The 144162-nt window shown below is 40.3% G+C and overlaps 2 protein-coding genes across 3 annotated transcripts; both read right to left on the bottom strand.

Annotated features, from left to right (window-relative positions):
- Positions 1 to 9600: 9600 nt before the first annotated feature.
- CNGA3 (cyclic nucleotide gated channel subunit alpha 3) lies at positions 9601 to 34002 on the bottom strand. Of its 2 annotated transcripts, XM_059823395.1 has the most exons (8): positions 33902 to 34002; positions 26886 to 27002; positions 23929 to 24108; positions 22267 to 22320; positions 17573 to 17704; positions 15480 to 15587; positions 14467 to 14573; positions 9601 to 11009 (listed from the first exon to the last, which is right to left on the bottom strand). In XM_059823395.1, the coding sequence occupies exons 1-8, from the start codon at positions 34000 to 34002 to the stop codon at positions 9601 to 9603; spliced, it is 2208 nt and encodes a 735-aa protein (XP_059679378.1). The 2 variants fall into 2 exon arrangements, with proteins under 2 accessions (XP_059679378.1, XP_059679386.1); XM_059823403.1 differs by lacking the exons at positions 17573 to 17704; positions 22267 to 22320.
- A 35810-nt stretch (positions 34003 to 69812) lies between these two features.
- Positions 69813 to 141364, bottom strand: VWA3B (von Willebrand factor A domain containing 3B). Its single transcript, XM_059815546.1, has 28 exons — positions 141325 to 141364; positions 139471 to 139689; positions 137525 to 137619; positions 134887 to 135137; positions 132643 to 132802; positions 128620 to 128789; positions 126574 to 126698; positions 119828 to 119944; positions 116703 to 116890; positions 115905 to 116059; positions 113980 to 114118; positions 112442 to 112573; positions 109218 to 109316; positions 106777 to 106959; positions 105222 to 105349; positions 102303 to 102478; positions 101460 to 101624; positions 100326 to 100365; positions 100048 to 100204; positions 94467 to 94585; positions 91439 to 91489; positions 89005 to 89224; positions 81562 to 81682; positions 80606 to 80730; positions 79294 to 79431; positions 78657 to 78754; positions 74612 to 74853; positions 69813 to 70051 (listed from the first exon to the last, which is right to left on the bottom strand). Exons 1-28 carry the CDS (start codon positions 141362 to 141364, stop codon positions 69813 to 69815), a joined length of 4092 nt encoding a protein of 1363 aa, XP_059671529.1.
- Positions 141365 to 144162: the final 2798 nt, after the last annotated feature.

Raw genomic sequence — 144162 nt, 5'->3', positions numbered from 1 at the left:
TCTTTTCTCCAGTGCCTCCATCTAAAGATGTCTTCAGCTGTTGATTTTTATTATTTTTCATTAACAAAATTAAAAATGGTGTCTGGCTGCTGGATTTCTGAGCAGTAATATTAAAAGTTATTTGTTGGGTGACTTTGGCTGTATGCTGCACAGCTGTAAGGTTTCTGTCTTCATAGCTTTGCTGTCATTACATCGCCAAGTGAGGGGCTGGCCTGCAGTTTGGAGGGCTTTCCTGACAGTGACTTTTTGTCCTGATGTACCGCCTTGTCACTGAATGTGGGAATCTCCCTCCTCCCATTGTCCCAGAAGTTTCCAGTGCATCTTTGGTTGAGTTTCTGATAAGTGGCATCGTGGCCAAGCCTGAAAGAGCACAGCTCACTCACTGCAACTGCAGACCAGGTGGACCAGGGACTGCCCAACCTGTTGAAAGCTGCTGCGACAGAATTAATGGGGAGCAGAAAAAGCAACTTTTTCCTTGGTGTGTCCATGGATTGTGCCTCCCGCAAGCTTTGCTCTCCGAAGAGCGGAAAGTGGGGTATGGCAGGTGTTTGTTTGGGATCCACATTCTCCTTGAATGGAAAGAGGGAATTTCACAGGTGTTAAGATCGCATGTGGAAAAGGGCTTGTGATCTTTGAAAGCCACAACCAAGCCTTTTTTCTTTTTTTTTTTTTTAATTTCTTCAGAAAGATGTAGTATTTCTTTCACTTGGATGCAAATTCCCATTTCTGTGAAACTTACTGTATGAAATATCGGTCCCTCCGTCACAATAGCTGGTTCATGGGATGGGCCCTGAGTGGGAGCCGGGCTTAGCTGGAGAAGTTGCTCACATTGGCTGGTGGGGGGAACAAGTGAAAGGGTGTTAGAGGAGAGGAGGGGATGGGTTGGCAGGAAAAGTAAAAGTGGGAAGAGAAGCAGTTGGAAAACAGATTTTGATTAAGAAAAAGACCAGGGAGGATAAAGGAAGTGGAGGTGTGTGTTGTTTGGTTTTTTAACTGAAAGGAGGTTTGTAAAGGAACCTGGGAAGACAAGGGATGGTGGGAAGGTGGTTTTCATTGCAGACGTGCTGCTTTGGTATATGCAGACGTGATTTTGTTCTGTTCTGCAATATTTGTAGGATACAGCCAGAGAGTGGTCCTGATAAAATAACTGAAGTCTTCCTGGTATGCTTGTGTTTATGGATATCTGTTGCTCAGTATATATCCTGCTTCAGGATTTCTATGCAGGGAACTTTCTAAGAGACAAGGGTATCAGAGATACAAGTAGAGGGCAGGAATTGTTACTCTATTTTAGGATAACGAAATGGCATTAGGAACTGCTATATTATCCTCCTAGGTAGGTTTGTGCATAGTTTTGAGAATTAAGAATGAAACCAGAGCTGACTTGTGAAAATCAGCCAGTGATCGCTGGAATGGGACTTCTGCCTTTGGAAGGACACGCAGCACAACCAAACTGTACACAACTACACCTGCAGGGATGCTGCTGCTTATATGGGCTTGGCTGACAGCTAGTACTGAGCAATGTCAAGTGAAGATAAAAACTGCAGCAGCTTGAAGATTTGTGACTGAACTGTTGTCATGCACAAAGCTGACGTCAAGCCTTTCTTAAAAACGTCACCGAAAGCTCTGGTGTACATTTCTGCTGTGCCAGTGGGTTCACGCATGTAGAAAAGCCCTTAAATCTATCTTCCCACTGCATCCTTTTGCTTTCAGATCTGTATAGTACAGCAGTGCAAGCAACAATGCTCACAAGTAGCTGTCTATAAAATGGTAACTAGTTGAACATCTCTGTTCTAAATTTTGAGCTGCTGTACGTTATGTGCTGCTACATTTGATTTAGTTATTTCCAGTTGCAAACACTTGGTGTTTGAGCAGCGAGGGGTAAAGATCAGGTGAGCTAATATGATACAGTTAAGGGTTTTTAGTATTTCCTAATATAATTGATTTTAATAAAAAATTGGAAACTCAGCACTAGAATGTTTCCTAGATGAAAGCATGTTTTCAAAAGAATAATCTCCCTTGTACAGTGATTTTTTTAAAAAATTTTTTTGTCATCTGCGCATGAGGAATCCTATGAACTTTGTAGCGAGTCACGTAAAATAAAGCAGGTGGCATTTTGGCCTCATGAACACTGATTCTTTTCAAAACACAACACAGACTTCTTTATGAGCATCTGATAAGGGTTGCTCTTGGGCCAGTTTTTTTTCACCTTGAATCTCTGGGGAGGGGTCTCATATTCCCCAACTAAAATCCCCAAGTGGATATCATTTCTAACAAAATTCCTGTCTGGCTCCTTTGGAGTAGGGTTGTGGCAATGGGGCTCTGCCCTTGCCAGACTTAGCATCACTCCTGTCCCAGGAGTTGTTCCAGGTGGCAGTCCTTGGGCCCTTCAGAGACAATTCTGCTCCAGACCTGCAGCTTTTTGGATAAGCAGTTTGACTTTATCATCTAGGCCAGGTTCCTTGCTGGCTTTGCTTTTGGAGAAGAGGTACCTTCTTGGTGTCTCAGCCCTAGAAAAGGTTTACTGGATCTGGGACTCTGTTTTTGGGACCACCCACTGCTGCTGTTGCCACCTTCAGAGGACTATTTTAGCCCCTTTTCTCTCTTTTCTGCTCTTGGCTTCTCCCAAAGGGACAGCGGGTGGCCTGGAGCCAGCCTGCTGCAGACCAGTGGTTGCAATGGGGGAAGCTGGATGTGCAGAAGCAACAGTGATCGGCCTGATGCCTCTGAGCCTCACTGCTGCAGGGCTGTGAGTGTTAAAAATGGCCTTTTTGGCAGTTTTGTCCCAGCATCTGCAAGGTGGGAGCCTCCAGCAGCTGTATTCTGCTGTTTTTCACCTTTCCTCTAGGAATCTTGCGTCCCAAGGCTGGTTGCAGCCTCTGGAGTCTCCCCGTGGCTGGTGGCAGCATCAGTTGGTCTCATCACCTTCTGAGTTTCCTCTGCAATTTTTCTTCCCCCCCTACACAGGTGAGAGTGAACCCGTACAGGGTAGGTAGCTTTGCTCTGCTGTCAACGCTTCTCCTGCCCTCAGCACCAGCGATGGCTGGGGAGGGGGAGCATGCTCTACCAGAGATGTCCCTGTCGCACATTGGTCTGGCATGGGCTGGTTCTGGCCATCCAAGTTTAAGTGTAAATCAATTGTAGAAAACTGCCTGGTCAATAGAAAGGGGCTTCCCTGTCTGTTTTCTTTGGGCCCCAGGTCACTGTGTCTCTCCTGCAACAGCCTCTCTTCCCCAGTGGCAGCAAGCTGAGCCGCTTGGTGCTTCTCCCTTGCCCAGGACGGGTGTGTTGCCCCTGCTCTCAGCTGCAGTTCTGAACTGCCACCACCTGCCCCAAGGTGCTGCATGGTTCTTCCCTTGCCCCTCTCCCTCCTCAGGCTCATCCTCCTTCAAGCTGCCAGCGCTTGTGGCTGGTGCAGTTGGGTTAAGGCAGGTGAAAATTTTTCAAAGCAGTTGGCCTTGAAACCCTGAACTGAAAGTGTTTTGCTTGGGGCAGCTCCTCTGTCAATCTACCTGGTAGCTGGGAGCCTCACTCTTTCTGTCAGCGTTCTGGTCTGAACCATGCACAGAGAAGCTATGCTGTGGCTAATGGGATAAATGGGCTGTGGTGGCAACTGATGTGCTTGGAAAGGCCTGAGGCGCTTTCCTAGAGCAACTCTGCAGCTTTTTGTTGCTAGACATAAGGTTTTTTTCTAACCTTCATGTAAGCGTAGTCAGAGGCAGCTGTGTTATTGCAAGGAGATGAGGCATTGGGTTTTCAGCAGTCAGCATCCATTAAAAAAACCGACCGCTGGATCATTTCCTTCATGGTGGAGTGCCCAAAGCCGCTGCTGTAAGAGAAGCTTCCTTGTGCCAAGCATTGGACAAGTACCCGTGAACAAGCAGCCCTGAGGACTTGCTTTAAACAGCCTAAATCTGCAAATAATTTGAAAATAGAGGGAATCCCGCTGAAGCTTGTTGGATGAATTTTCTGCACTGTTCTGCAAGTACAGTGGGGGACTGGCAAGCAGTTCTCCTAAAAAGAGTAGGTCTTTGCAGTGCAATCAGTTTGATTCATCAGCCCGGGAGGTAAGCTGTGCCAGAAAAAAATCCTTTTGTGTTTCTCTGTCTCCTTCCCTGGAAAGACAGGTAGTGCCCACTGGTTCTTGCTCTGCTACCCACCCGGAGGAGCTGCTGAGGTGTAGTTGCTGCTGTGGGTGGCTCCCCTTGCAGGGGGAAATAACTCTTGGCAATAAGAACAGAATGTTGGGGTTTTTCTTGTCAGGAAACTAAAGAAATGACATGTCAAAACAGACAAAAAACTGAGAAATTAATAGCTATTCATCAAGCTGCCCATCAGTCTGGAATACAGTTGTGCTTTCCTGATTTTGCATGTTACTGTTTTTCAGTTGCCCTGTTACAGAAAGGTTGATACCAGCTGCTACAAACGTTAAGAAAAATGGAATAGCAACCATTGGTAAATTCCTTTCATGTTTCTGCACTTCTGGCTTTAGTAACCAACCCCCAGTTTACCTATACAAATAAGACAGGTCTCTGTTAGAGCTGGACGGTGTCCTCCTCGGCCTTTTGGGAGGACAGCCTTTGGCATGGGAGCTGTAGCCATTGGCACTGCGTTCTGCACTCTCCCTGCCGAAGTTAAGCGGAATTGGTAGAACTGATGAAGAAAAATTGCTGCTGCTTCTGGAGTAAAGCTAATGTTTGTGTTCATCCTTGAAGCTGAGGACACCCTGCTGTCCTGCTCTTGAGGTTGCAGAAACCGATTTTGCTTCAATAATGCGAGTCTTCTCTTCCCTCCTCACTCTGCCCTTAGGGCATGGAGCAGGGAGGATTGCAAACACAGAACGGCAGAATTTTATTTTCCCCAGTGAAGCTGCAAGGGCAGTTGGCAGTCGCAAGCCTCGGCCTTTGATTTGTGAGCTGGAAAAGGTTGCAAAATCTGAATTTCAGAAACAAAACCATTTTTAGACCTGAGGCTTGCATGCGTTTCCCTCCCCTTCCACCCAAGGCAGAATGGAAGGGAGTGGGACTTCCCCATCCCCCCTGTAAGGACTCCCCAGGCAGCATCCTCCTCGCTCTGTACTGTGGATGGGGCTGTGAGGAGAGGGGGATTCCCAGATTGATGGCTTCCCTCAGGAAAGCTGCCACAGCTGAAATCTTGTGCTTTAGCTGCCTGTAGAGTTGCCAGATCCATTTAGTGCATAATTCATTTTGCTCTCAGGGATACACAAAGGGTTTTTATGAATGCTAAATTATGTAAACAAGGGTTTGATTCTTTCTGTCTGCTCCAGGATGGAAACATTAATAGAAGAGCCAGGGGACTTTGAAGCCAAGTACAAATGCTGTCATCTCACAAATCTTCAGGACGAAGAGCAGCTCTCCTGTAGCCAGCCTGACTGCATTATCTTGTTGGACAACCTGGACTGGGTTTGGCCTGTGAAATCCTCTCTCATCCTCGTCATCAGTAGCAATACAGAAACAGATGCGTCTTCCAAATCTGCAACGTGCAGACCAGCTCAGAGGAAGCACTAATGCTTTTGTGGGGGAAAAGAAAATGAACAGTTTGTTTCTTAATGTAAAGCAGAGCCCTCTCTGCTTGTAGGTTAATAACTATTTGGCAGGAATAAAACTGTAAAGCAGATGCCTAAGCAAAAAGAATTAAATGCAGCGTTGTTCCTTCCCCAGGCTGTTTCTGCAGAAGTAGCTGCACAGTCAAGTTAACCCCAACCCTCGGCTGGATGTGAGGGGGTCTGTACGCACACACAGGTGCTGTTTTGCCATCACCACTGTTTCTGTTGTCCAATTCAGTCCATTGAATTTTCCAGAGCAGAGCTTTCTACTGTGAAAACTGTTGAAGTAAAATAATAGTAGGGAATGAGGGGAAAAGGATGGGGTGCTGTTACTGAGAGCGCTGCGGAGCGCAGCGAGACTTGAATCATGGGCTGTTACGGAAGCAGGGCCCACGACCCGAGGCCCTTTCCCTGGAAGAGCTCACTCCGAGCAGTACCTGGAGCACGCTCCACCAGCTTTACCCTCCTTTTGCACCTGCAGCAGATGTTCAAACGCCTTGGGCCTTGTCCCTCGGGTGTCTCGCTCAGCACAGGCACCTTGGAGCAACAGTACCACACCACGGCCGCCCGCTTCGGCACAGCTTGGTGCCTGTACCGGTGCAAAGCGAGCACTGTGCCCGTTACACCCGTCTGCAGATTCAGAAGCTCTGTAAGAGCTGTCCTCTTCCTTGCTTTCTCTCTGGTTGGGCTGAAGGACCAGCCCAGGCCAGGCCCGGTACTGCCCGATGCTTGGGGGGGCAGGGGAGAGGGCAGGATTTTTGGTAGGCGACGTGTGTGCAAGTAGCAGAAAGCTGTGAACGCTTTTATTTCTGCTGGACAAAGCAGCAGCCCCGCTGTGCCACCCTGCGTGGAGCCGGGGAAGGGGAGGACAGGAGACGGGTGCCCGCAGTGAAGGCGGCGGCCCGGCAGGCTCTGCTCCCCACGAGGCCCGGCACCGCTGGGCAAGTGGGGTGCGCGGGCACGGGGCGGTACCTGCAAACACAGTGACGGCGTCCGAGCTGGGCATGGGACCAGGCCGTGTGCCAGCTGCCCCACGGTGAGGGGAGAACACTGCTGTTCCCGCTTGATTTTTCTGTCACTTCAGGTCTCTGTTCCAGCTAATGCTTTTCTGGGCCACGTAATACTGGCATGATCAAAGTCTGTCATGAAATGCTAAAATCCAGGGGGATATGGATAAGAGAAAACACAGAGTTGCTTGAACGTTACTCAAAATATTTTAATGTACGTGCTGTAGCCACATTAAAGGAGAAAAAAAAACATCTTACAGCAATGAAAGATGTCAAAGGATGTGATTTCATCATACCAAAAGCTATATATTTTGAAGTGACTGAAGCCAATAGCATCAAAATGGCTCTTTTTCTGGCTTGTGAAAACCAGACCAAGAGGCATGGAAAAGGGAAGAACAAACGTGTTTAACTGATAGATTAAGCTGTTCTGATCCATCAGGTAAAGAAGCATTCTTGTGTTTGTGGGGTTTTTTAACAAGTATAAATTTGGTATAAATAACACTTTAAACAGTTCTGTTTGTATATACCTAGTATGCTGGAACAGCTGCAGCATGTTGGGTAGATAGGTAGATAGTTACAGAGAATGATGGCTGACACAGAACACGACGGTAAGTATGAAACTCCTACCAGACAGGGTGTTTGAATAACACAACAGTGAACGTCAGTCACAGGCGCGTGTGGTACCTGCCGCGGTTACAAGGTGAGAGTTGCGAGTTCAGCAGCCTGCGACCGCACCGTCTGTGCTTACTGTGGTGTGCTGCAACTAGCCAACACCCAGCCCCCAACTCCACCCTGCCTTCCTCAGTGCGGGAGAGAGGGCACTAGACCCCTGCCAAAAGCAGCCTCTCTTCCCTCCTCCATTTGTCTCAAGCTCTTGGAGAAAATAAGGACAAGATTCAGCTGAAGGACCAAAACTCCCAAACTCTCCTGGCCACATACAGGTCTCAGCTACCTTCCAAAGCCCTTGTTATAGTCAGTGGAAAGCTTGATAATACAAGTTAAGCCTAGCCTACAGTAGATACCCACGTCTGGTTGGCTTCTAGGCTGATGGTAACAGGAGTTTAGACATGGGCCATGTGTGGACATCTACTACCTGGTGGTCCCTTTGCCCATGTTGCTGGCAAAGCCCCATTCCTTAGTCACTGTCAGATTTGTGCCTCTCACCAGGCTCAAAAATGTCAACAGGAGGGGGACAGCTGCTTGCCCAGACACGAGTGCTTACTCTGAGCAGTTGTACTCAATTTAGCAAAGCAGCCGCCTCTTTTCATTTCACTACCATCCATTTAAACCACTCTCTTCTCAGTGGGTTTCTCACCAGTTTTCCAACAGGCCATCTGTTCCCACATTCTGTCAGGGCTCCTCAATCAGGGCTGAGGACAACCAAAAGGCAGAGCACTGACCATGGTAACACCTAATGCTGCTGGAGGATGCGGCCCATATGCTATAGATGCTGAACAGCCTCCGTTACTCCAAACTCTTCTTTAGTCAGTGAGGTACCCAAGGCTAAAAGTAACACAGGGAAGGCTACACAACACAAAAATACCGTACAGAAAAAAATAAAAACTAGTATCTTCGTAGTGGGAGAATATTAGAGAAATCCCCTCAGTGGGAGGGAGAGAAGCCTGAAAAGAAACTGGAAGCAGCAGGTTGGAGGATGTTGAGGGGTGTGTAAGAGGCAAACCCTGAGGTTGCAGCGTGACAGAGCAAGAAATCTTCTCAGTACTGTTCTGCCCTGAATGTCACAGCAGGCTGAATGGAGCAGATCTGTGTACCCACCTCAGAGCCAGACTGTCGGCTGAGACGACTACTCTGCAGCAAGTAGAAAAGCAACCAGCACAGTTAGGCTCCTATCAGCAGGACCTGAGCAAATGTGGCCTTCGTTCTCCCTAACTAAGGGAAACGTGGTAGTGCAACAACTACTTCGGAGATAAGCTGACACTAAATAGCCGAAGGAGGTGGAGTAGACATCATTAAATGAAATATAGAGGAAGAAAACACAGGCCTAGTAGCAGGAAAGACTTAGCAACACAGGGCTTGTTCTCCCTGCCTCGCAGAAACCCTGCTGGGGGGGAAAGCTGGGGGAACAGGCTGTCCCTGCCTGCCAGCCCATGCAGTTTCTTAGCAGCCTCCCTCTGGGACTGCCCACTTGCTGAGAGGGAATTTACGCAAGACCCTACATACAGAGCCCCTCTTTTCTCTTCCCAGGTTTAGTGAAGCCGTTATTGCCACAGATGCCTTCCACCAGTGAGCTGTTGGGGACTCGGTTCCAAGTGAGGGTCTTACCAGTGTGGATGGGGGGTGGGGAAGGGGATCTCCCACTTTCCCCCCAGGCGAAGCAGCTGCAGAGCAGCAAAGGCTGTCACAGTCCATGCCAGAAAGGATGTGAATGAGCACTGCTACTCTGCCAGCATGGTCCTTTGTGCAGAGCCCAGCTCACTAGAAAGAATCAAACTAAAGCATCTGGATGCATGGCTATTCCATACACGTGCAGGGCTACACCGCGTAGGCCAGGTACCTGCTGCTGCTTAGCTGTAGTCCAAATGGTTGTGCAAGACGCTTCACTGTGAAAGAATGAAATTTTTTGAGAAGCCTGGATGTGCATCCATGCATTTAATTGGCTATTAAGGTAGCAAGGTAGAGCGCGTACCCTAGAAATATTTTTTTAAGCCTTTAAAAAAACCCTATCTCTTCTACTTTAAGTACAGTGCCTTCTTAATGCAACATGCATGGGACGAGACAATGTATCAAGACCTACGTGTACCATAGATAATAGACGTTCTGAGCATGACTTTTAAGAAACCCCCTCCCAGTACAAAAAAGCACCCAAATGCCAGACCAAAATCTCCCCCTAAGAAGGTGACAAGGTTCTATTTACAAGAAAATACTGCTTCAGTTAAAAATGCTAAAAACCATTCTCTTGAGTTCATATAAAAATAATCATGTCTATGTATGCACACACGTATTTACATACATTTATGGCTTTCACGTGCTTCAACCTACTCCAATAAATGAGGAAATATAAACACCCTGTTACTGCTTTTTCTCCTCCTCAGGTTTTTCAGACTCTGCTTCTCCAACTGATAAGGTGCCACTACCATATTTTTTCACTCGGGTTTCTACTCTGGCAAGTCTCTGCTTCACCTTTTGTTGAGATGAGGTGTATTCTGCCAAGAGCCTAGCAAACCTTGTCTGCAACGTATCCAGAGCTGTTTCAAGTCTTTCTACTTTTTCTTCCAAATCTTTTGGGTCAGCTCCTGCTTTTGCTGCTTCCTCATCTATTAAATTGTCTTTCATCAGAATTTGTCGCCCTTTCTCTTCCAGAGCCTTTTTGGCTTCTGGGTATTCTGTGAGGGCTTCCATTAAATCATCTTTAGACAAGCAGAACAAATCAGAATAACCAATACTTCTTATGTTGGCTGTCCTCCTGTTGCCAGATTTGCTACCTTTGATGTTTAGGATGCTGATTTCACCAAAGTAGCTGCCATCGCTTAGGACTACAAATTGGGTTATACCATCATCTGCCACCACAGCCAATTTTCCCTCTTTAATAATATACATTTCTCTCCCAATATCTCCCTTTTTGCAGATGTAGTCCCCAGGACTGAAGACCGTAGGTTTCAGTTTCAGCACCAGCTCAATGAGGAGTCCAGCTTCACAATCCTGGAATATACGCACCTTCTTCAGTGTGTCCAAATGGACATTGATGGCAATTTCAGCCTTCAACTTGTCAGGCAGATTTTTGAGGACTTCCTTCTCATCCACTGTTTTCTTGTTGGTCCAGAGGTAATCAAACCACTTAATAACCCTGGCTTCCAAATCCTTAGTCACTTTTCGGAAATGCATGTACTGTTTTATGGAATCGACCTTGGCCTGGAACTCTGCCCTGGAGGCATTCATGTTGGAAATCATGGAGCCCACATTACCGACAATGGTAGCGAAGATCAGCACACCCACCAGGAAGTCAATGACCACAAAGAGATACTCTTCATCTTTCACTGGGGGAGGTGTTTCTCCAATGGTTGTCAGTGTGAGTGTTGACCAGTACAGACTGTAAATGTACTTTCTAGACAGGCGCCCGTACTCTGGAATGGACACGTTGGGGTAGACCCAAGAGTCAGTTCCAAATCCGATGACCTTTGAAATTGCGAAGTATATACACGCATTCCAGTGGATGATGATAAGAATGTATAAGACAAGATTTCCAATACGAAACATGTTTGGATAATTTGTCCTGGTTTCTGTACGGTCAAAAAACTCAAAAAGCCGAGAAATCCTCAGCAAGCGGTTAAATCGCAGTTCAGGGTAGTTCAAACCAAACTTCAAATATGCCAGGTCTGTTGGCAGAAGAGACAGCACATCCAGTTTGAACTGTATAGTTGTGGTATAGTGATCTCGTAATTTCTTTTCATCCTGAACTAGCAAGCCTTGTTCAAGGAAGCCTTCAAAGAATAAAAATACATATTTTACTTGTTAGAATAAAAGTGCAGTTCCCAATTACCATCAACAGTACTGAATGACTTACATTTCAGATACCTGAGAACATTAAAACCTGTACTGTTATGCATACAGACATTGATACACTATGAGTTCACTTAATGAGAAATATTTAATTGGAAATTTAAATATTTCAATGACGTTTCAAAGCTGATATATTATCATGTAGAGCAATGACTCTATTATTACCACTCTATTCTTGGACAGCTTTATCTTTGTCTTTTAGGTATCTTTGCAAAAAGAAAGGGGAAATTCAAATGTCTCATTTTTCATGAATCATTGGCATGAGTCATAACTAAATTTAAGCAAGTGTTAAGCAATTGTGTATAAAATTGGAATGGAATATTTTTAAATAAATACCAAGAATAAGTAGGTATAGTGGATCGGGGTTTTTTTTAAGAACAATATAGATATCCTTGAGATAATGAAATCCTCTTTTTTTTTTCCCCTGAGCCATGCTTTTTCTCTTGTTAAAAAGATGGTAAAAGTGATAGGATTTTCCTTTTCATTCAGGGAAAATGGTTTACACTTTTTTTGTGTTTCTAGTGAGAGAGCTACTAAGCAGAATTTTGTACATTGGTATCTCTTCATTCAAAAGATTTTGGAAAGTATTATATTTTAAGAATTATTAGAAGACATGAACTGTGGTAAGAGACCTTAAAACAAACTGCATCTGTGTAAGAGTTCTCATAGAAAGGCTGCCTGAGCAGTACAGCTTCAGTGCTGTTTTGTACCTCTGAAAGCTCAAGGCACTGAAAATGTTCCAGAGGGAACAGCCTATGCACTGCAAAATACTTGCTGCAATTGCAAGTAGAGATGTCCAACTGTCTGCCCATTAGGCCAGACAGGAGGAGAAGTCCACTCAGAGAAAAGCAAAACATTGCTTGTGTATCAGGGATTGTCACGCATTTTGCTAATCCCTTAGCAATCTACAAGCAGCAGCTTTCTCAGAGAAGCATCTGCTGAGGAAGACCAAGCTGCATTTCTCTCCGCCCTACACACCATGGCTGTATTTCTGGAACGTGCGCATATCTGTACAGCTGCCTCATGCGTACATGTGTCTCTGTCTTCGGGTATCTGCAAACTGATGGTGATTACAAATGGAAGTAGTTCCAGTGCCATGAATGTGTTACCTTCCTCGCTGAAAGAGCTGGTCAAGTATGCTCTTATTAATAGAGTTATGCAACTACACAGAAAAGTTGGCCAGGCAGATGAATTTCTGACTCAGAATTATTAAAAATAACTTTGAAAACACCTTCCTACTGAAGGGAGGTAAAAGCCCCTCAGGTCTTTTTTTGTCCCCTCACAGAACTGGAGTCCTATAGTAAAACCTTTTGAAAGCGTCAAAACGCGAGGTATGCTAAACATGACCAGCTAATGAGAGACATGAATCTTTTCTGCTTCACAGTACACAGTGACTAAATAGGTGAAATACAGTGAAACAGGCCCTGCAGCTAAACAGTCATGCGCCACAGAGAAGCTGCCATAGATCACAGTAGTTGTGGGGCTACCTAGATCCCAGTTCAAAGCCAGTCCTTGCCCTTGGAGAGCAGAGGGGTCACACTGCTTCAAAAAGGTTTCCAGGACCTTTGTCCCAAGGACAGATGGACCTTGCAGCCTTACAGAAGGCAGTGGGCACTAGCGGAGCCAGGAAGGTTTGTTAAGTGAGTTGACAAAGATTTCAACGCCTAAAATATGTGACTCCCATATTTGAGTACCTGAAACTGCAGCAGACACCTGCACTGAAGCGTTCAGGAGAACTTGGTGGCAATTCTGCAGTTCCAATCCAGGACTGCAAAGCCAGCCTTCTACGCATGCTTTAACAGCTGTACAATCATTATCAGGACAGCCCTGGAAAGTTTATAACTTGCATTGCCTGTACATGTGCAATTTTTCCTCAGTTCTTTCTCATTACAATAACAGATATAACTGCAGAAAAGAAATTTAGTGGGCATGGCTGACTTTTTAACTACACAAAGAAGATGAAGGACCGCCCTCCCCCCCCCAAAAAACAAAAAAGTCAGCCTTGTGATTTAGGCTGCTACCTGAAATAGACTTTCCTGTTGAACAAGGTGTTTGCTAACTTTAAGAATTTGGCTTGCTATGAGTTGTATGCTTCCCAAAGTGACAGCATTTTTAGCCTCTGTCTTGTAATTATGTTTACAACTTGTCACAAGCCATAATTAATGTCAAGCTGTCAGCATGATTTAAAAAAAAAAAAAAGACGACCATGTAAAAATTGATGATTTAAAAGAACTCTCATTTTTATAATCATCAGTGCAGTTTTGGACCCGTTCAAGGGACATTTTGGGGCTGCGTCTGTACCAGTAAATAGAACAAACCAGGAAACGTTTTCTGGCCCTGAGATCAGCTACCATGACAGCTTCTATTTGTATGTAAGTTCTCCCAGCCCCTTCCAAAAATGACACCGTGAATAACACCCAACCTCTGCTGTCCTCCCAGCTGTGCCCAGACACTGCTTGAGAGAGTGCTAGCTGGCATAGACCAAAGTGCATGCCCCAAAGTACATCAAGGACTATTCCAGCAATTTAATGGTATGGATCACTCTGTGTCATTGCTTTGGCCTATATTATGACCTTGTTTAGTTTAAAACCAATATCCCTTTAAGGCTAGACTCTGTATCAGCTGGGCATGCTCAAATATGAAATCTTCTCAGCCTGTCTGGACTACAGAAACAGGGATGGGAAGCTGAAGAGAACCACTTCATGCATGACATGGCATGGTCCTCACAGATCCTTTAGGCTCACACTTCCTTCAGGAAGGCAGGACCTAAGCAGAGGTGCCTGGGTGAATCCCATGCTACCACCCTCCTGGGTTAACCCTATGCCACCACCAGGCAGTGGGAGACCCAGCCAGGACCTGGCAAAGGCTGCAGGAAATACAGCTGGCAGCACTGCCAGTTCCAGGCAGAAGACTGCAGACTGGAGGCTGAGATGGGTGCAAGGTCTCGCACTTGGCCAACTCAGTAATCACTTCTGAGCAGGATGCTGCACAACTTGGCTAAGAAAGCAGCACTTGTGGGGTGCAGTTGGTTTCTTGCCCACTTTAATGAGCACAAGCAATATATCATGCACAGAGTGATCATCACATGCAAAGTGCCTTATTCTCCCTGCCCCACACAGCCTGTTACAGTGGCTATTCAGTCAGCCTCTGGCATGCCTATTAAGCACTGATAGAACTGAATTTAGAGACAAGTGCAGGTGTTGGGATGTCCAGCCTTAAAATAATCCAAGCTGGTCAGACACTTCATCCTCCCAAAGCCTCCATTGTTGGGTTTTACTGGAGACAGGATACTACACTGGTCAGACACAGGAATTTCTGTTTCCAGTCTTTATATTCATGCTGTATCTGAAAACACTGTAAAACCCCAGAAAGACTCACCTGTCCTGAATCTGACAAACATGTCAAGAACATAGATGATATCAGAGCCATAATCGAAGAACAGCCATAATTTAATATGGTCAACTTGTAGCTCATCAAAGCAGGCTCTAAAGAAACAAAGATACAAAAAAAAAAAAAAAAAAATCACACCAACTGCGTAAGCAGAGTATTTGCAATGTGTGTCCTAACAGCATGTTAGTGCACATTACTGGCACTGAAAAATTAAGGGCAGCCTATCTCCATGCCTAGACACCTGCACACTAGAGCCATGGCTAAACAGACACTAGGATCTTCCAGAATTCAAAGGTGTTTAGGCCAGAAGTAAAACTCAAAAACATACATGCCACGCAAGTGGAGGAATACACATATCCCTACAATTAAACACGCATCAGATCTCATGGGATATGCATCTCTATTAAGATAATTCCCAAATAAAAGATTTGTTTCTGAGTGGCAAGCCATCCTCCTCTCTCCCTGCCACCTGACACAGCCTAAGTGAGCCACTTCCACAGCGCTCCATTACTTTGACTCAAACTGATTTCCACATTTTACAAGGGAAAACAAATACTGGAGTAAAATCCTCCTGCCTATCAAGCATCTATAGATGCATGATATTAATTTAAGAAGACCCGACTCTGCCCACACCCCTCCCTTCTGTTCTCTACTGGGTGATTGGAAGGCCTGTCTCTAGCAGGGGTTACTGAGCCTACAGTGGCCAAGGCACATCTGTGCAGCTAGCCAGCAGGTGACACATAGAGGCCACCCCAGCGCCCATGAGGACCCTCAGGGCAAGTTACAACAAACTGTTCTTCGGCAAGAAGATAAAAAGAAACATCGGCCATCTGTTCCCAGGGGTATGTATGCGTATATCCCTAAGGGTCTATGAACTGTAAGTCTTCCAGGTAAGCCACCCACAAAATACCGCAGGGAGGTAAGAGGATGGTTTACATAGGAAACATAATGAGACACTGAACTTGAAACCTCGAATTATTATTATTAACTTAAATCCATACCTGCACACTAGCATACACCAGTTATAGAACACAGGTACTGCAATTATGGTCAGCCAGTTGTAGTAAATATTGCTTGAAGGATCTATCACAAAGATCTCTTTTTTCTTCCTGGAAAGTAAAACATGCAGATTTACACTGGAAATGTAACAAAGTGACCTGCTGGATCTCCCTCTTCTGGAGGCTGCTCATCTCATGATGAACGCACAGCTGCCTAAGAAGAGAAAGTATCCATGCAGGCAGCTCCAGATGAGACACTAAATACCCTCTGACATGCTCTATTTATTTGCTTGACCCAACTTTGGAAAAAGTAAGTAAGAGTGGAAAGAAAAACACAAACATTCACATTGCCCAGGCTGAAAACCACAGCCTTTCTGCATATGACCCCCACTGAAAAAAAGTAAAACTTTAAATGTTTCTTACTATCATTCCAGCTAGAAGGCTATGGTCCATTGCTAGAGAAAGAGCCTTCCTTTGCAGATTACTTTTGATGGCTTTGGCAAATCCTATTATGGAAATGACTGTATGAGCACGCATTTAAACAAGTAAAACACATATGTATTTCTTTAAATTTAAAGATTTAAAGAACAGCATGGCTAATGGCACAGGTAGAGTATGCTCAGAAGTGCCTTTCCCCAGCATGAGAAAGGTTGATATGGAATAGACAGCAATTAGGCATGTTGTATGTAATCAGAGGAAATAGGTATTACTGGATTGTGAGGTCCGCAGCTGCAGAAATTATTCCAACAGTTACATGTGATAGTGTGATCTGTGAACTGTATAATAGTGTGGGGAACATCTGACTGGGCAATGCTTGGATATGTATTTGTGTGACTTTTCTTAATCTCCAAGAACGTAAATATATTAAAATATGATGATAATTTATTTCATATTTGTGCGTATTTCTGGCATTATCCCTGCTGTCAGCTGAATGTCCAGACAATAATGTTAGTAAAGTAAGCAGCTTTAATCTAAGAAGTATTTACTTTGCCATCTTCACAATAGGTTTTGAGCCATTTCTTCTAAAAAACTGCTCACCACCTCAAAACTGGTGACCATGAAATATGGTCTTCATATGACAGAGTACACTACCTTCTAGACATTAAAACATTTATTTTCTTTGCTGAAATGTTTTAAAATGCTTTAGGCTACTGCAAAGCTCAGGCTCTTACTACATAGTAATTGAAGCTGAAAGAGAATCCTTAGAACAAAGGCTTTCTAATCAAACAAAGCTTTGATTAAGAAAGTCAAGATCTTGAGATCAAGCAGATTCCATTCAGAAGTGATTCCTAACTACACGTCCCCAGGCCTACATAGCACATGCCACCATATACATACATATAAACTTGCAGTATACTGTATTACTTTAACCTACTCCTTAACTGTGAAGTCCGCTCAAATGCCTTCTCTTTTTGTCTGCTATCATTGTTATTTTTAATGACTGGTAATACTAAATTGTACTATGTTTGGGTCAGCTTTGGGGGAACAAAACAAGAGCAGGATCCATTTCTGTCAAAAGCCTTCAAATGATCTCATTTTGTTGCCGAAATACAGCATCTACTCATCAGAAGCAAGCTTTAGTGAGCACTAGTAATGAATGAACTGCACTATATTAAGCAATTAAATATGCTAGTCAGTGTAATAACTAAACTTATTAGTAAAGCTGTAATTTTCTAGGTAAGATTTTTGCTCTTTGTCCAAACCAGACTTTTGGTTCATCTGCTCTGAATCGTTATGGACATTCTGGAACAATGAAAAGCCTGTGCAGATCTGCAAAGCAGACTGCTATCCTAAAATGCCCTCATAGTAAAAAAGCGATCTTCAACAGCAAATCAAAGTGACCAGAGGTAGCTGAATTCCCTTTTACTGACGTAGGAAGCTGTTCATGACAGGTCTAAACACAGGTCTTAAAGATGCAACAAGTTTGTTGAGCAGCTGCACCTTTCCAAAGGGAAAAACATATTAAAGATTTGACAGGCTAACATTCGGCAGCCTACAGAACAATAATTGTTGTGGAATCGTTACGATGAAATGCCATACCATGCTTTGTAGTGTAGGAGGTGTGTTACAAGCACACATTCATTCTTTATACTTACTCTTCTTTTTTTTTATCATCTTTTTTGTCATCTTTTTTGTCATCTTTCTTTTCCTCTTTCTTTTCCTCCTTCTTTTCCTCTTTCTTTTCCTCTTTTTTCTCCTCTTTAACCTCTTTCTTTTCTTCCTTTTTGCTGTACAACATAATGTAAGGCTTAGCAATATTATCGATATTCTAGCAGGGAATAGAGGAGAGGGCGGATGTTGAGGTACAGGAAACTAGACTATGCTCCGGACAGAGTAGGACAGGGATCCAACTGGTAAAAATGGTTTACAGCCTGAGGCCTCCCGAACTGACACCACCACACTATCACATCACGTAACCAGCTGGCTGATTCTGTGCATTAGTCACCGACGCTTTCTTGACCTTTTCAGACATCAGTGTACCAGCCTGATTTTAATTAAATGCTTCCAGTCTGTTTCATTCTTTAGAACTCAGGCAGTTAAAAAGAAATCTATCAAATGATAATAGAACTTGAAATGGCTTAACAAACTGTCAACATTCTTTGCATATCCAAAACCTCACAGTGACTGTCTGAAGCTTTAATGGTAATTAAATGAAATGAGGCTGAATTTCCTCTCACAGTTCTTTAAAAACAACATAGCTATAATTAATTAATTACCTCTGGCTTCAACAATTGCCTTGGAGAGGAATCCCAGTCAATGTTTGAACAAAACCAGCAAATGTAGAGAAAAGAGGTGTGTCTCATTTAACTACATAGTAGTCATTTCATAAATGCTTTATAGTCAACATGATTAAGGCAACCTATTTTAGACCTCTACAGTAAAGATCTCCTGTATCTACAAGATAGTCCATATCTCATAGTCCATATCTATGAGATGACTTGTGCCCCAAAAGCATTTTTTTCTTTCCATCAACTGTAAAGAAAGAATGGATTGCCTAGGTCAGATGCAGGTGTCTATGTGTGATCAGAGGAGCCATGCCCGAGTTGCTCTGCCTGTCTCCAACTGCCACTGTATTCAAAGGCTGAGCGCTAAGCATGAAATTCCATCCATGCTAAAACCAATGGGAATTTTGCCTAGACTTAATGGAATCATGATTTTCCCCATGTTTATTAATTGCTTTTCATGTAATAAAGTAAAATATGGACCATTTAACATAATTATATCCTAACATTCCATAGTATCCAGCACAGATCCAAGCCTGCAAGATTTAATTCCAGATATGGATTTTCATACTGTTCAAGCATGTGCAGCCTTTAGCTCATTCGAATGTGATAAGCCAGAGATAAAGATGGATCTGACTTCCCCCATTCTTAGGTTTGTTTGAACAGAAGAGTCTTGAGCTATGTTAACTTATGCAGATAGGCCCACGCATCCTGTTCAAAACTGCAGAAAGTTAACGTCTTTCCTAAGATTCTGTCAATACTTAATCTTAGAGCCAAGTTTGCTACATGCATTGGTCAAGAATCATGTAATCTGAAGAACTGCACTAATTTGCATAAACAGAAAACCATCATCTGAGATCTCCCTGTTCTGTATTTGAAGTTTCTTTATTCCCTGAGGCAGAAAGTGTCCCCATTGGTTAGACAGAAAAGACTAAATGTTCCTGACACTACAGTGTATGTGGATAATGGATGTATAAACATAACTCTCCACGTATAAGGTCTGGTTTGGATGACAGCCATGGAATCCTGCTCCCATGGGAGTTACGTGTTCTCCTCTGAACTGCCAAGACTGGGTCTGATTCTCCCCTTGCACTGGTGTCAATAAAGGACAAATTAGTTCAATGACAGCAACATCCCACAGCAAAGACAGAATACATAATAACAGTTGAAAAAGTGCTGCCTACAGGATTTGAACCAAGAGGTAAAAAGTTTAGTGAGCTCACTTGCGCTTTTCATGTATACTTGCTCATATTACTCAGATCAGAAAAAGTCTACGCTGTGAATGGTAGTCCTGTCTATGAATGTGCTTGTTACAGGGAGAAAGCAGCACTCCAAGGGAGAAGGCAATAGTCACCAACTTTAAGATAGCACTAGCTTTCACCTATCAGCAATGAGCACCCATTCCAATCCTTACCCTTAGACATTTCCACAGTAATGCAGCACCACAGTGTAATTCGGAAAAGCCCAGACTCATTTGCTAAAAAATGCTGAGATCCTACACTCCTCCATGTCCAGGGAAATACCTGCCAAGCTGATCAACACCACTGAAACCTTTAAAATTATACACTGCAAGGGAGCATAACTGGAGGAGAAAAGAACCTTTGGGCTGACCGATCTTTTATTCATACATGCATCTCAACTCCAAGAAACAGTTTTTCGTTTACCAAGGCTGGTTTCTACATGGCACTGGGAACTGCTGTTCAAGTATTTATTTCTCCACCACTGACCCCTCTGGACTTTCCTGGCATCTCTTTCAAATCTGCCCCAAAAACTCCTTCCTATTTAAAAAACATGTCAGGCTTTCACTGCACATTACTATGCATGGTGCCTGATGTAAAGGCCAATTCACTGTTGCTGTTGTTAGGATTAACATAGCTCCTCAATGTCTGGCATTCTTACCAGAAAGGAAGAACTATGAGTAACATAATTTTCAAAGGGTAGGGCCACTGTACATTTGTGGATGTTGTTATGCAGGGGAAAGTAGGTTGAGATAGAGAATCAATCAAAAAGTCTCAGTGGTGGTGAACTTTGGAGGGAATATTTTGATAATTCCAACTTCCTCCTATGTTTTGTTTTAAAAAAGAGAAAAAACATTATTTCACACAGCATCTAATGCCAATACTTCTTTTTCTCCAGCCTGAGATCTCCTACAAACTCATCTGTCAACTACAGGTATCTTTCATAAGTGAGATTCCTCCATTTCTGTGGCCTCTGTTCATCTCTCTATTGTGGTAACTCCCAACTTATCATACTCCCACCAACCTGTAATCTGGTGGTGGAAGTCACTCAGAGGAAAAGGTTGGCCATAATCAAAGACTTGAAAGCATCACCTACAGTTCCCCAAGAGCAGGCACTCTTAGGTCTTTAACATAATGAAAAACCCAAAGCTTCAAAAAGACCTGCATCTGTTTTTTCTTTATCAGTGCTACTGAGTGAACTGGAACCCAGTAACTAATAAAACAGTTGTCTGTGCCTGTCCTCTTTCACAGCAATACAGTGGCATCCATTCTCTGTTTCCAGCACACAAAAAGGAGCATGCATCTTCAGACTTAGAAAACAGGTCTTCATCAGACCCTATAAAAACAGTCATACTCTGAATGAGTCAAATATTTGCATTTCTCATCTGTCAAGTACTTCGCAAATCAAGTATGTTTCAGACTGTCAGGCAGGTAGACAGACAGGTGATGTCTTTATTTAAAAATAATGAAACACTGGAAGGATGAAAGTTTTGCCCAAGGTACATGAGTCATTGTCAGAAACAGAGTAAGAAAGCAGTATTTCCATCCTCATTGGTCCTTTGGGTCCTGACTAGCAGGCTAGGCTCCAGGCTTTCAGCGCTTTTTTTATACCAGTCTAAAGAAAATACTGCACATTTCTGTCACTGTTCATTGCACACTGATTTTCCTTTTTAATAAAAGTTATGCAAACCAAACCAAAAAGGTGCTTCAGGAGCAGGAAGACGTCTTGTTCAGGTATGTGCACAAAAGTTTTGCAGCATCATTTAAAATGTACAGTTTGAGCTCACCTGTGATGGAACTATTTGGAGAAAAAAACAAGAGTTTCCTAAAAGTATTTCTGACATAATCAGAACCTGTCCTGATTATTTTTAATTTTTGTTTTCATCTGGAAAGCAATGAAAAAAATTAACTATCATCATGCATGAGAACAGATCTGCTGCTGGATGCTCTAGAGCAGATGTGCCATCAGATAGCTATGGTCTAAGACATGGAACAAACATTGGTATTGGGTGATTTTAAATTACAGGAGCTCTTCACTTTTTCAAGAGATTTCTCTTTGGTGTAACACTGTGAAATATCTTGTCAAATACATAAAAGAGACTCCAAAGCACAGCTTCTGTCACAGCTTCTGTTGCATTGCAAACCTTATTATGTTGCCTGTCACTCTCTCTACATCTACACCAACAATATCTGCTGAACTGAAACACACATTTTAAAAAGATGGTTAGTTTTCATTTAGACTGCACACGAGTGTTTTCCTGGTACCCTGATCAGTATCCACTTCTCATTTGACAACCTGAAATTTCGGGGGAACTTGATTTGCAAAAAGGGACTAGTATGTTAAAAGAGGAAAATCACTGTTAGAAAATTAATATATTAATTTTATTTAAAAACCGAAGAATTAATGATTCAATTGGCAATGCAGTAAAATCAGCCAGCTGAACTAGAGGAGGTAGAGACTAAATGCTTAATCAAATTCACTGCTTGAGAGGTAAGGGTAACTTCAGACAAAAAGAAGTTCACAGGGAGCATGAAGGATTTAAAAGACATGTGGATGAGGTGCTTAGGGACATGGTTTAGTGGTGGACTTAGCAGGGTTAGGTTTACGGTTGGACTTGATGATCTTAAAGGTCTTTTCCAACCTAAACAATTCTATGATTCTATGTTTTTCATACTAAGAAAACTAAACCTTTCTTTATAATTAAACTATATTCTTAGGAAAGGCTTAGGAAGAGATAAGCAGTTTATACTACAAATGTTACTAGGCTGGAAAGGGAAAAAGAGAAGGAGCTAGTAGTAGAAAGGTGTTTGGAAGTTATCGGTACTTACTCTTCGTTGGTGTTGTTGCTGTAGTTGACATTAAACCTGGCCAAGGGCCAGCGACTGCAGCAAGTTAAATAAGACATATTAAAGAGTGTAAAGACTGTTGGTATGTCATACACGTGTTTACCGACATGGCGGACTGACTTACTAGCTTCTCACATATGCACTGATAAGATTACGAAGGTCAACTTTGACTGCAGTGATAAGCCCCTTTGCATAACTATTTCAAGGCACCAGTTTCTTTTTACATGTGCTTGGCATACACATTTGTGATCACAACTGATGCCTGAAGCTTGTTCTCAGGCGTATTAGTGCATGGCAACATGCATCTCACTATTTTTAGCCCTGTATTCATTTGACTAGTATTTTAAGCTTTCTTCAATCCTTTCAAGTCTTCTTCACAGACGCAGTGCCAAGGCTTATGGATAAGTAACAAGCATACCTACCATTGCTGCAGAATTAAGCCTTCATGATAGAACAACTGGGAGTTACTGTCACGTGGCAACAGTCTAAAACTGAGAAGGCAAGCATGGATACCCCCAAATTCACATCTTCTAATAGCCTTATATAGAGGCTTGTTGGCCCAGGATCAATGTTGTCCTCTCTAATTACTTCAAATCTGCAGTTCCTACTGATCCAGATGTCTGAAAAATCAGACAACAGTCTGGCTAATTCAACAAAATGTGCTTTTGAGATGAATTTCTAAGGACTAGATCAAGTGAAGATAATAAGGCTGTGCTGGACCACAACAAATCAAGGTAACCTGTATCATGCACAGCCCTTCAAAGGTTGTTGCTTTAATCTGAATTACTAGCTGAGATTTTGAAACAAATCAACTTATTACTTGCTTACCTACCAATCTTTAACTATGAAAAAAGATATGGGAGTCTATGCCTCAAAGCGTAATGCCAAATAGAAAGTCAACATTTGTCTTGAGACTTCATTTTCCTCTTTCAGCTGGAGTTAAATTTAAAACACTGGGTTATGTATTTATAAAGTAGCAGTAATTCATCAAATCAAAAGACTGTAAACACATAAAGGTTTCTCTTGCAAGCCTTTGTTGTTTTATTGGAAAAACTTTAAGATAAGACTGAATCTGCCTTCCATACCAGAGACTGAGTATGTGCTATTAAGTTAAGTCAGCAGCCAAAAGATTTTCGCATTTCTGTGTCAGAAGCCTTCTGTAATGTTAGCAGCTGAACTCCTGAGTAGGAGCAATGATGCATTTTGCACAACTGCTTGCTTGGAGTTTCCCAACACGTGCAGATAATGTGCATAACATTAATGTCCTGAAAAGCCACAACTAGCAACATCCTAGATTCTTGAAACAGAAATTCTGTTCATCCTCAGTAGAGAGGAGTTTAGCAACATCAAGCTGCACAGGTAGCATATGACAAAATTCCAGTTCTGAGAAACCATTCTGCCTGAAGCAGCATGATCACAATCCTTTACTCCAAGATCTTTGCCACAGTGCATTTGAGAGGGAAAGAGAAAGTCTGCTGAAAGCCGTAATACTTCAGTTATGTGAAGATTCCTGGGCAGTATTAGATGTTCATCTCCCATGCTAAGGTCCTTACCCTCTTCTTAAAATAAAGCTTACATCCTAATCACCAAGAAAATACCATAACCTCAGTCATCTTCCTTTGAAGTATAAACACATCTTCTTACCTGTTTACTCCCCCAGGCCGCTCACGGATACCCAGAAAGGAACGGATATTACTTTGCCTACTGGACACCTCTATGAGCTCTGGCCCTCGGATACGTTCTAGGAAAGAATCAGGTCTTTGGTCTTCATGGTGCAAATGTCTTGTGGCCCATGACCTCACAGATATGACAAACCGTGATAGCCTGCATGGAACAGACATACAGCACTGACTGAACCAGACAAGAACATCAGACAGCTGAAATCATCCCCACAAAGAGTAGCCCAGGAGAATTTTTCTCCAATTCTCCACCTGCCATGAAATTAAACTTGATGGATTAACTGTGTGAACCCAGTCACTTCCCACAATTTCATACATCACCTTTTGCAGTGGATCAGGAAAGTATTTCACACAGCAGTTCCTAGTCCACTGTACCAGCATCGCAGGCGCAACAGAAGAATATTCTTGCCAAGTAGGGGCAAACCGAGTGGTTGGGGTGGGGCAGTTGACTTCTGACAAACTTCTGACATTATGTTATAATGGGGGAATCCTGGACTGACAGAATTAGGAGATATAAAATACTCACAGGATCACATGCTCAAAGGCTGGTACACACAGTGGAAACAAAAGCTGAATAGTTGGTATGGGAGGATGGACTTTGAAATAAGGAATAATAAAAATTCAGCCACTTTCCCCATGATTTTAAAGGGTCTGTCTGCAGACATATTAATTGCCTATCAATCACATATAAACCTGCCTACTGCATAGGAAGCACTATTTCCTCATCCTAAATTTCTAGCAGAGCACTGAAATGAGATGAGCAAAAAATCATGACAATGTAATTAATTTGTCACTGTATCATTATGTATCTTCTTCTCTACCCACTAATTCACATTAAAAATCCTTAAAATGTTTTCTGTCAAAGTTCAAAAGGAAATATGTTTCTGAAAAATTGAAAATAATGGAGATTGAAATCTAGAGAAGCGATTATATTTATTACCCACACAATATATTGTATTATTTCCTATCAGCAGTCTAGTTTGGGCAAAAGTGGTGTTAATTCATGTTTCCCAAACTTGGCCTCGAAAAGAGCATAATGAAACTCTGAACAATGCTTAACTTCTTACAGAGACCTTGGGCTACTCAAGGAAAGCTCTTTACATTCTCTCTGCATCGGCTAGTATTACACATGCTCAGAATCCATAAAGAGGTTGATATGAACAATTTAAATCTTATGGTAGAGTACATATGCCTCTTGTTTGCAGTTCTCAAGGGCCTAACTACACCTCCTCATAGATCTTGCCCAGGTTCTCTTACCCTGAAATAAAAAGGACAAAAAAGGCAGGAATAATATCACATATCAGAAATTAGAAAAAGGTATTTCTAGTTTTTTAGTGCTATACCAAGATAGCATCATGTAAATCATCTACAATTTCCAGCAATTAAGAGAACCAAAGCCTTCCAAGAATGCAAAAGAAAAGAAAACCTCCACATAAAAATCTAAGATTATTTAAGAGATTCCTCACTCTATTCAAAAAACACTGCATAAAATCAAGCTACAGAATTTCTCTCTTTGCCTGAGCAGAACTCAGCTTTCACATAAGGGGTGGTCTGGAAAACTACTAATACGGATGTTCTTACCTACATTAGAAAATAAAGCATTTTGATGAGACCTGTTAGTTAAGGAGCAAACAGATTTTACCAAATAAGATTGAGAGCCTCTCTATTCGAACAAAGAAATAGAATGTTCTGATTTCTGCCATACTATATTATTTTCACTTTTTTGACCTTTAAATCACAAAGTAAGATACTCAGTGAAGTCAATCAGATGCTGTTGTCTTAGGTCCTTGAGAATTTGCATTCAAGAGGATGTTCTGTTACTATAATATTTAAATTGCTAAGCATTCATGTTTTCATCACAGGCTTCCTTGTACATTCAGAGCATAAGTAACTGTAGCTACACACATGTGTAATTCAAACTATCCTGAAAAAGGGTAAAGAACAATATATACAAAGATTAAAAAGGAAGTTCTCAGTATGAGTTTATATATTCATGTGCTTTATGTTTACACAAAACGCACACCTATAAATGTTTTCCACCTAAAACTAACTTCTTGCAGACTTTGGAATCTACATGCAGTGGTGTCACTATCTGGCAATGAAACAGGGAAATACAAGTTTATTCTGCACCATCCAAAAGACTGAAGTATAAACTCTTTAAATTACTCTAGTTTTATAATACTTTTTTTCTTTGCTCTTTGAAATACACTATCCTTAAACTGAGTCCAGTCTGTATTATGCATAACAATGGTATCTGAAGACAGAGCTCTGTAGTCTCAGCTGGAAACATTTGAAGCATACACAGTAAGTTTTTGAAGCTCCCCTTCAGGTTTATGTTTAAGTCCTGGTAAAGTAAATGACTCAAGCAAATGGTTGAGTTGAATTTTGCTGACTAAGGCTCCCAATCCATTATAAACATAACTAGATTCTAAAAACTGAAAGAAACTCTTGCACTCCCAACACAAGAGCCCCTGTCTCCTCCCTTGCCAGAGCCATCTACCAACAAGGGAACAATCATTATGTCTTATTTGATAGGAAACAAACATTGCATCAGCTATCAGCCAGAACCAAACACTTATCCATTTACTTTACAGTCTGGCCTCACTTCATGCATTTCCTCAGCATTCAATGTATTTTCAGATCTGATCATGTAAAATTTTTTTTTTTTTTTAATTCAGACTAATTTGTGTGAGGTCATTCAGCATCTCTGGGATTCTAAGGTTTTTATTAGCAATGAGTAAGCGATCAGTTCAGAATCAAGGTCAAAAGCAGCTTCTGTTACTTTTTATAGACTTTCTTCAGCTGGACTCCATTAATTTTCTTTGGAAAGTGATGGTTCTTCTTACTTTGCCTCCAAATTGTGATCAGTATCTTTAAACAGTTTAAACTTAATACTGGAAATGGTATTAGTTAGCACGTTACCTTGCCATTGCTCCCCTGCCTGTGAATGAGCTCGTCTGGGAATCAGATAGATGTCTTCCCTCCACAGAAATGACTCTCTGCAGTTCTGAAGATGCATCCTCACACACTGAATGGGTTCTGCAAAAGCAAATTTTTTTTTAAGAATTCCATACGGCCTCCCACAGACTTCCCCCCATCTGATTATTTCCACCACTACATCGGGAAACAATGCAGCAAATTGTCCTCTTCCTAGTAATATGGCATACATTTGATAAACATAGAGCTAAGCCTGTATTCCTACTTTTCTGGAGCCGTCCAACATGAAATTAAGTCAGTGGAAGCTCTGCCATCAGTTCCAGCAAGCTCAGAAGCTGATTTCTTACTGGTCAGTACTACTCTAGTGTGCAGATACACAATCATGGGAAGCATGTTTTCTACTCTAACACCTCCTGTAAAGCATCAGCAGCTTTCCTTCAATACAGAGTTCATCCCCAGGGGGCTTTAAAGTGACTGCCCACTGCTTTTTTCAGTGTTGTTCTCCTAGACATTGTTCGGGTTTAACAGTCTGGAATTTCTACCAGTGCGGTTCCTTTTTATGACTCAAAGGAAATACGCATCTCTTTTTGCTTTCACTCTTGCTTGGATTGAAAGGGAAAACGGTGATTTTACAGGTGTTAGTCCTGAGCAGCACCTCTGCTGCTCTTCCCAGCCTGTTGCCACCAGCTGCACAACTGCAGGCCTAATGCCGCTTGCTTCGTAACTAAAACTTCAGCTGTTGCATAGCAAAACAGGCTACAGAACTTCAGGGCTGCTCTGGCAGCAACGCGATGAGGCACCTCTGGCTATTGCCACACATGGAAAGCACTACAACAGCCCAGCTGCACACAACTGCAGATAGTGACTATAATGTTAAGCTACGTGTAGTGTCTGCCAACTCCCATGAGTTCCCGTTAATTTTAAGACTACTTATTAGCACTGAAATAATTAGCATTTGGGAAAAATAGATGAAATTTTAGCCTCATCTTTCAGTAATGGAGTTTTGAAATTGACTTTACTGGAACCTGGACTTTACCAGGGCTCATTCTGGACTTTTTATAAGACTCCTAGGGTTTTCTCTGTGTTTTTCATTCTTTAGTATTCACTTTTACAAGACTTTGTCACACCCATTAAGGACCACTTTTTTTCCCCCTTTGTAATGCAAACAAAAACTCTTAGATGAGTCTGTTAATCTGTATTGCCAGGAAAACACTGACTCTCATTAGAGAGTTGCAGTATCTTCATAAGAACAGGCAACAGCATTTTGAATGCCCACAAAAGGGTAATCAGCAACTCAATTTTGTGTGTACTCACAGCTGAGAAACTGACAAACAGAGAATTAAAACTTTATTATTTCTACACAAAGAACTGTGCTAAAAAAAGATAGGTCCAGCCACTCCCAGAATTCTCAACTTGTTAACTGTTTTCTTCTTCTCTTCTAATAAGAAGACACCAATGGACACTGCTTAGTACTAAAAAACTTTTATAACCTAGTTTATGTTGTGGCTGCTGAGACTATCATGGATGCCAAAGTTAACATGGCTTCTAGCGGAGAATGACCAAACTCATGGAACAGAAATCCATTACAGATTACCAGATACACAGAGCCCGCATTCAGCTCAAGAAGTCTCCTTAGCTAGATGCTGGGAGAGTATTAGAGGAAGGTATCTTGCAGATACTTCCAGTTTGCCCGATTTGTTTTCTTTTTCCTGGAGCATCTGCCTACAGACCTGCTGGAGAAAGGATACTGGACTAGGCAGTCTTTGCACTGCTATGGCTGTTTTTAACTCCTTTTATTCCTTTTTACAGAAAAATAGACATTTTGTGTGATCTTAGACAGCAATAAATTCTAATATTGCTACTTCTGTTCTTACTTACCAATTATTACTATTTTTGAGTGCCGAAAATATATTTTTAAAAGAAGATTGTGGGAGTTCTTAGAAAATAATTTTAAGTGTCACAATTCAGATGTGAAAAAAAATGTGTTTTGCAGAAATAGATAGCCTTTTATGGGGGCTTAAACCAGTCTCTTTTATTTCACATTTGGATGGATTAGAAGTTTGTGTTCAATCAGTGACTCAGGTAATGAGGAATATCTCACTAAGTTGCAGTAACAAAACTGCTTTTAATGACTGTACATTAAGTTGTTATATTTGCTGTAAATATAGGCAATTAAATATAAGGGTCACAAAATAAAGTAGTGAATAATAATACCGAAAACAAAGTAAACACGGATTAAAATACTTCAGGTATCCTTCCAAGTAGAATTTAAAAAAGAAAAAAGATTGTCAGTCTAAGAAAACCCTACACAGAGGTCAGGCCCAGGAAATCAGGCCAATCAGACTTTTTCTGAAGTCTCAGAGGGAGACCTATTTCAATTTTATCAGCCTCTATAAGCATACTGAAATACAATGAACACCATGTGATGTTCTATTTTGATATAACTGTGCTGGTTTATCAGTGGGAACAATAGCCAAGCAGGAGTTGAAAATTGCTATCCAAAATGCACTGTTAACTATCCTTGTTTCTTTTTTGTAAACTTTTTTTAGTCCCAGTCTCCTTTATTACTGACGTTACTGTGCTTGGGCATCTGCTGACAATAAATAAAAGGCTATGAATGAAGAACTCAGATTTATTTTGAGTAAATGCCTAGGGAGGCAATGCAGAATAGTGCAGAGAGAACTGAGTGCGCTCTAAACAGGCTGTATCAGGTACCAAAAGCAATGCTGTCCTCCTAGCTCCACTTATCAGCACAGAGTCACACTTGCTAAGTACTGTTAAGTGCTTCGTGTGCATGATCATCACCTCCATACTCCTCAGCAGTGTGGAAAGCTGTGCTCCACTGTCCCTACACAGGCTCATCATATTTTGTGCGTCTGTAACATTGAGAGTTTTACCAACTGTCTGTCCTCTTGCTAACAGTAACTACAAAGCACTTAATGGCACCCTCTAAAACCCGATGTTTTCAATCCAGTTTCGTGTCATGAGCCAGAACTATGTTGGAGAAATGTTTTAATCTAGTGAAAGAAAACAGCATGCTTAAGGTGACCTGATCTGAACACCTTCCAATCTGATCGAGAGTCCCATAAAACCAATTAAAAATTAAAAATTATTTAAATTACTCTCTGGTCAGATTCTTACCAGTAAGTGATCAGACACACTCACTGAAAAATTTGTATTCTGTAAGAAAAAAAAAAAGGCAAAACTCTCAGACTCAACTGCTGGAATCAAATTGGGTGGATTATGGATTCAACTAGTGAAATTTTGAAGTCCATATTTTTATTTTGGTTGCTTGACTGTTTTTAAAAAACAATTTTCTGATTACTCTATATGTGCATCAAGAATTTCTACAACTAGGTTTATGTTATAACTAAATATAACAATTTGTAAATAAATTCAGGTTTACCTTACTAAAAAATTATAGATGTAATATGTGTAGGCAACTCAGGAAAATCAAAATAATTTTGTGGAAATAGAATTAAAGTGCTTGCATTTGACTTTTACAAATACAGCTTATGTATCTCTGCAACAGGATCAGAAAAAAAATACACAAATGATTCTGCCAGGCAACTCTTGTGAAAGCACCTGTCCGACATTACACAGCAATCACAAACATATTCCACTTTAATTCACACAAATGCAAATCAAAAAGTAAATCTAAAATGAACTCTTTCTTCCATTATTATAACTCCCTATTATAAAACTCATATACTCATTCCTGACTTTCCTCAACCCTGTTCAGATAATATAAGAAGCCTTATTTGTCAGCTGGCTTTATATTGATGCAGAGGGACAGTTACAGATGGAGCTCTTGACGTAACACCTTAAATGCATGTGGCATAGTTTTTACTTTATGTTTACAGAGACAGACCCGTTCCCATCTGGACTCCATAACCTTGCTTGGGATCTGCAGCAAAACAGTAACCACTGCCATTACCATCCAAGGGTGTTGCAGGGTCTGAAATCGACATGAGAAGAGAATATGCGGTGTGCCACGAAATAGAGAGCAACTTACAAAGCAGAAACATCAGCAGATGATTGTGCCTCCTTGGCTTATGCTGAAAAATATTTTATTTCCACAGGGGTAGCAATGTCACTATATCTTGGAGAAAACTCACTGACACTGAGGTTTCTGCTCCATGCCTCTTCAGCTCTCTGAAGATTCCCAATTTTTTCCCATGCTTTCGAGGTATCTAGCGGACTAAGCTCTGGGAAGGATATTTACATCAGCACCTGCTCTGTACCGGTCCCTTGCCTTGACTTAATTTGTCGCTAACTTTGCACAAAGATCTTCAAGCATATCCTAGAAGACCATTTTCACCTAAAATGCATGCAAATAATCCAGAATTTTCATTTAGTTGTAGCTGACGTTCTGATCAGTTAAACAGGAATTTCTGAAGCCCTTTTGAGTAATGACTATGAGCCAGACTTCAAGGCTGAAGAATTCAAGACTTCAAGACTGAAGGCAGACTTCAAGATTTGGCTCCAGGTGGCAGTGGCCTAAATTAGGGTGTCTAATATAAGCTGAGTATCTAAGTTCCCATTATAGCCAATTGCCATCTTAGGGCTTGATTCACTTGCCTCAATATAGGAGTCTAGTACCATTTGGAATACCTCAAAATACTTTATCTAAGCTCTCCAGAGCACACAGGTCTCACTTCATATCCCCAGCTAAATGCTTCAGATACTCTATGATATCTCAAATAGCTTTAGATGCCTATTTTAGGCAACTAAATACCTCTCATAATTGACACAGCCAAACGAGCCTGAAGAGCTATTCAACTTCAGGGTAAGCTGAACAGTAGCCTAGGCTCCACTGACTATTAGTAGTGACTGCATCTCCACTGATGACAGCAGAAATTTAGACACCTACTCACATAAAGACACTGAAATCCAGATGTCTACAAGGCACAGCTGAATCCTACTTCCAGCTTTTAGATACCCAAACTGTGTCCATAAGTTAATGTGCTGCCTGTCCTATTCGAGCTGATTCTATACAGAGGCCAGATTTTAAAAGTGAAGACTCATTTGTTATTTTTTGTTTTGTTGATTTTTGTTTTAACAAAATGGACCAACTTTATATCACACTACACTGTAAGAATATGGGCACATGAATCACCTACGCCAGCATAACTGAGAATGACAGTTCAAAGATCACCAGCAGCTTTCTGCTGTTTCAGTGAATGCTTTTCCTTGATAATACCTCATTCCACAGCAGAAAAGCACTTAAGCGCATCCTTAGTATTAAGCATAAATTTAACACGCACTGAGTCTAATGAGAACTAAGTAATCTGCTTAATTGCTTTGTTGAACTATAGCCAACAGGAGTTGGGGGAAGATACAGGCAAAGGAGAAATACTGCTACTCTAGAAAACCTGGGGTTTTTCCAATGTCTATAGTTTTCTAATTTGCTACAAGACAAAGAAGAGCTAAAATTTTGGATCAGATCTACCTTTTGGTACAGACATATGTGAAACAAAATCTGAATTAAAAAAATGTGCATCAGAATTCTTTGAGTGGTATCACAAAGGTATTGTATATACTTACTAGCAATCACTTCAGCAATCCAAAAACCTTAAATACGAGATCTCTTTCACAGAGTGAGATTGTATCTTTTTACTCATCTATGAACTCCTGTAATTAATGCTGATAACAGCAAACTTTTTTTTAAATAAATGGCTCTTCAAGACCATCATCATCATGATAAAGTGCAATTCATATTTCAGTCCCTCTATCATAAGCAACTCATTGCCTCTGAAACTGCAGATGACTGCAGTCATTTAATTCTACATTCAAACCTTTATAACAACACTCTCACATCCCTGCCAGTAATTCCATTCTGTAAGCTGCCAATCACTGATATCCTCTACAGAAAGGACGTTAAACAAAAGGAAAGGAAGAGGCTCATTTCTATCTGTGTTTTCCCTGTTTCTGAGATACCACTGTAAGTGGAGACAAAGGGACATGGCTCTAGCAAATCTCCCTAAGGAGACCATGGGATAGTATAACTAAGTCAAGCAAGCCATACTATGCGGAATAAAAGCAGCTCCATTTTCACTAGTGTAGGTACACCTACATGACAGAAAGTATCATGTAAGCAAAGCAGAAAGAAAAAAAGGGCCAATTCAAGCAGGACAGGGATCACATCCACACTAGATGCTAGGGGCACGCAATCCAAAATTATCGTAACGCAGGCAGTCCTACCAGCCCAGCAGGATTTTGAGTGCTCTAGTCCAAGTCCACATTTGAACAGCAAGAGACAGTCTGATAAAGTGCACATCGCGGGGGTGGTTGACCACAACAAGCCAAAAGCAGAAGACTTTTTCCAGTCTGTACAGGTGCTGTGGATCATCAGACACTTTCCTGCAGGCCCAGCAGGGTTTGCCCAGACTAGACAAATGACTGGTACTGTGTAAAATGTAAGTGCAAGCTCACTGGCACATTTTAAACAGCCACTTTGAAACTATCAAAACAGAGAACGGTGAATGTAGAGAAACCGTTACAGGTCCACCATACAGTGAGAGGCTCTGCAAAGCCAGTACAAAAATTTCGATATTCTTTATACACTACAAATGTTCCCTATCACAGGAACTGGGCAATTTGCAGAGGCTACTTTTAAAAAAAAAATCCTGAGGCTTTTCACTGCATGGCAGTGGAAGGACCCCTTTTTCTCCAAATCCCACAGACCGGGGGAAGCACAGACCCTGCTATCTGTGTGGTGACCTGAGAAAGAGGTTTCTCCTTAATGAGTTGGTGTAATTCCCACTGATGTGAAAATGGGGTTTATTCCTGAGGTAATACAGACTCTGGTTCCAAAACCGCAAGCCATGACAACCTTCCTGTTGCTGTCTCTTCTGTACTTCAGATATACACTGTTAAGTCAGTTAAGCATACTGGGTCAACAGTATCATCATATAACACTCCCATAATGCAGAGCTAGAGGACTGCCACAAATTATGCAGCAATCTGTCCTCTTGACTATGATGAAAGGAATATATTACCTGATACAGCCATTTTCAATCCTTTCAATATCTTCATCAGTAGTCCTGACAGACAGTCTGTGCATACCAGGGTAGGAGCGCTGGGTGTTGATTTTTGCCATTTTGCTTTACATATCAACATCTAAATAACAGCTGAAACAGGGAAAAAAAACATTTTGTGAAGGCTGCAAAAGAAATGTGCTCAGTTCTTAAAAAGAGTGGTTTATTAAAACAATGGAACAGCAAAAAGCAAATTCAACCATTTAAAGAATAGCCAGTGATATTTACACACACAATATGATACCTGTTTCTTGATTTATTTGCACTAGACAGAAAAACTGCTAGTAAAAGTGTAACAAAGAAAATTCATCATGACCAAAGGAAAGGGTTACATGACACTATATTCTTTTTAGTCTCTGGGCTTTCTGAATCCCTACACTGTCATACCTATTATCCATAGTGAAATTGCATTTAAAATCTCATTAAAAGAAGATTACAGTTAGAAAGCCAACCAAAAAAAGCTAGGTAATACATGTGCTAGGACAACCCATTCCACTTTAAGTTGATCCCTTGTGCTAATTTTATCTAATTTATAACGAAGTTTTTTATTCTGAAAATGCACATTAACCAAGCAGATAATTAATGAAATGTATCCCTCAGCTTAATATATGCAATGCATTAATTCTGTATTATCTAAACTCTGCACTAAACACATACTAGTTTTTTTCCCATTTATTTCCAGATGTCATTTTTGTTATAATGTATCAAGACAAGCTCTGCTAAGATATTAGGAGCCCATCTCCTACAAGATTTAGGAAATTCATCTAAATTCCTTTCCAGATTTGGTCTTCAATACCTTAGCAACATTAGTAAGTCAAATTCATATCACATCTATCCCTGCTAAACAGGTTTTAAGACTCAAGACAAGTGTCTCTAAAAATGAGGGATTAACAGACTGTCAGTGAAAGTTTTGAATTTTGAAATTTTTTTTTGAGTTTTGAAACTCCACTCAGGAACCTTTTTTGTTTGAGATATAACTAGAATGAAATTCTCTTGGGAACATTCAACTACCTCAGACCATCTACTCTCCCTTTTTCACCTGTAATCCTCTGTCTCACTGACAATACAACATTCAGCTTTAGCAGCAAATGAAACACAGATCTTACAGAAACTAACATTCTGCCCTGAAATATTCCTCAAGCAAAGCTCACAATCCATGATTAGGTCTATGTTATGCATCCAGTTTCTTAAAAACTAGATACTTGATTTACCTTCCACTTAACTCCCAGAGAACTAAAGGGAATCACATATACATTTTTTAATTATTTAATATATTTCAAAATATAAAATAGATAAACTTATTTTTTGCATCCAGAAATAATGAAATTAGTCTAGAAATAGCCCTAGAGCATCATTTAACACCTGGAAATCTGGTTAGTATTCCCCATTTCTAATTTTACCTCAGTGCAAGTCAATTGATGTATAACTGTCTCTCATCTTAAACTGAGCCCTGTACATACTGGTTAATTTAAGCTTTACTGGGGAAAAAAATGGGCATTTCTATGATACATTGATATAAAAAAAAACCAAACAGGTGTCTTTCAACCCACTACAGGCTTGGGGACGAGCGGCTGGAAAGCTGCCCTGCAGAAAAGGACCTGGGGGTGTTGATTGACAGGCGGCTGAAGATGAGCCAGCAGTGTGCCCAGGTGGCCAAGAAGGCCAATGGCATCCTGGCCTGTATCAGAAATAGTGTGGCCAGCAGGAGCAGGGAGGTGATTGTGCCCCTGTACTCGGCAGTGGTGAGGCCGCACCTCGAATCCTGTGTTCAGTTTTGGGCCCCTCACTACAAGAAGGACATTGAGGTGCTGGAGCGTGTCCAGAGAAGGGCGATGAAGCTGGTGAGGGGTCTGGAGCACAAGTCTGATGAGGAGCGGCTGAGGGAACTGGGGTTGTTCAGTCTGGAGAAGAGGAGGCTGAGGGGAGACCTCATCACTCCCTAATAATTACCTGAAAGGGGGTTGCAGAGAGGTGGGTGTTGGTCTCTTCTCCCAAGTGACTAGTGACAGGACAAGAGGAAATGGCCTCAAGTTGTGCCAGGGGAGGTTCAGGTTGGATATTAGGAAAAATGTCTTTACTGAGAGAGTGGTGAAACACTGGAACAGGCTGCCCAGGGAGGTGGTGGAGTCACCATCACTGGAGGTGTTCAAGGAACGTGTGGACATCGCATTGTGGGACATGGTTTAATGGGCATGGTGGTGTTGGTTGATGGTTGGACTTGATGATCTTACAGGTCTTTTCCAACCATAGTGGTTCTGTGATCCTGTAATTCTGTGATTCAGATTTGTTCACTCAGAAGAATTCATTCCTAAAGTGCAGATAATTTATGCTAAAAACATGGCTATGTATAAAAATGTTAACTGGAACAGTCTTACAAAAGGAATCGATTTTGTCTGTTCAAAAAACGTCTGCCAAATTATTTCTATGTTTCTGTTAATGCATATCCATTATAAATATCAGTGAATATAATCTCTTTTAGAATGATTCAGCCTTTGAGAAACAAACATTGTTATTAATAAATTAATCAGCCAAATGAATATGTTTCAAAATAGGTATGATGGCAAAAATATCATATTTCCAGGAGAATGCTTCATAAATAATTTTTTAGTTATAATTCCATTACATACTCCATTACACAGGATTATATAGATGACATGCAATAGTGCTTTGGTGATTAGAACATTTATTTTACCATAACAGAGAGTGTTAAGGTAACTCCCATTTCTCATATATTAATTTGAACATAATTCAAGGTGAGAAGAAAATCTGTTTTTCCTTCTGTTATTACTGATTTCTTCAAAGTTCAGCTTACCAAAATCTGCAAAAGTAGCCTACGGTTTACCCTGTGTCTCACTGCCCAGGTTCCAAGACTTGAAGTTACAATGGGAGGCTACAAGGCAGTGGCCAGGGTGTCACAGCTGCTTCATTTAAAAACAGAGCAGCATGTTTCCTGCTGACAAGTTGTTATGCACGTACAAAAAGCAAGGCACAGTAGCAAATTGCTTCTTCCTACTAGTAGTTGCTCTTACTACCTATTTCATTTCCACTGCTTTGAGCTATACTAAGTCTCACAAAAGGTAACTTTAAAGAGTAAGGTGGCATGAACTGCTTGGATTTTACTGCTGCATATAGTTCCTCCTCTACTTTAAAGCTCAGCCAAATATGTATATATTTTTTTTAAATCAAAATAGAACTCTCTATCACATTGCAGAAGGGAGGGGTAAATTGTCACTCTTCCACTGAACAGTATGTATTCCCCACGTACCCCCATTAAACTTCCACTTTATTCTAGTTCAAAGTTTTAAAAGCTTGATGGTGGGAAAAACAGAATCATTTTTAAGATAAGTAACAAAGCATTAACTTTTTTCTAAGGACGTATTTCCAACACAAAGTTCGTATTCAGTTAAGATCTTGACTAGTTCTGTCACCTAACGCAACAACAACCCTGTCATTAGTTCTGGTGATTCACAATCAGATTGATGTCTATCGACAGCAGTTCTTAAACAAAGTTCACATGGTTTATAATCTCCAACAAAATAAATAACTCCTTTAAAACTATAAAAGTATGAGATAATAAAAACCTTCCAAAGTCTAGGGATGATGTCGATAATTTGCTACCAACAACACGTAGTATCTCACTGAAAAGACACATTGCTTCTGATCCTGGAGAGTAGTGAACAATGCCTTTCTATATTTCAAACACTGTAGGTAGATTTCCACACCTGTCATTTCTGCACCAGTTCCTGAAAGTTTGGTTAAAAAACAGTAAGTACAGTATTTCTTTAAACTTCAAACTGAAATGGCTTCGCCAGATGTTACTAATCTCCTGAAATTAGATATTACTAGTTTGGAATGAGACACTACTAATAGATACTGGAATTAGATATTCATAATCTCCTTGAATGGTTTGAGTATGCCGGTGGAGCACTGAATAGAGGAAACAGTTGTTTAGACTTCCAAAAGCTATGCCAATAAAGAAACAAAACAAGTCATAGGATATGAAAACAAACTGGACGAAAAACTAGCTCCTTAGAAGACAGAAAGCAAGAACAGAATTAAACAGTCACCTTCACCACTGCAAAGGGTTAAGAACAATATTCCTCAAGGTTTGATCAGAAAACCTCTCATTAATGATGGCTGCCGAAAAGAAGGAGCAGTGAAACAAGATCTCAGGATGGCAAAAAGTACTGTGGGCAGGAGAAAAAAAAGAGGAGTGCAAGGAACTTCAGGGTGATCCCCATCAACTAGATTAATTTCTCAATTTGATGGCTAGTGACGAGCAATGTAGGCAAATGGCAATCAATGAATACTGGTGAAAAGCATGTAAACTACTACCTTACATGCTTCCAAATTAACCGTATGCTCTCAGAAAGGGAACTTGAACACTATATATGTACAGCACAGTGAAATGCCCTGCTCAGTGCAGGGCAGGGTTGCTGACACAATAGCTAACAAGGTGAAGGGATGTATACGTGGGAAGTGTTAATGACACAAAGAACATTAAAACTGCTCCATGAAACAACAGTGCAGACATCTGGAACACTATTACTCCTTCTCTTAAACAGAAAGATACTGCAGAATAAAAGCATGGCAAGAATGATCAAGGACATAGAAAAGGGAGAGAAGAAAAAATGGGGCTTGCTCACCCTAGAAAGGCAAAGAATAAGAAGCTATAAAATGAAAATATGTAGGCAAAATTGGAGCTCATTTCAGAGCCCTTACAATGATTTCAGCTGTAAAATCCAAATTCAATATATAGTGTGGTCTGAACCTCTATTCTGCACTAGACTGGAGAAAAGGAGGAGGGAAAAATTTCACAGAAATACAACTCTACTATTAAGCAATAAAATACATTAATATATTTTTGGAAGGAGGTAGGGAGAGTGGATGAAGGTTCATTATTAAATTGTGCCATGCGTGCCCAGCTGTGGTAGAGAGAGACAGAACACAGGACTGGTAGAAATAAATAATGCAGTAATTTGGGTACAGCGCACATGTGAGACCTCCTCCTGAAGCAACATGGTTTGGCCCTGCATGAAGCACATGAAATTCTGACAAATCACTGGATTATCTGATAACGGAGAAATATTTGTTCCTTCCAGGCCTCCAAGTTTCCTAATGATAAATGCATTTAACGGTCTAGGGAGCAGATCAGCATTTCAAAACTGGATCCAAAACCTGGCAAGCAACCGAGTAGGGAGCAGCTTACAGCGAGCATGGAGCTATCAGGAGCCAGCCAGCAGGAAAACGCTGCGGAGGCATAAGACTGCGCAAACACCTTTTTCAGGGCCACAGGGAGATGGCTCCAGCTAGCTGGGGTCTACAGTCATAAAACTGCCACTAAAAGCCGGTGCTTACAAGACAGGTTTAAGGACAGAGTAGAGCTCAGCTTTGTATTTAAAAACACAGTTGTTAGAGTAGTGTGGTGCGTTGGCCTCGGCTGGCTGCCAGACACCCACTCAGCTGCTCCCTCACTCCTCCTCCTCAGCAGTTCAGAGGGAGAAAGATGAGAAAGCTCATGGATCAAGATAAGGACAGGAAGATCACTTACCAATTATCATCACAGGCAAAACAGACTCGAATTGGGGAAAATTAATTTAATTTATTGACAATTCAAACAGAGTTGGATGGTGAGAAACAAAACCACCTCTCCCCCTCTTTATTTCCCCAGATTCAATTTCACTCCTACCTTCCCAACTCCTCCACCTACTCAACCCCACCCAGCAGCTCAGGGGGTGGGGAATGGGGAGTTGCGGTCAGTCCGTAACAGTTCCTCTCTGCCGCTCCTTCCTCCTCCGCACCATTCTCCTGCTCCAGCATGGGTCCTTCCCACAGGCTGCAGTCCTTCATGAACCGCTCCAGTGTGGGTCCACTCCATGGGCTGCAGTCCTTCAGGATAAACCTGCTGCAGCGTGGGTCCTCCCATGGGCCACAGTTCCTGTCAGGAGAACCTGCTCCTGCATGGGCTCCTCTCCACGAGCTGCAGTTTCCTTCAGGAAATAGCTACTTATTCCACCGTGGGGGCCTCCAGAGTGGATATCTGCTCCAGCATGGTCCTCTCCATGGGCTGCAGGGGAATCTCTGCTCCGGCACCTGGAACAACACCTCCCCTCCTTCTTCTCCGACGTTGGTGTCTGCAGAGCTTTCTCACACCTTTTTTTCTCACTCCTCACACACCGCCTGTGTGGCGTTTTACCCTTTCTTAAATACACTTTCCCCGAGGTGCAACCATCTTGGCTGAGGGGCTCAGCTGTGCCTGCGGTGGGTCCACTGGAGCCCGCTGGAACCAGCTGTGTCCAGCATGGGGCAGCCCCAGCCTCTCCTCACAGAAGCCCCTGCAGCCCCTCTGCCAGCGCCAGGGCACCTGCACCCAATACAAGTAGGTATCTGCCTTTCATAAAATCTCTGTTATCTTTGAAGTAGACTCTCTGCTCTGAATATTTAAGGCTAGTAATTACACTGAGGGTAAAACTTGATTACCTAAAGGCTGACAAGTCTGATAAATCCATGTTAGGCATTTAAAACAGGTATTTAGCTCACAAGCGATTTAACGAGACAGACAGACAGATAGATAGTCCTCTGAGCCTGAATCGAGTTACCCAATTTTAGGTAACCAAATTGGAGAACTGGATCCTTAAAGTGTCCTTGTATTTTTTAACTTTCCAGAACTCAGTGACTCATCTTTAAGCACACCAAGTGAAACTATGGAAAACAAAAACTGCCACAGGTTGAAGAATTTTCCAGTGTCAGACAGCAAAATAAAACTTATCTGAAACAATCCTAGCTCTTGAAAGATTGACATCTTTACCAATGACTTAAGCGGGATTTTAACATGCTTTCTCACTTAGTATTTCCTTCCTTGTTACCAATTGTACTGACCTGAAGGAGATGAGTAATAATTCCACACTCAAGAATACTGCTTTTCAGTGCATAAATCATTGAGACTGAAACTAGAGCTAAATGAGAAAGATGTATTATCCTACTGAAAATATAACAAATTGTACATTAGTGGTAGCTCTCCCTACTGCAAATGCAAATAGTTCATGTACTCTTTTATTCTCTTCCTTTTGGACTCAATAGCAACTGATGTTTTATGTCAAATTACTTTATATGCACTGTCTGGTATAAAAGATCTGTTTTATCAAGACAGCCAGTTGTCTGACAACAAATACAAGTTCAAGTAACATTTGAAAACTTCAGATTCACATAAGCATTTCCTGATTTTGAAAATTGGGTTCTCTTATCTCTACTTACCTCTTTATAACCATAACATTGAAGACTTAGAACTAGAGGTACGAAGGTTGCAGTATCCAAATTTTAGAAACTCTACCATCCAGTGGATTTCCTACAGAAGGCATGCAGAAAATCAGGTACCCAGACACCGAGAACGAAGCTACATATGCTAGCCAATACGAAAACTGAAGCTAAAACGGGAGATTGAAAATAATTGGGCATCTAACTCCAAGCTAAAAGGAGGCGGCAGCCAGTTCACAAATATAGCTCCCCCCTTTCTCAAGTCTATTCACCCATTCGCAGCAAATTGCATTGTGCTTAGGAGCTGCACCTCAAAAATGAGAAACTTTTCAAGCCTGCTTCAAATTAAGCAAGCCAAAACCAGTTTTCCCCCTTTCTCCAGAGCCTCCTACCAATAGATTATGGGATACACTCACACATACTTCCTCATGGGTTTGCAGTGCTCTGAGACCGCGTATCAGAGCAGCTGCAGGAATGCCTGTTCTCGGCACCCACTGCAATCTGGACACAGTCAAGGCCTCTGAGCAGCTTCGTGGCCTAGGTTTCAGACAATTTTGCACATGCTCAGTAGCAAAAAAACCCCAACACACAGGCACACATTTAAATATTACAAATTATATCAAATGTAGGAAGTTGCTGGCTATCAGCTAAGCCACCAAAATGAACCGTGTAGCCTGTCAAAATTGTCCAATAATGCGTATTAGTTTAAACATCCACGAAAGAATGTTGGTCTTCCTCTCAAGAGCATTGAGAGTTCCCATTTGGGCTACTCTAGCAGTTCCCCTTTTGGGCAGAATATGTTAACTCCCCCTAACATAATTCAAAATTGTTAACCAAACAAACATTAATATTTCTGATATGAAGTAAATGTAGTTGTTTATCAAGTGATGATGGCAGATCAAGCTGTTTATACCACCACTTAATATTCTTAAAGCTTATTTATTTCGATTAAAAGACTACAGACAGAAAATATGGCAGAATTCAAAAAACAGCTTTTCAAGGTGAACTATGTATCACTGTCACAAAATAAAAGATGACTTTACATATGATTTTATAATGGATCTTATGTATTTGTGCAGTTGGTAATATACTGTTGCTCCTGAGCCTTTCAGCAACATTTTACTTATTGCTATGGAAGCATTGATAAGCTGCATAGGATCACTTACATCATTTTAGTTCAGGCACGTTTCAAATCCTCACACAGCCTCTCAGGTTCAACCCTGGTAAATCTCTGGGATTTATTTTGGGATTTGACCTCCACCTACATGATCCTTGTTACATCACTTCGTAATAGTTGTAGTTCAGCTGTATGTTACATATGTTGCGTATGTTACGTGTGGCAGTCTGCAGTTCCAATGTATCAACCAGTACAGGCAACAAATGGACTTCAAAGACTGGACACTGGACCTTTAAACAACTATGTGATTTGAAGAGAAGGTGCAACTTTATTCTTCAGTGATTTGGAGGCTTGTAAATTAACCTGCAGATTTAACTCTGGCACACTCTCGTGGAAATCAGCTTTGTAAAAAGGCCACTGGATCAAGCCCAAGGGGTTGAAAAAATAATAAGCAGGCTGCCTTACCCTCATGAATCATTACGCGTAATAGTTTAAATCAACAATTCTTAAATCCTATAACCTCTTTTAAAAGTACATTTTTCAAATTTTATTACTATCTGTTACATCATATTGCATTTTCCATAGTCTGTGGCCACTGATACCGCCTGAAAAGGCACATACTTTATATGCATAGCCTAGTAACCTCAGTACTAAAGATCTGTCAAACAAATACGCAACCTCCCACAGGTACTGCAGGATGTGCGTATACTACACACAACACTGCATATTCATATATGTATAATTTATAGTTTTAGAATGAAATGCATATGATTATCCTTGATCCATTTGATGGTTGAATCCCTGGCACCTTGTAGTAGCAAAATAATCTTTTAAATAAATTGAATTATTTGGATTGAGTTTCCCTTCTATAGCTATGAATTATTAGTAATACAGTTCAATTTTCTAAGATTTACGAAAATTTTTTGCGGACCATTTTATAGGAAAGTATTATTTTTTAGACTGGAAACTGTTTAGGAGAAACTAGCTGTGTATATTGAATGGAACATTGTAAACCAAACCCCAATATATTACAAATTACAGTTGACTGGACAACTAAGTTACATCGTGTTGTTTCTGTTGCTAGTATGGGTTAGCATGATGCAGGTATCCATGTTTCTATACAGCAAATAAGGTCTGTGCAAGGATTCTGTACCCACTGTCTAAAATTTACCAGTTCTGCCAACATCTCTGTCAGTGCATTCATTTGCCAAGGTAACTCTTAAAAGTGAACATAACAAGGGCATGAATGAGGCTAAAACACAGCAGATTTACATTTACAAATGAGTATCTATAAAATATATATCTATGTTTACATGTGTGCACATGCATGCATGTGAATGTTACCCATTCAAATTCACTCCCTGCCCACTTTATGGAAACTATCACAGCCATCCCATTTGGCTAGGGAAGGAAGGTGAGGTAATTTGTGTCACGTTTCACATGCAGTAACAAGGCATTTGACAGAAGAGGATTTAAGAGACGCTAATGAAAAGAGATGGCAACATTGGAGAAGGCTGCCAGACAACGTGCTGAACCGAAATGACAGAGCTTGGGTGCAAATTGGATGACAAAGGCTGGGATGCGCAGAGGTACACAGAAGGCAAAGCTGAGAGACGCTGACATGGAAGGACGGTGTATAATTTTTTAAAGCTGGTGTGCTCGTTCCTGAAGTCGTTCGCTGCTTGTTTATCATGATTACCCTTGCTGATTAGACATCTTGACAGTCCCATTATCATCTGCACCGTATATTTTTCTACTCAGATGGTTTTAGCATACATACTCAACGAAAACGACATAAAAAATATCAGAGAAAAAAAATAACTTGTGCCGACTGAAGGCAAAGTTACGCTATTTCAAAAACTGTAACATCTGAAACTACAATTTACTCAGCTGTAACAATGAAAATTACAGATTTTAAATACAACAGTTCTCTTACTACTTGCTTTGAATGTAACGACTCTGACTCTGGAAAACAAAATACAGTAAAAAGCGTTCACTACTAACCAATACCAACATTTACATTTAACATCATTTCTCCAGAGATTTAAAGTAACATTCACGTCATTTTTCCTTGTCTTCTTTTGGCTTTTTCCTCTTAGCAAATGAGTGGACCATGCATTACGAGAAAGATACTGATTATAGTCATTATTGTATCTTGCACATTCTTAGGCACGCTGTGGCCCGATGTACACTACACAAGTTTTGCAAAAGATGTTGTATTGATAAAAGCAAGGTCAATTTAGCGGGAGCACCAGGAACCCCACAAACGTGATTTCCTTTCGCTGCACTTGTAGTATTTGCCAGCGTTTTCTTTATATAGGGTTTGACAACCTCAGGCTTGTACCACAAGCACCGGGCAGCAGAGAAGTTAGAGACACATGGATCCAACTGGTAAAGCGAAGCCTCAGTCAACGGGAGTGGGGTAACTCCCCCCGGCCCCACTTCTCTACGGATTTGTCCCCTGAATCCAATTTAATTGTGGATACATGGATCTTTGTGTCAATTAACCAAATTCACACTTTTCTTTCTTTTAAAAAAAGAGCGAGCTTGTAAGTTACGTTTCCATTGCAAGCTTCTGAGTTAAGGTTTAGAATTGAAGTCCGATGCAGGACACGACACCACTCTCACAAGCATAACAGAAACGGATCCTCACTGCCTCCTCTTTCAGACTCACCTTTCCACGCCTTCCTCCGCAGTATCCCCATTCAGAACCTCTGCCCGGACGCAGGCGCTTCGCAGTCCTTCTTCTTAGGCAACACTGACGGGCAGCGCTGCCCTTCCCCGTCGCGGTTTCGGTCCGGACCCCGCTGCCGGCCCGGCCCGGCCCGGCCCGGCGGGGGCGGCGGGGCAGGGCCCGCCGCGGCCGCCCCTCCGCGCGGCGCGGGCGGATTACAGCCCAAGCCCGCGCGCCTAAGGCCGGCTCACCGGGACAAGCCGCTCGAAGGGGCTTTGCGATCCGGTTAAGTTCTCGGAGAGGATCAGGACGTCAAAGCAGCTCGGCGGCGCCCCGGCACATTTCTTGCCACGCCGAGGGAAGTTGGGAGCCCGCCGCGGGCAGGGCACGGCCGGCCCGGGGCCGCTGGCGCGGCGCGGACCGCAGCCCCGGGGGGCGACGCCGTCCCCCACAGGAAAAGCGGCGTGACCCTGCGGGGCGGCTCCCCCCGACCCCCGGCGCCCCCCGGCAGCCACGCACGCCCCGGCCCCCGCGGCACTCACTACCCGCGGGGCGGAGCTGCGCCCGGGCGGGCGCTCATCGCCTCCTCGCTGGCGGGGTCGGAGCCGGCGCGCAACGCGGCTCGCCCTCAGTCCCTCTCGGCCAGGCGGGGTCCCGTCGCCGACGCCATCCGGCTCCCGGCCGCGCTCACCGCTCCCGCGGTGCCTCCGCGGCTGTCGCAGCCGCCGCCCCGCGGTCCGTGCTGCGGGGAGAGAGCGGGCGGAGGAAGCAGGCTCCGCGTTGTCCCCAGAGGGGCCGGCCGCCGCTCGAGGGGAGAGCTCCGGGCCGCCGCAGAACGCCGGCTCCCCGCCGCCCTCCGCTACCTCCGCGTCCCCCTCCGCAAATCCCAACTGCTCGCACACGCCGCCCCCTGCGCCTCCATCGACCGCCAGCGGCGGGCGCGGAGGGGCCGGACCGGTGGGGGGCCCGGCGGGCTGCCCGCCGCACCGTCCCCCCCGCCCCCGCCGCGCGCGCGGGGCCGTCCGTTGAGGCCGGCGGGGCTGAGTGGGGCGGCGGCGGGGCTGGCGGGAGCGGGTTTGGTCGGGCGGCGAGCGGGGTCTCGTCAGGAAGGCGGGTGAGGAACGTGCCGCTGCCCACAGGGACCGTGTGCCCCCCGGCAGCCGTCAGGGAGCGGATTTCCCTGGGAGAGCGGCTAGTCTCTGCCCGGCCGTCCCGGCGCCTCTTGCCTGAAGGGCACCGTGAGGGGACGATCGCCCACAGCCGGTCACAGCGCTACTGTTGGGACCGACACCTTCCCCCTGGTGAGGAGGCGTTTCTCCTCGGTGTACCGCGGAAGGGGTTTCTGCTTCAGCACTTTGGCCCTCTCTCCCTGACCTCCTGGCGGGAGCTCACCTTCTTGCTGCCTCTCAGCTGGCGCCAGGCAGCCTGCTTCCCTCATCTTGTGCTGAAGCTCCCTGAAGGCTTTTTCGCACTCCTCTAAACTTCACCTGTTCAATTCTCATTCTGCTTTTTGCAGGGTCCAGAAAAGCTGGAAACAAAGACGGGGTATGAAAGCTCCATAAAATGATTCTTCAGCTGGAAAAAAAGTCAGAAGCCATGTCATTCATAACGGAGAGGCCGCTGCACTTTGCTGCACAACGTCGATTCAGCTAGATTGAACACATGACACTAGAAATGCATTTAAGTGCTTGTGTTTATGGAGAGGCAGCGTTACTCACTGCTCTCCCCTCGCTAAGAATTATTTTACAGAAGAGAAATGAACCACATCACACAACCAGCACTAATCAGAGGAAAAGGCCACGTCTAAAACTCCTAAAACCCCATCAGAAACTCGAGGTCTCTTTCTCACGCAGCTATCACATCCGTCTTCAGAGTAACAGGTTTTTGTGGGGATCAAACCAGAAAAGCCTGGGAAGGCAGAAAGCGTTTGAAGAGCACGCTTTTTCTCCTTCTTTCCTGCTGCATTGCCCCCCTGGGAGAACTCCGGGCAGTGTCCTGGAAGCGCTGGTAGGGAAGCTAGCTGACCAGGGGTGCACCAAGTGCCAGGTTGCTATTGTCCCTCAACAGGCCCACGCACTGGTTTCACTTTCCAGGTGCTACATGTAGATACGCACCCTTTGCAGCTCCTGGCTTCCTGTTATGACAAGGTCTAGTTGTACACCTTGCCCCCCATGTTCTGGTTGCTACATGAAGGAAGCCTGGGAAGGAAATCCAGGAAAAAGCTGTGGGGATTTCCAAAAGGTCCCAGATCTGGACAATAAAGGAGATCAGACTGAATCAACAAAAATTAATGTCCACATCTAGAATGCATCACTTTCCAAAGTCTGTCATAGTATTCAGTGGTATTCGTGTAAGAAAATTTAGAGAAAACACTATGTTAAAGTTATAATACATCTTCACAATACCTCAATTTACCTACCTTACTCAAAGTTAAGTCTCTTCAAATCTTTCATATCATAGAATTGAATCTCTCAGAGACAAAAATGTTTCATAAAGAAAAAAAAAAATTATCTAAGCATTTATCATAACATGCATGTTTGCTTAAAGATACTGTTTTCTATTCAAGAAAATAATGCATTGTCAATATAACAACCTTTTTAAAAAACAGAATTATTTCTCAATTTTTAGATGAAGCTGAATTACATAAATTTTAGAATAGGGAGTTGATTTCTCAGTGTATAAATATAAAGCCTGCACTGATTGTTTTCCTTTCAGTTCTCCTGAGTTCTTCCTGGAGTCATCATTCTCTGTAGAAATACCAAACCTACACTTACAGTTCTGTAGAGGGGTAGAAACCTTAATTAAAGCCTAAAATTCCAACACCAATATTCTTCATTTTATGTAGGTTGGTGAAATATGTACTGAAGACATAAGCAGTATTAAGCTTTCCTGTTGCGTTAGAACAAACAGCCCTTTTTGCACTAAAAGCTTTTGCATAGCAAATACATTAAAAAAATTTCTGGAAAAAATGTAATTTGTAGTAGTACCAGGGAAAACAGTACCCACTCTTCAAATTCCTGTGAAGCCCTTTTGTCCTCTTCAAGAATTTGCATTCACTGAGAGACACTGCATGTTTCTCCCTTCAAACAGGTCACTACCTGGAACAACAGAGCTGTTACCGGTTCCAAATCGCAACCACTAGTTCCTCATCAGCCCCTTCCTTCCTGTCCCCCTAGCATGTAACTGTGCTTAGCCAGCTCCTGCTTCCAGCTATGTGTTCCTTGTTTTGTAAAAAAAAAACCAACAGAGGTCCTCCAGTCACAGATTCCATGTCAACTATTCCTACTGATTGTAATCACAGAAGAGAGAGACTTGGTTAAGCTCTCAATAGCTCACTGACTTTTTATCAGCCAGCAACCATCTGCTACCACCCAAAAGACTGGGAGCATTTAAATGCTCCCCTGGGGAATAGGATACATCTTCACAGAGCGCTAAATAGATCTGAGAGAGTCCAACCACTCTCCAACTGAAGCGGCAATTTAGGATGAGAAGCTGCTCAGAGCAATTACTGTTGCTGGCACAGGCTAGCTAGGACAAGGTGCTCCATACCACTTCCCGGAAAAGCATGCCATAAAACCATTTGATGTCCAAATAGGAAGGCATGCCTCACTAAAGCAGCACAACAATAACAGAGGTGAATATGCAGCAAAGGGAGGACAAAGCTGTTGGAGAGAGTAAGGAATGGCAAGGAAGAGAAGGTGAAGAAAAGCAAGGAAGGTGGGATTAGTTGGGAGTTCATGAAGAGAAGGACAAAGTAGTAGCAAAGCTCCTCAGAGCAAGAAACAGAACCACTGTTATAAAGGATGCAGGCATCATTCAGGCATTGAACCCCCCCCCCCCCAAAAGGGCAACAGAAGGTTTAAACTTGCTGCAATTTTAAGGTTTATTATACACGCACCCATTACACATCAAGTCAAACAAAAGAGCCCCTTTCCACCATACGTAAAGTGTGTCCTGCGGACATACACAAGGCGAGAGGGGACCAAAATGGCTCCAGCATGCTCCATGCTCTAGCATGGTCAGCGTATGGTAGGGAGCTGCTGAACCAACTGCCCCTCCTTCGGGTCCTCTTGCATCGTTTTCTTCTGAGGCACAGGTGTGGCCAAGGGCTTTGTACAACTCTTAGGTACCGCAATGTTCAGCTAATTCACTAAAGATGCTGGAACAAGCTTTTAGTTGGCGTAAATTTACCCAAATGAAAATCTGGTTTGCTAACTATACTGCTTTTCTAAATATTGGTGACTGTTCCAAACATTGGTATCGGGCCCATACCTCTTCAAAGGCAGCCTCAGTGATGTGGCTAGTAATCATATTTGAAATTAGGTCCGAAATGAAATGTAACTAGTCACAAAGATCACAGATTTAATTCTGCTAAATAATCCTCCAAAGAGATTGAACAAGCACATTTAAAATGTAGAGCTGCACGGACAAAACAAAGTAGTGATGTGGATCCACTAACACTCTGGCCACACTTGGCTAATAGCACGAAGTGCACACAGCAAACTGGCAAAAAGGTTTAATTCCTGTTTACAGTCATCAGTCATTGTCAAAGTAGTGTCCACTAAGAGGCACAAAACCATCCTGAGTCCTGTAGTTAAATTTGGCAACATTTTCCAGTTCTCACGTTTATTCCTATGTGCTAATTATGTTCTTACTCAAATCTACTTACTAGCAGGTTTCAACCTACTAGTGGTAGTTTTGCCAGTTGCCTAGGTATTGAAGATGACAGGAAAAAAGAAATACCTTTTCACTTTTCCATTTTCAGAATTGTTAGATATAAGCGAAACAACACTTATTCAGGGAACAAATATTCCTTCTTTCCAAAATTTTCCTAATTTCCATGACATTTTCTTTCCAAGTTTAGCTCGTGCTTCATTTGTAGAATCATTAAACCAGTCTTCTGAGAGCTATCAACCAGTAGGTTCAACATGCTGACAGCTGCAAGACATCATCCATCCAAATAGTTATGTTCAGCAAGGCACTACTGATGACTTAACTCAGTGACCTAAAATTATTGGTCTCTGACAGACACCTCTGGAAAACACAACCATGAATTACCATGTCTAATTTCGACAAAGTATTTTCTAGTTTTATATGCAAATTAGATATCCATTTTGTTCTACTCTGTCTGCAGTTAAGCAAAGCATCAGTGATAGTTTGCAGCTGGAAATTATAATTAATAAGAAAGGGAAAATCTGGAGTTCCAGCACCTCAAAATAGAAAAAAGAGGGGAAAAAAAAGAAAGAAAAAGCAACCCCTCACGTTACAGTCTTCCACACCTTGATCCTCAGCTACCTGGTTGTTAAACACAGTCTTCTCTCTCATAGCTTATTTTCTCGTTTTATTCTTTTCCAGCTTATTTACAGCTTGCAAGTGAAACTCCTCAGCTGTCAGTCCACTCTCCAAATTCTTCCTCTTTTTTTCTTTCATCTTTCATGTCATGAACTTCTCCTGCTTGCCCTCAAGGCCCTGTTCAGCTGTGCCCAGCTACTCTCTTTCATGTTTTCTTGTTTTGTTATTGTGCCAAGAATTGTATTTTCTAGATTTTTAGATGAATTCTAGTTTTATCTTTACTTCAATAAAATTAGAACATAGCTGCCAATATCCACTTTTAGACTTTCCTACTTTATTTTGAAGTTCAGGAAAATGCTAACTTTAAGTAATACTTAATCAGTGCCTTTCTGTCTAAAAACTTGTTTTATTAGACACAAGGCCTCTGCAGCTGATGCCTGCTGCCACTTGGGATTTGCTTCCTAGATACCTTGGAGGAAGAAGAGATTTTTGAGTAAGGCACCAGTTGGACCACAGAAGATCTGAATTCTGGCTCTCTTCTTTTTCACAAATCTTTCTGTGCCTAAGTTACTGTTTTTCAAGTGAGAATCATTTGCCAACTTAGAAATATTACCAGAATAGCTCTAGTAATGTCTATTCCTTGTTAGGAATAATACTTCAGCAACATAGCCCAGTGGTTAGGCGCACACTTTGCTCACTAGAGAAATGGCTCTAGTTTCTCCCTCTGTGAAAACATTCTTGTGACCTATGGCAAATCACTCAGATCTGTCTCCACAATCAGATATGTGGGCATTGAACTCCTGTGGAGATCAAATGCCTCTAACCTTTAAATATCCTGATACACCTTAGTTCTTGATCTATAAAATGTGAGATAGACACCAAGACTCTAAACTGAGCATATGTGAAGGCTTGTGTAAATTACATATTACACACACACACACATGCACATCCTTGATACTTTTTAACCTGGAATTCATACTGTTCCAGGCAATTTGAGGCATGGCTTAAATTTCAATGAGATGGACTTTATAAATTTAGCTGAGCAGAAAAAGAAGTTAACAGAATCAGAGTAGGCATCAAAACTGTAAAGCATCACTCAGCCAGCTTTCACTGGTGTGGTGACTATACAGGATGGAAAAGATATTCTGTTTCACATCTATAATTAAAGTATAGAAGTTCAATTAAATAATAGCATATCTGGTAGCAGAAGAATTAAGAGGCAGGAAAATTATAGCACTTGGATTGCTATTAAAAAAACAGGTGAAGACATGAGCTTGCTGCACAAGAGAAAAATAAACCAGAAAATATCTGAGAGTTAAACAGCCAGATTAGTAAAATGAAGAAAAATAGTTCAGGTGCAGTCATGCGTCCCACCAGTAATAAGATTTATTTCCACAAGGATCCACCAATTACTGAACACAGGTGTAGTAGATTGAGAAGAAGAAAGGATCAGGCATCTAGCTGTCACCAGGAAGATAGTATCAGACACCTGCTCCCTACTAAACCTGGCTGGCATCAAAGAGCTTTCTGTTGCATGCAGGGTTTCTCGGCAGTCCACCTCAAAAACAAGTACGTCTCAGTCTCATCCAGCAGAGACTTGAAGAGCATGGGGCTAGCAATGGCTCCCTCAGGAGTGGCAGGCATCTTGTGTCCTTGAGTGCCAGTGCAGTCCAATAACTTTTTAATTTTTAATATTTCTACAAATAACTACGATATCAGTCCACGTGTCCTGAAAACAGGGCCTTTCCTCGCTAGCAACCTCTGGTCAAAAGACCTTGCCAAGATGAAATGTTCTCATCCTCTTGCCAATCAGCAAAGCAGATGCTGCAGGAACATTCTGCACCAACCTGAGGGATATGATGAAGAATGCACATTCCTTTTGCTTCCCCTGAAAAGATTTGTTTGTTAGAGCTCTCCCATTCTAGTTTTGCAGTATCCCTTTCTTCCTTCAGAGCATAACGCACAAAGAATAATCTCTCCAACACCAATTCAGAATTAATATCTGTGCTTTAAAAATTATATCACTGCTAAAAATGGCTGGAGAGCTGAGGTGGTATGTCTCAAAATATTTTCCGTTAATCTTTTTCTCAAACAATACATTTTAGGAAGTCTTTGTCTTCAGTAAGTTAGTTGTTGTGCATGGCTTATACTCTATTTTCGGGAGAGGAAATGTTTCTAAAAGCAGCACTGGGGAAACAGCCTTCCCCTTTTTCTGTGTTTTGTGACACTGCCTGTCCAGAACGGTTATTTGCCTTTACTTGCATATAATGAAATTGCCTCTCATATCACGCTGTGCTCTTTAAACAGGTCAATTTTACTGCATTTGTTAGTTGACTGTCAGAGAAATACTGCCAAGAATACAATGGCTAAATGACCATAAAAATTATACACAATCTTGAGGTATTTTCTTTAAAATGGAAAAAAGAAACAAAACTGGGGAAAAAAAATCACAATCATTGAGTCCCTAAATTGCACTTTTTTAATAACATGTACTTTGACAATCTTCTGAGAAAGAAAGAATTTTGCACAGATGTCTTTCTCCAGCTGCTTTCCATTTCTCCTGAGTTAGTCTGTCAAGTTGAAGCTCCCTTTACCTGCAGGACCAGCTGGCTTGTGAGTTTTCAGGTTAACCATCAGTACCTTCTGAGAAATAAAGAAAAACAAGACAAATGATGCAGCAGTAACTTCTCCCAAATGCACCAGAAAAACGGGAGTTAACAGGAGTTAATTGCAACAGGAGTTTTCAGAGCCTTCACTTAGTCCATCATAGAATGACATCCTGAGCCCGTGATAGACTGGAAGCATTCAAAACTCATCACTTGCTGGAAGGTACACTGCAGTGTCCTCCTGCATCCAGCAGCAGGACAGCATTTTGAAGAATGTCTAATCTGTTACGCAAAAAGTAGATCTGAGAAGAGGATCAAGCCAGCTGAGATGTGCAACCCTCTTTCTGTAAATCCGCCCTTCTCTCTGCTACCTGGGCCCAGAGCGTCGATGCGGACTTCAGTTTCACTGATTTCACTGAGTTGAATGAGGCCCCGAGCTGGAAGCAGGCATTATCTCAGCACTGTCCTTCCACACCTTGAGGCCAATACCTGGCATTAGTCATCTGATCATAAACACCACTTGTTCAGCCAGCTGAGGCCATACACCTCACAGACCATGTGTTGTTGTAATGAACAACCAAAGCACGGAGAGGGTCAGGCCCTACAGGGAAGACGGTCAATAGCCAAAGTAGAAATTCTGCTGCATAATCATCCGTTGTTGTCAAAAAGGAGTTAGTGTTCAGTGGCAGTGCTAGAAGTCTCCTTCTGAATCTGTTAGGTGATTAATGACAACATATGTAATTATATTATCCAAGAAGTGATACCTCATCCTTTCACTTCAGTTCTCAGCTGCTCTACAGTGGTCTAGGTCCAGGGCAATCAACAGAGCTGAGCTTATTTACAATATCTGAGGCCTTGGCTGTGCAGTTCTGTTGTGAGGAGCATTGACATTATTCTAATAGTTCTCTTAAGACTCCTATGCTCTGCAATAAAGCACCACCAGGATGCATGACAGAAGAATAAGGCTTTGTAAATAAATGAATAAATAAATAAATGCGTGAGTAAATAAATAAATAAATAAATAAATCAATAACTGCCTTTTAAAATCTCATTTTCTTCAGGTTGAGAAATCATAATTTCCTGTTTGCAGTGTAGTTCTGACCCATTTCTTCTGATTGTTCCACTTCAGAGGAATTAAATGAACAAAGATCTGTGAAATAATTGGACTGAATTGCAAATCTGAGGAAAGCTCATTTGGTTTCATTCCCAAGAGAAACACTGATTAGATATGCCTTAAAAAGCCACTCACATTTAAAGAGTTTGAGTTACAATTTGGAGCCAAGCTACAGAGTGGGAGCTCAGTTGAACAAACCCATGCCGTTCACATGTGCAAATGCAAACCAAAAAGATTCAAAAGACAGAAAAAAAAGAAACAAGGAAAAGAAATGTTCAAACTTTGCATGTGAAATCCACATCACAGGTATTTACATGGTTCTGAAACAGCCTACTGTGAGGAACTGACTACTATAAAAAACTGAACATGGCCAAGCTGTTTTCAGAAACTAGCCCCGCTAGAGCGAGAGATGTCTTGATAAATAAAAGCAAAAGGGTGCACATACCTGTTTAGTGTTCTGCCCTGTAATCTCCATGTTGTCCTGATTATAAGTTAATAAACTCCATTTATTTTACCTTAATCTGCACCACGGGGGGAGAGGTACAGTAATGTGGAAGGGGGGGGAAGGATAGGACTTTGTGCAATTCTTTTTTACCCAAAGTGGATGAGCTTTTCCTTGGTTTGCATAAAAATAAATGCTGAATACACTGTGTCCCACTGAAATCCATGGAAAGCATACCAAACATTTGGGTATAACAGTATTGGATCCTTGATATATAAACAGAAGCCTTAGCATCCACCTAAAGCCAGTCATTTTTACAAGCAAAATCACAATACAAGCCATTACAGGCTAAACTTTCCAAAGAATGGAGGGTAAGCCTCTAATATTGTTTGGTGTTAGGCAAACAGAGGCATTTGCATAAGAGTAGATGAAGGAACGAATAGATAGATAAGGAGCCTTCCTGCCTGTTGCCCGAAGGAGCACTCAGCTGTAGCACAGCCAGTTTACAGAGCATTTCATGGAAAACCAAGTACCTGCCCCTGCCTGGTTCTCTGCCAGAAGAGAGCCCTGCGGGATGGGGAGCACATGGTCACTGATCAGCAGGGACACGGCTCGTGGCCTAAGAGAGGTGTGGAAATTCCTGCTGTCTGCAAGCCTACCTGTGAATTCACTTCCAAGCTGTGTGAGTCAAACTGCCTGAAGATACAGGCTCGGTGAGCCATGCAGAAGCACTACAGATGCTCAGGGAGCTGCGGAGATTTTTCTGCGAATTTTCATGCTGCTCTGTTTAAACAAACATGATTGCAAATGGAGCCTTGTTAATGTTTCCCAGGTGACTAGCTTGGGATAGTAAGTATGCAGAAGTGAACTTATTTTTTATATTGCTTCTCAGGACAATCCTATCTCTTAGTGAAAATAAAACTATCCTGCTCTCTCTCGGGGAATTTCAGCAAAATGCTGGTCAGGCCTGAGGCACTGATAGGGATACAGCCCAACTCCTCCAAACAGAATAAATCGGCATTTTCAGTCACCTAATGGTGGTCCATTAACAGCAAGGACAAGGCAAGAGAGACTCCTATGTGAAATATAAAACAGAGCTTAAAAGCTTTTCTCATCATGTTTATGAAGGCAGTTGCTGTCATTGCTGGGCCTCACTAATGAGTTGGAGGAAACTCAGATGACAGTCTGCAAGCAAATGCTGGTAATCACAGATTAAAGATGCCTCTTTCATGAACTCATAAATATCTTTACTTGGATCTAACAACAGTCTGCCCAGACTCTGAGATGGACTGTGTCCTGAGATATACGAGGCAAATGATGAGTGGCAGGTCTCGAACTGTTGTCTGTAAGTGCTGTGCCATTTCGTAAACTTAGAATTAAAGAAACTAAAGAACTGAAGGAACTAAAGAAAGCGTATGGGAAAGCTGCCAGGGGCTGACAGCTCCAGGTGTCCATGTGCTGACTCTCACTTTAATAGCACTTTGAGCAGTCTGATGCCTCCTATCAGAAAGCAGTGACTTACCTCATCCACTGAGCAAAGAGGAGAAGAAAAAAACTTATCCTCTTTATTTTGCTTTGGAGTTATTTGCTTTGGAGCCAATTTATTGGCTAAAATACCATTTATTTCCATTTACTATATACAAGGCTCAAAGTGTAAAGTATGCCTCACTAATACGGGTGTTAATAATAGCCATAAAAAGCAAGCATTTGAAAATGTGACAGAAAGTCCGATATTTCAGTAAAGAGCACTGAGTCCTGATGAACCGTCATTTATCTGGCACTGTGTTGAATGTCTTTATGTGACTTCCCATAGACCAGAGAGTAAAGCAGGGCAGCAGCAGTCTGACATGGTTCCATACGAACAACCCGCAACCAGAACTGCAGTACTCAGACTATGGTATCACTGGCAGATATGGCCAGCCCCAGCTCACACAAATTAGATGGGGCAAAGCTGAAATCCTGAAGGAAGCAAGAAATGCTTTTAAAGAGCAAATATCACTGGTTGGGGCAGGTGGAAATTGTATTATGATATCAAGGTGACCACAGACAACAAAGGCAAAGACACCAGAAATCTTTGCCGATGCAAACATACTGTACACAAGCTTTGCATAAACAAACGAGACGTCTGAGAGCTCAGGTCAGTGATTAATGTCCGCCCTCGCTGATTTACCTGAACTGAGCAAGTTACTGGCTGTCACTGCTCTCTTGGTGGGAGACACAGGTTCTTGTTCGATGGCTCTTCTGTCTCTCTTTGGAGGAGATCTCCCCTTCTGTAGTGTGAGTGCTAGCCTACCTATGCCCTAACTCCCTTTAACTTACATGTGCACACACACACACGCACACACACACACAGAGGATAGGCATAGCCTATTATGGACTGGCATAGCCTATCATAGCTTATCAGGAGGTATATACTTGGCAAGACCATGAAATCATCCTGGTTTCAGGCCAGCTTGTCCTAGTTCCATACCAATAGGAGTTTATTTCAGAAAACTAATAACATCCTGAAAAATCCTATACAATGGCCAAAGATCCTCCATAGCGGCAACTGTCCACAAAACATAAGTTTGAAAGTTGATGCTGCCCATGCATGAGGAATGAGGAGGGATATGCATCACCCTGTGCATCTTGGCCTGAGTAGGCCTATGAAATTGCTTTGGGGGTGTTACAGCTATTTCAGCAAGGCTCGAGACAGGGTTATTGATATATCTTCCCTAATATCTCTGTAGCACCTATGAACATTATTCTGTTTATTGTCTACCTAATGTCATATTCAGAGGGACAGCAAGGCACTGTAATACAGCGCTCTGGATTAGCAGCTAGCAAAGAGATTGCTACTAATCTTCTGATGCCTCTTGGAAAGTCAAGTGAGAAATGGCAGCAGAGCTGCCACTGGGAAAAGGAATTTCCCAGCATGGTGCCTCTTTTTTTCATCACAGAGGAAACTCAGGGAAAACTTTGGGCCGTCAGTAAGCCTGAAGGCTAGAGACAGACACAGAGAGTTTTTGGAAGTAGCTTGAGGCTGGCAGTAAGACAGAAGAACTCAGGAGATTAATCCTGCTCAAATCCGGTGTGCTGATAAGAATTAACCGTGCTTACACCTGCGTATGCACAGAACAACAAATACTGGCTGATTTGATGCTGGTAATGGTGAGAGGGAAAGGAATGTTTTGGCAGATAATATTCCTAAAGGTTAGCTCCCCATTTATTGCCTTACATATGGAGAACGGCACTGAAGGACGAGTTTCATGCCCCTAGAAAATAGTATTCCTAAATTTAGATTATCCTTAACCCCTATTCTTGCTAAGGGAGATGGGGATTGCTAGAAAGTATGATGTGCTACATGTTCTTATGCAGAAATAAGGAGACTGAAACTGAGCTTCAGGCACTTGTGTCATGCTACTGAGAGCTACTGAGAGACTAGGGAGGAGAGCTCAGCAGTTTCTCCTGCCTTTTGCACTGCCATGTAGCTGTCTTTCAAAGAGAGGAACCTAAAAGTCCCTTTGGTTTTAGCACCCTTCTTCCAGTGACAAATAATATTTCATTCTAGGGATATTTCATTTGCCTTGACCTTATCCTCAAAGCATGGACTGATCAGTCTGACTACACTACTGCATAAACAGCTGGTGAATGGTGCATGCCTGTAATTCAGAGGTTGGCAAGCCCAGATGTTTGTTTTACGTGGTAATTCAGAGTCTGATAACTCATTCACATGGATTCTTTAAACACAGGAAAGAAGAGGAGTGTCTTCTCGAAAATCAAAACTTCTGAAATATGAGCAATTACCATTCACAATGAAACTCCACTCAACTTTCATAACTACATCGAATAAAAATATAGCATAAAAATTAAGAAAATCAACTTCACAAACTTCTGATTGCTAAACTAAGGCCCCAACATTCAACAGCATCAAAGTGTGATCAGGCCATTCTTAGCACTAGAGCAAATGCAGATTTTTCAAAAATAAATCTCGAAGTTGTATACTACATCAAAACTATTGAAAAGTGCTGCATGTTATTTTTTTCTGAAAGATATACAAGGTAGGTCAGGTGACTAAATCACTGCTGCATTGGTTTCAAAGAATAAAAAATATCGGGACAGTAGTCAAGGAATTACAGTATCACTCAGAAGTCAGAAGTCTTAATTGTGGCTACATTCTGTTTATGCATGATGTGCAGGAGTGAACAGTAGAGGGTGTTAGCTTAAAGGAAAACTTGAATGCACTGTATGGAATATGTCCTATTTGCTACAATTTTCAACAAAAAAATCTGGTGATGGGAAGCACAGCTGTGGCTCAGTGTAAATGGCACTGGAGAACGTGTCCGTCGCCTCTTCTTCAAGATCAAAATAAAGAAATAAAACAATTGCAGACAACCCACTCTTCCCACCTCAAATCTTGCTCCACAAATTCTTTGTGTCCAAAGAGAGTCCAGCTGGGGTGGTTGGAGTTTATTGTCCTCTCAGATCATAATGCTTCAGCAGGGCAAGCTCAGGCTTCAGCTGGGCTCGGGCAGCCAGCGCGGTCCTTTGTGGCCTCACTGCCAGGAAGGGCTTTGCCCCATGGAGCCTGACTGGAGCTCGGGACTGGATCCTGCTGGGTGCCCGGCACTGCGCACACGGCGTCAGCACCCTCAAGTCACATACCCTCAGAAGGAGCCCTGGGCCAGAGTTTTAGGGTTACTTACATATTTTGTGGGATTTTCAGGAGCATCAGCCACTTAAATCAGCAAGAAATACGTATTTTTGAATGTCTCCGTAACTGCCCGTCTCTTTAGGCACCTCGATACACCCCAGGGCATGCAATTGCACTGCCTCTGAGCCACATTACAGAAGCGTTTGGCCCCTGGCAGGGCTGAGTTCCAAGCAAACAGCCCCAGTGCTCTCATATAAGAGAGAGGATCTCCCTTTCTCATTTGCTTTGCCACGCTGATAGGAGAAAAGAGCCATGGGGCCTTCTTTCTTCTGCTAGCGAAGTCCTCTTTGAACAAACACAAAGCGCAAATGTGTCAAGTACAAAAGCGGGATGGCAAGGGAGAATGGCACTGACAGGGCCTGAAACTCCAGGCACAGCTGGACCCACCTGGAGGTTGCAACAGATTAAAAAAGGTGCTATTTCCTCAGCCAGGAAGCCTTTCTCTGTGTTGTCCAGCTACAAGACCGGGCTTTGCCATCAGCAAGTTTCAGGATGGCAGTTATGTTAATGTTTTTATGTCATTTATGACTATTTTTTAGACTTGAATGATTTTTCAATATACCTTGCAGAATGGATAAATGTTCTTTTGATGACTTTCTGGGCAGCAGCTCAGAAAATTTTTTTAGTGACATTTTTCGTGGCATGCCTTGGTATCAGGAGGTGTGCCTTTGTTTTCTAAAGCTTTCTAAGGGCAAAATTATTTCTTCCACTCATCACATAATCAAGCAGGTATAAATGGTAATGGATATAAACAGAGAAACCTAAGCCTTTTCTGCAGTATTCACCAGAGGGAATGACTCACTGACAGGGCTCAGTGCTATTTTAGGTGCTGTGGATTATCTCACTCAGCATCCAGCAGCCAGACCAAAGGAGTCTTCTGTAAGTCTTATGTCATGTACACCAGCCTGAATCAGCTGGCTTGGACACCCTTAGGTATCTCAGATAGCACTGGACAGATGTGTCTAGTCAAGGGGACTTCATCCTATTCATTTCAATTCTGTGCGTCTGGAGAGAAAAAAAATTAGAGATTTTTAAACTTCCTTAATTTATTTAGACTTCTCAGGAAGTACATTTGTGGCTACAGCATCACATCTACATCCTGAATCACTGGATTTTCCTCTAGCTCAGCTCAGTTAGATGTTAAATCTGTGTCCTGGATGCACACGTACTCCTCACCAAGTGCTTGCATTTAGATATCAACACTCAGATGAAAATTGTCAAGCGTGGGTCTTACCACTGACTTGACTAACTTTTGTACATTTTAGTTCATAAAACCCCATTTGGGTGAAAATGAGACACATTTCTGAAGTATTCTATAGCAATAGGTACCAGGTGAATATTATGGGAATTAACTGAAGTCATATACATTGGTGTCTAGAGTGCCTGTAACAACAACTTAAAGTTATCTGGGGCCACTGTTAGAAAGATCAAAACTGCAGTGCCATTGAGCTCAGTATTAGATAGTTTATAAGAAGACCCAAGCCCTTGTAGAAGTACTCATAATCTAATTAAAAAAAAAAAGGCAAAACAGCAATAGATATGCATGTAGACATGATGTATAAGAAAAGAAAACTTTCTTTTTGACCATCTACTCCACCTGTGCTACTACATAACTATTCTCACATTTGTCTTTGCCAGTTTCTGTGAAGGAATGGACCTGACCTCTCAGCTTCTCCCTGACTTCTTTGAGATTAAAAAGCGCTTGCCACAGCACATATAAACCACATATGCACAAGTTCACGTATGTACAGGAACAAAAGTTTCAGCAGGAGAGACAGTCGATGGTGGGAGGTGAGGAACATTGTGTTCAGTGCTTTGGCGTGCTGTGAACTTCAAGGCTTTTGCAGTCAAATTGGACAGGTTATGGTTAAAACTGGTCAGACTGGTTATTTGAATGCGTTGATCTCTTTTTAAGCAATACAGGGTGGGTAGGCTTGGAAAAGGGAGAAAAATGGACCACGCATTACTAGTCAGCAACCAGCTTGTCACTGGGAAAGTTCCTCTCGGTGGACCAGATTCCACCCTGCACAGTGTCACACATTTACAGGAGAAAGGACACCCAAAATGCCCACCAAAATGATGCTCTTTTGTGCCATTTAAAAAGCACATCCTCTTAAGCTTTTCCCTTAAGTGTAACCCATTTCTCTGTGACAGTAAAATACGCAATCTCCTGCTGCTCTTACAGCCAGAATTAAGCAGAAGATCCATGGTATGAAAAGGAGAAAGCAGAGGCAAAGAAAATTAATTTTGTTAAGGAAGACATGAAGGAAGTCTATCCTGGCTTTTGGGCTTGGGATGAAAGCACACAGAGACAGCGTATACCTGCTGTTTGACCACGAGGGCTGGCAGAGCTGCCTGGGACTAGCAAGCACAGCACCACTTGTCCCAGCCAATGCTAACGTGGCTAAATGCATTTAGCCATGTATTTAATTAAGAGAACAAACAGACCAACACTCAGCTGCCAGCACTGCAGGCACATTCTCAATGTAATTGTCTGAAAACATATTTTTGAATTCATGTGCCAAAAAATATTTAAGCACTCAATACCAAGCCGTTAAGTTGAAGTCTTGCCTCTTGTTTGGCAAGGAAAGGCCTGAGTTTCTTCGTCTATAAAGCAGCTGCATAAAAGAAGGGCTGATGGTAAACCTTGGCAGGAACTTTCTTGTGAAAGATTTTTCCTCCGGTGATAAACCTCTTATCATATGTCCACAGGCAAATTACATACTGACCCCATGTCACCCATCTTGATGTGAATGAAAAACTGGCCCGTAAGTACCCAAACATGCTTCTGCTCAGAAAAAATGAACACCAAAAAAAAAATACTGAAAGGTATAACACACCCTGCCTTGGTGCAGACTCATAGTCTGCAACCATTCTATGAGTTATCTATTTGGTCCAAGAGCATCTTGCCTTTTTATGGACAACTCAGATTCAGTATCCATGACCTCCTACAACAGCATTCCCTACAAAAACTTGCCTAGCCCCTGTATTTTGTATGCTTATTTTTATATTTATGTTTTTTAATAGTTTGCATGCCTAGCAAGGGCAAAGCTCTTTCAGTTCAAGGTGACTTTCATGTTAGATAAATGAAAACAACAGAAAAGAATAAACAGGCAGCATCTGTGGGTGGTGAATGAATGCAGTATGTGTGAAAAGACTTCCAGAACAAAGCCAGGCTCTGCAGACAGGCAGAGAAGATGAAAAACGTGAAGAATAGTAGAAAGAAAACAAAACATTTTCAGCTATATTCCCCATCTGTATTCACCACATTGCCTGAATTCACTTCCCACACACATTTCTTGGTAAAGTGTTTGGTTTTGCATTTTAGCCATGAAAAGTGAGTAGATTCACAGTATGTTGTATCAGAAAGAGCATGGGGAGATGGTAATTCTATGAATTGCTGGTATGTAAGGACACTGTGTGTGTCCCCCCCCCCAAAATCCCCCCTCATGTTCCTAGCAAGCACAGTCCCACTTCGTCTCACCAAGCAGGGAGACTAATGCCCCAAAGACTGGAGGGCCCCATACTGCAGAACTAGACCCTGCAATAGCTCCGGCCAGCACAGGACCTGGAGCACAGGCGTGGTACTGGCACTGTTGCACCACGTACTGTGCCAGCTGTGGCTTCAAGTAGATGCTAACAGCACAATCTAAGGAGGACATAATGTTAGTGATTTAATCCGAGGAGAATGCTGAACTTGAGAAGTCAGCATCCACAAGTATTTATTACTTACTGCTGACCCGGATTTTGTTTTCAAGTACAAGCAACCAAGCTCTGCTTTAACTCTGAGCCTACAAGCAGCTGTATAGCTCTAGCAGTGCGGGGTGGATCCCAAACCCATGCAGCTGCTTATCACCAGGGCTGATCAGTGCAGGCTCAGTGCTGCAATAGCTGCCTTCATGTGGCTTCTGGTTGACTTAGGGCACTGACAAAGCTGTTTGCAGAAGAAGTCTGCCTGGAAAAGTTAAAAAGGATAAGCGGAGAGGCAAAAAAATTGAAACCTATGTGTGAAGTCAGATGTGCCATGCTGTGAACTCCAACTACATTCCAGGATTAGGGAGAGCTTGGCTGGAGCTTGTGAGCTCCTGGGAACAAAGCTTGGTGCAGATTTGAATAAATCTGGTCTGTTCTGTATCTTTACAGCAAAACCAGGGAAGATCTGCCGGACTGTTCATGTGAGCCCTGAGTTTTACATTAGCCCTGAGTTTTACAGCTCTGCTGATCCTAAAACTCACAGCTTACCTCAGGGGAACTAAAGGTGTTGGAATTAGCCACAGTCCTAAAATCAAAAGCCTTCCATCTAATCCTGCCTTAACCACTCCTGTGAAATTCAATGACAGTAATTATTTTTTTAAACTACTGAAACTGAGGACAATACCCCCAATACAATGTCACAGAATAACCTCTCAGATGTTGGGGAATAAATGTATCAATGAGATCAAAGGCAAACTCTAGGAATTAAAAAAAAGACCACCTTAGCAAATGAGGCCCTGTAACACATCACCATATTTCTTTTTATGCTGAGCCATACAATGGTTGCCTGAAAAATCTTGTATACCTGTCCACAACCATTTCTCTCCAGATGAAAGGCTATTTCCAGAGGGAAAAAACAAGGGCAGTCTGAAGAAAAGATCTAAAATATCCCTGTCTCAGCAGCTTCCCTGAAAACCACGGCATCTCCTGTCCTAAATGCCCATCCCTCTTTGACCTTCTTTCCTCTCTGCTGGAGACACACAGCATAAAACAAAGACAAGGCGTGCAGGGATTTCCAGTTTCGTCACTGTCTGACATAGAGAAAAGTCAGCTTACAATCACAAAACTGGGCTCAAGACCAGTGCATGCAGGTGGCTGTGACTACCTGTCGCAGTCTGTGTCCTGAATTTCCCTACATCCTGCACACAAAAGCCTCAGACAGCTAAAGATCATGTGGAAAACAGGGAGGCAGAGAGACAGCCGCACAGATGCCACAATGCTCAGCTCTGCGTTACCCGTGGAGGAAACTGTCTGGAGCAGGGAATGCCACTGGGGATGGACAATTACCTCTTCTAAACTTGCTAAGGACTGAGATGTGGAGCAACTTTCAGTGGAAGGAGTGGCACTGTCAGTGCTGAGGCCCCAACCCTAAGAGCTGGTTGGAGTGGAAGAACTGGGCAAAAAGAGCTGGTGTTCAGTTTAGGCCACAGATGTGTTTGTATTGCTTCTAACCTTTTCTTACAGCCCTGTAATTAGAAGACTGAGCTTATGATGTGCTGAAATCAACCCTCACACAGTTTTGCCCTTCAGTATGTTTTCTATTAAAGTGGAACCTGGGTACTACTGAGCTGGTTTGAGGTCTGTCTCTCCAGAAGCAGCAAGGCTTCATCAGCAAACCTCATCGCGTGACTTGGTTAGGGACAGCACTTGCTTAGTGCTGTTGGCCTGGCTCCAGGGCTAGCGTGGGGAGGAGTGGTATCGCTAACTGCTCAGTTTTCAAGAGCAGTCAGCATAAGCCTGCATCCTTTTCTGCCAAGCACTCCCTTCTCCCAGGAGAAGCACCTCACAGCTGGGGGAAAACCTCAGGTTTGATGCTAACGCCCTCATTTTATCAACAGGAGGTGGTTACAGGTGGCTGCAGATCCACTCAGAGCAGTGTAGATGTGTGGTTAAAAGCAGCTATGTGATTTCTCACAGTGTTGTTTGTCAAAGGACTGAGCCCATTGGAGCTCAGTTGTATTTATGCAGCACTCAAGCTAGCAGCGTTCTCACTAGGCAAGGAAGGAACTAGCCATGGAGAAAAAAGTCCTTTGCATACCTGTGCAGAGTGAGTCAAAGTTTGTTATACAAACTTTGTATATATACAAACTTCTTCCATGAAGCTGCCCTTTTTCTTGGAAGATAGGACATTGATCTGATTTCATGGTTTCACAACTGAGTAGGAGGTTACTGATGACTTTCTAAAGGAATTCAATCTCAAAAGCTTTTCCACTTCCTCCAGTTCTATCAGCTGGTCTCATAAAAGCTTTTACACTCACTTCGCCTTTTATCCTTACTTCCCTTGGACCTCGGGAGTTTCACGGCCACACTGCCAATATGACAGCTAACTGGCAGGTATTCTCTTCCTACGCCTTTCTTTTGCTCAACCAAGCAGTCCAGTATGAAGTATTTCTTCTTTACCTTCTTGTGCAGCATCAATGAATGCGTGTAATGCTGAATGCCAGGGGCTGAGTCCCAACCCCTGGGGTCCAGAGTCTGATCCAGAATGACAAATCCAGGTGGGGGTGAATATGACTTTTTTTCTTTTTTTGTTGTTTGTTTCGTAGGCTATCTTTCTTTATCAAAAAGGAACAGAAATGTGGGGGGAAGTGAATAGGGCAAGTACCATCTTAGCAGTCGGAAGAGAATCACAAAGAAGTCGTCTCAGCATAGCCTTGGCCAGTCCCAAAGCCAGACAGGCAACCCAAACCCCATCACTGCCAACTTTGTATGAGGCAGCACGAGAAACCAGCAACCTCGATTTTCGGTGATCTGGTTATGCTCTATTGACAGAATCTGAAATGAGGCCATCCTGGTCAAGCTCAGCCATCTGGCAAATCTAATTGGAAAATTCATCTTGTTGACAGACCACAGTAATACTACTTGCCTCTTTAAAATAGATCAGTGGAAAGAAGCAAGCATATGAAAACATAACCTCCTGTACATCTGCAGCATTGTGTGGAACTCAGGACAGAGCTCATGCTGTGCAAACGGACCAACAGGAATGTTCGAATGAAAAGAATAAATCATCCTGACAATTCCCAGGCTTAATACAAAGCAATGCAACAAAACAATTAACCAAACTCAGGCAGGAAAAAAATCTTGTGGGCTGCAGTAGGGAAAAATTAATAAATGTTATCCCATGGCAGGTGCTTCTTGAGGTCAGACTGCACACCCAGAAAGGAACAGTGAAATGGATCCTTAATAACAAGTGAAAAGGGAACTCATCCATCACCATCCATACTTCTATAATAAATCAGTCTTTAAACGTAACTTGTCTAAAGAACCAACAGTGATTGATGATCACCCTTTACGCAGAAGAAGAATTCACTGTTGAGACTACCTGTGCTGCCAGATTTGATCCTGCACTTGGTTAGCATTCCTGTTTGTATTTCTCACATATTTGTATTGCACCCAGTGGAATACTAAGGTAAGTTTTCTTCAGCCATTTTTTCAAGAGGATCCCAGTGTTCATCACTGTGGGGTGGCATACAATCCATCTGCGCATACTTGAACAATATGTACTTGCAAAATTGGCCCACGCTCCATTTTGTTCATGTCATTGGAATGGCACATGTTCAGCTTCAAATACACAGTAATCACAAGAGACAGGTGAGATGATCATGTCAATGCTGAATTAGTCTGATTGAGACGTATCTTCTTCTGCTGAAAATGTGAGCCGGTAGATTTCAAAGTCCATGTGATTGAAAGCTGGTTTTGGGGGAAAAGTAGATTTTATGTTCAACAAACTTTTCATTGAGATATCTTTCCTACCAAAATTAATAGGGCTTTTCTGTTCATTGGTAGTGACATTTCCTCCAGAAAATCAAAGTGTTCATGTCCACGATAGAAATATTTCTTCCCAGCTATCCTGTCCTAAAATTTCATGGGTACTGTGGTATAGTGATATCACTTCCAATTTTTCCTCTGGGTAGAACAGATCCCCAGTGAACCCCTATAGCCAGGGACTCCATGTGTATGCCAGCTCCATTCTCCAAGAAGAAATTCCAGGACATCGTGGAGTAGGTAAGGAGCCTGACCTGCAGAATAGAAGATAACATGAACTATCCAAACTGCAACTTCCAGGATAGGCCATTTAAGAATTACAGTTTTTTCCAGGTTTGAGTCTTCCCTGAATCAGGCTAGGCAGAAATTTCAACAATCTCTCTCACATCCCACTGAAGTATCCTGGCTGCAAGGTCATTCTGACTACAGAAACTCCATAATTCTCCTTCACTAAATAAAAATATCTGTATGCTTTTTTTTGCTCCACGCTGAGACAGAAACAAAATTTTCCCAAAACTGATAGCTCAGTGTTTTCCTGGGAAATACTTATCTGCGCAGACAGTGGATTGGGTTTTCCTGGCCAAGTGTACACCTGAACTAGCTGCCTAGAGTAGGCACTTGTAATATGCCTAAAGGAAGCATCTGAAAGGAGATGTCTAAAATACATCTTCAAAGACTCTGTCTTCCTCCATTGACTATATAAATATATATATTTTTTATACACTATCCTAAATGATGGCATCAGGCTATTCTCATTTCATATTAATGGCTGTTAAAAATGTGAAGCACAAGACAGAGTGGGGCTCGAGATTTTTAGTGTGCTTGTACTGTGCTGTACTACGCACAGCCAGTAGTCGAGCCCAGGAGAAGCACAGTATTAAGTAAGTATGGTACTTTTAGTTCTCCTACAGCAGGGGACACCCATTCATCTGAAAATAATGTGGCACCTTCTCCTCTGAGTGGCTCCTTGAAATTTGGTAATAAGCACCACAAGGAGCTCCAGGTTTTGTCTCCATACTGGTCTCAAGGGAGCCTCTACCAGCTTTGCCATAAACCAAACATGACATTCCTGCATCTGTAAAATAAAAACAGAATATTTCACCTGCTCCACTGTACTAGGAACCTACCTCACAAGAGCAAGGTGCTAGCAACACAGAAAGATCTTTGGTGGGAGCTGAGCATTTCACCATGTTTGGGATGTCTTCTGTTCATTCCTCTGTTTGTTTTAGATTTCAGGGCCAAAAAGTCAAGGTTCTCACCATGCTACCATGGTTACATTGTGCTAAGTGAAATATTTAGTGCTTGGAAGAAGTGGGCTGCATGAAATAGAGATCCCTCACTCAAGGCGCTTCCTTACTATTATTCTAACCAGACACAAACACACAGAAAGACCGTAAGAGGAGCTGTATGGTAAAAGGCCTGAGCTCCAGCCAGCCTGAACTTAGAACAACTTTTCTTGAGCAGAGGATATGTCCTCTGTATTTCTGTCCCACTCATTTGGCCACTGATGGAAATTATTTCCCCACATATCTATGCAAAAGCCTCTGTAACAACATGCAGAAATCTATGCTCAGCTGCAGAGATGTCCTTGGCTCGCCGTACCACTGGCTCTGTCAGGGCCCTAGAGTCCCTGGGTACAGCTAGTACAGCACCCCTGTCACTGCCATTTGAAATCTGCAGTAACAGTGTTACACTCTGGGTATCCAGAAGAGCCAGGAGGGCCAGACACCATCTTGTAAGGTGAAATTGTCTCTATTACTCTTTGTTTAATCATGCAGCAATCTTTAATATTTGCTAATTTATTCAGAAAGCTATGTAGAATGTAATAATGATGCAATACTAATCTAAGAATAGTCTTCATCTGAGAAAGCCATCTAAAAAGAGAAGAATCGAAGTGTAGAGGAGGTAATAAAGGAAAAGACAAGACCTGAGATATTACTGCTACATCAAAGCAGAAGAATATCCTAGCAGTCAGACCCAGTTATAAATGTGTCATTTATCTGAAACACAAAAAAGGTCTGTGATTAAATTGGCTACCATAAAAGCTGGAATTCACTGAATATAAATGTACCACTGGGTTACAATATATACATGTGTATACATTAATTGGCTGCCTTTTGTTTCTATTTGGTTAAGTGTATGTTTTCAGCTCCACTTTACTTCAAATCTAAAGACGAATGCATACATCTGCCTGACAATTGCATAGGTATCTACAGTCAATCTTGCAAGAATCTTCAACATCCATTCACGTGGATATGCCAAAAATATTAAGAATCAGTCATCACTTCCTTAACAAAAAGCCCTAGACAAGCATACAATTGTGTCCCTACATCCACATACTTTGGTTGAGGTGGGGATCTTCAGTGCTAAATGCACTACATCTCCCTGACTGTGTGCCATTTCAAATGTCACGTCTTGGACAGTGAATATCACATTACATTTGTTAGATAATGAATCTTTACTTTTTTGTTGTTTTTTTTACTGGTTTCAGTCACTTCTCCATTATTTGGGAGCTAAGAGTAGAGATGCTCCTAACTGTGTCTAGGTGCAATTCCTGCTTTCATTTATAATGACATATCACTGAAGCAATTCCTCTGCCTTCAGAGTAGCACTGGCTTTAAATCAGAAGTCATAGAGAAGAATTCAGCCCTTGGTCTAAGTCTGTGTTACCAAGAGGTTAGTCTTTGAGGGCAAAGCACCTCATCTGTGTTCTCATGGGACAGTCCCCATCAGTGGAAAAGCTTTAGGACAGATACATGTGAAAGTCAGCACCAGTGGAAAACTGGGTAAGCTCCCTGCAGCAGGTCTTCCCAGATGCCTTACATACTAAGTCTGTGAAAAAGGAGTTTCAGAAAAAGGCATTTCGTAAGAAAGACCCACAGTTAATAAATCAAATAGGTGTACTGCAAACAAAGAAGACTCAGACAAATACAATTTTCCATTCTCTCTTCTCACATTGATACTTTTCAGCAGCACCGCTGAACCACTGACACTGTTTCTCTTTCATATCTACAAAGTAAGTCTGCAAAGTCATAAATAAATTACCATTAACTAGTCAGTTTATTTTTGATTCAAGGAATAAAATTTCACAGCTACAGGTGCTAAAAATCTTCCTTATCTGCAGCTTCATTCATTCCTCACAAGCTCTTTCATGATGCGCCCTTAACATGGCTTCCTTCGCTCTGCACAGTGGTGCTGAGGCTGTCTTGCCAATCCTCGCTGCTCCACGTTGACTTTAATAATTGTGGTGATGTTGCTTTTACCAGGCTCTGGAGACTTTTCTATGGCAGGACTGTGCAAGCAACAGTGATGCTTTGGTGAGCTGGGAGTTGAAGACCTCGGTGACTGCAGAGTTTGACGCCTTGATGAACTCCAGGATGATGAAATGGAGAATGAAGATGCTAGGAGAGAAGAGGTACTCTTTAGTGAGAGAAAATATTGTCCCACTATGAGCTTGGATATAACAGTTCCACATCCCCCCAACACACACCCTGAAATTTATCATGGAAGAAATCACTCTATGACTGTGCTAACAGAGCAGTAGTCTTGTGTAGAGAGGCTTTGCACTGCTTTCCTTTTTGTTTTCATCCTCACAAGTTCAAACCAGTCTGCTTTTTAAGTATTCTCATTTTCTAAGCTTATAGCTGTTGTTATTCATGTGCCAACTGTTGCCTGATCCAGTACGACCATGCGTATCTTCTCTGGTTTGCTATTACCAATACTGCATCACTGGAAAGTCACTTTTTACAATCATATCAAATGAGACCACCAACTACTAGGCACCCTCCCGGCACAAAATTATAATAATCAGAATGAATGAATGGCAAAAGACTGGAAGCTGGAGCAAAAATGAAAGAGAACAAAATAGGAAGAAACAAAGTAAATAAAATTGCATGCTCTATTTTGCTTCATATATTTCTTTAGGGGGTATTTGGGGGTTTTAAATGATCGTATAATAAACACTCGTGTAGCAGAAAACAAAACTGTGGGAGGCATCTGAAGAATAAAGTTATGATACATAGGGTGGTGAAGCAACAGCACAGATTGAGTACATAGAGATTGCGAGACATGGTATGATTAGTTTTAGGAATGCAGATCATCCATAGCTACCACTGAAAATCCTGAAGCTGAGGGTTTAAAAATCAAAAGCATGCCTTTAGAAATTGTCTTATACATACACAACATCAGCACTTAGACATACAAAAGGAACATTCTGATTCTTCTTGGGCAACCTAAGAGACGGGGTCTGGAGTTGACCTGTGTGAGGTTCAGGAAATTTCTTGACTGTATCCTGTAAGCTGACGGTATCTGTCTGCAGTACAAAAACATTGCCGGACTAAAATACTGAAAGGTATTTCAGCCATACTGCTGCCTTGAATAAAACGAAAGATGCACTGTTAAATGTGTTCCCCACCACACACTTCACAGACTGTTTCTTTTCTTTACCCAGTGCATGTGCTCTCTATGTACTTTCCCAAGATGTTGAAAGAAACCATTCTGGTCTTGCTCCCAAAATCTGGACAGAATTACCCTTCCTCTACCCCTCAGACACCCCAACACATGCCTCCTACACCAATGGAACTGCACTTTCTTCCCTTGCACATCTCCATGTTTCACTCTTTAAGGGGAAAGAGATGGAAAGTTTAACACACTTTCCTCTTTCAATGAGCAGACAATCCTGACAGAAGAGAGAGTCGTTTTGGCCAAGTTGTAACATGCTATCAACAGAAAAACAAAAGCTAAATCTGAAGGCTGTTGGGGAGCCCTTAACAACACACAGCTGCAATAAGTAACAGATGCAAGCATAGCTGAATTGACATCAACTGCTTATTAAACAAGCCATGACCAACAGATGGGAACACTGCTTTATTATGATAGCCTTCTCCAAACACTGAATGAACTATCTGGAAAATGAGATTGGAGAACAAGTGGATGCTAAAAATGTGAAATCCTACTGTGGGAAACCCAGCCAATCCACTAGACTGCCAGGTGCCACAGCTGTTACACTCTTGAACCCAATTCAGAGGAACTAGATTTGCCACAGAAGAGGACAGAAAATTACAATTTTCAAAGGTCTCCCACATACCCCATATTGGCAGTTACAGTAATTATCAGTGTAATTGCTTCAAGTCATATCTCATTATAAATTAAAAAGGAGATTTGGGCTCTGTGAGCTATGATTTGCTAATGCATAAGGCAATGCAGTCTATTACTATGTATCATACCTATACTTCACTCTGAATTGTTTTCTGATTTAGTTTTTTACTAGATCACCATTTTGGAAAAACAGCAAGGAAATCATGTGAAATGAACACTGATTTTAGGCATTACAGAACAGAGAGAAGACTAGAAAGCCAGGGAGAAGAATTTTTCTATAGAAACAAATACATGCTTTTTAAAGTATCTATAAAAACAATGATTGTAATAACCAATGAGTTAAGTATTTGTGATCTTGTTCAATCAAATAGTTTTATCCGAGTTACCTAGACAAAGATTCATCGGCTGACTAACAGCGGGAATTTGCCAGGAGTTCATTCGCTCTCATAAACATACAGAACTAATAGGAGCAGTAGGGATACACATTAAGCTAGTAATTTGTTAAATGTAATAGTTCTGGAATAAATAAGACAAAATTACACATCAACACAATAATGAAGCTAATATACACTAAATAACTAACACAATTACTTAATCTTTATTCACTTCTGTTAACGTTGTTTCGCTGAATGGGAATAACAGGAATGGGTTGTTGATTCCTCCTATCAGGAATACTTTAGCTGAGCAAAAACCAAACCAAAAACATTCCAAAATACTCCATTAATTCATACAGGACCCACAGTTCTGTGGAAATATAAGGCTTCATGGAAATAAAAGGCTTGATCAACCACCTATATAAGAGCCATGTAGCTGAATCCACATTATCCTGGAGAGCACAAAAATCCATCTCTATATTGGGCAATGCTCATTCAAGTTCAGGAAAGCTTTCTTCCTAACAAATGCACACATGAAGTCAGCAGAACCGTAGGAAGAACTGTTGATTAACACATGGACTAGTTACAAAACACAGCCCAATCAGATTATTTAAAAAATTTATACTGGAGAGTTCATAAGTGACAAGACAAACCTTTGGAAAGGAAATGTAGGAATTGCTGATGGCATTGAATGCTTTTAACACATTACACACATACTAACATTCATGGAAAACTATTGTGTATAAATATGAAGAAAAAGCCTTTACTTCAGGCAAATAGATCAGGACTATTGAGCTTTTCTGCAAGTTAAAAGCTGTCCAAATTGTTCAGGTATTAGATATTACAAGGAAAAGAATATGTGGGAGGATTGTGCATCTTTCAGATAAACCAGTTCCCACTTTAACAGACTGCTTTCAGAAATCTTGAAAAAGTAAGTATAACCTAGTTACTGTAAAAGATACTTAGCTACGAAAGTTATTAGCTTTAACTATTAATGGTATTTACAGGTATTCAAAACATTTTTCTGAGATGCTGACTCTATTTTAAAAAAATCTGCCTTTGTTATAAACAGTCAAGAAATAATGAAGTACTGAAAACAACTACTAGGAAAATCAGGTAAGGGATCACTCATGAACATTTGAGTGTGCAGCATATGAAGGGCAACAATCGAGATTTCAGGGTTATGTAGGGGTCTGAAGATGAAAACAGGGTGTTTCAGCTCTCTCTGACTTTCCCCTTTCTGATAAAACACAGAAAGATATGTAAATGAAAAGACATTTAAGCAAAAAAAAAGCCATATCCAATGTCCATGGTATCATAAGAAGAGGACAGGGTGCCCTCTTTAGCATGTTTGACCTGCATACCACCTTGAAGTCTTGTTAAAGTCTTGATAGAGTACTATGAGATTATTTGGTAAGGCTAAGCAGGAGTCAAGTGCATAGATAGCCACTGCTCTCATTTAATCTTTCCTTCAACCTGCATGGAATCAGTAACAGGACTTGCTGATCACATTAGCATTATTTGACATTTACACAGCATCTGCATTTTAAGATATCCAAGAGGGAGGAGTCTGGGATAACTGAGCATTTCCAGTGAAGTAGCCCTACCTCTGGAAGCCACGCAGCTACAGGACAAGCCCAGCACCTCTGCTCTCATATAATTCTGACCAGGCCACTCCTAAAATGCAGTGGCACCATAAAACCCATTATAAGCAATGTAAATGGAATTTGCAGACAACTTTAAAAGATGAGTGCGAACATAGAAGGAAAGTTCAAAGGAGCCAAATCAAGTTGATTGACAACATAATGATTGAGTGAATCTATAATCCACTACTTCTGGAAGTAAATAATTAATGAGCATGTTGAGAACATGTTCAAAATAGTACAAGGATGTACAACTAGCAGGTATGGATTAAAATCCTCTTATCTTTCCACTGACAGGAAGATCTTTAAAATGAAGAGCTGGCTCTGGCACGTAATGGCATACCTACACTAACCCAGGTGTCTACTGCAGAGTGACACGGAGTATAGATACTGATGTCAGCTTTAACTGAGCCAGCTCAGACACTAAAAGCAATTTAACCTCTGAAGCACTGAGCTCCATATGCAATAATTTAATGCCTGCAATATAGACCTTTAATCTAACAAGTAACAAACAGTAGAGGGACTGGAATGTATACTCTGCTTACTAGCCTGTTCTAAGGTTGGTGTTATTGCATCTTCACTGCTACTACAAACGTTAGGGAAATTAGGGTAGCATATGCTGGAACATGCTTCTTCCCTTTGCTGTGGAAACACATGCTGAGAATGATCAGTGTGAAGAACGGTTTCCAAAGGAGGTGAAAGAACCTCATCACATAGGACATAGGAAAGCAGGCTGGTCTAACACCCAGAAGTGCAGAAATCTGCTTCCTTGTGTGTGGATTAACTGAAGGCCCATCAGATCTGTTTAATCCCTAATACTTACAATTTTCCAGAGCTACTTCTTTACCTTGAAATTCTTCTTCATTGCTAGGCAGTGAATTTCTTCCTCTCTGTTTTATTTTCTTTCTTGAGACAAATAAAAGATCATCAGAGTCCAACATCCTCTCCCTGGGATGTCTTTTGTCTTCTGCTCTCCTCTTCTTTTTCCTTTTCCTCCTATCTTCTTTCACAATACTTTTATTTGCTGCTTCTCCTCCTTCATCTTCCACAGGTGAGTGAGGATAGGGCTTTGTGGTCTGTCTGTCCAGGCTAGAAAATCACAGAATCACAGAATCACTAAGGTTGGAAAAGACCTGTAAGATCATCGGACAAGGAAAGTCACTAAACTAAAAGCACACATATCATATACTAGTTTAAATGCTTTTTTACATGACATAATTTCACCTTTTCCCACATCTCACAGTACTGACAAGAGAACGACTTATCATGCTCTTGAGCATTTGACAGGGCTATAAATGTCTTAGAGTTCAGTTTCCCTTTTATTTATAAAGTAAGTAAAGAATAGCCTAAAACAGGGCTCTGGCCCCTAATTGTGTCTACCTCTTATGACTCCAAAAAGGATTTGGGCAATAATTGTCTCTTATGGTATGGGCTCAGAGCACATAGTGTTTTACTTTGCATATGGAATTTGTTAGTCATATTTGCAGAGTGCTTGTTCTGTCATAATTATTTCTTTCCATTGTGATGGAAGGAAAACACCCCAAACAGATGCTAGAGATTAGTGAATTAAGCATGACCTCTAGTACACACCACATAACCATCAAAAGACAATCCCAAAGAACCCAGAGCTGAAGAGTTAGCCAAGCTATTGTAACACACCTATGTGCACTGTGGACTCCTTGTCAACAGGGGATCCTCGGCTATCCCTTTTACTTTTTTCCCCTTACTTCTGCAGGACTTAGCACACAAGGATTGTCTCTTTTTGAGCTTCTAATACCTTATTGCATTCAAACTTTTTGTTTCCTTTCTGATTAAATTATGCTTCTACTTTGTTTGTTTCTATCAACAATGTTAGCATGTTCTCATTAGATCTGTGCGCACCCGTGAGCAATATGCTGCACTGTTCCCCTCTGATAAGTATGACACAGGAGCTGGGTATCTATTTTAGAATATAATAAATAGTAAGTTTCAGTGGGAAGCACACTTTCACACTCTCTAAAAGGTAGGTGCTCTAATGGAAACTCCAACTCAATCTGGGCTGGAGCACTGCCATACCATTGATAATATTAGTAACTGATTAATGTGTAACTAATGAAACACAGTTGTTTAATGGCTTTGAATGTACACCTCCTCATAAAAGGAAAACAATAATTCAACACGGCATCGCAGTTACACCAAGAAAGAAATATAAAGTAAAATCATGGCCAGTACCAGCTTTTTATGATGCAGCCACTGAGTTAATGGAGTCAATGCCCAGAAGAGAACATTATGTATGTCTATATGATACTAAAGGGACATGTTAAGCAGCAAGAAAGGAATGAGATTTCACTTTACAAGTATGTGGCTTTACAGAGAACTCAAAACCTAGCTGAGAACATTACAAGCAAAAGATGAACATTCTGAATTAGTAAATGCATTGCCAGGGACTGTCTACTCAAATCCTACACAGCAATTTACTGTAGAGAGTTATAGATCCAAGAAGCAGGAAACTTAAAAGACTATTAATTATAAAAGCTCTATAGTACCAGGCTTCTATTGTTCATTCTTGGAAAAGAGACTAAAAATTCAGCAGCAAATTGTGGAATATTGTGGATCAGTAGTGATCACTGAGGTTTTTACTGGCACACCAATGCACTTCATCTGGGTTCCTGGAGGTTAGGTCTGTGTTGACTATATGCTAAAATACACAATTTATGTAGTTTACCCAATGCCAACAGAGGCCCTTGTGAATCTCAAAGGCTCAAATATGTCTAATTCAGGGCTGTCAGTGGGTATCTAAATTAACAGAGTCTCAGTTTCAGATGCTCAGCTCTCTTCGTCATTTCCTATTAGCTGCTTTACACATTTCACTGCACTCTGCACTATAAATCTTGACATCCAATATACATCCATGGAGCCAAAGTACCTAAATTCCACTCTCAGAGCTGCCAAATGCTCAAGTGTTACTGCTCTGAGTCCCACAATGTCCCTTTGTGTATCTGGGCCTCGGTGTCTTTAAAACACTAGCAATCACATGTAAGTCATAGCATTTGAAATAATATTGTTTGCAGATACTTCTCGTGTTCCTTTAACGGGTGTAATTTGAGGACAATCTGAATAGTGCTATCCTCAAAAATAGAGACGTTTTGCAGTAAAAACATTATCATTTCAAATATGGTGGTTTGTTTCTCAAATCTACAACTGGTGCAAGAAAAAACAGAAATGATGTAGTGAAAACTTCAGACCTTAAAACAACTGTAAGACATCAGTGTGCTCAATCATGATGCTTGCAAAATTTATGCTCTATTCCAGGCCATGCTAAAAACTGTTTTAGTTTGGTTTAAAGGGGATAAAATGAACGCCTTAACTGAGAGTCAATTATTTTGTGCTGTGGCAACAATATTGTTTGGAATATTTTATTTAGATTTCATTAATTTAATTTCAATCATCTGCTATACAAACTGGCCAGTGTGTTTACAACCAAATCAGTGTTTACTAGCTGGAAACACTATATAGAAATTCACAATTAATGTGGCTTTAATACACAGTTTCACATACTATTTTACCCAGAGATCTGCCAGATTTGATATCACTTCATCTAAAATTTAGATCTGGTGAGTACATTTATTTATCATTTACAAAAATTTAGCACATTCATTTCAGTGAGTTCTCCAAAGAATTCCTCTGCTTGCAGTGAATAACTCAATTTTCTCATCATTTGTACATAAAAACAGCAAGTCAGCTTGCCAATAAAGTCTGTTTGGAGAATGAATATTAAATTTTATATTAAAGCACTCAGTCATGAAACAAAGCATGTAGAATGGAAGCCACTCTTACTGCTTATGCATTTAGTCCTGTCTTTTCTTAATAAGGCACCTCATTTAGAATATAATCCAACTCAGTGGAAGGGAAAGACTTCCACTGATTTTGCTGGAACTCAGCTCAATCATATACCTGCCTCTTTTCAACTGGTTGTATGCATTAAGTAGGAAACCACGGTCTTCAGATTTACTTTTCGGTGAAAAGAGACTACCGTCATGGAGGTGATCTGGCCTGGAAAAAGGCATTGATGTATTTCCAGATTTGGAATTCTGCTCAGTAAAGTGGGGGTTTTCATTTGTTTATGTGCTGTGGCTGCAAGCTGGCAGAAGAGCAAGTTTCAAACTGCACTGGAATCACTACTAGAAAATGTGTGGGAAACAGGGTTTGAATCAGCGTCGCTTTTTCCTTCCATCATTCTCAGGGAATGCATAGATCAGCCCACGACTGGTACCCTCCCCCATAAATTTTAGATGTAATCTTTAACGCTGATCACCATATCAGAATATTTCAATAAAAATTAAGAACTTCTAAAATTGCCTTTAAAGGTGGGATTTGTCCTGTTCATGGAACTTCTTGGGAAGAAACCTCCCATGACGGAGATTATGCAACATAAATAGGGGCTCATATTCATCCTACACACTCTCTCCCCATCATTCCCCAGATTTAAGCCCAGTAGTAGATTCAGTGCCTTAGAAAAAACTTGTGATTTAATGCATAGCTTTATATCACAATAAATATCTTAAAAGAAAAATAAGGTCTTCAAGAAATAGAAACTCCATCTCATCTTTCAGCAATCCTCTAACAGCTTCCTGGGATTAAGCTTCAAACCATCACATCCCACCAATGTTTCCAAAATGGAAATAGGGCAATAAATTGCCAGATAATAAAATGGTAGGACAGACAGTTAATGCTCTTCTGATTGACACACTCGTGGATCAAATCACTTGGTTGCATGCCTAGAGCAAGCCAGTTCACAGCAACTGTAGTTAGCATACTACATATGGAAATCTGACAGCATAGCTGAACCCAAAGTGCAACATTTAGGATTCACGTAAAATAACTTTTATATTTTTAGGTTCAAGCATACTCACGTCATATAATCCACCATCTGCACCATTCTTATGTACCGACAGGAAAAGTCATACTTCGTTTGGCTGATTTTAATAAGCCCGCTTCTTACACAGTGTTCCTGCAATAATACAATCAACGTTCATCTTATTTAAATCTAAATCTCAGAAACAAGATACATATGTATAAAAAGCCAACTGTTTCAATGTAACTGTAATCAGCCTCTAAATAATGAAGATAAAAGTTTCGAGTACAAAGTACATTTTCTTAATATGCACTACAAAAAATGCAGTAAAATTATCATAATGGCTTACAAACAAACAAGCAAACAGTGAAATGAACTGAAGACTATCCTGACTGTGATAAAACCCCCTATGATTCTTATTGTAGCAGCATGGAGGTTGTGAAAGCCACCAAATGGATTAAAGAGGAAAGAACAGAGCATGATTTAAGAATAAATTATCCTACAGAATTTCTTGGTTCATGTCTATTACATGAGCTCTTCATTACATGAGCCCTGAAATCTGATTTACTTCGCTTAGCTGGAGACAGGGATTGGGACAGTGAGCTCATTAGCCTGGAAAATTATATCTGCCTCATCAGAAACAGAACAATGGTAATACCATTGCCAAACTGGTATCATCTTCTAGGTTTACTTACCTTCCTGTTGTTGAACATCAGAACTGTGTAGAGTTTGTCACCTGTTTCCACCCTTTTTGGTGTTGCTATGACAATGGCAGGTGCATAATATTCGTTTCCTGTCTCTGTCCCAGTTCTGGCAAACACGTAGTCTCCAACCTGCACACCAGGAAAGCATCAGTTTGCAAGAACAGTGTAACTTGTAAGTTTTACAAGACATAAAAGGTAAATATTAAGATATTTTTACATGAATCATCATTCTAACATGTTCCCATGCTTCAATATGAATCTTTAAAAGAAAAGAAGAAGAACTTGGTCCTTGCATGTACTGGTAACTCACAATTTCCACTGAATCAGGGAGAGAACACAAAGCAAAAATAAAGGACGCAGCCCTACTAAAAGTACCAGGGCTCAACTAGCAAGTCGAACAGAATGAGGAAACTCTTACAACTCTTCAGCCCCTTGAACTTCCTGCAAATGTATGTTTTTAGTAAGCTTTTAAACCAACCTTGGGAAATTTAGAGAATTCCATATGTAACTGACTTACTTACACAAAATAATTTTTAAAATTAACACCGAAGTAAAAATTTTCTACCAAATTCTGCAGATCTTCTCTAGAATTAGATGGACACCTTACAGAACATCAGGAACTACCTGATCAGGTTTTGCCTTCATGTCAAAGCAAAAATGGCATGTCTCTAGTTTTAAGTGTAAAAAAACACTTATAAAAATGCTTTTTCTATTCAAAACATCTGTATTCATTCTGTATCCTTTCTGTATGCATCATCACTCTCATGTAAAATAAGAATCACCTGAAAAAACAACTGTGATTGCACATAATCAGCTGATAAATTTCAAATAAAACCAGAAATGGAATAAGACTTTTTTTTTTATTACTGTTATTTGCCTTAGTATAAGGTTATCTGCTGGATTTAAAATATGCTGTGAAAAACAAATGGTTATAACCTGCTGTACGTCACATTGTGTATAAAAGGTTCTCCTTGATTCATAATCTATGTGCTAGGAGACAATCATTCTGCTGGTAAATAGCTCACCTTTCTTCTATAGGTGTCCAAATATTCATGTTTTATAAAGAAAATAATAAAGAATTCTAATAAACACAGGAACAGGAGTACAATGAAAACAAGCTCCAAACAAATGAAAAAAAGCATGTTGAAAATAGCATGATATTACCATCCCTAAAAACTCCTCTTTAAAATAAACAGATGCATTTAAAAGATTTTAAAAATCATCTATGCTTTATTCTACATGTGACCAAATGAACAAAGTTAAAAATGCGTATTTGCTGCCACAAAAAACCACCATTTTTCACCTTCAGGTATGGGCATGGCATAGCACCTCCCACAGGTATAGTGAACTTCACAGGTACAATCCAGGTCTCCCCATTGTTGAAGTCAACAAGTGCACAGGTAGAACTGATACTCCTTTGCACAGTTCCTAAAAACCCAACATAATAAAATATTCAAATTATTTTTCTTTTACCCTTTGTGGAAATTTTCTTTAAAAATCCTATAGGCTGTCACACATCACTGAGGCAAATGCATCTATACTATACATTCTTCATTTTCATTTAGCTAGGGTAAACTATGCTAGGGCAACAGACAAATTTGTACCTGAAAAAAAACAGTCTTAGTAACCATTCTTAATAATCCCGTTAAAAAACCCCAAAGAATAATTTTCAAGCCTAGGTCTGAAATTTGTAAGCTGATCAGGTGGATGATTGTTGACATAATGAAACTATTACCACAATTAAAAATATGCAATTAAAAAAACCCAAACAAGTAAAAGTAACACAAAAATAAACACACATACACACATAGACCCCCCCACACATTTTTTTTATGAAACAACAGAACACAATTTTACCTACTAATCATTCTGGCTCAAAACTCAACAAAAAGGCAGAAGCATTTAGTGAATTCTTTGAACACTCGCAAAAGTTCAGCTTTTGCCAAATGCTCAACAGAAACATTCAAGGGAGACATCAAAGACTGACAGGTTGATACTCTCGGATACTCAGTTACTTAAAAAGATTTCCTTCCATACTCTTCTTAGATAAATGTATCATTGCTTTCTAACTTTACAAAACGTATGTCTTTTTACAAATGTATATATGTGCACACACAAGATATGTATTAATTTTTCATGAATATGCACATGTAATATTAATCTGGTTAAGGCAGAAGTAGCTAATTATGACCAAAATGAATGTTTTATCAGTATTAAGAAACTCTAAAAAATATGTAAAATGTGGACAAAAATATATACCTGGATAATAAAATCCTGTGACTTCTGATCTTGCAATCACCTTTTGGCTTTTGTGAGTCACAAATACTTGGCCTTCTTGTCTTTTTTTAGACTTCGACTTCACAGTTTCTTCTTCAAGTCTCTGTAATTTGATACAATTATTTTTTCCACAACAGCTAAGCCAGTCAGCCTCAATCTGTCCTTTGGAATTAGTTAAAAATTTAGGCAATGTAATGTTATGACCTCTGCAGATAATTCACAGTAAACTGGATTTATCTTAAACATTCAGAATAGTTATAAACAGAGGAAGCTATGTTACAGGAAGTACTCATGGATAAGATCATCTAAGAGTTTTCACTACAAAATCCTGTTTTACATGGTCATAACACTACCTATGTTTTCAAGTTTTCAGGCAGAGATTTACCTTGATGAATTATGGCTTTGGCTGCTGTTTTCCTAGAAAAAAATTTATGAAGTTGTACAATTCATATTCAAGAATGAGGTAAGGAAACATCAACTGATTTTGCTGAATAAGTGAAGGTGTTCTACACATTCATTTTGTCCAGATAGGTGAGTCTTCACAATAATCTTATTTTCATTAAAAGTACCTCACTATATGGAATGACTGATTCAAAAAATCAAATACAGAATCAAAACATTTTTGAAAAAATCTTGAACTTCTGGAATAAATGTTTATTTACAAACTATAAATTAAAAATTAAACCATTACAGCTTAGCAAAATATTATACCGCATTTTCCAGAGCTGCCACTGTCCATCATTCTGCCCTGCTAGTTTGAGTCCTTCGTACACTAATTCTCCTCTTTGGGGGACAACTCCCCAGACTACAGCTCCTGTAACGTATCACAGCCATAAAGAACACCGGAGCTTACTGTTGAATTGCTCACAAATAAGTCTGGGGGACCACACACCAGATGGTGAGAATAGAAATACCAATGGGGCTGGCTGGCTGTGGACTGACTCAACTCCTAGTTGAAGTCAGTGACTGCAATTAGTAGTAACTGAATGAAGAATGCAAAAAGCACGATGGGTCTCACACAACAACTGAGGCAGGGGACTGTGGGAAACACAGTATGTGAAAAATAGTCAAAGACTCACAAATCACAAGTGGCTCTATGTAAAAATATACTGTTGGGCTTTCCGAGCTTCTGTATACTTGACTTTACAGTCACCATATTCTTTCACCTTAAAGCCTTTTATAGCTCACATTAACATTTTATGGAGTCTCAGTGTTATTTGCCTTTAAAGCAAATCATGTTCCTGAATCCCTTTTTTTCTAGAAGAAAGAATTTCTTCCCATTCAGGGCATGTCTCTTACAGGAAGTTTTGAGAGGATCAGGGTATTATGTATATGTCAGTCCATGAAAGAGCATATTTTGCTTTTCTGAGAAAATTAAGACAATTTATTATATAAAAACATTTTCTTTCTAATATTAAAAATCTGCAATCCCAGTATTTGTAAAAGTATATTTTAATAATCCTCTAGAATAGCAATGTAATTTGTATTTACTGCAATAGCAAATTAATTCTTGAAAAAGTCTATTATTTTCTCCATACTGCTCACAGTCATGCTTCTAAATATAAATTATAAGCATGCAAAGTTAAATAAATCATTGTTTCTCCATTAATTTTTAAAACACATATTTATTAGCCTACCTCGTAAACAATTTGTAAGCATCCATCTCTTATACAGAATCACAGAAACATACAGCTTGAAATCTCAAACTTCTCCACACATCTACACCCTGTTCTGAAAAACAACCATAACTCACAGACTCCTAAAAAGCCCTGCTTGCTAGGGTGTGTATGACCTGTTTCCTTGTCTGATGACATTCTTCTTCCTAAAAAGATACATTTGATTTTGATACTCCATTTTCCCTAACAGTCAATAATGACAGAAAAGATGGGAGTAACTTTGACTAAATTGCTTGTTCTCAGTTTCACTATAGCTATCACAAACTCTTTTTTCCAATCTCCCACTCAAAAATCACAAACAACCCTAAAAGAAAGTCCTAAAAATAAGCAAAACACACACACACAAAAGCAAAGAGAAATTTTAAATGGCAGATATGCGGGGTTTTTCTAGATTATTATTTACCCTGATAGAATACAAATTATATCAGCACTTCTGTTTTTCAGACTCAGTCTAAACCAGAGGGTCTTCCAGTGCTTAACTGACTGCTTGAAGTACAACCTAGCAAAGGCTGATTAAGTGCAAAGACTTACAGCTCCACAGACACAAAAAGGTATTTGCGTAAACCATTTACTTAATTCCTGAGGCTCCAAAGGGACAGCTGCTGCTGAATATTTATTATCAACTAATTTGTAATGCTTGACTAATAACTTGGGCAACTTCCAGCACTTTTCATCAATCCAAATACTAAAGACTGCACAGGCATCCACAATGAGGAGGCGGAGTCCTGCAGAATTCAGGTGGCTCAGAAATACAGTCTAAATTCAAATCCAACTCCCCTACCTCCACCACAGCTTTTAGGTGTTCAGCGCGATTGACACTGTCAGAGTGCCCATTTCTGGGATATCATTCTCCAGTATTTTTATTACAGTAAATTATGCCAATACTTGCTGCATTTTAAAATTTCCTTTCAAAGAGACTAGTTTTTGCACTTGCCTACTGTAAGTGAGAATAGTTCGGAAGACTATCCACAGATCTCCATGCATCTTGGCTCTAACTTTGGCTTTTCCTAATCCTGACACCTTCAGAGCCAAGCAACCAGTGCTCTTCCCAGGCTGTCAGTGGCAGTAAGCCCATTCTGTGTAGACCACAGTCCATTTTTATGAAAGACCCTAACTTTTTGTAGCTACACACTGTCAGTCCAGCAGGTTTCTTCACTGATGACAATGGAAAATTTGACCAAACATTTCTAGGTAGCTATAACTTTTTTGTTGTTGCGCTATTCGGGATGCTTGTTTTCCCTTGTCTCCCTAAAGAGACACAAGAACAAAGGCAGGGGATACCAAGCTGTTTACGAAACATATGAATGCAAAAAACGTATCAACAGACAGCGATTAAAGAACCTTAAACAGTGAGGAAGAATGAGGAGTGTAAGAATTAGGACACCAGGAAATAGAAGAAACTGCCAAGGGGGATCCAGAATTTCCATTTTTGTAAAGAATCAAGCCTCAGCTATAAGTATTTCATTAGGAATAATTAAATCAATTGTATATGAAATACATTTTTCAGAAAGAACAGACTCATTGAGCCATTGGAGGACCCTTTCCACCCAAATAAACATGCTTTACAGAACACATTATGCTTATTAAGCATTTTAAGTTATTTTTAATCACATGGTGACCATTCAGCAGGGTCAGAAACAAGCATAAGCCTTGCACGTTCCAGCTCATCCTAAGGGAAACACAGTACTTTTAAAACTATATTCTTAATGAGAGCTAATCCTTAGAAATGAATGCAGCTTTATTTCTCTGCAGAATCTTAAGTCCATTCATATGCCAAAACAGAAATATTTAGTATGAGAGGAAATGTTCTCCATCACTCTCAAAGGCCAGATTGTAACACTGGGGAAAGAAATACTTCACATGAAAATGTGACAGCCATTAATGGAATGCACCAAACTGTCCAGGAAGCTATCATGCTTGGAGATTAGTAACATCATAACCACAGTAGACCTGAGGTTGTCTAATGAGAAGTGGGCAGGGGATCCTGAACAATTCATTTTACTAGGTGACATCATGTTGTAAACAGCTTTATAATTCAGTGAGAAAAAAACATAATAAGAAATGATGGCTGACTGTTATGCCTGACAAGTTCAGAACAGAAAACAGATAGAATATTTTAAGTCAAAGCAGTTACTTGTTGGAAAAAAACAAAGTAAATGATACCTTCCTCATTTTTACTATCTCTAGATGAAAGCTGAGCACCAGCCTGAAGAGGAAGATTTTTGTCAACCCATACTTTAATCTGTGTAGCAAAAGGAACTGAGTAAACTGAGTAAAATACAGTCTACAATTAGCCCTCCAATTAGGTAATCATCAACGTTCAGTGTTTTATATTTTCCCTGATAATAACCGAGTGTGTTTGCTCATTTCCCAAAGCATTTACTTATTGCATCACTAAAGGTCTCAGTCATCTCACGGCCCTGTGCAGATGGATGTCTACTTCATCCTCCTCCAATAAGGCACTGGCATATCCTACCTTTCACACCTATGTGCAAACATAGCAGCCTAAACTCAACTCCCAGAGAAGATCAGAGCACAGAGGGAGGATAACCAGACCATTAATTCAGTTGTACGCTTAAACAGAAAACTCTCATAGCAAGGACATCCAAAAAGGATTACTAATTCTTTTAAGAAGTTGTATAGGTAATTAGGAACCCTTAAAAGCTAAAAACTAAGGTGTTTTATTTTGAATTTAGTGAAATAAAATTAGCAGGAAATTTAAAAGTCTGCTTTGTTGAGTAGACCTCCAGGATAATTGTGATTTTTCTACCATCTTGCAACAACAATTTTCATTCTGTGCCATATCAGCTATTCCCTTGCTGTAATATATTTCAGCTGGCAGCTTATTTTTTTATACCCATTTTGTAGACAGACATCACAGTTGGAAAAAACTCCGACAGCATTTTTAAAAGGCTCCCAATTTTTTTCTGTTTTTTTTCACTGTTTTTTATACCACATAAACAGAACTCTGCATTTCTACCTCTATCCTTTCAGTTGCAGATCAGCAATTACTGAAGATGGTGCTCTGATCAGGCTCCTAAAGCAGGTTGACTCAGGATAAGTGATTGCACAATGTTAATCACATCGTGTCTGAGAGCACACATTGGTTGTTTCAAGGCAACAGTAAAATTACAGTCAGGAAATGAAACATGAATATGTTTCTACTGCTTTTGTATTGGGACACATGGCAGAGGTAAATCAATAATCAAAATAGCTGTATTAGCAATGTAATATTTTCAGATTAATGTAAAATTAATCAAGATTGCATGAACCAAGTCTGCAGACAACACCAAGTTGGGCGGGAGTGTTGATCTGCTGGAGGGCAGGAAGGCTCTGCAGAGGGATCTGGACAGGCTGCATCGATGGGCCGAGGCCAATTGGATGAGGTTCAACAAGGCCAAGTGCCGGGTCCTGTACTTGGGTCACAACAACCCCATGCAATGCTACAGGCTTGGGGATGAGCGGCTGGAAAGCTGCCCTGCAGAAAAGGACCTGGGGGTGCTGGTTGACAGCCGGCTGAATATGAGCCAGCAGTGTGCCCAGGTGGCCAAGAAGGCCAATGGTATCCTGGCCTGTATCAGAAATAGTGTGGCCAGCAGGAGTAGGGAAGTGATCGTGCCCCTGTACTCGGTGCTGGTGAGGCCACACCTCAAATATTGTGTTCAGTTTTGGGCCCCTCACTACAAGAAGGACATTGAGGTGCTGGAGCGTGTCCAGAGAAGGGCGACGAAGCTGGTGAGGGGTCTGGAGCACAAGTCTGATGAGGAACGGCTGAGGGAACTGGGGTTGTTCAGTCTGCAGAAGAGGAGGGTCAGGGGAGACCTTATCGCTCTCTCCAATTACCTGAAAGGGGGTTGCAGAGAGGTGGGTGCTGGTCTCTTCTCCCAAGTGACTAGTGACAGGACAAGAGGAAACGGCCTCAAGTTGTACCAGGGGAGGTTTAGACTGGATTTTAGGAAAAATTTATTTACTGAGAAAGTGGTGAAACACTGGACCAGGCTGCCCAGGGAGGTGGTGGAGTAACCCTCACTGGAGGTATTCAAGGAACGTGTGGACATCGCATTGTGGGACATGGTTTAGTGGGCATGGTGGTGTTGGGTTGATGGTTGGACTTGATGATCTTACAGGTCTTTTCCAACCTTAGTGATTCTGTGATTCTGTAATTCTGTGAAGATCATCTGTTTTTTGAAGACATTAAAATGTTTTCAAATGTACAGTCTTAATGGAAAAAAATTCTCAAAAAATACAGAAAACTGAATGTGATCCTTTCTATAATCACTTGTTTTCATACATGGCCTCCACTATCATAATATATTCTATTCAATTTAACACAAATATTTTTTTATAAATTATGTCATGAAAACTTTTGTTGATCTCGATGAAAAGAGAGGTATATCTCAGTCAAGGAATGTCAAATAAAACAAAAGATTTTTGGTATACTCTGGTAAGCAGAGACTATGGATACTTGGCATAATTTACAGTTGTAAATCCCAATTGTACATTCCCATTCGTTGCTGAGAACTCATGGTATAGGTTTGTACTGTGCTCATTTGAGTTTCACTTAGCTTACCTCTTCAAACTGATGTATGTATGTGTGTGTGTGTATATATACACATATTTATATACATATGCATGCACATGTCAGGGCAAAAAAGAACTATTATGATCATTTGATTATGCTTCCTATGTAATACAAAGCATAGGACTTTCCTCAGCATTCACTGCAACTAGGCCAACCACACCTTCAAGTTCAGCCAAAGAGTAGTTTCCCTCACCCAGTGATATAAAACAATGAAAAAGAAAAGGAATATATTAATATGAGATTTATTATTAATTCTGTATTTGTTTTTACTTGTCCTCTATTAGAACTTAGAGGTCTGAGAAAATATTTTCTTTCTTATTAATTTCCTAAAGAACTTATTTTAATATTTTCATAGTACCACTCTACCTAGACAGCAGTTCTGCAGAGACAGCAGTACTCCCAGTGAAGCACTGTTTGATGAAACTTTTAGATGAAAAAACTTGCAACCAAGTAAGATAAATGGTCTGGTTTTTTCAGAGGTAAGTACTTGACTTTTAAAGCATCAATAGTGTATACAGAAATCTTTCCATTGGGGAAGATTAAATCACTTTTAAAAACTTAAAAGTCTGTTCTTCATTTCCCTGATAATTCATACTCATATCTTGAAGACAAAACCCTTAAGGTAGAATCAATTCATTCTCAAGAATGTTCTAAAAGAGTGAAAACAATAATAGGAGAATACATCATTGTAACCTAAGATATGTTTTCTGACCATATATATCACCACAGAAAAAGCTAAAATGAAAACGTATATTCTCTCTTCCAATACAGCAGCCTAAAATAACTTACGAGCCTTATTTTTATACTTGTTGCTTCAGGTATTTCCATAGGCATTTTATTAAATCCCTCAAGAGCATTCCAAGTAAAATCAGAGGTTCATCTGGGGGACATACATATATATCAACCAAAAATCACAAACTACTTTGTGCTAATGTATTAATGGAGTGGAGAGAGCACTCTGGCTCGCCAAAAGTAGGTGTCCCCTTCAGGATGAGCTCCAGATGCCGCTGGCTCTGTTCATAACACTGTGAGATTAGCCACCAGTTCATGTATGCCTACATTTTATGGACAGCTAAATCTTAGTGTTTAGTAGAACTAAATTATTGCAGAAGAACATACCGAAGAGGAATATCTGAGGGGGAAAAAAAATCCCTTCCAATCTATTACCTTTTTATTGTTGCTTATGTGTGATTCTGAGCTTTTCTCAGTTTCCTTTTTGACAGCTTTCTGAAGATCAGAGGCTTGCTGTATATATGTTAATGCTGCCAGTATCTCATCTTCTAACAATATTACATCTTCATAGGAAATTGGCCATCCCAAATTCTCTAAAGCCTCCAGCAACGCTTCTTTATGCTGCATATATTGAACTGGCCCATCCTTTTTAAATCTTAAAAAAATATTTTTAAAAAATTAGTAATCACAAGTAGGAAAAATTTTCATTTTAGCAGTATTTTACAAATAAAATCACAAACTGTAAAGGCACAATAAAACACCAGATTCATCCAATCTACCTTCTGTATGCAAGAAGTTCTTGTGTTTCATCCAGCTACTGTTGTGTTTAGTCAAACAATCACATCTGGCTTAACCATATCTCATAGAAAGACATCTGCAGAGCAATTCAAGTGGCTGAGCATAGATATCTGGTGCCATTTTAGATGTCCTAGAATATGTGAGGCATCAGTAAAGAACTTGCAGATATGACTGAGAAATTATAGAAATTGCTGGCCCTTCTGGAGCAGCAGCTAGGGTGAAGTGGCAAGCATCTAGACAATCTAAAATGGCACCAGACACGTATTAAATCTTAATAATTAGGATTTGCCACATCAGTCTTGACTGATCACATTAAAAAGAGACAATTTCCTGCTGTTTATTCCTCTGTCAGTCCTGCTGTTTAGTCCTCTATCAGTGATCAGGAGTTTGCTTCCATCCATGGTTCATATTATGTCAATGTCCACTAGACTAAAGAGCCAGTTTGAAGCTACACACTGAAGGTACTTATAAACCAAAAGGTGAATTAGATACAGTCATCTTGTTGATAAAAACAAGGAAACGGAACTGTCCAAAATCCAGAATAGGTAGAATTCTTTACATCTCCAATTGGAAGTAACATACTTCTTTTTAGTACTCAAAAAGTAGCTCTTTTGTGTCTTTTCCCTACAGCTTTGCCAGCATTTAAAAAAACGTGAAACCTAGAAGTGAGGAGAGTATTTAAGTGTCTGTCTTACTAACATATACAACCATGGTGATGCCTACCACATTGCCCTAGTCTTTGTCACTGCTTATCTCTCTACTCCTCTAGGAACTACTCTGTATTGAAATTAACTTGACTGGTACAGTTATTTACTTAGATCTTGTTCTCTATTACCTGACTCCATTATTAATTTATAATCAATATCAAGCTAACTTATCTCCTGAGTTGGATCTCTCAACCATTTTGAACACAAGCACAATATTACCACTTCTCTAGTAAATTTTAATTTCCCTAGTATCTGAGATAACATTTTAATACACACTAGTGAACCAGAAAGCTGCCCAACCACTTCCTTCAGCACTCCTGTGACCAAGTCAGTAGACTTTGTTTATTACTCTCTCCTTCCAGATTACAAATTCTAAAAGTATGTTGTTATCCTTTTGTAATACATGAATGTGATCATTCAAATTGTAAATTTAGAAGAGAAATAGATCAAATATTTCAATTTCTATGCACCATTATAACAATTTTAATATGCCCCCCTCGCAACAGAATGTACAATTGCTAGGACTTTTTTTTTCCCTTATATATATAATTGGCCATACGGTACCAACAATAAAATATTTTGGATAACACCCTGTCAAATTTCTATACTCTACAACTCATTGGCTATCAACCGATGTTTATTTCCTTTTTTTTAATGACATGCTGTTCTTTTGTTTAACAGCCTTCAATTCCTCCCTGCACCAGAATGGGCATTTAGTTCTCCTTATTGATGACATAATTGTGTATTTTTTGCTCATTAGCTTAAGTCTTCTTAAAAGCATTCTAGTTTTCATTCCCATTTTTCTGCCTAGGAATATTTCACACCCATTCAGTTTTCATTAATTGATCTCCACTTTATTTGCTGAAGTAAACAGATGCTAACTTCACTGATGTCAGTCCTGTTTATACAGTCACTGGTTTTCTAAATCGATATACAGAAATAAGCTAGTTAAAGTAGTACAAACTTCCAGTGTGATATACAGTTCCAGCACATGCTGTACAGGTGCTTATTATACCTTTACAAACCAGCCACTGAAGTGCTCTTTACCAGATGAGAGATTTACCTTGATGCCAAAGGCAATGACATGCTGCCCTCCCAAGGCCCTGCCACTTGACACATTAAAAATAGACCAGCACCATTCGAATGGAATGCAAGTCCTTTCCTAGAAAAATAATCAGCACTGCAAGAAGGAGGTCCAGAATTTAATATTACTCCATATCACATATACATTTTTGAAAGTAAGGTATAGTTATGAAATATTTGAAAATAAAAAAGTTGGTTACAGAAATAGTGATAAAAACGTATCAAATATTTATGACCAGCCTTTCAGAGGTAAGTTAGAAAACCAAATGGTGATAGCTTACTTGTCTCTTTCCTCCTGAGATAGTGCTCTCCAAATAACTAGGTTTAGGCGCCTATTAAAGAAAGCAAAGCAGTTTTTAAGGGAATGCACTTCCTTATGCATCTGATCATCTCAAAACTAGCAAATAAACAAAGTTTCTTAAGATTTCTGCACTGATTTGTACTCCGAGAGCACTGTATCATCAAATTGTATCCTTATCATTCAGCTATGAAATTATCAACTGCAAGAGAAGATAGGAAAACATCATCTTTCATCAAGTAGCAATATGACTATTTCAGAATCATAGGAGGATTAATGGCAATCACTGCTGATTTCTGCCAGGATTTTCTATGGATGGTTCTTTTCAGCACCAGCAAGCTAAATAAAATAACAAAACTGATTAAATGCCAGTTAAGCTAAACACATTTCCTCCAGTTAAACAGTTTCAGAAAACCGTAGCCTAAAGACACATGGAGAGCAATGCTATTTTTTTTTTTTTTCTGCTAAGATAACCCCTCAGTTGTGCATTCAGGTTTCTACTTCATTAAATTCTGGCTATAAAGAAAAACTACTGACAGGAAAACAGAAGTGATTATCCCAAAGCAATGCAGTTCTGAGATCTTTTAAAAGCACCACTAAACTTTCTGCTTTTGCTTTTTAGATATAAATTATAAACTCTTATTGGGTCATCTAGCTTACAGTTTTCTCTATTAACATCTCAAACAATTAAGCCATTACTCAATTACTTCACAGAATCACAGCCATAAAAAAAAAAAAAAACCACAAAACCAAACCAAAATACCACACCACACACCATGCCCATCAAGCCATGTCCCACAATGCCACGTCCACACGCTCCTTGAATACCTCCAGGGAGGGTGACTCCACCACCTCCCTGGGCTTCATTTCATACTATAGAAATAAACCTCTACCTATGTTCCTAATTGCTGTAATTACCAAAAAATTCCCAAACTTCCATTGGAAATACAAGAACAAATTCATTGTTAGGAAAAATTCAGATTGTAACCATTAAATTTTTAACAGTCTTGCTAGATTTACTGATGCATGTACAAAAAAGTTCATTAACACCAGGTTTTCAATATGAATTTCTTGCTGAATTATTTTATCTACTAGAAACCAAACTCCAGCATTTTTAGAATTTAAATTACTTAGTTCATTCACAATCTGCAGTCTCAGCATGCTCCACTGCCTTTTTCATACTTCTAAATGCACACACTCGTAACTAATAACTCATTTGTAAAAGCCTCTGGCTATACAAGATCATACACATTTTGAGGCTTCCAGCATTTTTCTCCTTCAGTACCGGATATTCTCTTTGTCAGAGCACAAAATTTCTGCCCTCGCCACTTTTTACCCTCTTAATCTGATGCTAAGGTCAATCTATGTATGCAGAAGATATTGTCATACTTGCTTCTGTTCCTGAAACCTGTGTGTCCTGCCATATTGCCTCATATATAGATGTCAGAATAAATTTGTGACCAGTCACTATTCACAAAGCTGAACTGCAGCCTTTGCAAATTCAATTACTGGAAAAGTACTGTGGCATTTACAGCAAAATAAATTTGACTGGGTTGCTGTTTCACATGTATAGGAAAAGAAATGAGAAATCTTTTTTACATTGTCAATTATAAGGATCTTCAGGCAGATCTCTCTTCTATACACCTTTTTCACAGAAGTAGGGAACTCAATCCTACTATTGGAAATACACTGATTCATTGACTTCTATGCGTAAACATAAGTAAACAGTAGTCCCAATCACCAAAGTTTTAGGGAGACTGAAAATGCTGTCAGTAGAAGATCATCAGAGTTTAAGCAGCAAACACTTCTTTCCCTCAAAACTGAAGTCAATACATGTAATATATTCGATGGTATGGCACAGCAATGAAAAACTTGATTTTTTTCAGAAGTCACCGTCAAAAATACACCACTTGAACTTCTTATCAAAATGAGTGACAAATCCAGATTTCTATGAGTTCTTCATCAGCATGATAATAACAGTATTGTCTCACTGACAGAGCACACAAAACCAACAGATTTTTCTTCACTGAGTTCCATTAACATTAGAAATAGCAAACAGCATTTGCAAATCATAATTCTTGATTTTTACCACAAAAGATGGATACATTTAGAAATAGGAAATGGAAATGAAAAAGAGAGCTATTACACGCTTTAAAAAGAACTGGTATGATCATAGAGCTACAGAGGAAAAAAAAAACTTAAAGGGCCTCAGTGGAATTCATCAAAAAACAAAGACTAAACACTTGTCATCAATGGTTTTTTGGTCATATAAAATAATTACATCTGTAAATGTTATTAGAATACAGCCTGAAAAGATACCTCATTTATTACAATAATTCTAGTCAAAGCTCTCGTAAGGTTACTGAATGGCATTATTAGTCAAATAATTGCATTACTTCAAAAAAATGCACAAATTTCGATCAAGGAAAGAAATAACTTAGAGATCTAATGTCCTTGTCCTGTTTACTTCTGATGTGCTTTTACCAACATTTAATTAATAAGCACAATACATATCTCTCTCAAAAAAAAATAATTAAAATTGTCAGTATCTTGTCAGCCTCAGTTACACTCTTGCATCCATAGTTAAGTGCTAGGCAGCTGGCAGCAAAAAGCAGGCCGCTAATTTAAATGTCAGTCTATGGATTTAGGAGCTTAATTGTAAATTAAAAGTCTGGCTACCACTGTATGTTTAGGGGAGATTCCTCCCCAGGGAAGCCTGCTTTCAGGTTTATTCCCAGAAAGTAAAAAAATTACTTTTTTTTTTGTCATTGAACAATGATAATATGAGCAACATGTTATTTGTTATCTCCTTGCCTATTATATGTTTTTTTCATTCTGCATCTTTTTTTAAAGAAAATAAACATTTCTTCTACAAGTTGATGGTGGATTAAAGCGTGTCAACATGCAGAATTACCAGTATTGAGCAAAGCGTGTGTGAGCAAATACCCACTATATAAGAAAAATGTGAAATTAGACTGCAAACATGGTAAATTTCTAATGAGTAGACTTGCCTTTCATAGGATTTAACTGCTTGTTCCAGCTTCTCTTTATAGGCATCAAGATTCACTGCCTGAAGATTAATTAGTGTAATCCGCTTCTTGTCATTGCTAACATGGGCCAACGGTAGCATCTATTATACAATAAAAGACAAAGACTTCATTTATCATACAACTTTTCCTCCACCAGAATAACTGAATGCCCATGAGTACATGTCCAAGGATCAGAATGGATAGAAGGAACACTGGAAGGCTGCAGAAAGAAAGATCTAAGCACCCCAAAGAAATGTCAGAATTGAGACATCGTTTCCAGCCTGTTAATAAAATCTTCTGAAATGATACAATCTCCTTATGCAGAAGTGCAAATTAAGATTCCTAACTACTAGTTAATTCTAACCAAATCAGTATTCTCAAAAAACTCACTCTAATAATTGAAGGGTAGGTCAGAAGGGAGACAAGCATGTCTAGATCATGACCATATTGCAGATTGTACCGCTTTAAGACAACACTCTCTTATACTTATTAGCATCTAATTCTAGCATACAGGTGTGATAGTTACTTATTTAAGTGTATTTAATACTCTATTCTGTAGGACCGTATTTTCTAAGGAATTAAAGTACTAAAGATGGAGAGACACATTTTTCACCATCACATTGATCACCAAAGTGTGAACAGGGTGGATTTGCTAACTGAAACTAGTCTTAATTAACCACAATAAGGTTTAGGAACCTAACCAGGTTGGTCAGAATCAGGAACGTCAATACCTTTCAAATCTCACCATACAGCATCTACAAAAATCAACTTCATCATAAAATAGAAAGTCATACACTTACAAGCAGATCTTCAAAAGGCAGAGAGAGGGGTAGAAAAGGATGACAGAGAGGAGGATGGATGCCTTCCCATCTCTCAATCCAAAGTCCCACTACCCTTCAGCCTCTTAAATTACTCAGCAGTTCATATAAGAAAAGCTATTTTATATATCAATGTCCTGATGATGATTATAAACATAAAAAGTCCAAGAAAGAAATGGAGATGATGGAGAATGCTACTCTCCCCAAAACTTGTCTTCAACGCATATAGTTGAGTGGGAAGCTTCTCCAAGTGCCTGTATGAGATCAGGATATAGATGACAAAAAGATGGATGAGGTTCAATTTAAATAAAACTAAAACCCCTGTTGGGGGAATAAGGCAAGCAATCAGAAAATAAAACAATAAGAAGACTTCTTTAATTAAGAACATTTTTCAGTGAAGTTTATTTGTGTTTGAATCATCACAGCCTAGCTAGATTCCAAATTACTGCTGTATGACCATTTTTTTCAGAAGCAGTGGTGTGACTTTATATTTCCCTCTCTTTCTGAGGGTGTCTTTTCTCTGGTTAATAAATCAGTGTCACATCAGTGCCAGACCACATCAAAGCTCCTCATATTAAATTAATCTTAAGATCACTTAGAAGCTAAAGTTAATGGGAACATGTCAGTGAAGTACCTTGCCAGACACAGATGAGGTAAATCTCTGCCCAGAACTGTGAGTCATGAAATCTGGCTACCTGTTATTTCCAGGTGGAGTTTGAAAGCTGAAAGGCAAGGAACTGAAAGTACCCTTCTTCCAGTTCCATACTGCCATGGTTGCTGTCTGCTATGTTACTCAAACCAAGTTTATACAAATTCAGCAAGGCTTCACCATATAGAAGCCCTCTCCTACATTCCCTTACAAATTCCTAGAGTAACCCAAATACAAACAGCACCATTTGCAAAATGAATATTTAATACAGTTTATAAACACTTTGAATAGGAGAGGCAGACAAACATAAAAACATTATTACAGTATTGAAGAATAAAACCAGAATGGAATGCGTTCTTAGCAAATGGTAAACTTGAAATATCATGCATGCTTTGAGAGCAATGAAAACTGCTCACGAAGACAAGTGAAGTTTGACAGATTCAGCTGAAAGAAATCACAGGGAAGCTTTTTTAGTGCCAAAATGTTTTGTCATTTTCTAAATTAAATACTTAAGATTTCATATCAAAAGAATTCACTTGTTCCAAAATGGCTTTTATTTCAAAACCAAAATTTCAAATTTTTAAAGACAAAACCAAAGCACAATAACCCTAGAAAAATCTTTCTTATTCTAGACTGAACAAGATGTTTTGGTTGGCTGAATCTGAACGTGATTCTTTTTAGCAAAGCATTGAGTCAAAACTCCATGACTTGCAAAGCTGTACGTAAGATGCCACAATCTGCAACAGATACTCACATGGTTCTACAGGGAAGGTTTTCTCCAGAGCTACCATAGCATAATTTAGACAAGCCACCAGACCAATTTTTTTTTTTTTTTTTTTTCTGGATATGAATCTGATGGGTAGTTTAATGAATCAACCTCTTTGAAATAACTCAGGTGAAACTGACAGGTCACATAGAACTGAAAACACCAGGTCAGCCTCTTGTTAATGAGCAGTTGTCATGGAAACCTTTTGCTTGCTGCATCTCCAAGGTGAGAAAACTGTTCATAGTTACTCCATCATCGCTGCTAGCAAAGAATGAAAATAAAAATTATACTATCCCCAGAAAAGCAAACAAGGATGTCTGCATTCCACACCAAGAAAATGAAGATCTCTGAAGGAAGAATGCAAAAATGTCTGTACATTTATTATCTTCAATGAAGTCTTTTGAAGTACTGGAATGATCAAGATTCTTAATCAATTTGTTAATGTCTCCTATTCAAGTGCTATCTCTAGTCTCAGAACCTATTTTCTGCTTTTTCTTGAGGGAGAGCGGGTTCCATAGCTCATAAATTCCACCTCATGTGCAACCCCCAATCTTCTTTTTCCTTTCTATACTCTGCTTCAGATCCAGAAAAGTCAATGCCTCTACACACAGAACAATAATTTTCCACTGTCTGAGAAACTGAGTGTCTCTATACAACTAATGGGGATTAGCAGGTATGAAAAAGTGCTAAAAATGAGATATTATTTTGTGTTTATATCTCTGAATTTAAAGAAAGGCCATGGATCACTGTTTAGATTCTGAACAGCAGCTGTTCATTCTAAGACCACTAAACTGAAATAGACTCCCATAAGCTTCCACGAACTGCCATTAAAAATTACCTGTACATAGCACTTGCTGAATCATAGTTTTGACTATTTTCAGAGACCATTGTTTTACAGACTACTGTTTTGCAAATAGAATTTGAAATGCAGCTCAGGATTTTCTGGAAAGGGTTTGAAGAAGTCTTCATTTAGAAACATGGCAGAAAGAGTTCTACTTAGTAGGTGTATTCAGAAGAAGATGGGAAAAGAAGTGACTGCTCAGAAATCAGATGTAAGAGTTATGGGAAAGTAAAAAAGTCTTTTGTTTGACGTTTCACTTAAGGTAGATTGTTTTGTACAGTTTAGTAATCATTGAATGTCTGAACTTTTTGGAAAAATGGCTATTTTACATCTGAAATGTTAAAATGTACATTTTTTTAATGCTTTTGATGCAAAAAGCCATCTTTTTATTGCATACCAAAAAAAATCTCACACTTCAAGAAAATCCTTGAAGGTCTTGGTTTTGACTTGCTTTTACTAAAACAAGAGGATCTGCCTTTGCTTCCACAATCTGCATGCTATAGCAAAAATTCCCATTCCTAAATTTAAAAAACAAACATGAAAACTTTAAAATGTGCAAATGTATACATTTGTTATAAATATTTTACTTAGTTCTATACCACATCCTATTCCAAAACCCTTGCTCACCCCTTATTATTTAAACAGATGCTGTTCAGCTTTTTCTTTGAGTATTGTTTAAAGAAACAGGTTTTATTAGTTATAATGAGCTGCAACATATTCATACGACTTTCACAGGATGCATCACACAAGAATTAGAGCAACTTGCCACAAAATGGATTTCCTTTAAGTGGAATGGCAATTACAGCTTCACGATACACAATTCATCGTGAATTTTGCACAATCTGTTTGATGCTGTCCCACACAACATTCTTGTCTCTAAATTGGAGAGACATGGATTTGACGGATGGACCACTCACTGGATAAGGAATTGGCTGGATTATGGCACTCAAAGACTTGCGGTAAACAGCTTGATGTCCAAGTGGAGACCAGTGACGAGTGGCATTCCTCAAGGGTCAGTACTGGGACCAGTGCTGATTAACTTCTTTGTCGGCGACACAGACAGCGGAATTGAGTGCACTCTCAGCAAGTTTGCCAAAGAGACACCAAGCTGTGTGTCGTGGTCGACACGCTGGAGGGAAGGGATGCCATCCAGAGGGATCTTGACAATCTTGAGAGGTGGGCCCATGCGAACCTCATGAAGTTCAACAAGGCCAAGTGCAAGGTCTTTCACATGGATCAGGGCAATCCCAAGCACAAATACAGGCTGGGCGGAGAATGGATTGGGAGCAGCCCTGAGGAGAAGGCCTTAGGAGTGTTGGTTGACAAGAAGCTCAACATGAGCCGGTAACGTGCGCTTACGGCCCAAAAAGCCAACCGTATCCTGGGCTTCATAAAAAGAAACGTGACCAGCAGATTGAGGGAGGTGATTCTCCCCCTCTACTCCACTCTTGTGAGACCCCACCTGGAGTACTGCATCCAGCTCTGGGGCCCCCAACATAAGAAGGACATGGACCTGTTGGAGCGAGTCCAGAGGAGGACCACAAAAATGATCAGAGGGCTGTAGCACCTCTTCTATGAAGACAGGCTGAGAGAGTTGGGGTTGTTGAGCCTGGAGAAGAGAAGGCTCCAGGGAGACCTTAGAGCAGCCTTCCAGTACCTGAAGGGGGCCTACAAGAAAGCTGGAGAGGGACTTTTTACAAGGGCATGTAGTGATAGGACAAGGGGCAATGGCTTTAAACTGAAAGAGGGTAGAATTAGATTAGATATAAGGAAGAAATTCTTCACTATGAGGGTGGTGAGACACTGGAGCACGTTGCCCAGAGAAGTTGTGAACACCCCATCCCTGAAAGTGTTTACGGCCACGTTGGATGGGGCTTTGAGCAACCTGATCTAGTGGAAGTGTCCCTGCCCATGGCAGGGGGTTTGGAACTAGATGATCTTTAAGGTCCCTTCCAACCCAAACCATTCTATCATTGTATGATTCTCTGAATCTCACAATTGTCTACGCCTATCAGAATTAAATTCTAATTACTGAATTCCAATACTTTTCAAAAGGTCTTAGTGGACACATGTAAACCTTGAGAATGCACAAATCCACAAACTGTGCACCTGCACGGTTTTCCAAATGACTTTATGGACCTAAAGTACATACTCCAGTGAATTAACATGTATCAGTAGAGGCTGTGGTGCTCAAGAAATTGCTGAACACCTGATGGCTGCACACTGCCACCAACTGGTAACAGTGAAAGAAAAATACATAGCTCTAAAACTTAAGAGTAAAGCCTGCAAGAAATACTATTAACTATCAGTTTTATCTTCCTACTGATGCATGAATGAACATTCAGATATGCATTATACATTTAGTGCACATAAACCATCTACAATGAACACTAGAGAATGCAATTATGACATTTATAGAAATGAATAAAAAAATCCTTTTGAAAAGTACCAAATTTTATGTTTGCTTTGAAACCGCATAAGAGTTTTACCTCATCAAATACTTCAGAAACTACACGCTTGTCCAGAACTGGGGTGTATTTGGTAGCATGAGGGACAGCTGTAGGAGCTAAGGCATCCATGATGGTGAGTCGCCTAGCAACCAAGCCATGAGTCTTTAACCAAAGAGCTGAAGATATATCTAAAGAACTAGAAAAAAAGAGTCTGTAAGATGTAGCACAATGTAGAAATGTATTTAAGAAATTTGAAGTGACTGAATAAAAATATAAACTGTAATTTTTGTGATCTATCTATATATGCACATACATACCTTTTAGATGTCCTTTTCACAGCTTTCTGCATTTTCAGATCTAAGACAAAACATTTGCATTTCATTATCTCACCATTTTTGTGCACACAAAAGTATACATAAATAAGCTGACATATAATAGCATCATTTTTTTATTTGAGCCTACTAGCAGTGTCACAAAGACTACACAATAATGCCTATTTCAGTTGCTAAATTAATCAATGAGAATTATGTTTCCTGTATTTCTTGGTGCTTAATCAATAGTAACAGTGTTACTATATGCCTCATGAGCCCTAATTAATCAATGAGGAAATTTATAAAATAGGTGGGGAATGATTTAATTTTTAGAAAAAAATTTAACTTTGTGTGCATTTCTTATAACCCCAAAAGTAAGATTAACCAATTTACTCCCCAATTCAAGATGTGATAACAAGTACTATCACTAATGAGATGGCCAGGAGGGGCTACTTTAAGGTATACCCCACTATGAGCATCTGTATAAAAGCTATATAAAGAACTAAAAATAAGATGCTGAAATGTAAAAAAGTCAAACATATTTAAATATCATAGGTGAGGTTTTAGAACAACTTAGAGGACCTATCATAAAGTTCAGAGTTGCATGAATTACTGAGAGAAATGAAATTTTTTTCCCATTGGAAATACTCTACACATCCGTTTGTCTCAGAGAGCATGTTTTTTGCAAGTCTAAGCATATTAATAAACTGCAACCTCCTTTTACATTGGTACCACAGAATTTGAACCACCACTCTCAGCTTTAACCTCAACATTGAACATAACTACAAATTACTGTATCACAACAACAATCTATTATTGTATCATAACAAGATTCTTAAGATCTATTTATTCTGTTGATAAGAAGCAACTGTGATATCCTTTCAGCAGTCTAAGGCATAGCTATATCACAGCTGCCGCATACTGTGGACATAACTAAGCTGTTGTAAACTAAATAGTTTGGGCACTGGTGGGAGTCTGGCTGCAGCTGTAACGACCTTGTTACAATACCCTCCTGTGTGTCCAGCTCTCTGCATCTCTGCTGCGTTCTGGTCCTTCATACTGCAGGCCTGCACAGTTCTGCCTCAAATGAGGTGCTATTAGTTACAAATGCAGCAGGAGAAATGTTATCGTCTGCCACACCCAGAGCTTCCTGTTCTGTCAACTTGCCTTTGGAAATGGTTGCACATTTCATGCTCTTTTTGAGAGAAAAACTCTTCTTTTCAGGAGACATTCCTTCCTCTGGGCTTTCTTCCCTAGATTTCACACTATGGCTCAGGATTCTCAGCAGACTCGTCTTTGTTTGCTCTGTAGGTGTTGAAAGGGAAAGAAAGGAAGAGCTAATTTACTGCTAAAATACATGCCTGGGATTTTTGAGTTCCTCTTTGGTATCCAGTCCCAATTTTTAAAGGACTGCCTACACATGACCTCAAACACAAAATTACTTCAGCACTAATTTATACTTTGTACTTTCCCAAGGGTGAAGACTTCTTTCACATCAGCCAGGTAAACTTGGTTTCAGACTGCATACACAGGATACTTTAAAGAGAAATGTAGTGTTACAGGTGTAGTAAGGAGAAACATTAGTGTAAGTAATACTGTAATTAGTGAAACATAGACCAGCTCTTCATTCTTGCCAATGATCTACTTATTTCAAATAAAAAGAAATAAGGGTTTAATATCTACTATTAAAAAACTGCTTGCAGAGCTTTTAAAATATTCTGTCAAAATGGTTAATCTTTCATCACAGGGCATGTGATGAAGCATAAATGAGCAGACATTTGTCTGTCTATTTGGGTCAAATGAGTAAGATGGCTGAAAAGTAAAAATGAAGAAAAGTTAGTTAGAATTTCAGAAAGATGGTTAATTAAATCATCAAAGGCTTCATTTGTTCCTACAATGAGGGATGCTTTTAGCTATTTTCAACAGATCTTTTCAAGTTAGTGAGTAAATTATGCTAACAACTACAGTTCATTTTAGTGTTACCTGCATATAATGCTTTCTTCCTTCGGGCTGGACTGTCAGCAGTGGTTTGCCAGGTTTGCTGATGTGGTGTCAGTGCTGACTCTTCTGAAGCACAGCACGGCCTACTGCTAAGAGTAGTACTCGGCTCTTCAACATGTTCGGTTACAGAAGACACAGTATGTGTCTGCTTGTGATTACTGCTTGTAAGTGGCAAAAAGAAGAAACAAGCAAGAAATTACTTAAAACATTTATCACTGGTTTAAAAAACGCTAAGCTGAAGTCTTCTGGTAATTTAAACACTCATTTCAAATGCTTCCAACAGTGCAAAATATTTTCTCTATTATCCTAGTCTGCATTTCAAAGGGGAGTTCAAAGGAGGTTAAAATATTCTTAGTTTTTTAAACTATTTAAAAGTCGTTTCTTAGTCTATTTAAAAGATGTTCATTACTTTTAAGGCAACACCCTCGTATAATTTTAATAAGGTCAGAATGTTCTGTAATAGCCACTTTGAATCCTGGGGGAAAAAGAAAACCTACCATCAGCAATGAAAATAACTGACACACACACACATATATATGCACATACATATATATATACACACGTATGTATATAACTATGTCCCAGCATTAATAAAAATAAAATACATAAATACACTTATCTACATTTTTATACTGGACATCCTACCTGCCCATCACAGAATCACAGAATCACAGAATCACAGAATGACAGGGGTTGGAAGGGACCTCTGGAGATCATCTAGTCCAACCCCCCCACCAGAGCATGTTCACCTAGACCACACTGCACAAGAATGCATCCGGGTGAGTTTTGAATATCTCCAGAGAAGGAGACTCCACAACCTCTCTGGCCAGCTTGTTCCATGCTCTGCCACCCTCAGAGTAAAGAAGTTCCTCCTCATGTTTAGATGGAACTTCCTATGACCAAGTTTATGCCTGTTACCATCTTGTTCTGTCCCTGGGCACCACTGAGAAAAGACTGGCCCCATCCTCCTGGCACCCACCCCTTCAGTATTTATAAGCATTAAGAAGATCCCCCCTCACTCTTCTCTTCTCCAGACTAAAAAGACCCAAGTCCCTCAGCCTTTCCTCATAAGAAAGATGTTCCAGTCCCCTAATCATCTTTGTAGCCCTTTGCTGTACCCTCTCTGGCAGCTCCCTGTCCTTCTTGAACTGGAGAGCCCAGAACTGGACACAGTACTCCAGATGCGGCCTCACCAGGGCAGAGTAGAGGGGGAAGACAACCTCCCTCGACCTGCTTGCCACACTCTTCTTGATGCACCCCAGGGTGCCATTGGCCTTCTTGGCCACGAGGGCACATTGCTGGCTCATGGTCATCCTGTTGTCCACCAGAACTCCCAGGTCCCTTTCCACAGAGCTGCTTTCCAGCAGGTCAGCCCCTAACCTGTACTGATGCATGGGGTTATTCCTCCCCAGGTGCAGTACCTTACATGTGCCTTTGTTGAATTTCGTAAGTTTTCTCTTTGCCCAACTCTCCAGCCTGTCCAGGTCATGCTGAATGGCAGCACAGCCTTCCGGTGTGTCTGCCACTTCTCTCAGTTTTGTGTCATCAGCAAACTTGCTGAGGGCACACTCTATCCCTTCATCCAGGTCATTGATGAATATATGGAACAGGACTGGACGCAGTACTGACCCCTGGGGAACACCACTTGTTACAGACCTCCAACTAGACTCTGTGCCACTAATCACAATCCTCTGAGCTCTATCAATCAGCCAGTTTTCAATCCACCCCACTGTCCGTTCATCTAACCCACACTTCCTAAGCTTGCCTATGAGGATGATGTGGGAGACGGTGTCGAAAGCCTTGCTGAAGTCAAGGTAGATAACATCCACTGCCCTCCCCTCATCTATCCATCCAGTCATGCCATGGTAGAAGGCTATCAGATTGGTCAGACATGACTTCCCCTTGGTGAATCCATGATGACTACTTCTGATAACTTCCACACATTTGAAATTGTTCCACAGGGCTCTCCCCTTCTAATTTATTTTACTTTATTTTTAATAACTTTATTTTAACTTATTGTTTTTAATAGATTTCTGTCTTAAAAATATTATTTTAAATGTACTTTTTTGCTTTTGTACTATTACTGCACAGAAAACGAAGGCACCGGGCAAGCTATTTTTTTATTAAGGCTGTGCTCCTATAGAGATTACAAGTAACTTCATGTTTGAAGCTACGCCTGTGTTTGTACCCCAAACAGAAACTCAGTAAAATCAGACATGCAGAAAACTTTCCATAGTGGCTCAAGAATCTGCCTTCAGTATGCTGTGGAAGGATCTCTTTTTGAACGGTCATTCTTGGCACCGTGAGATTTTCAACATGTTTTTCAACTGATGCTGAACATGAAACTATTTTTAACGATGAGATTACTTATCTTTTGATAAAAAGGATGAACGTATAGACACACATTGTAAAATCAAAAATGTGAAAAGAAGTAAGCTGAATTTCATTCATGGTCTTTGCCAACTTTTAAACAAATACATTTGCATGTAATTTATGTTTCAGTCAGCATATCCCAGTGAGTAGCAATTTAGTCATGAAGTACCAAGCCAGCTCCACCAATAGGACAATAATTTTCCGTGAATTCTCTAGGTCAGAGGGAGCAACGTTACCATGTGCTGGAGACAGAAAAATATTTTCACCTCTTTGCTTTAATTATTCCTAATAATTTGAGACTATTGAGATATTTGAGATAATTTTCTTTCAGGCATCACAGTATTAGTGTATTTTTCCAGATTTTCTCTTCCATTACTGTAACTGTTAAAAAAAAAACCCAAACCACCAACAACGTTTCTTTTTAAAGGAGGAGAATGTCAGAGGTTAAAAATGCAAGACAATGAAAAAGGAGAAATGTAACAGATAGCTCCTATCTCTTATTAACATATGAGCAGTATGAGGACATACTTGTTCTCTGGATCACTTTCTCCATTATAACAATCCATCATCAGACATTTGTCATGAAAGGTCTTCACTTTTTCTAGGTCTCTTTCTCCCTGTTCAATCTCTCTTTTCAAAAGACGTATGTCTTCACTCTAATAAAAAGAAAATCAAATGTTTTATTACAATTACTCCTAAACATGCTTCCTTTCTGAACTGAAACTATGCAAGCTCTGATAATAATTTTGAATAGTGACTTAGTTAGGACAGCTGCATAATTCTGTATACTTTTTCAGGTAGTCTCTCTGTTTCCTAAGTCATAGTTTGTTTTGTTCACTTTCTGTATGTATGAACAAGCTTATAGAGAACAAGATTAATATGTGGTTGGCAATACAGCCTTTCAAATTAATCTTCCTTTTTAGGAAAAGGACAAGCATTCCCAAACAAGCCAGTTACCCCTTGAGATATGAACAGCCATATTTCTGAATTCCAAGCAAGCAAGCAAATAAATAAGTAAATAAATAAAATGCAATAGAAGATACCTTCATTACAACTGTTGTCCTGTCATTCTACAGATCACAGCTGTATCACATACTGACCCTAAAAAATGGGAAGTAAACCCCATACTCTACAAGTAAACACTGGAGCTGGCAGGGAATCATTTGGACTACAGGAGGAAACAGGAAGGAAATTCCAGTGGTGATCCCTTTACAACTCCCACAGGGCCAGTCTGGAGATGGACAACACAGACTCTGGTCCTCATCTTCCCAACAGTGTCACAGAGTTCACATCAGCAGAATCACCAAAATTGCCCAGTACACTGTGATATGTTTCAAGAGCTGGAGTATTTTCACATCTTCCTTCTAATAGGTGTCTGCAAAGTTCTAAATTTCCTGCTACTGTCTTGTTCCTGGTTGTTCTCATTGTTCCACTACCACCATTTCTAAAATTTGTGGAACTAATTAACTGAGTGTTAACTTTAATTAAAAACAAGAATATGCTTTAAATGGGTGTTTCTGTTAGTCTATTCAGAAATTTCCTATTGGGCATTGCTTGGTTGAGCTGCTTAGTCACACTTGATAGGTCACTGCTATTCTAGTAATTTTACTCTTTATTGATCTCTCCCCAGTGGCTATTGTAGAGCAAAATTCTAGCAAAATTCATAGAATCATTTATTCATCAACATGCAAATTCCGCTCTGCATTCTCTCATTTATTAACAGAATACAAACCATAGTTTCATTTTAAACAGTAACTTATTTCTGAGAGAGCAGAGATCATGTGTGTTTCTTCCAGAGCTGAATTTGGTTTATCTGTCTGGTTTTTGGGTTTTGGTTTTTGGGGTTTTTTTTTGCAACAGTAGCGCTACAAATGTACTTTGCATGATATTTGGGCTTTTTTGTTGTGGTCTAATAAAATTTCATAAGCAAAAAATGTCACACTCACAGCTTCCACATCACTTCAAATCTGACTAGGATTAACCCTCTTTTTTTAATAATCTATTGTAATATAAAATCACAATAATGTGAGTCCTCTGGTTCCTTCAATAGCATGAAGAAACAAACAAATTTTCAGATACTCACAACATTAAACTCTGAAGCATCAGGATCAGTCAAATAAATGTTGTAATAATGAAATCGTCCCTCTGTTTCAGTAGATAGTTCATACAAAAATTTATTAGCTTCTATATCATCACAGTTGAAGGATACAGTATGGATGGGAATTTTACGATGAAGCTGGACTTGAGCCAAAACTATTTGGGGGGGCTGAAAATAAAAAAAAATTATATTAAACATGTGGCATCTAGAAGTGTATTTATCAAAATATGGAGAATTTGTAAGAATTAAATTTGCTTAGAGACAGATATAGAACAGTTAAAAGAATACATTTTATATAGATTGCGATTATATAAAATGATCTGATTTAAAACTGAATTTGAAACACTAATAATGCATTAAGGCACAGGACACTAATAAAATAAAACGTAAATTATAACATAATCAGTACTCTTTGTTTCTGAAGTCTTAAAAGAAATTACTAAAGTATAGGAAATTAAACTACTACATTGGTGTTTAGTATCACTGGATGTATATAACTGAATATTTTTGGATGTATAGAACTGTTGATATTTTTATTAAGCTAAATTAGTTCAATGACAAGTTGATTCAATACCAGGAAACAAAATAGAGGCTAAGAAAATAGGAAACCTAGTGTTCCTCCTCCAATAAAGAAATAAAAATTAGGTGAGAAGGTAAAAGATCTACCATGTCTAGAAATGTTGAAGGATCTGGTAGAAAGAAATTATTGATTCAATTCTGTAACTTCTGATAACACTTCGGTTGCTCAGAATACTGTCATAAATCTTGAGAAATTTAGCTTTCTCCTGATATTTGCAATATATTTGTTTGTTGTACTTTAATAGTTAAAAGCAATCTTGGCAATTTCTTCTTTTTCATTTAAAAAGTATAATATAAATCATAAAAGCCATTATTAACTAGGTAAAAAGAAATTAAGTGTTCACTAATTTCTAACTTAATAAAAATACTAAGATGAAGAATCTGAATAAGTGTATGTTAAGCCAAAATATTCTTTAATAAAATATGAATATATGCTCCTAGCTAGCAAAAGTAAGTGTGAAACAATGCAAAGATTTTCATCTGTTGTAAATTGAGTTTTAATGAGTGACAGCCAATAACAATCAACTTGTCTTTAGAAAATACCAAAGATTAAAACTAAAGTTAAAAACAACGTTAAAAGATGTAAGTCAAAGTTTCTCATCTGCTAATTTAAACCAGGTTTACATTTTGATATTCAATTTACTTTGAAGCATATAAATCCACCCTTCCTCATGGGCCACTTATCGAGAAAAACAGAACAAAAAGAAAAGTGAGCCCTACCATTTTTCTTCCTTATCAAGGTATAAAGAAATTATTTCTGCAAGTTTATGATGCTTTCTGAATCCTAGATTTATTATATATGCTTCAGTAATTAATTTTATGTACCCTTCAGCCCAGCTGTTTACGTAATTCAGAGTTTTGCTGCATATCTGCCATTACAACCAAGCTAAATTTTCAAGGGCAAATGAAGTATTTTTAAAATGTCATTGTCAGCATACCAGCTAGTTTTCACCATGCATTACAGCTTCAAAGCTCAGTTCTACCTAATTTACATCATTATATCTGATCAACAAGTGTTTTTTTTCCAGTTTTTCGTTGGTGTTATATAATGCCATATAACATGAAAAAGCCTCATTTTAAGTCATGGTAAAACTACTTTCAAAAATAAAAGCATACTTTTGATTTTGTTATCCAATTAAACCTAGACTTAAAGCAACTCCAGACTGCTGCTACTCCAGAATTGCGTCTACATGGGATCAAATTTGATTCAGTAGGATAAAAATGGAATCATATGGAGACCTAATGGAATATCTTTATATGAAAATAATGTAAATTAATAATTAGGCCCTTACTCCTCAGATGTGACACAGTCTTTGTGTAAGTTCTTCAACAGAACATAAGAAGGCATCTACTTATATATTTGATGTGTTCTTTGGGGAAAAATGTTGAACACAAATGGTTTTTTTTAATTTTGCTATCAATCATTTTCTTTTTAGGTTTTCAAGCCATCAGAGAAGATTGCAGAGTTTTAATATTTAAATCCAACCATACCATGGGACCATCATTATTTTTTTATTTTCAATTCATGAGATAATTGTACTAAGTTAGGGAGATATTTTATTTACCACAAATCCTAACCTTGATACTAACATAAAGCTTTATTGTTTAATCCATACCAGATTCTTAAAACACCTCATGAGAAATGTCATGAGTTATTATGGCCCAAAGACTGGACTGTGGGCAGAGAGTTCTAATCAAAACACCTTCACAAACAGCACATTTCTCAGATACAATTTTTCAATATTATGACAACATCCAAGAGACTCAGCTCTGCATGTATGAGCCTTCTGACACCATCACTGTAGCACCACACTACTGCATTTTCTGTTTTCTCCCTTCAGAAATACCTGGTCAGGTCTCCCATCAGTCAAGAGATAAATAGCCTGAGTGTCGGTATCGGCAAGAGCAATTTGGAGAGCTTTGAGTGTATTTGTGGAACTTCCAACCTAAGAAACCAAAAAGAAGATGACAAACAGCTATAAATATTAACAGTTCTTTGCCTTTGTTCTTAAATTAATAATGACAGTGTACTGATTCAATGGATATTACAGAACTGAAATGAGTAATAAAAAGGTGAAAATATGTATGTCAAATAGCTAGAAAAATCAAAGCAAGTGTCAAAGTATCATAAATTGGTACCAAATTGGTATTCAGTGCTTATGTAAACATACATAAGCAAAATGCTGGCAACAGAAATATGAGCTGTAGAAGCAAGAGCAATCACTAAAAGACTATAAACACATAGGAAGATGTAATATAAAAGATGCATTCTATTATGTTTTCCCACTGCTGCACCTGATTGCCAACTCATCACACTTCCTTGAAATACATTTCTTATTTAATCAAATATTTCAAAAAGTCAGCAAAAGAGTTGCACAGATTTATTTCTCAAAAAAAGGTAAAGAACTTCCTGGTTTTCTGAACTATTTTTTTTCCAGACTATCTCACATCTATCCCCTCAGCACATCAATGTAAACATAATTTATTTTTTAGCACAAAAGTTAGCTATAACAACAAAAAATACACAGTAAAGCAATACTGTGCTCCCTAAAAATTCATATTTGAGTAATATTAGCACTTTTCCAGTATCATCCACATACTTAGTGATCATGATCTGCCTTTTTTCTTTTTAGACTAAATGCAACTCTAAACTCACCAAAACGCATTTCATGGTTTATAGGAACCTAAAAACTACAGTTTAATTCTTCAGATTTCCACCTTTCAAACATTCAGTGTAGAAAACTTCCCAAATTTAAGGAAAAAGTAAAGTTTTATCAGAATGGAAAAGTGTTTCATCAAGTCTTACTCTTAGTTTTTTAATGGGGCCAAAGCAAAATCCCTGCAAAGATATGAGTCTGTTTTATGCCAGTATAACACCCGAGTACTGCTCTGGAGGGCAGTGAGGATTGTAGTGGTGTGAGAAGAGACTCAAGATCCACATGTGTAATGCATTACAGAAGATAAATATAAATCACTAACATCATTGACCCATACATGCAAAAATATGTTAAGAGATAGTATTATTTCTTCAGTCCTATTAATTGTGTTACAACTTCTTCCAGTCCATCCCTCCAGCAAACAGTACTATTAGAAGGGGCAAAGTAAGTAAATCAGGTGAAATGGAATAGGAGGTACACTCTGAGAGTGGCTCTGTACAGCTACGTAAAAATGTATGGGCCAGGCAACAAGATAGCTCAGATGATACTTTATAATCCTATCTTCTAATTCACAAGCAATACTTACCAGTACCCACTCATAAGAAATAACTAGCCTAAGCCATTTTCTTTGTGTTAAATGTATTTAATATTCCTAATGTTTTAGTAAGCATTATAAAGTTTTAGGCACACATCACTCATTATTATGTATAAAATGGCTATCCTGGTTCTTTTCAAAAACGGTACCTGGATTTGATCTGATTTGAAACAAAACAACTTTTTCCACTATATCATGGGAGAATACTGTCGATGCTGATGATGTGAGGGAAATAACTATGTACCTTATGGTAAAAGCTGTTAATTTTAGATATCCTAGTTGCTACTGTTACAAATGAAGACTGTTTTTATCAGTGTTTAAACAAAGTTGACATGCTTGAACCATGTGGCATAATCTCCCCCAAAATTTTAAATGTTATCACCTCTAAAGGATATTTAAGGAACAGTTGGTTACTGTTTATAGTTCAGCTTCCTTATTCAACATCCTGGGACCAAAGTGTAGAAAATGAGATCAAAGGATCTACTCTGATTAATATTCCAGAGCAACCTTCTGTTCATTTCAGCTTCACTGTAAAGCCAGCTTTCTGATCTCAGACTTAGGCCTGCACTGCTTTAAACAGACTAAAACGTCAGCAGCAGATGTCATCCCCGAAAAAAGTAGACTGTTCTTGTACTATTCCCTGTACCATTTCAGATACCTAGATCTGAACTTAGAAGGTAATTTGTAATCAACAATTCATAACTTCATGAATAATGATGAAAAAGGCCATTCCCAAATGCATATATAAGGTGGTATCAAATTATAGTAGTTCAAAGTATTATCAAATTTGCATAATGCTGTACCACATATATGGATTAAACAGAGTCAACTTTTCAAGTCTCAAGGAAGGCAGTAAAATTAAGTTTACTAACCTCAGTTATAAGTATTCACCAATTACTCAGTGAGGCCACACTAATACTTTCTTTTCTCCATGTGTTTGTCTGTTAGTATTTTCCGAGAATACCAAGTTATTTATCTTGCTTTGTAGTCTCAGAGGTTATTATGTAACCTCCCCAATTCCCTCATCCCCAGGAATTTCATGATTAAGTCTGAGGAAGAGCTGTCATAATGCTGAGGGGTTTCATTACATAAACATGTTTTTTTCTGTTAGAAAACATAACATGGGATATATCTGTACTGTTGTATGACTGATTTTCAGTCCTGTGCTCATAACATTGCTGTCCACATTTGACACACTGACTGGTCCTAAAGCTGCTGACAGTTACAGTCTGGTGGGTGACTGTGGCTGGACTACAGGCATTTCTACTCATGGGCAAAATCCTCAGATTTTGGCCACTGTCAGAGAAAGAATATTGGGTAGATAGACAGAAGTTTGGTCTGAGTTTGCTCTCAAGTTCCTATGAAGGCTAAAGTCAGCTGTCTGTCTGCGCACCAAAAGGGGCTAGCTCACTGGCACCAGTTTCCTGTATTGCCTCTGAGCTATAAGTCTGCCAGCAACAGCCCTCATCCATGCAGCATCCCTGCAGCAAGTGTGACAAATTTAGACACAGGGTCTGAGCACTGCCATGGTTCCTACAGAAATCAAATTGGCCAGTGTTTGCATTGTGGCTAGTAAACATAGCAGGCTGCGAGTTGAACTAATATGGTGTTATAAACAGGTCCACTGTTAAAAGATTATTATACCTGACACAGATAATACGTTGTACTCAGATCTACTAAAGTCTATACATCATCTATATTTTCAGCTTACCCAAGTCAAATACTTAGCCAATCCAAAAATACCCCAGCCATACAGAAAGAGAAGACACAAATATAAATTTGTACAAACACATTTTGTAATAATTAGCTTCTGTGTTACCTCAAGCCCTTTTATCCAAAGCCAAGCATCTTGCAAATTTTCCTCATTAACTTCAGCAAGTTTCTCTTGCCATGCCACTGCTTGGGCACTAAATTTCACAAAGTTAAATCTCTTTTTGTGTCTCAGTTGTTCCTGTAAGAGACAGCAACTGAATTTTACTCAGTGTTAAAAGAAAAAATACTTATATCCTGAAATACTAATAAGAGTTTTTTTAATTAATGTATAGTTGATTATACGGTTACAACAAATTATGATAATATTCAGTTATGGTATACAGAGTGACACATAGAGACAGAGGATATTATTGCCTGCAATTATTAAGATTACTTGAACTTCCCAATGTAAGTCTCCATTTACTCATATTTCTCAAACTACTTGAACAGCAAATGTCTAGGAGGGCAAGAAAGAGAGAGACGAAACTGGGTATGAACAGTGGTATAAGGAAGAGATTATGACTGCTTACCAAAGGAAATTGAAATCAGAATCAAAGTAAGACATAATTTAGAGGAAGAGAATAAGAATCAAATGTAGAGCACTGGCAAGGGGAACTAGGACAGAAAGAGAGAATTAAGTTAAGAATTTGCTGAAGTTGCTTTTGGACAGAAGTTATAAGGAGGAGAAGATCTGTGCAAGCTAGTACAAACTTTCAGAGCCTGGAATATTTGTCCCCCTTTCAACACCATTTCTGTGCAGCTGCCTGTCAAACCTTCCGGCACAGTATCTAATCATTTTCTAGTGCTGATATGTCTAGAGTACCACATCATACTACATCCTATCACTTATGCACTTAGCTCAAAAATCTCTCTGTTGTAGTTTTAAATATTCTAGCCTTACTAATGATTGCTATTGATGCCAGACTGATGGCATTTTTATTTGTCAGTTACTCCTCTCAGGTCTAAAAAAGTTAAGATGAATCATGTTTTAACAGTGCCTGTTTCTCTCAAATATTAATGTAAGTTTAGGTAACATCATTGTAGATTTCTAAAACTAGGTGAGTCAAATCCTATCTCAGGTGTGTCTCCCAGTACTCACTGCTTTTGAAGTACTTCTGCACTTTGCAAGTCCCTTTGCAAAGTTCTGAGTCACTGTAACATGCAAGCAAGTTCAAAACATTCTACACTCTCTATTGTAAAAGTAGGAAAGTGAATCTAGAACACACATTACAAATCACAACATGCCAGTGGAAATGGATGACACTGTTTAAAAATAAAAATGAAAATGCCAAAAGGTGTTTCATTGCATAGTTTTTTTGGTTTTTTATTTTCTTTTTTTTAGGAGGGAGGTGGTTTGAGGGGAAGAAGAACTATTTAAGCCTTTTAATTTTTAACATTTTCTCCACATTTTTTCAAATATTTGTACAAATGAGGGGGAAAAAAATTAACTGAAAAATGAGCACACCAAGAAAAATCAAAATATTTTTATAAAACTGCTATTTAAAAAAAAAAAAATTAAAAAAAAAATTAAATTAACAACCATCCAGAAAAGATCAGCCTTCTCTAAAATGCTCCTCAGTCTTCAGAATCATCACTTTATCATACCTGTATGAGCTGAAATATTTTCTCCTTCACCAGTGGCAGCTTGTCCTTCATAGACTGGGATGTATCAATAAGAATATAGACATCATCTTCAAACACATTCCCAAAAAGCCCTCTGCTTCCTTGTTGAAGCCACTTAATCCTGGTGGAGGGGGAAAAAATAGTCAAAACCTGGTCTGTAAGATCTTTGAAGCTTTGCGTATCAGAATGCAACAGGATCTTTTTATCACTGCTGTACTTCTTATTCTCCTTCCATAAGCACCTGTTACTAGACACTGTCAGAAGCCGTATATCGGCCTTGGTGAACCAATTCTCTGTCACAACATAACAACAGAAGGCATTTTTATTTCCTAATTTCAGTAGGAGACAGACAAAACAGACAAAGTAATACAGCACCTTCATAAAGTCAATTATCAGGTAGTTTGAGCTGGGAAATCCCACGTTCCCAGCCTGAACTCAGGAAATCATTTAAGCATACGCTAATATGCCTCACTTTTCAGGAAACCACTTGAAAACCTATTCTGCAAGGAACTTCAGCACTTTGAGGAGTCTTAATATATAACACAGATGCTTCAATGCTTTGCTGACCTTGAGCCTTAAATACAGAATTAGTTTTAAATTTTACATGGAATTGAAGCATGCCTGCCAGTTAAATATGTGCATGCATACTGCTGTGTACAAGAACATTTCCTCAGTAATGGCTGCAGCAGGTCCAAATCTGATTTCCCTTGAGAGTCATAAACTACTCGTCTACCCTGAAACAGAGACGTTTAACAGACAGAATATAATGGCCCTGGGAAAAATATTACTCATCTCCACAGAGGTTTAAAAAAATGATATCATGGAAACTTAAAGGATCTTACTACATTTGCTACTGATAGCTATTTTGCCATTAGTTATTTCCCCCAAAGTGTTTGATGTGGTCTACCAAGACTTTTTAACAATGAGATGAACCATTCAAAACAGCAAACCCATAATCTTGGCTTGGATTTCAAAAATATATACTCACCAAAATCCTTTACCTCAAATTTTCCTTTCACAGTATGTTAGCCTAAATACAGCAAGATGAAGATAAACTAAAAGGAATAACAAAACTCTGCTTGACCTTGCTAAATGTAATCAGGCTGTTACACTTTTGGTAGAGGAGCAGCAACAAAATGAAAGTTCTGCTTTTTTCAGTTAGACATCTCTTTGTCCTAATATACAAAACAGAGGGCAACATTTATTCTTTCTCTCAGTTTTGCAATATCCATTTTGAAAGTTTCCTTCTTCTCCTAATGTAGATATAAAAGCCAATTTACTTTAGGGCATCTTTAGGCCAGATGAATCAGACCCTCAGATTGCCTGTTTTTTTGTAGATGTCCTACAAAATCTAAGAGTGTATCAATATGGCTGCAGAAAAGTAAACTAGGGAGCTAGCTTGAGCACTGAACTTCCGATCATATGCATTACTTAATAGCTCATGCCCTAACTCTGATCTAGGCTGTTTAAACTGGTCTTCAACACAAAGTTGCAAAAAGGGCAGATAACCATTATCAGTATGGGCACAAGCCAAGCTGTGCTACTTGTTGTCGGAGGTATCACAAGGGATCCTAGGTACACAGGATGAATGTTTACCAAGTTTTATTGATGATTCTAGACGTTCTCTGCCACCTTATGTCTCTTTTGGCACTTTCAGCAGTATTTCAGTGCAGCCTGACTTTCACATTTGTGTTTCAGAAGGAGAACAAAAGATAAAAACTGTTCATCAGTTTTCTTACATGGCTACTAAAAAATCCTACACACAAGACTGACCTAAAATGGATTTCTGGCTTAGTACTGCTACTGGCAGTTTACCAACCACTTCAGCTTATTATGACAGTAAATGTCAAACATTTCAACACCAATGAAAAATAATACAAACTGATTTTACGTGACAGAACACTAACCTTCCTTCCACTTGTCTGAGAGCGGTCCTCATTTTCTTTTCATACTGCTTATACTTTTCTGTACTAACATAAATGTGAACTATAGATCCATCTTTCCAGAAGGTATGTACAAACTTGTCACAGTATTTTGCATGAATTACCTTCCTCTTTGTCTCCTACAGCCAAGAAAAACATGTTTCATGTTCCAAACCACATTATTTTGCAGTGCCCTTAATATTTGGCAAACAAACTTCAAAGGTACATGCTTACTGCACATGAACAGGTGCAGAAATAGACATGGGATAGGGTGGTCACAGAATTTGCTCCTAGCAAAAGTCAGCAGAAACTGGTTTTATTCTTTTAGCTAGCAAGAACAGAAGCTTACCAAACAGTGTAATGGTAGAGCTTGAGAAAAACAAATAGAAGACAAATTAATCCAAATTTGTCTAAGGACCTGCAAACAGTAGAGCAACTGAGACCAACACTTCTTCTAAGCAAAAATAAAGATGACAAGCAGTCTTTGCCCTACTCACACAAATACACAGAAAACCAAGGCATTGCTTAAGCCAGTCCTGATTCTTCCTTGCAGATTATATGTGGAACAGGAAGGAGTCATTGAAACAGTCATTTTCAAATAGGCCTTGGAAAAAATCTTATTTATGACCATCTTTGTCCCATTCCACTAAGCTGATTTTAACAAAAACTACAAAACAACAGACCATACACTTTATCATAAATTCATCTATCAGTCGAGTTTTCAAGTTTTAAAAGAAAAAACTAAAAACTGATAGGACGTGAGGGAAAATTAACAATACTCACAGCATCAGTTTGTGAAGATTCATCCTCTGGTTTAGTTTTTATGTCAACAATCCCATCTGCATGGCGAAAAGTACAATCAGCAAGTGCATCGTACAGTGTGAGCTTCTGAGCTTTCAAGCCATACTTCTGCAACCACTTCTCAGAAGTCAAGTATTTGTCAGATGTATGCTTTTGCAATGGATGATCAGCTTTGGTTGCTAATAAAGAAAATAAAACAAACAAAATCTCCTGTATAATGGTTTATTTTGGAAAAGCTATTTTAAAAAACAGGCTATGATACTGGAGTCAAAATTTTCAGACTGATTCTGCTTGCACTGACAGCATTGGAGTGAGTGGATATTTCTGACTGATTTTTAATAGTCTCTACTTCAGTTGTGTTTTTTTTTCTTATCAGACAATTCTTCGCAACAAATTCCTTTGTAACTAGGTAAGTAGCTACAGGATCAACATATAAAAGGAATATTCTTAGTGGTATGAAGGTTGACTTAACTTTTGTACTGATTAAATTACAAAATGCCAGTGAAGATTCCTGTATAAGATGTCTAGCTTCAAGGAGTATCATTTGAGAAAATGAAACAACAGAAGATATAATTGAAAATACAGTTGAGAACATTGGTTACATTGTCATTGGTCTTTTTCAGAGAAGGCCATTTAAAGTAAAAGGCAAACTACAACGTTTTCGGAAGAGATTTTACTGTGTTTGTCTGCAATATTGCCTTTTTATAGGCTGAATATTGCAACATGTATCCCAAGCCACAAATCACCTCTAAACCATCTTAACATTTTCTCTAGTTCTACACCCTCCTCCTAGCATTTTTAATTGATACTGAAAGAAACAGGGTATTTTATTTGTCTGATCTGGTATGACTGTTCTTATGTTTAGCCTTTTATGTCATATTGTCTTAGAAATTTTCTAAGGACCATCTTAAGGTTGGGCACTGCACATCTCTGGATACTGGTAATAGGATACAGGACTCTACGCTCACTCATAACTAGCTCAATAAACCACACCTAAACCAAATGACCCAGCAGTGGGTCTCATAGCAGGGTGAATTTATTTTCTTATACTTTAATGTCAGTGGACCTAGGTGGTATAAATGCCTACTCTGTTTAGATGCAGCTACAGTGACAACAGTATTAAGATCCTGAGCCTGTAAACAAACTTATGGAGACATCTACTGCCTTAACACTCACAGAGATCAGCCAGCATCAGGGCAGGTGCAGAGTCCCAGCCTGTCCATATGGAAACATTTGCTTTCTGATTGCTTGTGGTCCTTAGAACAGCCAGTGTGGCAAGTGCCACAAATGCACTCACATAATTTTAAAAAGAAAACCGTAGTTTTCTTTCTTCCACATGCTTTATGTAAAAAGTCATGTCTCAGTTCAGGTAACTAGTGCATTATCTGGAGAGTCAGCAGAAAAATTGCCTCTTTTTCTCTGTTTCTTCTCCTGCAGAACATCATTGCAATCTTCAGAACAAACTACATTTTGCAGCAGAACATTTTAAACAGATCGGGAAGACAAAACCAGGAAGAAATGCAGGCAAACAGAAAGACTACAGCTACTTGGATCAATGGGCAACAGTCAAATAATGCTGAAGAACTGACAAAATAAATCACATTGTAATTTCATTTCTTTTAATTTATTTATGAAGTGATTATGTATGAAGGCAAACACTGAAAGAACATTAAAGCTGCATAGTCAGGAACACATAAATAAACACTGAAATTAGGGCTGTCCTTGCAGCTTTAGTGTGGTCTTTTTGTTCATATGCATTACAGTATAGCTGTTTAACTTCATATGGGAAGTCCTGCTAATTCAGAAGATGTTATTATCAGTATAAAGAACTGTATTATGCCTTCACAGAAGAAAAAACTCAAGCTTAAGTCCTGCAGAGTTATGTTATTGACAGATGTTCAAACCTAGTGCAGGCAGAGAAAGTTCCCAGCTTCAAATCTTCACCATCACCACCCTAGTCACACATCTCAACACACCGCTGAGAGTTCAAGTGACTGACCAACTGACTGTAAAAAGTGTTCCTCAGCAGGTGATCCAGAAAAGGGCATCTGGCCCCAGCTGCCATCTAGCCAAAGCAAAAGCAATTGCACTGCAAAAACAATACTGGAGCTACACAAAATCACTGATGATTTGTGCTAATTCAACCTGAATACTTTATCAACTTACGCAAAAAATACCACCAGATACCTTGTATTTTAAAACCAGGGACTAATGCAGAATATAGGCACTGACAATCACAGCTATGGTCCTGAAAATCCACGCCCTTAGCTGCAGTCCACCACTGAAGCTGCACTGAAGACTCTACAGATTCCTAAGCTTTCAGTATTTAAGTCTTGTCAGTGTGATCATTCTGCTCCAGAGCATGCCCAGAGCACCTCCAACTTAGCAGGGCTAAGTAGCTTCTCACCATCCCCTGTTTAAGCCTTCCAGAGATTCAGAAATCAGCTATGCTTCTGTCTCCAGCAGGGCTCAATCCAATCAATATGCACAGAACAACAAATGGATCACGTTCTAGGCCAAACATAACAGTGGGAACTATTAGTTTAATGAACAAATGTGGGTGTTCCTCCATGTTTCTTAACACAAGAGTTGTCAGAGCACTCATCCAGAATTGGTTTCAGTCTTCTACTTTTGACTAAGAGAATTCAAACGCACACTTCTTCACTTTTAGGGGAATGAACTAGCTACCAGGTTGGAGGCTATCCCAGGAAGACCATGATGGGAGAGAGATGAGGTACTTCTCCAGCACTAGGTAGAATAAAGTTAAAGATTTACTGGCCCAGGCAGAGAGGGAGAGACCACAAAAAATGAATTTCAGTATCTTGAAATCTAGGCAATTTCTAAACCTAGCCACTGGGGAACTAAAAATGGTGTGTTTCAGCTTGAACTGTTAAAGTTCAGCAAGTTTAAGCAGTAGTTAACAGACATTTGTAATGGAAAGTTTTAAGCAACCCTAAGTTTAGATGCCAAGTATAGGTGCTACCTGTATATAGACAGACATTTCTGAGAAAATAATCCCCAAATTGACATGTAATCAAAACTGTTCACAAATAAAATATTAATCATGACTATAATGGTAACTCTCTTGAAAGAAACATAAATTATACCATCTCGAGAAGCAGACTGGTCAGATTCTGATAAAATTTTCTGAACTTGTCTCACTGTACTCCTGGCTTCCTCCAACTCCTTCCAGATCAAAAAGACATCTTCACGGACACCAGCTACTGCAAAAGAAATCATAAAAAAAACTTGACATTTTTAGACAATTTCTGCTTTTTATAACTCCTTAATTACCCCAGAGTCATTGGGTTCATCCAGATGTTGCCATATAAACTTGTTTTCTCGAGGTCCCATTGCAGTGACAAGTGCTGTTCTTTGATAGACTTCAAAAAAGGGCTCAAAGCTGGCACCAGGACAGGAGAGGTGCTTAGCCTGGTGGAAGTAACCTCCAGAGTTGGCCACAGATTGTTCCCACAATGGAAGCAAATCCTTTTTAACACTCTTGGATAACAATAAGGAAACTCCACGGAGAAATTCACATGTTGTCCCCTAGACTTTATTGCAAAAGCTGGCTCCAGATATTAGACCCAAGTTTGAAACTTTGAAGAGAAGATATTTTCAACTCTTTCAATTCCCTTAAGTACATAAGTACCTTTATTTAAAATTAAGTATGTGATGAAATTTTGCTAAGATAAGTTCATTTTCATCCTAACAATTCTCAACAGTCATAAATGCTAAAAAAAAGAAAATGTTTTACTATCAGGCTATATTCTGAAAAAAATTGGAAAAACCCAAAGATGGAGTTGATACAAGGTTTTCTTAATGTCAATAGATATGTTTGTCTTGACTAAAAAAAGTAAAATATGTATTTATTTAGTAGAGTACAATTATTAAAATTGAGGCACCATGTATACCTAAGCAGTATGAACACTATTAAAAAATGTGTTAAATTAGGTTAGTCTCAGAGTTTAAATTGCAATATAGGACAATGCAGAAAAACTGTGTGTAGTGTTACAGTACAAATATAAAAGAAACTGAATCATGAGCTATCCTAACCACGAATGCAGACTACAGCCTATTGCAGGTTACAACCTATTACTGAATTGCACATAAAGATGCTGAACAAGGCAAACTATATCTTATCATCTAATGGTTCAGCTAATATACTGTGGTGGTTCACTGTATAAAAGATAAGACATGCAAACTTGTCTACTAAAGTTGGCTATCAGTAAACAAACGAACCTGATCATTTTGTTCTTTGATAAACTTCCCTGAAATAATAATATGAACATTTTACAAAATAACAACTCAGTTTTAATTGTGAAATACTTTTAGTTTCCAAGAAATATTTTGAAATGTGTTATTGTACACTGCCATCTCCTGGGACTTTCCTGCATTTCAAAAACATCTGTTTCAGCCATTAGGACAAAGATCAACGTTTCCTAAATCACAAAAAGCTTTAGTAAAGCAGATCATTCCGCAACATAAAACACAAACGGGAGAAAAAACCTCAGTCTGTTACCATTACCTTTTAAGTTTAAGAAAAGTATTCTGTTCAAATACTTCAGAAAGAAGTCAACTTTTTTTTTATAAACAATCTCTTCCCAGAAATGCAAAACATACAAAATCTGAGCATTGGCAAAATTCCAGCAAGTAGGGAGCTAAAGATTTTCTGATGAATAGTCAGCCATTGCATATGTATGTATATACACCTGTTGTCACAGTCAAAACGACAAAACACATGCATTCACATCACACGTGCACATATTTCTAAGTTTAAGACTGTTAAGAATGCAGTTCCAGTGGAGCTGTCTCCAGCTAAATCTGGATATCTTCCATAAGCTATCAAATACTGGGATCCAGATTTAATTTTATGAACGTTTTTAATGTTATGTTTGAAAATATTGAAAGAAGTATGCATATTTCAACTACCTTTAAAACAATACTGTTGATACGATTGTGTTGCTTCATTTCTCCTTAAATTGATGCTACGGACTCATAAGATCTCCAGGATTATTGTTACTGTCCCCAGTAAGACATGTGTATTGAATTGGTATTATAAAAGAAGGTATTTTTTCCTTAATTATGCTGCAGCACAGCAAAGTAAAACTGCATGCACTTTCAAAGCAAGCATATTTGATGACATTTATTACAGAGGACAAATGCAGGCATCAACAACGGCACATTGTGAAGGTGAAGTTGCTTAGAAAACCTTTTATCTGGCAACGGTTTTTCCCGGATTCAACTGGGAGACCAGGTTGCAAGCCGTGACAACTGAAGCAACTTTATCTCTCTACATGGGAAGCTCACCTCCACCTCAGCCTCTTTTCCTCTCCGGCTAAGAAAGAGTGGGAAGGAAAAGCTGTGCCTTTCGAAACTGAGCCCCCAAACTCAAAATATACATACACATACAACGCATAGTATCTTCCAGGTGTGGTTCTCAACCTGCGGCCCGTCCCTCAAAATGCATCAGTGAATAATAACCAAGAAAGCACAAACCTCTTTTTGGTTTAAATTCCCTGCGCTCACACCTCAGCTGTGCCATTTTTGGGGGCCACCAACCGAAGAGCAGCTGAAAGCCACCCCCCTGGGGGGTGCAGTCCCCAACCTCTCCAGGCCTACCGGCTCTTGCACGCTTTCAGGCACCTGTGTCCCAGGAAAGACCTCGTCTTAAAAAAATCACTTTATCCCCAGAGGGAAAGGGCCCTCCCCGTCCCCCCAGCTGTGAAGTGCTCCCTCCAGCCACCCTGGTTGGCAGTTTAACGGCCTCCGGGGCTGGAACCTTGGGGACAACCTGGTTCCAATTCAATAACCGCCACAGGGCAATGGCAACAGGGCAGCCACACAAGAGGGAACCGGCCTTAATGCCCTTCTGCCTGCCCCCAGCTTGTGCCGAGGGCACTTGTTTGGTTTCGGCTCGTGCCGCAGCCGTTGCAACCCTGCAGAGCACCTCATGCTAGGTAACGTTTCAGACGTGCCCTGCCCTCGGTTAAAAGGCAATTTGTGCTCTGGAGGAGGGAGGCCCTGAAAAAGAGGAAGAGGATGGGGAAGGGTGCAGGGAGAGCCTGTGGCGAGGGGCAGAAGCATTTTGCTGACACTGGCAAATTTTCTAAGCGAAAACACAAACACACTTGCACATGTATGCGGAAACTCATAACCACCCTCATTTCCATTTCCCAGTTATTTAACACTGTCAGGCAGTCTTAAAAGAAGCAGCTTTTCCACACCTACCTCCCAGCAGACAAACTCATCCAGTTTGACCGTAACCCATTTGATTACATACTCAAGATAAAAAACCTGCTGAGAAAAAAAGCCCATACAAAACCAAAAAAAAAGCCTGAAAAATCTACAATATCTTTGAAACATCAAGCACATACCAATGCAAAATTATCTCATGGAAAACAGAAGTATTTCTTACTTCTCTGCTTCTCTGACTCAGACCGTGGGAGCAAGCAAATCCAAATATAATGGAATAAGATCTATTTTAAACTTCATTTGCCTGCAAGGCAAGATGGGCAATTTCATTTTTTCACTGCTGGTCCCTTCCTCAGCCTCTACGTGGCAGCAGAACATAGCATTATTCCCTCAAGCGTTGATTTTTAAAATCCCCACTTAGAGGTGGATGAATGGAGGCACAAAGGAGCACAGGAGGGGAGTATGCCGCAGCTTTACCGGCACACCTGCCAGGTCAAGCAGCACTGAAACTCACCATAGCCCAATCCTGCCCCTTTCCCACTGGGCAAATGGACAAAGCAAATGAACTTTGTATCCCATGTGGTACCGCAGAGTGGCTATCTGCATCACTCTCTACACATTAGCAAAGAGATTTGCCAGGCCAAGGTTAGGCTGCTAAGACTAGACAAAGCACATGCAAGGAAAAAGCAGAGACAATGATCTTTGCTACAGCTTATAGGCAAAGTAGCTACTCTTAAATCATTATCCTGGCTCTCCAAAGGGAGGGTTCAGTCTTTCCCATGTCTGTGTACATAAACAGTGCAGAGTTCATTGACTTCAATGTCATAGAGGAGGCTGGCGCTCTTACGCTTCCCATTTTACATGCAGCAACCTGAAATTTTCCCTATGATTATCAGGTAAATGTGGAAAATCAAGCACACCAAAGAATACAGCCTTACACTGTTCACAAGGTCAGACACATGCCTCTTTGGATTGTCACATCAGTCAAATCCTGACTGCAGTCCATTTGCACTTTCTTTACACATACCAGTTCATCTATTCCACCACACAGAAAAACACTGCGCAGAGATTTACTGTTGATTTATTTCAGCCAACAGGGACCTACAATTCATTTCAGAATCTAGGTCAAAATGCCATTGCTTTTGAAGCCCTGTTCAGCACTTATCTCCCTGTCACTCCAAGCAGATGACACAACTGTGCCTTTTCAGCAAGAACCTTCTTCTCCACAGCTTCCAGCATCTCTTGCCCTCTGTGGCTTCAAGTTCCAACTTAAATTTCACCTCCCTTCCACTTAAAATTTTAACTACATAACAGGATTGCTTAATTCTGCAGCTTTTTGCAGATGAAGAAGCTACACAAAGAACGTAGGCAGAAGCGATAACAGGAAAATCAGTGCTGGATGAGATATCACCACATTGTGAAATTAGGCTTTATGTAAAAGCATTTCTCTGCCTTAAGTAAATCTGAATCTGCCAACATAAGGACCTTAATTCTTTACTGGCTTACACCTGTTTTGATCTCAAGCACCCACTCAAAATGAGTGTAAAAAAAATTCAAATTTGGCAGTTTCTCACGCTTGCTTTCTAAATGACTGCTCAAGATGCAAAACAGGGGAGAACAGAGCTCTTATCTAAAGTTTTAAATAGTTCACTTCCGACTTGTTTTGGTTAAGCAGATGAAAAAGAGTGAACATGAAGATACCCTGTAGTTGCAAAACGCTGTTATTCAAGTGGATACCCAGAAAACTATCAGATGTCCTTAAAATGGCTTTTCCAGCCCATAAAACATAATGATGAGTTTCAGTTTCCAGCTGTTGCATTTGTGGTGCAAGAAGAAACATAATCAAAATATTCCTGTACCTCCCCTTACTTTCAAGAAACACCACATTTGGAAGATTAAATCACTGGTTCATTCTCTATTTATTTCCTTGTATAGTTTATGCCACACATCCAAGAACCAGTTTCAGAGCCCATTAGTGACTAATCGACACTTTTATTATTATTGCCTTCTACACCCTTGAAGGAGTCTCTGAAACAAAGGACATCAGACACAGACCAGAATAATGTCTCCAATGTGTTTTCTTTTCTGAAAGGACTTCAGATTCTGCATACGACTGAAACGCTCCAATTGGCTGCCACTGATGTCACGACTGGGCTTATAACACCCCGTAAATGCAGAAAGCTAATTGTGTTCCTTTTTAATGTGTAAATCCTGCTCCATAATAGCAATAAGACACAACAGACAATGCACTTCAAGGAGATTACTGCCCTTTTGAGCGATTAAAGCTATTCAGCTTTGAGCTTTAGAAACAGTGGTGAGGAAGTAATTTCAGTCATACAGGAGCTCTAGGCCCATCTATTGAAACAGGCTGGCTGCCTGGGGGAAGATGAAGCCAGCTCCCCTCATGCACACCCCCAAACGGGGTCCAGCAAGGAAGCACTCCTAGCAGACTGAAGGAGATCATTATACTGCTCTGAATTAGTATGAAACAAGAGACAGGGGTTTGAAGCATACTCTGTTGTTGTTTTCTAAACACTGTATGGGTTAGGCTTGAGTGTCCCTTCATGAAGCAAAAAAACAGGTGACACCTCACTCTCTCATTTCTGGCCCCCCACTATGGTTCTCTCATACTGTTATAATCACGACCCTAGTGAAGGATAGGTCAGTACACAAGGAACTAGACTACAACCCAGGAAATATGGGCCAGTTAGTCCAAGACTGACAAATGACCTTAGGTGAGTCATTAAATCCACCTTATGCCACACATTTCCTAGCAGCAAGAAGAGGATAACACCGTTCTACCTTTGGGACAACACTAATGCCCCCCAGCATAATGGGGATGTGAGCCATAAGAATAAAGGGGTCTTATGCCTCCTGATATTTAAAATAATTTATTTTTTAATTTAATGTCCTGCTGATAAAGACACCAGACTTGACATACACAGCCTCACTTCGCACCACAAGCTGGTCTCCTCCCAACCTGTCTGAAACCTCAGTCCAGTCCCACTGAACAGTAAGGCTGACTTGCCCAGAGGAAGTAGCACTGTGACTGGTAAGAAACACACTGAGAGCTTTCTGCCCAGCTCCACCCCCCAGTAAAACTGTTTCTTTCTGTTATTCGCTTCCTCCTGTTATTTTTTTCATCAATTTTCCCCCTTCTTTGCACCTTCTTCTCTATGGTTATTTTATTGCGCTTGTTGCCTGTCTTTATGACAAATGCAGATCTTGAGAGAAGCAAGTCAACCTCACGTGGATTTAATCCCCTTATATTACCTATGAATTGGTCTGTATTGATGTGGTTGTTGTGTCAGATGGTCTTCTACACTATTCCACTTCCTTTCTGCCATTTCTCCATATATTTCCACAAGGTCACTGGCATAAGCATACAGGTACTATTCTTCATCTGCCTAAATAAATGTTCTCCTCCCTTTTTTCACTTCTCTTTCATTCTCACATGCACATCCTCTCTTCACTTCTCTCTTTTCCTTTCCCTCTCCTTCCCACCCACAGAATTTCCATTTGACCAGTCCTGTCCTCACCCCACCCATGCCTACAGAAGGCTTCTTTTGATTTTGCACTTAGCAAGTTCCTATATTACATTTCTATTCTGAAACCTCACTGAGAAAATCACTATCATCTTGTTTTTTATACTGCCTACCTAGTGGCATTCGCCCTTTCACTTTTCTGGAATTCAGGGCAATTAGACCTTTTCCATCCTCTTCACATTTTAGTGCAGGTCCAGCAGCATCTCCATAGTCATTCTTCTCAGTGAAAGCATGGAATCTGTAATACAAAATTAGTTTTCACCAGTACATAAACTACAGAAATACTTTCCTAATTTTAACGAGATGTGTGTCACACATGCAAGATCATAGTGGTGTACAACTTTAGAATTATTTGCATATCTATTCAAGATATCTAAACCTTTAACTACAACAACACTATGAATATTATCAAATATTTTATATACATTTATGTACATTCTGAAGTCTTCTCATGAAGAACATCCTTTCATTTTGGTATCATTTATTCTGAGGCACCTTCCTTTTCAATCTCCTGGAAATCTATTTTTAATTAACGCTTTTAACATGCTGAGCAAGCATGTCATTTGAGATGTCTGAGATGACACTAACACCTTTTTATCAGATTATTCCCCCAGTTGAAATCCCAACAGGAACATTTATTTCATTATCAACATACAAATCAGGAAGTCAAGCAGACTTCATTTACCCTCACTGTCAAAACAGAAAAGCTTTCAGAGCAGGAAAAAGATGCATTTCTAAAAGAGAACTACACTAAAAACAGGCTCAAGCCATGAAAAGCCCAGGAACTTGGCCATTCCTATGGGAAAGTTGACTTAAACTTATAGACAGTTATTGGGCAAATACCCACCAGCAAGATATTAATTGGCCCAATAAGTCTCTGCATGAAAGCTAGACTCATGTAAAAAGAAGATAGCGGGAATCATATCAAACAAAATGATTCGTCTCAGCTCCCTGCCACAACACTTCTTGCCTCTTTCTCTACCATACAAGAAACATTCACTTTCCTTTTATAAAAAGGTAAAAACACTGGCAAAAGAAAATGAAGGATGGTGACTGGCAATGCACCTGGTATTACAGAGGTACCGCAGTTCTAAATGACCACAATCATTTTAGACACACCTCAGACCAGAGTAAACGTAACACTTTCCCACAGTCTTGTTTTTTGGCAGACACTCCATCTCTTAAAAGCTAATTCTAAACACAGATGGCTATAGAAGAGCTAAGCAGCTGCCATCTTACCAATTGCTCTGCTGTCATTTGGGAGATTTCTTCTGTTGGAGGTCTTCCCACTCTTGCACAAACAACAGTGAAACAGAAAGAGCTAGCAGCCATTTCACAGTTATTTCACAGAAATAACTGTACAGTGACTTCTGTTAAGCAGACAAACACCTACTGACTGCTACTGCCCTCCTGCTGTTCAGTATGAGTTTGGTACTGTGGGATTTTGTGTTTGTTCATCTGTTTTCCTTATTTTGCTATCAGAATCAAGATGAAACTTTTATTATCCCTTTCTACTGAAGGCTGATTCTCACCACACAGATGATTCCCAGGATAAAGCAGCCAACAAGCCATGTGGAATATATCAGTTTCCACCAACCATAGCAAATAGATGCTAGAGAGCATAGTACAGAACTGCCTTTCCACACAACCAGGCCTGATAGATAACACCACATCAATTTTTTGTTGTTCCAGAAACTGCCCATTTAGGACAGGCATTACCTTTTCAGTACATGTCTGCATGGCACTTGATCCAGCAAAACTCTAGATCCTTTGCTGGTGCCTGTGGATATTACTAGAGTACAAAGCAATACAATAAAAACTTGCATCGGTTTATGTTGTGACCCTTTCCCCTGAACAATTTTTCAGACTTCAAAAGAGGCATAGATGACAGACAATTTAGGATATAAAAAAGGAATGCCTTTCTGCAAGCCAGTGAGTACATATGTGGAGACAAGCTGGTGTGTTCGAGTAGGTCCTGCATTTTAGTCATATCTCTCAGACTATTTCCCCAGTTGCCCCAGATCGCTTACTGAACTGCTTTGTCTCATTTTCCTCATGAGTAAAACAGGGATTATATTCAGATATCTTCCAATACCATTCCTAGCAGCAAAGCACTTTACAAGTACTGAAATCATTACTGTGCTTCTTCTTTGTCATACCTGCCAGAGGCCAAGCGGCTCAACTCTTTCAGAAAAATAATAGTTTCATCTTCCCTAGCATTAAAAGATACAGTGTTGACTGGACAGGGGCCGTCAGAAACCTTCTCAAGGAGTAGCTGCTTTGTGTCCACTGGAACATCACCCACAGCAAAGTAATAAACGGCTTCAACCTGTCATTAAACAGAACAAAAATGGGAAGGCATTGTTTTACATAGATGCCTGGTACTTATTCAGGCACTGTCCTGTGCTGAGTAGTGTTAGGAAAATTTGGTAGAACCAATGCATTACTTGGGCTATAAGACTTTCAGATCTTTCGTTCTCCCTCTCATTTACGCTAGTAATTCAAATGAAGTCCACACAAAACTTCCTGAAGTGAGAAGAGAACCTGGCCCACAGCCCCGGGGTCTGATTCTGCCTAATGCAAGCCCCATTCCACAGAAGTTAACTGAAACCAAAGAGAGGTGTAAGGAAGGGCAACTGTATTACTAGTCAGGACAAGGCTCTGTGCCCCATTCCACTTTTACGAAGAGAGATGCTATCTTGGTGCCTTGCCAGGGCTTAAAATCAGTAGGAACTTTTATACTAGACATACTTTTACTAGCAGCATGTATTTTGAGGGTAGGAAAGATGCATCATGCTTTGAATGCTACTGCTGGTATTTACAGATAATTCATGTTTTTTACACTTCCCAAGGCAGAGGGAGCTTGGCAGGTTTATTATAACCACACACACTTATATTCTGAAAATGTTATTGCAAAAGAAGAGAGAGAAGCTGAAGAAATGTCCTTTAGTTATCGCTTGGGTATTACATTATGAGGGATTTGATGTTACCTGCACTTACCCAGGCTAACAATCCTCATGGTAAGTATAAGCCTTGAATTTTCACCGTCATTAAAAACAAATGTAATAACAGCTATCCCATGATGATGTTCAAGACAGTAAGTATAGCATATCAGTCCTATGGCATGGTACATACCAACTGATAAATATCTGATAAATATAGTTGTTTAACTGAAAAAATACACTCGAATGTGACTAGAAATCCCAGGACATGCACCACAAAAGACAACTATTTGAGTCTGGGATGGCACTGAGGAAATGTTTCTGCACCCACATAATTTCATGCAGTAGTAAAGCAAATTCAGTATCACCTGTACATGTGTTCATGCATTTCCACTACTGCTTTTGATACTGATTTATATTTCAGCTCCCTGAGTCAACTGACTGGCACATGAACATCTTTTGTCCAGTCTGTACTCAAAACTTCCAGGCTGTAGGATCCATGTACTGTCCCACATCATAAGCATTGTTGATACAAACTGACATGGACTTCTGGATTTCAAGCCCTCTTCCTCCTCTACCTTTTGCCACAAATACTTTGGCTAAACCTCAGCACTGGAAGACATCTCTCCCAAGCAGTAACCCGATCTCAGGCTAGAGCAGGCAAATTAACGAAGCAGCATCTTGCTACCTCGGACTTCCCTTGGATCTTGTAGAGCGGGCGAGACACTATGTGGGAGGCCGGGCCCATAGTTACAGACCATACTTGCTTGCGAGCAAGCAGGTCTGTGGTCAGCCAGGTGTCCTGGCATCACTGTTAACGCTAGACAAATACTAAGGTTAAAGAGAAGAATGAATGTGTCTCATTAAAGTGCAAGATTAAAAAAATACTTCTTAGCTTTAAAAAAAGGTGCACAGAAACAGAATGAAAGAACTCTTGCACCTATCTGTGCTTTAGTTCAGTTTCACAAGGTTCCCTCTCTGTTTCATCCAGATACAAAGCTATCCAAGCATGCACACAGCCCTCCCAGCTGAGCCCCAGTCCTTGTTCCTATTCCTTTTGCTGAAGAGGCTCCTGACCTGAGGAAATGCATGCATATTGCACAAACACTTTTCCCTGTGTTCCTTCAGACTCACATCTTCTCCCCCTCCCTCCTAAGACTGCAAATAATTCATAAACTTGATATTCAATAAGTGTATCAATTTTCACACTTCCTCCGAAGGATTTACTGCCTGCCTCTGCAACTTTTAAAATGCTGACTTTTCTTGGGCATAGCTGATGCAGAACCAACTCCTTCACAAGAAAATAAACAAAATTGCTAACCACAGGCAATTCACTGTACTTAAATACAAACCCAGCAATACCATACCACAAAGGAAATGTTCCTTACAGATTAGTGGAGAAAGGTCTAAACCTTTCCATCTAGTCCTTCATATTTTGAAAATTATAATTTATGCAGCCATCTGAACAAGCAAACAAAGCTCATACAAGAACAGGAAGAAGAACAACATGAACAGTTCCTCACAGTCTTTACCTTGGTGGAGAGGTGTGTTTTGGATGGGTGACCCACACTTCGCGGAGTGGCACCTATACAGAACCGCAAGTTAAACACTGCGGATGCATCTGTGGCAGGTAGATCTCAAAGGATTGCGACCTTACTGCAGAGTGATCTTGAGCTTGGGACTGACAGGTCATGAGGAAAGGAAATCTAGGGAGTCACCACACATGGGAAGGAAAGCTCAGCTAAAGGAATGACAGGAACAGCCAAGTCTTGGTAAAAAAGAGCTATTGTTTTGGAGCAAATTCTGTTGATGAAGCCAGTTCTAAGGAATGAGTAATTTACGACTGTTCAGTGAGTATGCAGCTTTTGCCCAGGACTGAATGGGGTCTCCCCCAGCCTACAGTACAGTCAGTGAAGCTTGCACTCAAATGAACTGTCACTTATGAATGATAATGACTGTATTTAGGAGTAATTGAAGTTCGTTTTATGTTGAGCACCTGCCACAATTGATTCCCCCAGATTACCCATTAGCCCACCAATGTCCAGAAAAAAATAATAGATGTCTCACTGTTGGAAAGATTTTAGTTTCTGTTTATTCATACACAGACCCACCAGGTCCAACAAGCCTTTTCTTCATCCAGACAACACGGAAATCTAAATATGATCTTTTTCATTTCCCACCACGAAATCGGTTAATATACTGCAAATTGAAAATGTTAATAAAATTTATGGAGGCATTTAAAAAAGCAGTCATAAAAAATCTCACTGTTGCATAATTTGTTCCTCACCCAGCTCCTTTTTAATATCAGTTTCCAAACATCAAGGTTCATCTGGATTAGAATCCACCAGCACAGGGAACCAGAAGGAAACTCAAGCCAAATTTACCTTCTCCTTCAAACAATGTTTCAGAATGAGATTTACAAAGGAGTTAGGATTGGTCTGTGCACAGGTATGGATGTTAATGGCAGAGAAAACCAATGATTCTAGTCCACACACAGTAGGCCAAATTTTCCATTAAATTCAGGTGCTAGGGAACTGAAACAATGTACATTGTAAGCAAATTTCATAAAATATCTCTTTAACAACACAAATTTTAAGTGACTAGCTCGAATGATGGCATATATGGTTTATGTCTTGTGGCTCTGCTATAATGAATAAATTAATATAGTACTTTTAGAAACAAACAGAATTGCAGCAATACCTGTGCATGTTTTGTCTTTTTGTCCTGGAAGAAACTCTACCTATAACCTGGCTGATGAAAAAGGATTTGCATACCCCTACCATGAGCTAATGCTTAAATAAATCTCTTTACTTAGTATTTTGGATTTTAAATACAATTTTTCATGAGCACTTTGGATACATAGCAAAATAAAAATGGTTTCCCTGTCTTCAATAATGTTGATACTAGCAATTTTCTCATAAACTTGAAGACCTGAAAAACATATATGGCAAAGAAAGTGGAAAGGAAGGTGTTTTCTCTTTCCCTTAATGACTGAATATGTTATTTATTCTGTGTACTCTAGAAAAGAAAATAACCTTCTGCATTCAAAATACAGTACATTTACATAAACAGGCCATCAGTAAACATAGTATGCAGCTATGCTTGGGGAAAAAAAAACTTCCCAAATGCCGTCATTAATATTTATCTTTGCAGTATTCACCAGGGCAAATCACAGTAGCCAGTCTGGCACTGAATATTCTTGGATTTACTTGAGGCTTCTGAAAAGATGTATGAGCTTACCGCCTCATCACTCATGGCTTCCAGCAGGGCTTCAGCAGAGCTGGTATGGCTGGCAGCTGTCATACGGTCCAGCTTCCAGAGCCACATAACAGCAGACTTTACAGTATGCTCAGACACAGGAGTAGATTTCTGTTGCCATTTCATAAGATCCTGAGCAACCCTGAAAATGACATTAACTATAAACCAAAAGTAGTGAGAATAATGCTGGCAGAGCAAAACAGTGGAGCTCTGCTATTGTTACTATTTTTTTTTATTCTTAAGTAATAATTACAATAAACCACAGATACTAAATCTAGACTTGCAATAAAAGAAAATAAAACCCTTAGAAAAATACTGTGATTTCTACAATAATTTTTTTTGAGACAACTGTTTCCAAAGTAGGGTCAAGAGAGCTAAAGTACTTTAAAAACAGTTCCTAATTCATATCTCCCCTTAACATAAAAACACAATCAGGTTTTTAAAATATGTGTATGAAAAAAAAATCTGGCTTCCACAGGTCTCTTTTGACAACTTGCTGCATGACCTTTGTGTCAGACCATTTTAACTGACGTGCTTTTTTTGTACTAGGGCTGATCTTTTTATATACCCATCAAAATAAAATTTGTGATGCGAAGTTTTTTGATATTTTAATTGATCAAAGGCCTTAGTCTTAATGGCAGTACAGAAAGAAGTACAACGTATATGAGCATATATGCCTGTCCATTTGTACATAAAAAGACAGAAAGCAAATAAAGAAATAACTGGTTCCAATATCTGTGACATTCTATTAAGCACTATTTTGAAGAGTTTCCTGCAAATATAAAAGACAAATAGGTTTTCCAAGATTCTTTTAAAGTAATAATTTATATGCCATATTGTCCTTTGTCTCCCTTCTGTGCAAACAAACAAATCGATGAACACAATTACTGTGCCTCAATTTTGACTTGGCTTTGCAGACGATTTTTAGAGAAAATTTATTACGTGCTTTTCAAAACCTGTGGAAGTTATCATCTACCTTTCAAGTCTCACTTGTATCACAACCTAGAGAATTAAGATAGGGCACCAGAATCAAATCTGTAGGACAAAGCTTGGGAACAACTTTAAGAATAACAGTGTAGTTGCAAGTTATCATTGTGGAATCAATTTGAAAATTATTATCACCTAATTTGTGCACCTTTTTTTTCATAGTCAAAAAATCCCATTCACCTATCGAAACCCAAGCTTACGCATTCAAACCTTCATGCATATATGAGAATTTGTGCAGAGATACATAAATTTGAATAGCTGCTTCTATTCTTCTATTTGTTACTAAAACCAAATTCATTCGCTCATGTTAGGGAACAAGCACTTGTCTTTTGTTATGGAAATCTAGTATTGTTTCCTAGTTCTGCTACTGATTTCTGTGACCATGGAAATCTACAGAAATACAAATTACTATGCCTGCGCCTATGGCACTTGGGGGAGTGTACATTTAGCTGTAAGGCGGAAACCTGTAATGCCTAAAGACACAAGGATGCGGAGATGGGACCTCACTGTTTCACTCTGTAATACTTAGATGCCTGAAGAGCATTACTGCTATTGTGAAGTCCCCCTTATCTTTCTGTTTTTCTGTGCTACATTTGTAGAAGGCATATACCAGTATTTGGGTTCTGTTAGTCTTTATCTGTTCTTCAGGGTAACAATGGTCTTCTGTTAAATGGAAGTAGCAAGCTCAGCATGACTGTGGGTGAAACTTGGTGGAAAATCTATAGATATTACCATGATATGAATCTGGACAATTTTCACTAAAGAAAGCGTATTATCCAAACACGTGTCTATATGATATGCAACTCCTTTTTATTCTCCAGCAATGGGCAGACATGGAAGTCTTTGTTTAGCCTGGAGAAGAGAAGGCTCTAGGGAGACCTTATCGCAGCCTTTCAATACTTAAAGGGGGCTTATAAGAAAGATGGGGACAAACTTTTTACCAGGGCCTGTAGCGATAGGACAAGGGGTAATGGTTTTTAACTAAAAGAAAGTAGATTCAGACTAGATACAAGGAAGAAATTTTTTATGATGAGGGTGGCGAAACACTGGAACAGGTTGCCCAAGGAAGCTGTAGATGTCCCATCCCTGGAAACATTCAAGGTCAGGCTGGACGGGGCTCTGAGCAACCTGATCTGGTTGAAAATGTCCCTGCTCATTGTAGTGGGTTTAGACTAGATGACCTTTAAAGGTCCCTTCCAACCCAAACCATTCTCTGATTCTATGATTCTTTCTGCTTACCGAATGAGGTTGAATTTGGCAATTTGGGTCACCTGTTCCACAAGTACCATAGAAAGTGCATCCCGACATAGATCAAATTCAGTTGGAGCCACAGTGCCAAAATCCAAAACAATGACAATGAACTGTTCTTGAATCACTCCAAATATCTGCCGGCTCTCACTGGTTAACCATTCCATTCGCTGCTTATATAGCTCAACAGCTCCCATTAGACAATCCACATAATGAAGAATCAGTTCTTTTTTGGCTGTCAGCTTTATTTAAATAAGGGAGAGAAAGAAATTGAACATCAAAACAAATAATACAAATACAGCCCCAAGCTTAGCACAGCTGCAATAGCTGGTTTGCAAGTGCCAGATATGCCAGCCAAGGTAGCAGTGAAAACAACCCATTTTTCTTCCACTATTTCAAGAGCAAATACTTGACAAATGCATCTAAGCGATAATAGAAAAGACACTGCATTTTGTCCTAATTGCTCTTCATAATCTTTTTATACAAGCATGGGACAGTGCCAGTGGGTTGTCTGACTTGTCTGCCTCAAGACTGGAGCAATTAGAATGAGCTCAACACAGGCTAGGGTGTAGAAAGGACTGCAGAGCAGATGGGTGAACAAATGGACACAGAAATTTTGCACCTTCTTAGACTAGAATTTTGACTGGCTCTTAAAATTTTGTACAGTGATACAATAGAGTGTAGGGTTTGGTTCTGGGACACTTCAGTTTCCACCTTGTCTTTAGCATTTGAAAGGAAAATATAAAATGTTTCCCTGTTTGTATTTATTTCACTAACAATACCCAGCATTACAGATGAACTATTTGTGGGTAGGTGCTTAGGCAAATCAAGTTCAGGCAACTGCAATCAACAGCTAAAAATTCCCATACCATATCAGTAAAATAAGAAAAACCTAGGTTCAGTATTAAAATGAAAAACAGCAGACCCTCCCTATGAAAATATGTATACACGTTCACCATGCAAAATGATCTGTGGGTTTTAAAATTCACTGCAGGTTCCAGTAAAGACATTCCCCCAGTATCTCTGACCCATGCAAGCTAATTTATCAGCTACCTTCTACCTCCAACTACCTTTCTGGGACTAAGTACAAAACCTTGCAGATATAAATATTTTTAAACAAGAACATTTCTCAGGGAGAAGCTATTTTGTGTGTCAGTCTGCACACTTCTTCCTCTCATTTGTATTTTTCTCTGTTCTTTAATGTCAGCTAGGGCCCTGTAATGTGCCTCCCAGATACAGTCTCAGGCTGTCTGCCAAAGGAATGTAGGCCCGGGCAGAAGCACTTAGAAAATCCAGTTTCCTGCTCTAACAGCCAGACTCGTACAAAGAAGCTTATTGCACTACACCGATCAAACTCTATCTTAAAATAAAGCAGTTTTCTTGCACCACTCCTTCACTTGCTGTTGGCCAGTCCAGATACCCATTTCTCTGAGGGCTGGAAAACTTCTGACTGTCCAGCCTAAATTTATTCATGGCAGTTCATACCCATTTATATTCTTGGACTAGCATGCCTTTTAGCATAGAAAACTATAGCTTTTCACTATACCTGTAATTTGCCTTTCTGTAGGCATTCAAGGCCGATAATGCTACCCTTTGTCAGTCTTCTTCAGTCTTACTTACGTACGTCAACATCAACCAAGCCCTCATATAAGATCAGCACTCCATTGTAGTTCATCCTACTAGCTCTTCTCAGTACCTGTTCTGGTTTGAATTGCTTCTTCTCAACCTGTGGTAACTGTACACAATATTGTACACAATATCCCCAATAAGATCTCACTAGATCTTGTATAGTGGCATTGCTACCTTAATGCTACCAGAAATGTCTTTCCCACTGCTCCCAACATGTCCTAAGATTAAAAGACATTATGTAGCTATTTCGTATGGAATTAATGGGGAAAAATGAGGGGAAAAGGCTCCCTGAAGCAGTTCTTTTCCCATATTTAAGCTTTGTGCCTCAGAAGTTACTCTAGTTATCAGAAAAAATGTCAAGCCTTTCGCTTTTGTAAAACCCTTTATGAATTAACTGTCTCCCCGCCTCGCTCACATGCGTATCTCTTCAATCAGAATCCATCCTCTTAACAATGGGGCCGCCAGCAGCTGTTGCTAAGACATTCCTTAGAACATGAGCCTGGGCAGAGATCCAGCTAGCTGTATCTATAGAGTAGGCTGAGCCTTTTGTGACCCGCTGGCACTAAGCAAAGCAGTGCTTTGCATCGGCAGTGACAGCACATTATGTCTTCTTATTTCAGCATCCCCATTTGTTTTATTGACTATGATTTTATTTTTTTTAGCTCAGCTGAGCATCTTCTTTTTAAGTGTTCCCTCTTTCAAGACAGGGTAAATGTTGCTTAGAAACTGCAGTCTTGTCTGGAAAGATTTACTGCAATGCTGCACCAAGGCAAGAGCGTAAGACTTTGCAAGGAAGAAAGGAAAAAGATACCTAGCTTCTCTACCACTGATTGTTATCACTAACAGTTTGGCAAAACAGAAAAAAACCTGATGAACAGATAAAGTTCTCACGCAGAATATAAGTATTTCATGCCACAGGGAGACATTTTAGTCACACCCTTCTGCTACAGTGATAACGTCTAAGTGCACAGGGAAGTTACCACAAGTCAGTCACACTTACATTATACACGCTGCCATCTTGTGCTCTCTTGTATTGAGGAAACAGACCAGCTGCATACCGGGAAGCCACAAGTTTCCCCAAGGTGGTCACATAATCTGCAGTAAAGGTTACAAAAGATGAAGTTGCTAATCATGAGGATTACTTCAGATATTTTTCAGGCTGGTGTGCATACCATCCATGTGTGAAGCACACGCATCTCTATTGAACTCTTGATGTTAAGAAACTTGAGAGAAATTCTGGTTTTGTTTTACAATTTTTTCTGGCTATAGTTACGTTGGGGCCCTGAGGGCACCAACAGGCCTTGATTGCCCTGATCAGCCTCAGTGGGTTTCCACTTACAGGGCGCTCAGGCCTGGGCACGCAGTCTTTGCTTTAGCTGTGTTGTAGGTGTACCTGTCTCAAGTTCTGCCAGTGGACCTCTCTCTTGGATAGACCTCTCAGCCCTATATTACATACCCTTGTCTCCAGTTCTGTCTCCTGGATGTGCCTCTTACACCTATGTTGTGGTCTTGTCTCCAGTCTTGTTTCTGGCTCCATCTCCTGCTGCTCCTGGCTGCACTCCCCGGCTGGACCCTAGACATGATTCAACACCTCACCCTGTCTGGGACTGTCTGTGGACACTGTTTAGCAACACCCTGCTTTTCCTGCGGTGCTTAGATGGTGCAGGGCTGCATCCTGGTCAGTGAGGGTACTGCCTGGGCTGCGGTCCCCTTTAGCTCCTGGCTCATTTTCCCCCCATGGAATGGCCCTGCTCTTGCTGCTCCCTGCCAGTTTAGTCAGAAGTGAGGAAAAACCCCACATTTAATTATTTATAGGCCAAAAAGCTACAGGGGACTTCAATAAATTAATGGTTTAGGTAATTAAACTTTTGTATTATCCATTTACCTCACGACAGGACTTGCAAATATTTGTCCATCAAACAACATACAAAATCTGGTACAGATAATGCTGTTCTCTTACACAACTAAATGGGTGCAGAAGTGGGTGCAACTAAGGAAAAGGTTGCACTCTGCTCTTTCAGTAGCTAGAAATCTTCTACAGGATCTCCACTGATAGGAAAACGTTAGGGGTGGGAATATTTAACATCACAAAGCAGCTATTCTGTACAGCATGCTGCCCTGCTAAGCTAGTATGTTCTGCTCCTAAAATTACTCTGTAACAACATTAACCCTGCTTAACAGCTTCTTCTTCATCTACAGCATACAGGATTTCAGGATCTACACTGTTGATCTTTGAATGCCCCTTGGACACAAGCCAGCCAAAATCTTAAATTATGCAACCTAGAACAATTGCAATACATTGCAATTCCTAATTCTCAGGCAGTAAGCTCTTCAAAGAAAAAAATATCTTACCATGCTCTGCAAAGCACTATTATGACAGTGATTAATAATTATTAGCAAACCTTTCCCCTCCAGCTGTCAGATAACTGCAAAGGAACATTTTTCTATAGCCTGACTTTGCACAAAAAGCAGCCTGAATTCTAATCGAATTTAACTGCTTCCTTAAAGCTCAATCCCTGGAAATAATATACTATTCCCAAGCAGGTTGGCTAGCCCTGATGATCAACTAGTAGATCACAGATTATGGCATAGCATACATTATATGTGCCATCTGAAAATGGACAGAGAACTTATGGTGTGTTATCTATAGCTAAATTGGAGAGAATTTGAACTGGAGCCTAGGGTAAAGCAACATTACAATCGAGTAAGGAAAGCCCTTCTCAGCTCCTAAGTCCTTCTCAGATCAAAAGGAAATGGAGTTCCTCAGTCCTCTGAACTGGCAATGTCAGCAACTGTGGATACAGCTTCCCTTTCTGCCATTACCATAAGGTAATGAACAACATGAAAATCTCCTCTGTGTACACTGGGGTGCAAAATGAGTGTGACGCTACAGACTATTCAAATTTAGGGGTTTTTTAATTATTCTATTATTGATTTGTCTTATACCTTTCCTGTGCTGGAATCCAATCTGTGACAAAATCTGGGATAGGGACAATTTGTTTCTTCTGAGCCCATGAAGTTGAAGCCATTTAGAAGATGAAATGAGGGGTTGTACATCCATGTCCGACTGACTGACTGCCAGTCTCCGTTCCTTCTCTTTTGATTTCTTCTTGTGGGCCTCGTGGGAATCTTCGGGATCTTGTATGTGCTTTGAATCAAAGGCATCTGTTGTAAAGGGAAATGAGGGAAACACAACATTTATACTTTAACCAAACGATTCACTTGAATTGTCTCCTTTCTTTACCTATATTCAGTGGTACTCTGTACACATATAGCTCACCTCTTGTTTTCTTTTGTTATACTGAACAATGTTCTTAATCTGGAAAGCTGCTCTCAGTCCTACACATCTACTTGCTGTTATGTCTTTTTATTCATCCATATAGATTTACCTTCAATTTATCAAAGAAAACGTCTCCTATATGCTGAAATCTAAGCCCTGAAAGCTAAGTCCAGTGTGCCAAATGCTAATTCTTCCAGCTCCTAAGACATCTCTCCTACATCTTGGGAATCAGAACTCATAATAGGCATTCAAAGATTGTCAGACCATCACTACATACACATTAGAAGCATTATGCAATAAACAAAGATTTCTTAACAATTATATGTTGAACTCCTACCATAAGCAATAGCAGTGCCAGCAGCAGATCCTGACTTTATTGCAAGGCTGGTGAAACTCCCTCTCCTCACATCATTTACCTCAAGTGTAAATGATGGTTCTGGCAGTATCTGCTGCAGGCTGTGATGGATCATGTGCATGCACAGGAAATCAGAGACATGAACGTCCAGTTTCATTTTAAGTTCCACAGAACAATGAACATATCTCAGCACCAATGTATAGCTGGCTGGGCTAGCTCCACTTGAAACTGGCAGCCGAGACAGCCCAAAGCCTAGAGTGGTTGAGGCAGAAATGGATGCGATGACAACAGTAATGCCTCTGTTCCTCAGCACAGTTCTAAGAGGACTTTGGTATTTCCTGTTCATTCCCAAAATACTCTGCATGAGCTAAGCTGGCTCTAGTTCATTAAATACCCTTGCTGTATCTAAGTTTATTTTCTGTGGACTTTTGATATTTCTGTCCATCTTCCTCAGCATCAACTTTATCTGGAGTATCGCAGTCCCCCATTGCCCATATACTGTAAGCTGGCTGTAAATGCACCACATGAATCAACCTGGTCCAAAATACAAAGGAAGGTACTTCTACCTTTAATGACTAAAAAACAATATTCGGTCTAGTATGGAATATGATTAGAACTCTCTGCTAAATCAAATGTTACAACAACTGACCAGGTTACAAAGGTTCATTAGATAGATAGACTGTTCCTCAGTTAATAATACATAAAGGAAATGCGACTATCTTCAGAAATACATCTCTCAGTGACAGGAGCCTTCTATATGGTGCAGACTGGCACCAGCTTTTTCGCAGTCATCAGTCCTACAAGCAGGGTGCTGGGCTGGTATGCCTATAGAGGTTGACATTTTACCAGCCCTCCTCCTCCGCTCAATACAGAAGCAGCAGTGACAGATGTTAACCCTACAGAGGCACAGGTGAAGGTTTGCAGCTGTTTGAGCTCTACATAGTCAGGCACTGTTTATAGTCCCTTGAACAGTCATTCCCAGTTTCCTCCTCTGAAAATGCAGAAAGATCAGCACAGCACCCCATACACAGCACATGTGAGAGAGGCACAGCTTCAGAATGGCTTATACACAGCTACCAGGATGCACACCACAATGCTGAAAAAAACCCTGGAAGTTATCCAGGAAAATATGGAATCTATGCAAAAATAGTCCTGAAATACCCACAGTCACTCCAGGCAAGTGTCTTACACGGATTCCCAGTCATAAAAGATCTCTTGATTGGCAGCTCCACTTTGCTTTCTTCTTAAAAACCGGAGGAATTACTATGTTTTAAGAAAATTAAAATATTTCCATGCACAGGTCAATATGAACCAGAAACCAGCTCCACAGGCCCAGCCAATAATAAAATGCAGAAGGTTGAGATCAAGATTTTCCTCAAGGCAAATAATATTATAAATGAAAAAGGATAGCTACTCCCCATGTCAAGAAAGGCTGAAGTCAGATTTGACAGGAAGCCCCATACTCAGAAATGGAAAAGCAGGCAAATGGTAATATGGTTTCCCTTCCTTCCCTCTAAATTATCATAAAAAAGAGCCAATGTGGAAGTTTTCACACAAATATGCTAGAAGAATGAGTGTGATATTTTGGCCTGCTGTCAGCCAGTTGTATTATATTCTATTACTGCTTTGCATTATACCTTACCTTTGCTATAATCCAATTTATGACTAAACCTGGGAGTATGAGAGACACAGTTTTGTGAAGAGATTCACAACTTTGCCTGTAAGACTACAAGATGATTCACAAAGAAAAAGAATTATGCATGTATACCTGTATGTGTATGTGGTATAAGGCCCAACTGTGAATACGACACAACGTATGAATAGAAAACAAAATGCCAGATGAAGCAAGGCTGCATATAATGGCTGAGTGTATCCTTTGAGACATAGTGTTTTGCCATTAACTTGGTTCTTCTTTTAATAAATAAGATGAATGAATGAGGGATATTTATGAATCACTAACAGGCCAGATGCTAGCTGTTGTCATTAAGCAGCTTTTCCTATGGGAAAAGCAAACATGGGATAAAATAAAACCCAAAGACTTAGCCTCCTCCCTCTCTCTTCATTGCAGAACTAAACACGCTATTTATTCCTCTCATACGGGTTTAAATACCCATACAGAAATATATAAACCATTCTGGTCTCTGTCCTGCTCATGCCGAAAGACACAAACAGTGTGAAAGGCAAGGAGGACATTAAAAAAACCAGGAGTCCATTCTGCACTCTAACACCCCAGGCATTGCACAGAAGATGCCCCACAGCAGCACAACCCCTGACTAGCAGGGACTTGGTGTCAGCGCAGTAAGAAGGAGCCGTTGCCACAGAGGAGCCACATGTGGACAATGCCCATAGCGAATGCCCATAGCGAGCCGCCAGGCTTGTGCCATTTTCCTCTCAGGCTGCAGAAATAGTGCCACAATGCTCTCACGGTAATAGCCGAGACACATTGCAAGCAGCAGCCTGCACTGGAGAAAGAATCCCAGGTGCCACCTCATGTTCCAGACGCCCAGGGGTGTGGCGACAGGTTTTCCCTTGCGTTAGCCTCCAGCACTACCCCCCGCCGCTTGAACAGCACCTGGACGTGAAATGCTGGTACCGTATGAAAAGGAGCATTTGAAAGGAGATGAAGTGACTTCCAACGGAAACAGCGAGTTTACCTCAAGGCTTGGAAAGGCGAGTTGAAAACCGATGACAGCCAGGATAACCTTCAGCCCGAAGTCTGATCAAAACAGGTTCTTTTCAAAAGGTGAACAAGAGTTCATCTGGGCACCTCTACCCTTCCACTCTGGCCAGTGCAAACAACCTGCTAAAACCTTCACCCGCAATGTGCTTTGAGTTTTTAACAGACGAGGCAGTGTTTGCCGTACAACTGGCCTGTCCCAACGCACGGGAATGCCTCAGGAAAGCCCACGTGTGCTACAGCCCGAGAAGCCGCCCCACACCAGCCGAAGTGCCAAACCCCAGATGAAAGGTGCGTGGAGGGCAAAGGCAGGCAGCTGCCTGCTGTGGAAATGGGCAGAGGGTGCCATTGCAAAACCACAGCAGGGCCCGAGAAAGAGGGGGAGCACGGGGCAAGGTCTGACCTCCTGCTGGGGCCACCCTGGGTGAGGCACGGCCATGTTGCTCGCTGGCGTTGGCAAGCAGTAGCCCGGCTACACACTCGTAGCCACCCTCACAGCCGCTGCCTGAGGTAACCGACCGTGTCCCCAGATACACTGCACGGAAACGGGCGGGGAAGGGAAACCGAGGCCCCTGGGGTGAAGGACTGCGGCTCGGCGTCACGCCTCCCGAGCCTGCTCGCCAGCGCCGGGGCTGGGCAGCCCTCTGCCCCGCAGCCGGACCTGGGGGGCCGCCGCGCTGGGGGCTCCGCCGCTGCCGCTCCCTCCGCAGCGCCCCGGGTGCGGAGCCGCCCCCGCCCCGCGGCGCCCCCTGCCGGCGCCGCCGCCCGCCACAGCGGCGGCCCCCGCGCCCTCACCTGCCTCTGGCCGCGCCGCCGCCGCCTCCGCCCTGCCCGCCCGCCCTGCACCGGCGTCGCCGCCGCCGCCCCGCTGTTGGCCTGGAGACCGCCCGGTTGCTACGGCGCGGCCTCACCCCCCGCCGCCGGGCCCGCGCCCCAACCAAGGGGTGGGGGAGGAGGAAAAGCGAGAGGGCAGAGCTGCCCAAGGGCGGCAAGTAGGCGGGACGCGGGGATGGGCGAGGGCTCCTGCCCGGGACCGCTGAGCGGTGCGCCGCGGCTGCGGAGGAATACGTGCGGCATGAATTCATTGTCAACAGACGCCACGACGACGTGCACTCATTTCTTTAGGAGCCGAAAATACACGAGCCAACTTGGAGAGTCACAGAAATCTATAGATAGTGGATCGGAGTCTTCTGGTCTTGTTAATTCTTGATTTAGGCTAAGCCATCGACAATACCTATGCTAGGAACAGCCGCGTGTCCTTTGTTGAAGTCAGGGCGATACGCACCGCCAGAGAATTGCCATGCTCCTGGAAAAGCCTAACTAAAA

The sequence above is a fragment of the Gavia stellata genome, chromosome 1 (genome assembly GCF_030936135.1).
Source record: "Gavia stellata isolate bGavSte3 chromosome 1, bGavSte3.hap2, whole genome shotgun sequence".
In the NCBI taxonomy this organism is placed as follows: domain Eukaryota; kingdom Metazoa; phylum Chordata; class Aves; order Gaviiformes; family Gaviidae; genus Gavia; species Gavia stellata.
Note: the sequence above shows the minus strand (reverse complement) of the source record. Positions and strands in the feature narration are given on the sequence as shown.

Coding starts and splice junctions, on each gene's coding strand:
- CNGA3 (XM_059823395.1), bottom strand. CDS start 34,002: ATGGCAAAAATCAACACCCAGCGCTCCTACCCTGGTATGCACAGACTG. Junction 24,109..26,885: donor GGCAGGGGAGCAATGGCAAG/GTAACGTGCTAA, acceptor TGTTCCATGCAG/GCTATCACGGTTTGTCATAT. Junction 14,574..15,479: donor TGGTGTATGCTAGTGTGCAG/GTATGGATTTAA, acceptor TTGTTTCTTTAG/AGCCTGCTTTGATGAGCTAC.
- VWA3B (XM_059815546.1), bottom strand. CDS start 141,364: ATGACTGGGAATCCGTGTAAGACACTTGCCTGGAGTGACT. Junction 112,574..113,979: donor AAATATTTCAGCTCATACAG/GTATGATAAAGT, acceptor TGTCTCTTACAG/GAACAACTGAGACACAAAAA. Junction 81,683..89,004: donor ACATAAGCAACAATAAAAAG/GTAATAGATTGG, acceptor ATCAAATTACAG/AGACTTGAAGAAGAAACTGT.